The sequence below is a fragment of the Puntigrus tetrazona genome, chromosome 7, assembly GCF_018831695.1.
Source record: "Puntigrus tetrazona isolate hp1 chromosome 7, ASM1883169v1, whole genome shotgun sequence".
Classification (NCBI taxonomy): domain Eukaryota; kingdom Metazoa; phylum Chordata; class Actinopteri; order Cypriniformes; family Cyprinidae; genus Puntigrus; species Puntigrus tetrazona.
Window position 1 is genome coordinate 15,463,014 of NC_056705.1, and position 115,397 is coordinate 15,578,410.

General features: G+C 38.0%; 4 protein-coding genes across 6 annotated transcripts; 2 read left to right on the forward strand and 2 right to left on the reverse strand.

Moving 5' to 3' along the window:
- Positions 1–9,296: 9,296 nt before the first annotated feature.
- On the forward strand, positions 9,297–31,715 carry tspan18a (tetraspanin 18a). Of its 3 annotated transcripts, none has more exons than XM_043245877.1 (9): positions 9,297–9,502; positions 19,969–20,054; positions 28,439–28,534; positions 29,219–29,413; positions 29,937–30,011; positions 30,097–30,195; positions 30,273–30,434; positions 30,735–30,818; positions 31,058–31,715. In XM_043245877.1, exons 2-9 carry the CDS (start codon positions 20,052–20,054, stop codon positions 31,103–31,105), a joined length of 762 nt encoding a protein of 253 aa, XP_043101812.1. In that variant the 5' UTR covers positions 9,297–9,502; positions 19,969–20,051; the 3' UTR covers positions 31,106–31,715. The 3 variants fall into 3 exon arrangements, with proteins under 3 accessions (XP_043101812.1, XP_043101813.1, XP_043101814.1); XM_043245878.1 differs by having other exon boundaries at positions 9,298–9,502; positions 19,969–20,045; XM_043245879.1 differs by lacking the exons at positions 9,297–9,502; positions 19,969–20,054 and adding an exon at positions 28,135–28,236.
- Positions 31,716–32,858: 1,143 nt separating this feature from the next.
- Positions 32,859–35,165, reverse strand: si:ch211-107p11.3 (GT1 domain-containing protein). The gene is made up of 5 exons (XM_043243378.1): positions 34,646–35,165; positions 34,429–34,499; positions 33,697–33,873; positions 33,555–33,616; positions 32,859–33,387 (listed from the first exon to the last, which is right to left on the reverse strand). The coding sequence occupies exons 1-5, from the start codon at positions 34,804–34,806 to the stop codon at positions 33,211–33,213; spliced, it is 648 nt and encodes a 215-aa protein (XP_043099313.1). The 5' UTR covers positions 34,807–35,165; the 3' UTR covers positions 32,859–33,210.
- A 160-nt stretch (positions 35,166–35,325) lies between these two features.
- Positions 35,326–69,206, forward strand: ext2 (exostosin glycosyltransferase 2). The gene is made up of 15 exons (XM_043244972.1): positions 35,326–35,519; positions 45,716–46,056; positions 46,166–46,389; positions 46,579–46,668; positions 48,622–48,738; positions 48,822–49,017; positions 50,224–50,363; positions 50,777–50,870; positions 55,020–55,151; positions 60,105–60,294; positions 63,153–63,319; positions 64,832–64,975; positions 65,141–65,269; positions 67,325–67,407; positions 68,200–69,206. The coding sequence occupies exons 2-15, from the start codon at positions 45,742–45,744 to the stop codon at positions 68,336–68,338; spliced, it is 2,160 nt and encodes a 719-aa protein (XP_043100907.1). The 5' UTR covers positions 35,326–35,519; positions 45,716–45,741; the 3' UTR covers positions 68,339–69,206.
- A 973-nt stretch (positions 69,207–70,179) lies between these two features.
- On the reverse strand, positions 70,180–91,180 carry alx4a (ALX homeobox 4a). Its single transcript, XM_043244973.1, has 4 exons — positions 90,640–91,180; positions 79,014–79,324; positions 75,563–75,691; positions 70,180–74,158 (listed from the first exon to the last, which is right to left on the reverse strand). The coding sequence occupies exons 1-4, from the start codon at positions 90,983–90,985 to the stop codon at positions 73,841–73,843; spliced, it is 1,104 nt and encodes a 367-aa protein (XP_043100908.1). The 5' UTR covers positions 90,986–91,180; the 3' UTR covers positions 70,180–73,840.
- Positions 91,181–115,397: the final 24,217 nt, after the last annotated feature.

Here is a 115,397-nt window from a genome sequence, read left to right on the forward strand (position 1 = left end):
CATCTTAAAGGAATAGTATTCAATATTCAAAGAAAAGTGAACATTGGCAAAGCTCTTGATCATAGAGGAGATGAAAGCTTCAAAAAGTAGAAGCCGAGCTTGCTTTGCTTGACAGGTAAACTACCACGCTTACACCAAAGCAGAGGGATTATAAAGCGAGGGGGGCGTCTTCAGTGGCTAAATTTGGTTAAAGTTTTAGATTGACATTGCTTACAGCGCTTCAGTTGTGTTTGATGCAATGATAATAGGCTATTACTGTAACACAAATTCATCTTGTCCCAGGGAGATATTTTTAGCTAAATCCATCTCTGCTGGTTGTTACATGCCTTCACATTGTAAATGAAAGACAGTCGTGAATCTACAGTGTGTTATTCTATGGACGGATAGTGCTCTGATGTGCTGTATCTGGCCAGTGAGAGCTTGAAAAACAGGAAGGAAAGACTGAACCGGAGCTGTTTAAACAGCTGTACTGAATCAGCAAGTTCAACACCATAGCCCGCACACCTAGTTGAGATATACAGTTTAAAAAATACTTCATGCTACATTTTTCTGGCCGAATTTAGGTTTTTGTTCAGATTGTACACATCATCTCAAAATGCCGATGCCAAACCTTGCATTAATTTTCAAATATTTTCAAATGTCTTTCGCTGGTTATCTTTTGTCCAAGTCCATACTCTTCCTCTTTATAGCTTATTTTTTTCGGCCTGAATTAATAGACTACATTATCTACATCACAAAGGCATTTACATAGTCTTTTTATATTAACAAAGCCATTCGTTACAGCGTAGCTATAACTGTTCCTGTGATAATCTGAACTAGGTGGCAGCTGCGCAGTGCCGCTCAATTAGTTCAGCAATAGAATGCACACCCGGTAATATCCTGAACACTTGTGTGGTGACGTGCTGGAGTGTGAGGTTTACTGCCCTGTGGAGGAGGTACTTTGGAGGTGCAGGGTATATACTATCTATCTGTCAGTCTGTCTGTCTATCTGTCAGTCAGTCTGTCTGTCAGTCTGTCTGTCTGTCTGTCTGTCAGTCAGTCAGTCAGTCAGTCAGTCTGTCTGTCAGTCTGTCTCTCTGTCTGTCTGTCTGTCTGTCTGTCTGTCTGTCTGTCTGTCTGTCTGTCTGTCTGTCTGTCTGTCTGTCTGTCTGTCTGTCTGTCTGTCTGTCTGTCTGTCTGTCTGTCTGTCTGTCTGTCTGTCAGTCTGTCTGTCTGTCAGTCAGTCAGTCTGTCTGTCTGTCTGTCTGTCTGTCTGTCAGTCTGTCTGTCTGTCTGTCTGTCAGTCAGTCTGTCTGTCTGTCTGTCTGTCAGTCAGTCAGTCTGTCTGTCAGTCAGTCAGTCTGTCTGTCTGTCTGTCTGTCTCTCTATCTGTCTGTCAGTCTGTCAGTCAGTCTGTCTCTCTGTCTGTCAGTCTGTCTCTCTGTCTGTCAGTCTGTCTCTCTGTCTGTCAGTCTGTCTGTCTCTCTATCTGTCTGTCAGTCTGTCAGTCAGTCTGTCTCTCTGTCTGTCAGTCTGTCTATCTGTCTGTTACAAAATTACAAAAAAATGTAATTTCCCATTATAGTAGTTTTATGGGCTGAGGCAGAGGGGTGATATTGTATTATACGGTCTTTTTATGAGATGTGTAGAGCTATATATATATCCCCACGACAGCTGTCTTTTTCGATCTGTTTTGATCAAATCAATAGCGACACATATGCAATGACTGCTGTTTGTTGATTTAAATGGACTGCTTCCAAATGACTCACATTTTATCACTAAAGATTTAAAGGCTATTACTTTAACCCATCTGGCATGACATCATTCCAAATCACTCCTCAAAAATGCATGAAAGGCGACTCAGTCTTGGTCTTTCTTTCATCTACTCTCTGTCAAGAATCTGATGTTCAGCTTGATGGGGCTGAAACTCCTATGACAGTTAGGAGAAAAACACAGTCCCAGAAGACTCCAGCTGTCACTCTATCTTTATGTAAAGTGGAGATGAGTGTGTCAAGACAAGTCTTCACCTAAAATTTACTTGGACAGAGGCAGGCAGGCTCTGCGCTGAAAGAAAACACATACATGTCATCTTAGGTAATATTGCTTTAAACTGTATAAGGCTGTTTCTTGCATTTTTATGTCCTATGAGGTAACTAAGATGAACTAATTAAATATGATTTCAGGTTTTTTTGTGTGTGATCTAGGCTTTATTTTTGGATCAGTAAAATACTATTAATAAATATATTTAATTAGTTGATGTTGCTGTTTCCATTTTAATTTTCAGTAATTGAATTTCATTATTAAAATACGTTAATAATTGTGTATTTTGTCAAGATAAAGTAATGAAAATGAGAAATGTTCCTTTTAAATAAAAAACTTCGTAAAAGTAAAAAAAGCATGTTTTTATAGAGTGCCATTTCCAGTCGAGCTGTAATTTTATGCAGAAGTGAGCACATAAAGTGTGAAAATATTAAGTGTGCCTTTAGGATGCATAAAATAAACGTAGCCCTAGCTGGTCAAAGAAGTGCAACATTTTCCAAATAAATGTAAAATGTCATTTGTCAAAATGTCATTTGATCATAATTTAAAGATGTGCAGAGACACAAGAACTGCCTTTTCGATATCTATTCTGACAGATGATAGCTGGCCATCCCTCTCTCAGAAGGAATTTGGACATGGCACATGGGAATTTAGAGATATGTTTTCTGCTGTGCCACGTAACACCACCTTCACCTCCCTATGTCATCTGGCTTACATAACTGCATGTCTGTGCTCAATCCCTGTGGTCTGACAGAGAGCGAGGGGAAAGAAAGAGAGGAAGAAAGCATAAAAAACAGAATCGAGGCGAGGTTAAAGTTTACAATGAGGAGTGTAGCTTGCCAAATCCTAATGGCTTGATATATGCCCTGCAGCGCTCAGACGCAAGGCGGTACCTGTCTCCTCCAAGCACGGCACATGCTGTGTCTTTATAAATAGAGAAAACGGCACGTGATGATGAACTCGCCGCTTGAAACTACAGTATCTCAGCTTCAACATACCAGCACACTTCATCTGTCTCCCCCTCAGGGAGACGGAGAGAGCTCTATACCTGGCCGTATCCACAGCATGTGGATGTCAATTAATAATGTCAGTTAACATTTCCATTCCCCCGCTCCCCACCCTCAGAGCTTGACCTTTCCTGAAGCCCTTTACTTTGCTGCCTTTTTAATAGCTACTGCCAGGAATGATATCAGAGCTGGAGGGTTAGAGCCGCAACTGCAATACAAAGGAGTAACAAAAGACAGGAAGGTGAGAGGAGCTGATAACCAGCTCTACAAAGATGTAAATGTGACCACGCACACACACACACATACACACACACACGCACACTGCTCTGTCTTTTTGATGGAAATCCTTCAGCAAATCTATCCAACAATCGTGTTTTGTGTAAGCGGTGGCAGTTGTTTTGCAAAACTTTCCGGAATTTGTATTTGACATTATTGCTCTTCTTAGGGTAAAGCAGCTTAAATTCGGATGTTGCTCATCTGTATTAAGGTCTATCAGGGATTACTTGAACTGTGAAAGATAATTTCTGACTGAACCTGATGAATCAGACATACCACATTTTCACAAATGCTCTCAACTTTCTGTGCTGAATAAAAATGTATTTTAAGACTAAAAACACCAATATTAACGTCTAATTTCATATGTAATTCAGATATATAAATCTAAAATATCTATTTTGAGGGTATATAGTCAAACATAGATGATTTATGCATTTGAATTGCATATAAAAATGTGTCATAAATGATTATCACTTATGTGCATGTATTTGTATTTATTTAAATAGCCATATATGCAAACAAATATAGAATTATAAATCTGTTTAATGTGAAAAAAATGACATTTATTTATGAACATGGTTAAAATATGGTTAGTGGTGGAACAAGCAATATTAAATATTTATCACATCGAAACAAATTACATTTATTTATGATAAATATATAAAACTGATTATAATGTATTTAAAACACATTCATTGTATTTGTACTTTTACCTAAATATTTCAGATTCTTTTATAACTGATAAATATGCATCACATTATTAGTTTATTAGTTTAATTAGGTTACAACTGTGTAATCCAAATGGATGCAATTCAGATACACAAATCATAAATTTACGTCTAAATATTGTTTTAAATGTATAGTGCATATATATTGTATTTATTTTCATATTTAAAAAATCTATAAAAACGGTAATGTGATAAAAGTGAAAAGTCCATTCAGCCAAATTGATTATTTTCAAACCAGGATTTATAATTATCTACAGGGTGGACACCACAAGGACACATTCAACTTAAAATACATGATCTAAATTATCTATCTTGTTGATGTGTTTGCAGAAGCATCACCATGCCTTGTCTTGTGATGACATCAGGAGCCGTAAATAACTTGAGTTGGCTTGCTGTGATTTGTCATTCTCCCCACAGGCGACAAGGAGAATTGTACATTATTTAATAGTGACCTCTGGCTGTAGTCACAGCAACTCTGGAATTCATGGGTTTTTTCTACTGCGTAAATAGTTTAAAATCAAGCCACTGGCGGAGTACAGAAGAGGTTCTCCCCATGTATGCTGTGTGATGGATTTATTAGTCATCTCCTTTAGAAATAATGAGCTATTGTATGATAAAATACAATGTTTTATTTCATCATACCGCTTTATTGCTGTTTAGAAATGCCAAGATTTAGTCATCTGCAAACCTAGAGTGACATCCAAAAGACTGAGTCTACTCTCAAAAAGTGGGATTTGAACAATATATATATATGGTTTGGACTTCTCATGTCAGAGGTTCTTGTATAAAATGATGCTCAAGATGCTCTTGGATCATTCTCAAATCACGCTGGAGAACATAAAAACTGTCTTTCCTGTAGCTCATTGAGTAACATGTAATAACACCAAGCTAATGGGATAAATTCCCAGAGAAATCAAGAAGAGATCAAATGTAAATTTGTACACTGAATGCAGTATACTGTCTGCCAAATGCATAAACGTAAATAGGCATCATATTCCGAACAAACTTGTAAAATTCATAACAGTCTGAGAGCGAAAACAAACTTTTTCCAAGAATTTTTGTGTATGTTTCGCTGCTGAAATGTTGTTGTCTGATCTTTGGCTCCCTGTGGTGAGGACGTCCTGTATCACGACAAGCAAAGATCTGACCTCTACCTGAGCTTACCCAGACTCCCTGCGGTTTATTGTACCTAACTGAATGTCTGCTCGATCTTTCAGACTTCTCCTCCAATCTAGGTGGTTATCATTCAAGGTGGAGTTTAAAATGTGATGCTCTAGTCTTGTTAAAACTAGTAAGTCTTATTCCTTTAACAACTGGCAACACATAATAGTCACTTCACAGAACCAGACCGTACGTTCATTTTCACTCAGCAACGGAAGCATAAGTCATGGTTTGTCATGGTTTGACTCACTGGTGCCCTGAAGGGACAAAACACAATTGTCTACAATTGCTCACATATATTGTGATTTCTTTTGTCTTTAACTGTATTTCTGAATGTATTTACTTAGTCTGTATTGTGCCACGCTAATACGAGTTATCACTTATTGTGGGCAAACCATCTTGATTGACTGAATCTTATTATGTTTGCCTTTCAGGCAATCCATGCTATATAAACAAAATGATCAAAGATGGGTCACATCACGGGGATCTTCCTGTTATGAATGACCTCCTCCTTCCTTTCGTGTGACTGTCGCAACAGGACGCGAGTGGCTATTGACAGAATAGGCGGAAACGCAGAATGAGTGCATTTGAGAGTGTGGGAGAATCGAAGGAAGACATTTGGACAAGCATTTAAACAGTTCTTGTGGGATTTAGGGACTTGAGAGACTCTAGAGATTGACCCATATTTCCCTTATTACCGTTTTATCTAAGCAAAACTCCCATAACCTGAAAACAACAGTTGTAATCATGTAATATATAGAGACTATGCTGCAGAATATAACTGCTGATTTCTTGTGTATGCAACTTCGAAGTTAGGATGCAGCACGCTTTTATTTACTTAATATGCTTGCAGTTTTCACTTTATTTTTATAGAATTTGCTTTTGTAATGAACAGCATGATGCTTTTTTTTTATTTTGATTGCCTGCAGAGGCCACTGGAGACAATGGGCCTCGTGGAAAAAAGAAAATAATGAAACAAATTGGCATGCAGAACATACAGCAAGTTGGGATTAAAAAAGCTATATCTGCTAACAGAACTCTGGTTTATAAGACAACATTGCTCATTAAAAATCATTCCCAGTTTCCTGGAAAAATTGGAAATTGAATCACTGTTAGATCCTGAGTGATAATGCAGTTCAAAATGCAATTACCTTTCGTACAGAATGGTAACATTGAACTGTACAAGCAAAAAAAAATCCTGCATTAGAAATACACTGTTCTGTGATTAAAGATATGTAAATATTATATATATTTTTTTAAAATAGTGATTTCTATTTTAAGAAAAATTGCATTTGCATTCACATTGATTTGGAGAGCTGTTACCATACTAACTCGTGCAGTGCTGACCCTTTTAATTTATTTATTATTTTTAAGTGTCCAGTCTTTAAACGGAAGTAAGATGGAAGTGAGCTTTCACTTTTGTCGGTCTGCGCAAAATAAGGAAGTAAATGAAAAGATTATGGCCTTTTGTTCCACAGGTCATGATCTTATATAGTTAAAACAGGTTTAATTACCAGGAAATGCAACCACTAAACTACTTACCTAGAATACAACTTTGTTTTAAATAACATGTGTCTGCCAGATGTAAATGTAAAGATATGCCCAGCCTTCTGACACAATGAAATGAAACCCTGAATTATAGGCTCTAGATAGACAACAAGATAGGGTAACACTTTATAATAACTGCACACTATGAATCTTTAGGTAAGCATTAGTAAATAGTCAGTTCATCAATTATAAAGCATTGCCCCAACATTAATAGTCATTAGTTTATAAATACAGCTCTAAATGTCTTGTTCTTGCTTTATTGTCATAAGCAGTAGATTTAAAGGTTCAGTTATCTTCCCAGGTTTCATTTTCATTTTTATCAAGTATACAGTTTTTACAGTTTTTGCATTTAAAGGTTTCTCTGTACTGTATCCTTCCGTATTGAGTTTGTTTAACTTTTCTGTTTGGAAGATTAATGAGCCTTTTTAAATCTCCATTGTAAATGCCTAACAATGTATAAATAGTCCTCACTTTAGCTAAGCTCCAAAAATAAATAGCTGCCTGCTAAATGTTTTATAACTACCTGACTTAATAATAAAATCCAGCAGGAGTATGTATTAATAAAAAATGTATTAACACAGTGAGCAACCACTGTGTGTCTAAATAGTAAGAGTTTTTGTTTTTTTTATAAATGTACATTTAAATAGTTTATTAATCATTTACTTACACTTTCTAAATGATCTCATGAACTACTAAATAACTGGTTTGTAAACGATGTAATAATTTAGAAATTATAAATTCATTGTTAATAAAGTATGTAAATACAATTCTATCTGAACATAGATACGCTCAAGGACAAAATGTTCATAGCTGTATTTACAAACCGCTTATTAATGCTTATTAATGTTGGAACGATGCTTTAGAAATGATGAATTGACTATTTTCTAATGCTTACCTAATGATTCATGGTGTGCAGTTTTGCCAAGATAGTCCTTGATTTATGCATTATCGATAACTGAAAATATGAAATCACGTCACCTGTGACTGATAAATCAATATAATATGATCCTATGGAGAATATCAAAATGTGACCTTTTGACTATCGTTTTAGAAATCATTAACTCTTCAAACCCACCCCATCCCCCCAAAATATTTGCACTCATGCCCTTGAGCTTGCTACTGAGCACAACATCTCTCTAAAATGTGTCTACCATCACTGGCTAAATTTATGGCTGAAATTGTCTGTGACAGGAAAGAATAAAGTGAAGAGCGCAACAGAGCAATGTACCTGTAGTCTTTGTCTATAAATATAAGCCTCAGGGCTTAAGCGGAGCGTGTAATGATCTAGGTTGGGTCACCTTGCCTTGAAGCATTATTTATGCAGTTCTCTCAGGACCTCACAGAGCCCAGATCAGTCAGTTACAGTTGGTACAGGCAGCACTGAGCGCTCACTTGAATGTCACAGTCAATACAGAGTCTGACTGGTCAAGAGTGATGCCGCAGACTCACGTTCATGTTTATTTTCAGAAGACCACACATACACATTATTTCCAGTCCAGCCATGAGCCATCACCAGGTTAAACTCTTTTTTAAATTCAGATTTTGCTAATTCTAGAGGTGTAATGTATGATCGAATTACAACTTGATTTAAATGATTGATAATTTACTATATGGTGCAATGCATCACAGGGTTCAGTTTCCAAGGAGTAAAAGACACTTTTTCTTTGGCAAGTTGCTTTGGAAATTAAAAAAAAAAAAAAATCTGTTGATAATCAGCTATTTAATTCTGTAATTACAATACATGATGCATATTTGCTTAGTACATATTTTCAAGATTTAAAATGCTAGACTACAAGAAAAGATTTTCTAAAAACTTCTGAACTGACGGAGAGGTAATATGTGCGCTAATATCTTATTTTATATATTTTATATTTGGGCCCTGCATGATGAGCAGAGAAGCTAGTAATACGACGACAAGTAGGCTGCAAAGGCTGATATGTTCATTCGTTGTTTAGAAGGGAAAAGTTGGTCTCATCATTTGTGCGCTTTATTATTTCCTGCGCTGAATCTCACTTCTCTGTTTGATGTCCATGTAATATGTGACTCACATGTCTACCAGCATTTAATATAAACCAAATCAGCAGTATAGGCTTTGAATCTTTCCTCTGAGAAAAGCATATACCCATATGCTGAGTTTTTTTTTTCCACAAAGCATATATAAATAAGCCTTCGACAAAGCCTCCAGCTCAAAAGGATTTCAAACACACCTGCTGGTCGCAGAGGGTTCGGTCTACTGGAGACTGAATGACTTGATTTAGGTTTGAAATAAAATATAGCTGTGGCAGCACGGTTTATATCACTGTCAGAGATTTCCAGCTGTGTCAAATCATACATAACACCATGTATAAAAGGATGTAGTATATATATCTATCTATATATATATCTATATCTACACACACACACACACACACACACACACACACACACACACACACACACACACACATTTTGTCTGATTTACAGGACAATTCGTCAACATTATGTGGAATATGAAGTATTAACGACAGGAGGCGTGAAGGTCTAGTAGCCGCCCCTGGCCAATGTGTGGCTGAGCAGAATCACACAGCGAGCAGCACAGAGAAGTGTTGAGCGGAGTCAGTGTCGCTGAATGATTCACTGCTGTCGAGAGGAATGAATAGACGGGGCGAAAGATTCACACAGCAGTTGAAGGAATCCTAAGGTCGTTTTCGTCCTCTTGGATAACGGAGTTCTCGTTAAGTTCGCCTGCACTTAAACGCGAGGATATATATATATAAAAACACGGTAGGTGTTTAATACCACAGACAACATCACTGTACGCCGATAACTGTGGAGACGCGTGTGTATTTCTGAAGATCTGAAAGTTTCTTAGCGGACATGGGCATGTTTTGAGACGACATATCACAGGATGCATTCGAAAAAAACAACACCGTGTTTTATTTAGGTAGTTATTTTTAAAGTTGTTTTGGCTACCCTTTACATACATCTTTTAAATTCGACTGTAATTCTGTAATAGAAACTGTCCGAAGAAAGCAGTTACTATTAACTTTTATTTTAGTTTAAATTAATGACTAAAATATAATGATACGAGTATTTCACATGTCCTTATACGCCTATGGATTGGGCTTCGGTTTCTTGGAGATGGAGTGTTTCTTAATTCATGATTGTTTACAGGTTTGATCGTGAGGTAATTAACGCTAGAACAAGGTGGGAGACGTCACGTGATTTTTGGGTGTAACCCAAGTCATTTGCAATATGTTTTGAAGACGAGGACTGTTTTGTTAGTTGGAAGGAAGTCTATGTTTGTGGCTGAAATAGCAGTCATAACGGGAGCCAAGGGTTTTTACTTTTGCTTTGGTTAACTTGTGTAATCCCATTTGGCCGATGCCAAACCTCACACATGTTCCGTGGGATTGTGCTTTTGAATTCAAGCCAGACATTTTTCTCATTTTTGCCTTTTCATACTATTCCCACTGCCAGTTGTACTGTAATTTTCAGGTAAAGTGATCATAAGCAAAATAAGGGGGTGGGCTTGTTTGCTGTAACTTCAGTAGTACAAAAATACAGCAAGTGAAAATAATCAGAAAAAGATAGTCAGTGTGATTTTGTGGAACGTGTTGGTTTGTTGGTGCGAGGTTTTCAATCCTAACCAGTTTGATCAGGATTTCCTGGTCGTTTTCCCACCAGATGGTAGTCCACCTGATCATCTTGGACCGGCTATTGACCATAAATGTCTAACTTGAACTAAAATTGGAAGTTTTGTGATTTCATAACTGTGCAGCACATCTAGAGTTAGACCACTATGAAATATTCCAATTCGTTTGCTCAGGAAAACATTCGATTTCGTATAATCTTTTGTATGATTTTTAGTAAAAAGGTAAGCGTGAAGGCCAGCCCCATAAACATAATCGTCACTGGGGCATGAGAAGATCATATGTTAATGTACTAATATGATTGTACAAATTGAAATGAATTAGCAACCAATAAGGCAAAGTGTCAGGGATTGCCACAGGATTGTGTTTAAAATTCAGGCTTTAACTTTAGTATGGCAATGATCAGAATCCATCAGAACAGTTTTAAGAGGCTTTTACACCAAAAGCTTCTGTCCCATGTTCTCTAACGTTTTAAGGTAGTGTTTTTTTTTAAATGTGTCATCCAGTGATTATCACAAAAAATAGATTTTGCTTAAATGATAATCAGTCGTTGTTTGCCGCGCTTTACCTGATGTCTCGTTTTTGCTCAACCCATTCAACAAATTCTCAGACACATGTTCAATATGTTGTCATTCACAGCACTTCTGTCACAAATCCCTCCTTCCAGAAATCGACCGGCCATTTAAACTTAAGATAGATGTCAGGAAAAATCCCTTTTAAAGCAGCCGGAGCCGTCATCCTCTGATGTCTATTGCTATTCATCCTCTGGCTTTAGTTAAGACAGGCAAAGCCACTTAAAAGAAGCAGTCGCACTGGGGAGGAGCTGATTGGCAGGTGAGGGGCCGATTTGGAGGCAGCGGGATTAGAAAAGTGTCTGAAAGAGAGAAGAAGGGAAGCTCAGTCAGGACCTGATTCCCCTTCAGTGATTAAACTGATTAAATGCATTTACTGGGTGAAGAGAAAGAAGGGTGTGGAAGGGTTGACGCGCCAACAGACTTTTCTCACTCTGTATTTTCTGTTTACAGCATAAAACCAATTTCCCTTATCTCCATCAGAAACAATGGCTCTTTAAAACAGGCTCAGACAGTTTAAATCAATTATACAACCTGGATTTGGTCAGGCTTTGTGGCTGGCAGGGGGCGAGGAAGAGCAGAACCACGCCAAAGGTGTAGCACTTGAGTGACTCGAGTAAATCAGTGTATCAGTACACAAGTTACAGAATATAATGCCTATGTCTTATGTTCGTTTATTTTCTGTTAATGCTAGCTATCTACATCTGTATAATTATGGTTAAATGTCGTATGAAAAACATAGAATAGAAAAAAATTGGAAAAACGTATGAAAAATGGTGGTTCATTTAAATGTACAAATATGCAAAGTCTGCAGAATGTTATTTTCTTCTTTAATGTCCTAAATGAAGAACTGAAGTTACCCAAATTGCCCCACATGATCTATCTCTCTCAACAACTCCTTAAAAAAGTTAAAAGTCCTTTTATGTGTTAGATTATGCTCTTGTTTTTACTTAATGGGACAATCTGTCATTTTCTTAGCTTGAATGACTTGAAGAACTTCAATCATCATCTGCTTAATTACGTTACATTATTCTGTACAATGAAAGCTAAGTCCCATATTGTGTTTCACAGAAGAAAGTTTTTTAAGTCATGCGGGTCTGGAACAAAATAAGGGTGAGTGTGCAGGATCTGAGAATCAAAATACCTAAATAATGAGAAAATAGCCTTTAAAAATGGTCCTTATCAAAAAATAGGTTTTGATATATTTACAGTAAGACATTTACAAAATATCTTCATAAAACATGATCTCTGCTTAATATTCAAACCCATGCTACTTAGTATACATGTAAAGTATATATGTAAATGAAGAAATTAGCTAATTTCGATAGACGTCATTTCAAATAAACTAAACACTAAAACAATGTTGAAAAGTTTTCAAAACAATCTTTTTAGTTTTAACCTGCACTTGTTACCTGTCAGTAACTGCAATACCACTCCTTAGATTCAAATATGAATAGCAATTCTGCATTGTGTTTGCTATCTTCAATTCCAATTCAGGAATTGAATTTTATTTTAGAAAGCATTCTTAATTGCACAACCCTAAACTATGCAACAAGTCAGAGCTGTGCGCTACCACCAGTCATCATCTCCAGTAAAGAGTTTCTTTGTCCGGGGCTCCACCTGTGAGCATTTGTGATGTTCCTTCCACCGGCGTGATCAATGGCGACCCAGGAGATCCTCAGATTTCAGCTTGTAAAGGCTGGGGCCATGGATTGAGGCCTCTCTCGGGCCCATCTGAAAAGCTTTTGAAGCATCCGTATGCGGTTGAGAATGTGGATAAAGCTCACAGGTGTCTGTGTTCATTTTTTACTTTCTGATGCGAGTCAGGGACCTGCACCATGCAGTGCATTGGCTAATTAGGAAGGAAAAGAGAGGAAACAAAATGTAATTTCACAATGAGGCAGTTCTGTCATTCCACGCTGCATATATGTGTAGATCGGTGTCTTTGTAGGGAGTCACGGTGAAATGTCCAGGGACACGCAGAAGTCCCATCTGTTCCTGTTTTTCAGCCGCAGTCAAAGCCTTGTTGCTTTCTCTTGTGGCTTAGCAGGGGAACTGATCAGGGGAGTGTCAGACTGCATTCAGGTGTTACTTTGGTTCCAGATCTGTATGCATAATGCAAGTGTATTTTGCATACATGCTTACATTTATATTATTACAGAAATTATAGAATAGAAAACAGCATAGCTAAACTATAGCCTACTCTCTGAATGTATCTATCATGCTCAAATCTGCTAAAACAAATACGGCTAAGCTAAAATGCTTGTTTCATGACAAGAAAAAATTACCACGAACTACACATTCTGAAGTCATTGTTATGATTGCAGGCTTTCTTGTCAACGTCTGCAGCATATTGAACAATGGCCAGGTGGTGCTAGAAAGCCTTCTGTCAAAACTGCTTTGATACAGCAGGATATTTAGTGTGTACTATCAGTAAGCTACGAATAATATCCCTCCCTAATTGTTTTCTTTGACAGACCTTTTTTGCTACGCACAAAATTAATTTCCAAGTGAAATGAGTTTTGTACATCAACATACTTCTCCCAAAGTTTAGAAGTAATTAACCTGGAATCACATTTGCAAGCCTACAAGCTAGTAAGCAAACTAAAGATGAAAAGATTGTTACCAAAGAGATTTTTTATTAACAAAGAATCAGCCTGTGTTTTGGATGCTAGTCGCTATCATGGGATGCACGTGTTCCAGCCTGGATGTGTGTGGAAATTCATAAAAGGAGGGTGTTTTTTGGGTTCTGCACTGTTGTGTTAATGGCTATGAATGTTGCTTTGTCTTGTATTCAGTCTCAACAGAACCGGATGGAGAATAATTGAACAGTTTTAGTTTTCCTGTCCCAGTTTTCCTCGGCTTTGACTGGACCTTATCTGGTCTCTGTGGTTACCTTGACAACTATAATAGAGACTCATGTTTGCTTTCAGATTATTTGGTTGCATAAATGTTTAGACTGTTGCTTACATTGTATTGAAAGACAAGTTAACTTTTAAATCCCTAGAGACATTAAGAACAGGCTTTTTTCCGTTAACATGAAGGTGAATGTACTGAGACTCTTAGCAGGTGGAGGAAGCTCACAAGCTCTCTGTGTGCTCTCTTGTTATAGAACTGATCCGGTGTTAATCTCAGTACCTGTAAACCACAAAGCTCTTGCATTTTTCTGTGATAATTAAATTTACAAAACCATTACACGTTTCACAAATGCAGTCTGTTTTTCATCATCAAACCCCAGTCTTCCAGTGGAATCGGTAATGTGATTGCCATTCATAAACTGTGCCATATATTGTATTTTAGTTGTAGTTTTTCATCATTGAGAATAGGATTGTGTGATGGGCATTTTGATTCAGCACTCAACACTTCGGATGAAGTACATTGGTATTTAAAGTTTGGATGATTATATTTGTTATGGGTAATCAAAATGTTAAAATTCCACTCTCCTTTGTCTAAAAAGCACTATGACTGAAAAAAAGAAGAAAATTACACTAAAAATTACACTAAAATTACATTTAGGCAAGCTTTCATATACAATTAACATTGAGTTGCTAGTGTTATTTTGGCAGAAATCATTACGAATGAAAATTATACTAGAGAACCAATATGTAAAAGTTGTTCAGTTTCCTTATTTTTTGGGTTTGGTTTTCAGATTGAATAAAAACTTTATTACGGTTTTGTGTTTCTGTACAAAAAAGTGCGTACTTCACCTTTACCTGTCATCAGTCTCTCCACAAACCTCTGCACTAGCTCAGTAATTTGTCCTCCACAATTGTCCATTTTTATGTAACCTGGAATTTTTAAAATGGCAGGACTCACATTATCCCACAAGAATATTTCATCCTCACATGTTTCATCTCTCTCTTCTTTTTTTCTGTATATCTGCACTTGCTTTTGTTTTTACAGCAATGTTCTCTGTATGCATAGCCATCTTGTATAACCCTTCAGTGAAAATTTTGTTTAATCTGACACCCCTTGTGGACTAAAGTGATGTTTAGGCACAACCGAACTCTATATGCTTGAAATAAAAGCAGAAAGAAGAGGATTAGGGGTGAGGAACTGCTCTCCACATTTCATTAGACATGCTGCTTTACTGCTGTTCACCGTGTCCTACTGTGTTTTAATAGAAGCTGAGTTTCGTGTTGGTGAAGAGAGACTCTTTGTAATGATTATTGTGCCCAGATGGCTTGATTGTTGTGAGGGATGCGTTCACCTTAGAAATTCAACTTGGCTCGAACACACAGTACGCAGACCAAACGATATTAGACAAGAAATTGCTGAGGTGCAATTTCAGTCATAGTTGTACATTCACTGCGATGATGATTATTGATTTTTATGGTACTGCGACCTTCAATTACGTACCTAATCTAATGTTTGGAATTTGCATTCATGAGGTGGCACGAGCTCTCTCCCAGAGGGTAGATGCCGTTTGCTGAGAGGCTGTGAGAACTGAAGTTAAAGCTGCTGTTTTCGACCAGTGCAGTAATAAATCACTCTTACTCCCTTAGGAAGTTTGAACATCTCAAACAATGAAATGTTGGGAAGAAATCTGGCCATGCAGTAAATAAGTCGGAGAGTCTGCGCCTACACTTTTTCCCTTTAGGTATTGCCTCCTTGACTTTCCAGGTGTCTCATGGTTGCTAGTTCAGTCTTTCGTCTTTGAATCACCCGAGCTCCAAACAGAAAATGAAAAGTCTGTGAATGACAGGCTTTTTATTCTTTTTCTGCTTCTGAGCTGTTCTGCAACCTCTGAGCATTTATGTGTTACCCCTCATGATATAAACGTAATATGCATGTAAATATCTACAGTGTCAGCGTAGGAAAATTATCCTGCACTTTGAATGCATACAGTATAAGGAAAATGAAAACGCTGTAGTTGTGATAAGCAACCAGGTGATTATAGGTATTTAAGTGCTGGTTTAAATACGTACAGGTGTAGAGAAAAGATTCAGTTTGATTTAGATTTTCTTCCCATTAGATAATACTGAATGAGAATACTCAATAGGAATGCAATGTTACTGTCCATTTTGCACATTTTACAATGCTTATAGTCATTCTGCTGAATGATTTTCTTCTGAATTCAGTGTAGTAAATGTGAAAAATGTCTGGGCTGAAGAGGTCTATAATACTTGGAAATTATCGGTTGATATTTTATGAGAACAGTAATTGTAATGGGATTATAACTAGAAATGGGATATGAAAGTAAGAAGTTTCTGACAGGACAAAGAAACGTCGAGGAATGAATGTGTGAGTTTCATTTTTGTCAATTATATTTTGTGCTTTAGTTTGTCCGCCATCTTTTCTAATTTACTGAAATAAGCTGTCAAGTGACAATTTATAATTTAATTTATAATATCATTTAGAATGCAACAATTATAATTAAAAACTCAATTTATTTACTTCCGCATATTACATAGCATATAAACTGCATTTAAGCATGTTTGGTTGCATAGCCTTTAGTTTTCATTTTTTCTGTAACATAAAAACAGGCAGTTTTTTTAAATTACAGAATAAATGTTGGCTTTTTATCAGATTAATTAACATTGCTAACATTGAAACATTGCTAATTACAGCTAATTAAAAAACACAGCCTTTTGGTTTTAATGGCCATATTTTGACTCCATATTGTGTTATTTAGTGAATAATTGGATTAAGATTAGAAATAATTCAATTACATGTGCCACACTAGTTGGTGTATTTCGACGAGGGAGACTATTGTAACTGCACTGTAAATAGGCCAGCTAGAAAATGTTGCAACGTTTTCTCTCTTGAAATCTTTGTATATTTACATAAATTGATTTCAACAGCTGGCTCTTAAGTCGACCGCCCCATATGGGAAAAGTCTTGGTGCTTTGTACGTCTAGTCAATCCCTGGATGATGTTTCTAAGTGTCTTTTATGCTAGCGCACCACCCACACTGAACCGTTACCCAATGACTTCATGCTAAAGGAATTGTTGAGCCAGTCGTTGTTACTGAAACGTCCGAGAGACCGATACACCTAATCGTAGCTGCATGTGTGTTATTTGATCAAATGCTGTTGAGTAGATACTGGAGATCAGTGGATCATTGATTGTTAATGTGCTACATTTAGTGAATGTAAAGCGCATTGTAGGGGATGAAGAGAAGATATATTGGGTCATCAAAGGCTAAATGTCTAAGAAACTAGGTATAAATAATGTATCAGCCTTTCAATCTAGGTTTGTTTTGAAGAAAACGATCAAAAGGTATGTCTACACCAATAATAATGACATAAAAAGAGTGAACTTCCGACAGCAAAGCTGGACAAATGTTTCATGGCCTGATTCTGTGTCCTGCCAGGAGTACTTCTCAAACAGTGAGCTTCAGTTGTGTATGGGACTCCAGATACTGTATAGTAGCCTGAGTTGTGCACAGCAAGCGGATGGATATGGGTCATGATTGATTCCCTTTGCCTCTGCCATACTGGAATAGACTCCAGAGACCGTGAGAGAAGCCAGGCTGCTCAGTGTTTTTGCCATGTACTTTGAAGGTGTACTGAATATAATTGTGTCCTTGGGGTATAGACTTTGGCCTTCAGTGCTACTCTTTCATGCCTAAGGTTTTCTCTGATACCTGTCATCTGAAACAGCAGAAATGGAGCTTTTTCAAAGCCTGATATGCATTTTTACCATGTATTGCACAAAGGGACAAAGGGAAAGGAATCCTTACGAGTAGTATGGCGCAATTGTGGTACTCATCTTTTTTACAGCCGGTTTCCTGCCAAACCTTAGGGAGGCCTTATTTAAACTGTGGATATTCAGTGCAAACAGCCTCGCAGAAGAGTGTTCAGATGGAAGAGTGTCTTAGATGGCTCTATCAAATGATGTTGAAAGGCATGGAAGTGGAGTGCAAAGCACATGATTCAATTCCCAGTGCCCATAGTTTCAATGTACTGATGGGTAGGCTGCTTATAAACTACTGAAAAAAAAAATGTTTGGGCTAATTAAATAGAGCTGAAGCAAAATATAAATATTAAACGCGACACTTAAACTCTGAAATATTGCTTAAGCTGAAAGTACTAAAACTGAAAAGCTGTAGAGAAAAATGTAAAAAAAGCATATAAAATTACTAAAACAAACTAAAATTAATAATAATAATAAATAATAAAAGGCTAATTAAAATACTATAAATATAAATGATATTAAATTAACGCTGGTCCTTTCTGCTGCACAATAATGATTTGCCTTTCTTCTGTGAAGTTGATATTTGCTGTCGACAAGCTCCATGCAGCCATTAACAGTTTGCTCTCTTTGTCACATTGTTCTAGGCCATAGCCTGAATCTGTCATGAGGTGTGACAGGTCATATATTCCACAAACAATCTAAACAGCACCTATTTTTTAAAAGGAATACCACACACTTATATTAGTACTCATATTTTTGAAAATATATTTGCTGCTTTTCTCTGAACAGTACAGAATACATCAGCACAGTGCTAATCTCTTTTAAATAAGTTATTTTTATAAATCAAACCACAATACATTCAGTTCACACGCACAGTTAGTGACATCAGTGCTTCCAGTATGTATAAATTAGTATTTTAAAAGATAATGTATTATATAAGATTTTATTATTCACTAAATAAAATAATTATATGACCCATACAATTGCATTACATTCAATGTTATATTTAATACATGTGTAGTGTACATATTATATAATAGTTGAATTCTTGGGCAAATGTGTCCTACAACAAAAAAACTAACATTCCTCTGCTGAACTGCCGGCATGTTTTCTGCCTAATTGAACTGAATCAAAACAGTCAGATTCACTTTTATTACACTTTGAATTACCATTGAAGCCCTTATGACAGCTGGAAACAAGTCTTGGTAATGACTGCTGGTTTGTTTATCTCAACCGTGATGAGTTAGTCATCACACAGCGCTCCAGCCATGGTAAAGTTAATATGCCGCTCTTTCTCAATCATCATTTCTCACAGTTTGTGAAGCATGGCAGGCTGTGGAGCCCGCAGAAATCAACGGCTCCTGGTGGATGTAACTCTGCTGCGCAACAGCTGGAAACTTACTACAGGCAAAGATCAATATGGATGGGGAAGCAAAATGAACGTTCGGGAAATTGTGTGGTTTCGAAATTTTGTTCAAAATGTCAACCTTTTCAGGAAACTGCACTCATGAATTAGTTGGTAAAATGTGATGTTTTTTTAACATAAAAATTCATATGGATTCTGTCGTCTTTTTTTTTTAAATAAGATTTTTCAAACAGAAGAGATAGATTTTTATAGATAGATAGATATTAATGTTATTAATTAAAAGCTTTGCCTTTGCCTACTTGTTCTGGTTCTCCTGAGCATTTCAATGTAACACTTTGATGTGATCTGGTTGGCTCTGTGCACCTCAGACAGTATCCTGCGACATTTTATTGGTACTCCATTTTCCTCTCTGTTTGTTTCCATGGAAACAGATGAACGTTTCAGTCCCTTAGCAGCATGCCCTATACGAACTCCCCACCATGGCTAATCTGCTCTTGATGCTTTGCGCTCTGAGGGTACAGGTTGACAAAGAATTTTCTACACAGTGCATTAAGTACTCTGGACACAAGTGCCTTATGTTGTTTCAGTTGTGTGGCCTCTTGGTTGAAAATCAGTGTGTTAATGATATTCTGGTTCTCTGAAGAATTGTGCATGTGAAGCATCCTTGAGATTGAAGGTTAATCTGAATAAACTGCTTGTCAGGGCCTCTGGAGAAATTCTTTTTTTTTTTTTTTTTGTGTGAGTGAAGACGTTGTTCATAATAGCCACCAATGGTCTCAAGGTCACTGGTCAGATTATATAAGCATGAGGCCTTTGTCTTAGTTGGATGCTCTCGTTATTGCAGAAGGGACCTTATCCGCTCCCACTCGGAGCACCAGAAGCATACATGAATAGTAATAGTAAGATGGTTGCAAGCTTTAAAGAGAGCCGAGTATAAGGGTCTCAATGACAGCATTTTGTGACATTTATAAGTAACGTATGAAATAATGATTTCTTCGTTTTCTGCACATTTATCCACAGCCTCAGAGAAGAAGTGTGAAGCAGATTTCCGAAAAGCATCACGCTCACCATCAGCTGGAAGGGAGAGACATTTACAGGTACATATGGTATGGTGAATTTTGATCATTTGGCTCTTGTCACTAAGGTCAGCATGCAAATTAACATTCAGTTGATCCTTAAATTTGACCTCACATTTAAATTTGGGAATGCTGGCTGTTTGTGTATGAACAACCTTCCATCTATAGAATCATGTTTTAGAATCAAACCTCATCGTCCTGTCTTCACAGTGCTCCCCAGTATAATTTACTACACTTTCCTTCTCCTTTAACAGTTTCTTGAAAGAATCAATAGTTTGTCTCTAATGCTTGTGAAGACACATTGACAGTATAATGGTAAATGCTCCTCTTAATCATTTAAAGTTGGCATGAAATTGTGATTATATTTTTGTGAACTATATTCTAGTGTAAGGGCTTTTCAAACACTTTGATTTTGGGAATTGATTGGGTCATTGTTGTTTTCTAAGTGCAATCATTTTATGTGAGTAACAGGTTGCTGGAGCAGAAGGATTGAAACTCATTTGGCTGTTGGACAATCTTATTATTATGCTCATCATAGCATTTTAAATGTATATTTTGACTATATGATGAGGGGTCCTGCACAAATTCTGGCCACTAAATTATCAACATAACCAAAACATTGCTGTTTCAATCATCTGTAAATGGGTAGTTTAGACCTTTTTAGTCAGCTTAATTTGGGCTTCTATGTAAAACTGAGGTGTTTTTTTCTTGAGTTTCGTATGTTCATGTAACAGACTATATAAAAAATAAATGCAGGTGTATCAAATATAATCAAAACGCACAGTATAAAACATTTTGTTTACATATCCAATAAACTTTCATTTAAAAAAATGTTTTGTATCGGACTATTATTGTCTCCGGCTTTACAGGGCTAAGATGTTTTAGTAACTGAAGGTTTTGCATGGAATTTTTTCCTATTATATACATAAGTGGCAGTCCTGAAGTTTCGAAAAAGAAAATTACAGCTAAAAGAGAACAGAGGACTTTCAATTTGAAAGTACTATAAGTGTCTAGTTCTGAGCAATCTGAAAAGACGTTTTTAATGGAGGCTGCCAGGGTTTCCACTATCAGCAACTTCAAATATCTTGTTTTCATGCTAGTACATCGTGGCTTATTACTAAATTGAGAATGTATGAGAAGAACAAGGGTAAATTTAATCTCTGCATTTGAATGCCATAAAATGTCCTTTTTTCATTGTTAACACTTCTAGTTCTTTTCTAGTTCTTTCCTCTTCCTTCCTTTGTAGCAGCCTGAACACCAGTATCCTAAACTTTCTCATAACAGTGTTTTAACACTGTGCTGCATTGCTTCATTCATGTTATTGTCAGTATTTAAAGCGGAAGAGTAAAGTATTTGTGCGAGAAAGTTTCCTGCTGGCTGTTTCCTAATCTTTTTTTTTTTTTTTTTTTTTTTTTTTGAATCAATGCTTCTCTCTCCGGCTTTGCTCTGTTTTTTTTCTGGCTCCCTTAGTCTGTCAAACCTTATCTCAGCAGGGTGTTAACAGACATTCAGTTTAGCTAATGGTAAAGTTTTTCATCGTTTTCATGCTTTTCATTACTGAAAGCTTGTATTTTTTAGATTGCATTTCCAAGAGTGTCTGGCAATATCAAAGTTTATTAAACTGCAAACATTTGTGAATATGAACCTGAAATTCTGTTGTTTTCAATGGAACCAGACACCCACCCAGTCCCGCGCACATGTTTGTATCATCCTCAGCATGTCCTTAAAGTACTAGATGTCTTACTTTCAGATTATCTGGAGAACGAGAAAAACACAGTGTAGTATCTATCGTTTAGAAGGTAGCCCTCAGTTGCCCTCCAACACTATAACAGCCTCTTTTCTTTTTAGAATAATTAGAACTGGGAACATTATGGGAACATCTAGTAGATGTTAATGATCATGTACTTTCATTTTTGCGTGGTTTTCAGGATTGTTATTCTCTCTGTTGTCATAGTGAGGATTTTTGGACAAATTGGTCTCAAAAAGATTGAGAGAGAGCACACTACATCATTTATAATGTAGTTAAATTACAACAAAATATGACTTGTTTTTGTGAGATATATAATTATTTGATTTTTGCCTAACAAAAATCTTCCTGTTTTTCAGATTTATTTTATAATTACTTTATTGGCAGCTTGGTTTTTAGCACTATTAACCGCTAATTTTAGTGGTCAACCACCATTAAGAGTCTAATTTAGAAATATGAATATTTGTTTCTGTACTAATATTTATTTAGCAATCCACTGACTGATATTAACTTCTCTAATGACACTTTTGCATGTATTTATCATGTTTTCTAAATCCAGGTTAGATGATTCTCTGGCAGGTGAGATCATTTTTGTTTACCTGTTAGATTTGATTTGCTTTGTCCTGAAATATCTTGTCTCTCAAGCGCTGTGGGCGTCTGCTAAACGGACCGACCACTACAAAGACCTCTTATGTATTTTAGGGTCAGTGTCTGCACTTTCTTAAAAGATGCGGTTTTGTCTGTCTGACCTTCCGTCTGTGTCAAAACACATCATTTGAAGGTCGTAGCATTTTGCGAGGATCAACAGCTCCTGAATACCAATGGGAACGTGGTGGATGAAACATCTCATACCTGACGGCTTAAGAAGTCATTCCAAAATTCGAAAGTAGTTAAACAGTTAAAGTTAGCATTAATTATTAATTCACTGCATCTGTTTTCCAAATGCATTTTATTATGCGATATTTTTTTCCGTCACTACTTCTGTTACAATACAACTCGAAGTACATAGCAGGTGATTAACAGTCAAAATATAGGTGATTAATAGTCTGAGCTAAGTAGAGTACTCTGCATGAACCTTGAGAAATGATGAGCTTTATCTCCGAAGAAAAGGCGGTGAGAATATTGGTGCAGCAACTAATCAACAGATCAATTCGTAGCCTAAATGCATTGATTGGCTTTAGCGATGGTGCATGCTTCTCTCTTGGGTAGATTGAGGTGCTGACATAATTAGATACACAGCCATCTCTCTTCAGAAGCATCATCCTCAGATACAGCGTGCTTTAGAATGCAGAGACTGTGAATGATTGAAAGCATCGGACTGCGAAGGGTAGGCCATAAATAATAGCAATGTTTACTGGTGCATGCTCTGAAATTAACTACTTGTACAGTAATGCATTAGCATTTTTTTGTGTTGTATCTTTCTAATCATGCTTTCACATGGAAAGCAACCCCTCTTTTTTTGTGCTCTAAATCATTTCCTTTTAGTGATGCCCTTTAGCTTAATATAGTCCTTTGAGAAACAGAGTAGCATTCATTGACTGACTGGTTGCGCACCAGAGCGCGGTTCATTAATACGGTGGTTATGATGTATGTTCTGATGCCACATGAGATGGCAACTCAGATACAGCCGTTTCCCAAGGGCTTCAGGAACTGTCTAAAGAGGAGAGGCAAGTCCCATAAATTCACTTTACGTGTCTGCTTAGCATTCAGCTCACCTCGCACAGCAGCCATTGACTTCTGCTCTTTAATATGGATCGTTCCCCAACCCTCCACCACAACATTTTTTTTTCTCTTTCGCATCACTTGAAACCCACAAGAGGAAAAATAAATTAGGTTTGTATAGTATTTAATATGCCATGCCATTCATTTAAAGATATTTGGTGCAGTGACTTATCATCAAAGGTAAACGCAATAGCCATTTGACCTCCGTTTAGGGGCTTGGATAAGAAGAGCGGGAGGAGAAAGAAAAAACTCCCCAGGGGTAAAATGCATTCTTTACTAGGTCAGCCTCAGTTCAGGAATGCATGCCAAAAATATCAACTTGGTTGCGTCAAAAGGACTAGATACGGTTTTGACAAAGAGTGTGCCTTTTAATGTGGCTTGTTAATGTTAGAGTCTGATCATTATGTAGCAAAGTATTTATTGTGTTCTTTCTGTTTTGTCATTTCCACCTCCTTTTCATCATCATGAACAAAGTAAACTTGTTGATGGGTTTTGTCTAAAAAAGTGCGGAACCTTTGAAATAAGGCTTTAACTTTGACTCATCTCTCTCTTTGTGTTACTGCATGCAAAATAGAGAGAAAAGTTAAAAGCATGCTGTCTGGTTTATATCACTTGGGAGAATGCAAATCTGTTAAGTGGCTGTCTTTTACAATGCAGCATAGATGGCTTCTTTTTCTTTTGGCTACTGTCATAGCAAACATTAGCCTAATAGTAGTCAGTGCATGTCTGTCAAAAGTGTTTATAATGTTTAATAAAACTTTAGGAAAAAATAGCAGACTTCTTACATAAAATGCATATAATTATAAGCGGTCACCCTACCAAATAATATAATAATAGGCAGCAAGATTATCTAATTTTGTTTTAGTTCAGTATTTCGGCAAAACACAGAATGCAATACAATAATTAACTTGATTTCTTTGTTGCTAGAGAATTATAATTTTTTTTTTTTTAATATAAAAGGCCTTTAATGTATATATTTTTAGTCAGATGACAGAAAGCTGTAGTAGATTGTGTCAATCAGGTTTTTCAGCAAAGTTTTGATCAAGATAATTTAGAGTGCTACGGAACACGGAAACACTTTTAAAAATATCTTCTTCAAATAAAGCTTAGGAACGAACTGAAAGTGAGTAAATTATGACAAAAGATATTTTTAACCATGTTTGTTAGTTCTCGCTGATACTGCCAGCAAACATGCTTAACCATTTCATCTTAATTCAAGCAGTAGTGTGTTGGTTGTACGGGTTTCCTCTTTTTATTTCACTGAGTTTCAGATTGATTTGCTGCCAAAATGGGTGTTTCAGTTCATGACAGGGAATCGGAGAGAAATGTCAGAGGCAGTCCTTTAGTCTGAAACCTCTTTTCAATTTTTAATAGGTAAATATGACATACGTCTAACAAAAGACAGCAAGACTCCAGAAAAGGCAGTCGGCAGGTGTGACATCCTTTACCAAAATAGAGTTAAGTGCAGTTTTAACTCAAGTGCGGTTCTTCCCAGTGTGTTCAGTTAGGAAACATGGTAATCATTCAATCGGAAACATGTTGCCTAATGTTATTATTTGTTAAGCAATTTGTAATTCACAAGCAGAAGAAACCGACCAGATGGAAAGATCGTACACCAATGCTGGATCTCATAGGTCATCTGAGACAAACATGCACAGATGGTTTGAAGAGCAATGTCCTCATGTCGCACTCAAATAGCTTATAACAAGTGTTTACACGGAGTGTGAGGAGTGGATGGGGAAGATCCTCCGTGCAGCCTCTCTCTGAGCTGTACCACCCAGTTGGAGGCTGTCTCGTGACGGATGAGTGCATCGTGAATTCAATGTTTTGCCAGAGCTGTGTGAAAACACTTCATGTGCATGCTACGATTCCTCCAGGCAGCTGTGACAGGTTGATTTATTCTGTAAGAGTCAGAGGCGGTGTGTGCGATCGGTTGTGTTCTGTAGCTGGATGCAGAATCATAGCTCAGTCCTGCCCCAGTATCTCCTCGGTCATTGACTCTCATCTACTGCTCGGAGAGGGCAGTGTTTTTCCCCTCTGCAGTTCAAGAGGTCTGGAAAGGAAACAACAAAGATTCTCTCAAACAAAGATTTACTACAACAAAATTTGACTGTGATTATCTTATCTTAGTAACATATCTACTAGTAACATATCCAGACTCATTTTAAATAGGATTTATCTGGAAAATGATTTGTATTTCATTAGACAGGATTGGATGCGCTAATTATTGGCAGACTGATTGAATTTAATCATGTTTCGTTTCAGACTGATAGTCTTGCCCTTAACATTGCAATCAGATTCACATATTATGCATTAGCATCACATCTATTTCGAAGTCAGTTGCCACATGCAGATACAGAGAAAGGCACCAAGTTACAAGAGCTACTGCAAGCATAACTGGCTTTTTGATTTGATGACACATGCCTATCAAAAAATCTTTTTTAGGAAATACGTAGCAAATATTCAGTCTCCACCACTGACAAAACATTGTGGAATTGTACATGGCCGCTGACATCTTTGAATCAGATTAAGAACCACCTCTTTCAACCCATATCAAAATTTCATTCAAATCAAGTTCAACAAACTGAGCTAACAATGAACTTGAACAATGCGATTTTAAACTGATTATTTAGTTGAGCATAAACAAACCTTTGCATGAATTGTGAAAATGTACTGGGGTTTCCCAAACAATGACATAATGCTTAACTACCATAGTTGGAGAGACTAACTTACTCATTTCGAGTTTCTCGAAAATGCAGTAACTTCGTAGCATATACACAATTTAAAACTCTCGGTTCAAGAGCTGTATTTTCATCTAAATACAAATTTGCACCGCTAAACAGTATGTATTCCCGAAAACACCAAATTGTTGGGCTATGCTGGTAACATCAGAACTTGCAGCCATAGTTGGCTAGCTATACTTTTGGAAAATGCCCCCCTGAATAATTCATACTTCTGTACAAAAGTGCAGGCACGAGCTGAATGTTGTGTCCATGCTCACCTGTGGTTAAGTATACTTTCAAAGCTGTGCTGTGCTCAAGATTGAGCATAATGTGGAAACAAGTAAATTGTTCGCAAATCAGGCACGGTGGTTTGTGGTATGTTTGTTGTAAAATAGCATAACTCCACGGAAGGATACCGAAATGACTCTTTCCTATGTTGACAAGAATTTTAATTACTTCTGTAAATTAGTGTTGTCCAGAATTTTGCATGCAGTCTGGAGCCTTCAGATGATGTTTAAGCAAAGCAGCACTGTTGACAAAAGTATATTAATTAAATAGAGTAGAAAATACAAACAAAAATGGTACACGGTCCATTAATTTATGTAACGCAGCTCCCTTTGTCCATTGTTGGAGTGTCTGGATTGTTGTAATGAGGTTTAAAGACTTCGATAAAAAAGACAGCTGTGGCTCTGTGATAATGGCGTCGAGACTTGTGGGCTGATCCTTCAAACCTTCTGAGGCTGGTGGTCTTAATCTAAGAAGACTGATACGGCCAACCACCCACCTTTCCACGCACATACAAATAAAATTGCTCACCCACCTGCGAGTTAACCGAGTTTAGCAGGGCTCCCGAGGTCCCCTCCATTCTGCCACTTATAACACCTGACTGACTCGCAATGTTGCACAGGAAATTACTTTGGAAAAACCAGGCTGGGGGGATTATTGAATTATGCCACAACCGTTCCGTGAGAAGAGAGGTGGAATTATTTGCCGCCACGGCATCTACCGCCAGCTCCCGTGAAATCGGCCAGCTGTTCGGAGCTATTTTTACAGGGACCACAGCTGCAAAAGGCTATCTGAGACACTGGGCAGTTATAGCAAACCAGAAGATACGAGAGTCTGTCTGTTATTATACGCACTGCTGCTTCACCTAATCCCAAGTGCAAGGTTTTGAGGCAGCAGCAAAGTCAAAGCTACCTGCGGGAGGTGAGCTCTGGACCCAATGCACTAATGAAGAACTGTACCATCATTAACCTAAATTCCCCTAATGGCCTGTAATTATTGAGAGTGCATTGTCAGCAAGGGACACTTTAGCTTTTCACGGAGGGAGCACTTACCATCAACCTTATTACGCTAAAAAGACATGCGGGAAAAAGCAGCGAACAGATATTCTTTATTATCGCAAAGCTGAAAAGCGGGAGCACTGAGTAGAAATGCAGGACAGGCTAAAAATGATCATTAATTTTGGGCAACCGGAGTCTAATTCGACCACTCATTATGTTGTATTAGCACCCTCTAATAGTGTTTTTGTACACCGTGCACCCTGTATTGTCTCGTAGCAGAGGAAAAGGAAATTTGCATCATTAAAGGAGCACAGGTGATGGAACATCGTTCGAAAACACCTGGAGCATCCATAAGCAGAAAAACAGCTAGAGAGCTTAGATGAATTTCAGAGAAAGACTGGGGCACACAGCTTGCGGTCTGGAGTGCTGAAAGGACATGTTTGTTTAGCCGGCTGAGTATCGCTCCTGGTGTGAAGATGAGCAAATGTGCTCCAGCAGTCCTGATGGTGTTTTTTTAGCCAAGCTGCCCGCTTTCAATACTCCTTCTGCAGATTTCCCCTCACAAACATCGAGTCAACGCATAACATGCATGAGAACTTGAGATGTTTTTATAGAGAAAATGCTGTGAATTCTGTTTTAGTTCCAGGCATATGATTACAGGAGCTGCCAGTCATTCTTTGAAATACATAATGCGGCATTATTCATCTAGAGCGCCTGAACACAATATGTCTGTCAATGTGTGTTTTGTCAATGCCAGTGTATTATTTAAGTGACAAATTCACAAAATGATCTCACTGAATGAGCTTAGAAGCACAAAAGCCCACCAGTCACTGACAACGCTGACTCATGGACTTGCCTTTAAATGGAGCGTGTGACGTTCGCATCTCTTGTGCATCTCTCTTGAAACTGCTCTCTTTGTTTCTTATGATGCTTCTTCAGGGGCAAGGAGAAGCTTCAGCAAGAGGCACAAGTATGGAGGGGGACTGTCTCAGTTGCATCAAGTACCTCATGTTCATCTTCAACTTCTTTATTTTTGTAAGTGTTTTTTTCCCTCTTACTTTGTCTTCAATGGCGCTAGAGAATTACACTCATAAAGCTTCCAAATTTGAGTTTTACGGCAGCCATACCATTATGGTCTCCGCAAAGAACCTTTTATACAACCTTTCATTTAAGAGTTCCTCAGACTTTTTATTAAAAAAAAAACAATTTAAAGAATGAAAAGATTCCATGAATATTGAAGGTTCTTCATGGAACCATATAACTGCAGATAAAGAGCATTCGTTTTTTTAAAAAGTGCAGGCCAATGTTTTACATAGCTGTGTTTCTTTCTGCTTTGGTGTGGGAAATATCTGTTTTCTTTATTATATTAAAAACCTGATGATATGCAGGTGCAGACTCTTGCTTTCCTAACGATAGACTAGTTCAAAAGATTCTCAGTGATTCAAGTCATCACTTTGAACGAATGTTAACGTTACGGTATGGAAAAAAACCCCTCACTGATCTTGTGCCAACGTGCCTTCGTTTTGCTCATGAACCACACTGCACTTCCTTTGTTCCTCAAAGTATTTTTTTTTAAGCAGCCTCATGAATTACCCTCTACCATACTAATGCTGTGGGAAAATGTGCTGTTCCACTGAAAAACTGAGCATCAGTCAGAGTGGATATGAACAGTATGGCTATTTCATAAAATCATATTTTGTGCTTATATTGCGCCTTTAGCTCGGAGGTGCATTCCTTCTAGGGGTGGGAATCTGGGTGCTGGTGGATCCGACAGGTTTCCGGGAGATTGTGGCAGCCAACCCGCTCCTGTTTACTGGAGTCTACGCAATTTTGATCATGGGCGGGATGCTGTTCCTGCTGGGATTTCTGGGCTGCTGCGGAGCCATACGAGAAAATAAATGTCTTCTACTGTTTGTATGGGAATTTATTACTTCATAAATACACATTTATTTTGGATATTACCTGTAAATGCTCATTTCTTCCATTTGTACATCTTAGATCATTTAAAATTTAATCTTAATAACACTAAATATAATCTTTAAGAAAAAGTGTTTTTACTCTACACTTTCTGATTTTCAGTCTCGAGTCTTGATTTGAGTCTTATTTATTATATATATTTTTTATCAGCCGTAGCTTTAAAATAATAAATGGCTTATCAGCATCATTCAGAATTATATTAATATTGCGCATCCCTATTTTAGCATCAAAAAAACAATGTGTGCAGTTCTTCAGAACATTTCATTGTTGCATGTTTAGGCATCTGAAGTACTTGATTCAGATCACTATATAAACAGAATAATACACATTTCAAAATAGGCTATAACGTGAAAATAATTATTAGCTTATCGCTGTCAGCCAGAATTGTGTTAATATTGCGAATTCCTTTCCGTTCATATGTAGACATCTAAAGTACTTCACATCTTTTTTTCTCCCACAGTTCTTCATGCTCATACTCATCATATTCCTGGCGGAGTTGGCGGTGGCCATTCTGGCATTCATTTTCCGGGAGCATGTGAGTATTATTATAGCTGGATATGATCGAGCCACACGTAATATACCTCTGCTCTCGGTACTACTGTCTATCTGTGGATCAACAGCTCACCAGAGATTACTTCACCAAGGAGCTGAAAACACATTACCAAGGCACCAATAGCACTGATGTCTTCACCTCCACGTGGAACGCCATTATGACCACGGTACGATAACATACTTCACAAAATATAACACAATAACTGCATTGAAGCGGTTTAACTGGTTATTGGTGTCTTCATAGTTTGATTGCTGTGGGGTGAACAGTGCTGAAGACTTTGATGATCAGAGCCTCTTCAGGCGGATGAACCCCAGCAGACTAGTGCCAGAGGTCTGTTGCCAGAGGAACGATCTGATGATGAGCAAGGACGAGTGTCTCAAGGGAATTATGCCAATCCGTAACAAGGTCAGCAATACGTTTAGTACAAATTAGTAAATGAACATGCAACAAGAAATGCATCACAAAACAAAGTAAAAAAAAAAAACAACGAACACCAAAATCAAGGGAAATGAATAAGAAATGAAGGAACAGTGCGGCCTACACGACCCTGTCTACGTGATAACTCAGAGTTTCTGAGTCATATATACACTTTTGTTAGTGATGATTCTAACCAATTTGGAATTACATTACTATCAGTAATAAATGAGAAATTCAATATCCACTGAAACATTTTGTCCTATTAAATAGTGCATTTCTTTGAAACAGGGCTGTTATTCAGCAGTGGTGGACTATTTTGAGACATACATCTATATGGCTGGAGCTCTTGCTATTGTGGTGCTGACTATTGAAGTAAGGTTATGATTTTGCTTTTTAATAATAAAGTCATGATGTGAAGATCTTGCTCGTACAATGTTATGAGAAATAGTTCTGGAGGAACTGTGGATTGTGGTCGCCACCTAGCGGAGAGAGTAGAAGTGGCTTTTGCTTTTTGTAATTGTATTCAAATGCATGTAGAACGAAGTATTTTAAAACAGCGTTTGCATTGAACTCTCTGCTTAACTATATTTTTTTCCTTTCTCTCCTGGTAGCTTTTTGCCATGGTGTTCGCTATGTGTTTGTTTAGGGGAATCCAGTAATCCACACATGCTGTACATTAAGGACATTTTGAGGAGGAAGAATATGGCATGGCATGGAAGAAATTTTTAAATGAGAAAAAGAAGAAAACACTTATATATTTGCCATCTCTATGTTGTCATGTTGGAATATTTGAGAATTGCCAAAAATATATCGTACTTCACAGCTGGGACTTTGAGGTACTTGTGAAATCATTGGTAAATTAAGGTTGGCATCTATGGCAGTCCTTTAAAGTGAATGGAGGACACCTTGCACTGATATTTGGATGAATATTTATAGATGACAAAAAGACTGATTTGTAACAAAAAAGGTTTTACCTCTTATCTACAGTAGGTTGTTCACCACTGCTCCAGAGCCATGCTTAAAAAAAAACACTGTGTGAATGGGAGTGTGTGTCTGTGAAACAGAGAAGATTGATTTTGTGTGTGTGTGTGTGTGTGTGTGTGCGCGCTTGTTTCTGTATAAAATCCAAGAGGCCAACAGCTTCTATAAAGTAATGTTTTGTGAGTTGCAACCATGAATATTTTATGTGATTTTAGCAAAACTGTGTTGTATTTGTGTTGTATCTATTGTACACGACATTGAATGATATTAAAAGAAATTCAAAATAAACATGTCTGGCCTTTATTACAGTTATTATTATTATTATAGCAAATCTAAGCATTTAGGAAAAACATACTTTTTGTATCACATACTACATAAAACAATTATGGCTTTAAAGAATGTGTCTATTGAAACTATTGACTATTGAAGTCGTGTGATTTAAGTGCAACCCATATCTCCAGAGTAGTGCATAAATATTTCATACTAAAAATGATTATCTAGGAAGCCTAATTTTAAAACCTGCTTAATATGAAAGTAGTTTGTGTTTCACAGGATAAAAAAAGGAAATGAATGGAGAAAAAAAAAAGTGTTACAAGTTGCTTTCCCTGCCTCGGGCTGCACAAGATAAATATCCTGGGCAGGGTATTGCTTCTCAAGACTCGCGGGACTTAGGAGACACACAGGTAAGGAAAAAAAAGCCTGAACTACCTTAATCCCAGTTTCATCATTATCTGTTAACTTAATGCAGAAACGACTGATTCCTGAATCAAATAAGGTGTATGGAAGATCAATAGTTCTGTCTCCTCTGGACTTAAACTTGATGGTCATGTTTTAGCATGTTTCACAAGCTTGTCATTAGATTAGCAGCCAAAATAAATGAGCTTTTTTCAAGTGATAATTATGCATTAACCGCTTGTCAGCAACATCGTGTTTACTGATTTTCATTTCTGTGACTACCTGCAATTATTTTCTGAATGCCAACCGCTGGTCGCCTGCTTTATTATGTAAAAATTGAACATATTTTTGTTTGTTTATGAACTATGTTAACCTACTTGTGTTTTTTTAATGGTAGACTGGAAGTAGAGTTTGCTCACACTGAGATCATAAGATGTTTCTGCTTTCTTTTAATGTAACCAATTTAGGTAATGTAACACTACTAAGGAGGAAAGTAGTTTAATCAGATCATTTAGAAATGGTGGACCAGGTTTGACTATTATTTTCCAATACAAGTAAAGGAGTGAATATGACAGTCCACAAATTTGTTGATGTTCCCGTCATTGTTGAAATCAAAGGGCAGGGGCCAGTTTTGCTTTGTGTCCGAGATTTCAGCAAGGTTATGATTATGATTGTACCATAACGATTACAAACACGTGTTTTTGAAAAAACTGCTGTGAGTTGTGACTTTTTAAACAGCGGAGTAAGTCTATAACAGTAGGTTTATAACCAATGCTTTATTTTCAACATGAGGGATCACCCTGTACTGTAGTAATAAAAAAAGGCACATTTCCACTTACTATTGTAGTTCCAGACACAAATTATATTAATAATCATAATAAATATTCTGACAAGTGCACATATTCAGCCTACTTTTAACTGAAAAATCTATCTTTCTGTCTTTTTATTTCAATTACATTTCACTGTATTTTTGACTATGTACTCATTTTAAAATTAACATAGAAAACCGATATTCTCGTTCATTGTCTTCATGTTTTCCCAACTACGCAAACATAAGCTAAAATATCTGAAAACAGATATTAGTGGGTCTTAAAGATACATTTATCCTTTATTCTGACAATCCATTATCAAATATCACACTTACATCCAATTTCCTGTCCAATAACTGAATTTCTTTCTCCACTTTGCGCATTTTTAATGCTCTGTATGCCATTTCTTGCTTTCTGTTTGAGATCTCTATTTTCAGATACTTCTTGTATAGTGTTTTAACATCTTCCACAGGTTCCTTAAAAAAACACACACACACATTAAAATGTATTAAATATTAATTGCACTTAAAAATAAAAATTCTACACATTATTTTTAAGCATTTACTGTGCTTTAAATATGATATTGTTTATTTAATGCTATAATCATGCCTTTAAAAACAAAAATAAACAGTCGTACACTTACAGAGTCCAGCTCTTCGTCTGATAATACAGGTGGCTGGAGTAGGGCCAGCCCATGTTCAGTCACTGAAATGATGCAATATGAAACATGTATATTTACTACAGTATTGATTTGTAGAGACAAATACAGTATGTGGCGCACGTACCGTTGACATAACTGCTGCAGCCAGCCGTATCTCCTGGGTCAGAGGAGCAGCCACCAACTATGCTCGCTATTATAGGACCCTCCGCATTGTTCTCAGGGGGCAGCTCCTCTTCGTCTATGTACTCTTCTTTTGTTGGGACAAGTCCCATCTTCTTCAGCGCGGCCCTTCTCTTGTTAGCTAAATTGTGTTAAACCTATAAGTTATCGAATTCAAAACACTGGGTTTTCAAAATTAAATAAAAAATTCCAGGGGTTTCAAACTGGACCCAGGGGGCCACAAGGGGGTGCTAAGGGTCTGGGGAAACGTCAAGGACAAAAAATGTGTAAAAGGTACAATAAATAATAATAATAATAATAATAATAATAATAATAATAATAAACAAATTTGTTTCAGGGAAAACGTGTTGCACTGTACACGCTTTAAGAACAGTGTGTATTTAAATTTTCAAATCATTGTTCTATTCTTAATTTTCTGTTGTCTGTGTTTATTTATCAAGACAATTTACCAAGACAAACAAGACAAACCAAGACTTCTGATTCTACTATAAACCAAATGACATACAAAATCCGTTCTGTGTTTATGGTCACAGTTAGTTATACCATTAAACATCTGGATTATACTTTTAGAGTAATCGCAGTTGTCAAAAAAAAAAGAAAGAAAGTATAATACCATTATATTGTGTAGTTCCTCATAAAAAAAGAGCATCAAACCCACTGAAAACTCATGACCTACCACTTTGAACGATATTTTTGTATTTCGTCTTCACTTGTTGCCACGTTCTTCTAGGTCCCATAGGGTTAGATCTGTAAGTGTGAGCGTGACCAGCATCACATTAGTTATTAAACTGTAGCAAAAACGTAATACACATATACACTAGTTGGTCAGCACAGGTGTCATATACTGCATCATTTGTTCTCTCCCAAACTAATTAAACGTAAAATATACTTACGCATTTAATTTGGTAGTTATTTTTCGCCATGCATCCTGACGGACTTTTGCAGCCGCTATAGTGTTCCCTTTGGTTTTTATTAAATGCTTAACTTCTTCATATCCTTCCATTATAAGTTGCAGTTCAGCAGCACTGAAATATGCAGCTCGCTGTTTAGCCATGATGTAATTAGGTTAGTATGAACAGACTTATGAATCCTCGCATGAACGGCCAGCTGTCTTTATTAGCTAGATGTGTAAATCCTTGATGTGTCTTAGAAGAGCCGAAAAAAACTCCATTTCAGATCGAGCTAGGTCAATCCGGGATATGTGAACTAACCCGGGCTTTGTTAAACCACGGTCGAAGAACGGGACCCAGAAGACTGTTTCTTGCTTTAAAAACATCAGGCACAAAGAAAAGATTGCTCTAATGCCGAAACTAATGCACAATAACACCATTTAAAGTTATTTACGCCATAAGAAAAAATGGTGGCTGAAACGGTGAACTGATAGCTGTTGTTTGTGGCTGTGTCTACAGTAACCAGCAAGCTAGCTGGCTAGACACATACAGAACGTGGCATTGACGCCTAAAAATGCTGTCTATGTAGGCTACTTAATAGGTTTAAAGACGAGGTCTGTGCCTCGCGTTCGTTCTCCCTCTACAGCAGGTGGCGCACGCGACCCGAATCCCAAGAAAAACGGATAGAACTAGGCATGAAGGAGAGACGAATTGCTTTCCTGTCAGCTGTCCCTTTAGCACAAGGAATGTGTTTTGGGATAATAAACAAAATTCAGTCAAGCATTTCGCTATCGGCTTTCGCAGCGTACTGGACCAACAAATGAGATTATGGTTGAGGTGTGCTGAGATTTGAGGCAGCGAACTGGATACCGTAAAGGTTAGTTCATGATTTTGTAGTTGTTAGCGTCTCTGCTATCGTTAGCGAGTGTGTTTTGGATTTATTTACAACCCAAGACAGTACACATTTTGAGTAAAATTCTTAAACATGGCCCACTTTTGTCAAGAAATATTATTCGTGCAGAAACGAGAGAGATTGGTCTAAAGAAAGTCACTGGAATTTGAGGGATTAATCGTATGATACATTAGATGCATCAGCTGTGTAATAAAATAATTGGAATTAGATTAGTCAACCATATAACAAAATATTTGTAATTAAGTGTAACAATAATACACTTAATCATCGTTTAATCCTATATATTATTGTTAGAACAAAAGCCATCAATCATAGGATAAATAATAATTAAATTAAAAAAGTTTAATGTGTTTATCTGATAATGATTATTATTAGTGGTGCTTGCCTTTTAAGGCAAAGCACACTATTACTATTCCTCATACTTATTAGTGGTGCTTGCCTTTTAAGGCAAAGCACACTATTACTATTCCTCATACTTATTCTTACTTATTATTATTATTATAGATTCCGTACGATTTTCGGCGCGTAACTAGTCCCGCAGTTTTTGCCACACACCCCTGAAACGGGCGTCAAATCGTGCGGGGTATTGTGGAAAGATGTGCTATGACTTTTATAAGCGATCGGGCGTACGATTTTCGTACACCGGGCGAAAAATCGGGCGAAAAATCCCATAGACGTAACATTGCGACCAACTTTGACGGATCGTAGCGCAGAGCGAGAATATCGCACAAACTTGTAAATCACCAGATTTGAAGACTTTATCAAGCTGAACGAGAACATACCCCACAGTGGGGTAAAAGTTTACCCTGGGGCAAGAGACCTCCAAAGTTGCCCCATTGACATAGTATGGTGAGGGAAAAATGCACATGTGTTTTTCCTACTATGGTAATTTACATAGGAATTTTGCAAATCTAAATAACTTTGCATTAAAATGTCATAGAGACGTGGGGGTGGGCTCGTTTTACTCAGCTAACCAATCAAAGTCTCTGAATCACTATGAAGGTGTCAAGCCACGCCCTAGCAACCAATTAGAGCGCCCTAGCAACAGATCCCATAGACTGCCATTATAATGGTTCAGATGGGTATCTTTGGATCAGAGCGTCATAGAGACATGGGGTGGGCTCGTTTGAGTCGGGGCAGCAAACGGCCAATCATGAACTACTTCAGCTGTTCATAGCCACGCCCTAGCAACCTTTATCGATGACCTTAGCAACCAAAATCTTAACCAAAACTTACATATCTTCAAAAAGAACGTCACAGAGACATGGGGGTGGGCTGCGTTTGACTCGGGGCAGCAAACAGCCAATCCTGAGTCACCATAGACATCTCCTATCCACGCCTTAGCAACCATTATCAAACACCCTAGCAACCTTTTAGCAAGACCTATATCTTTGCATCAGAACATCGTAGCGACATGCTAGTCATGCTACCGACATGCTAGTCACTTTGCTAATCATGCTAAAAACATGCTAGCGACATGCTAGTCATGCTAGCGACATGCTAGTCACTTGCTAATCATGCTAAAAACATGTTAGCGACATGCTAGTCATGTTAAGCGGCGACATGCTAGTCACTTGCTTATCATGATAAAAACATGCTAAAGCGACATGCTAGTCATGCTAGCGACATGCTAGTCACTTAGCTAATCATGCTAAAAACATGCTAGCGACATGCTAGTCATGCTAGCGACATGCTAGTCACTTGCTAATCATGCTAAAAACAAGTTAGCGACATGCTAGTCATGCTAACGACATGCTAGTCACTTTGCTAATCATGTTAAAAACATGCTAGCGACATGCTAGTCATGCTAGCGACATGCTAGTCACTTGCTAATTATGCTAAAAACATGTTAGCGACATGCTAGTCATGCTAGCGACATGCTAGTCACTTGCTAATCATGCTAAAAACATGCTAGCGACATGCTAGTCACTTTGCTAATCATGCTAAAAACATGCTAGCGACATGCTAGTCATGCTAGCGACATGCTAGTCACTTGCTAATCATGCTAAAAACATGCTAGCGACATGCTAGTCATGCTAGCGACATGGTAGTCACTTTGCTAATCATGCTATAAACATGCTAACTACATGCTAGTCATGCTAGCGACACACTAGTCACTTTGCTAATCATGTTAGAAACATGCTAACGACATGCTAGTCATGCAACAGAGGGCGAGTTTTGCCACGGCAAGCACCACTCACATTTTCTTCAGGAAATGTACTTTCTAGTTCTTATTAGTGGTGCTTGCCTTTCAAGGCAAAGCACACTATTACTATTCCTCATACTTATTCTTACTTATTATAGATTCCACTCAAATTTCGCGCGTAACTAGTCCCAAGAGTTTTTGCCACACACCCCTGAAACGGGCGTCAAATCGCGCGGGGTATTGTGGAAAGATGTGCTATGACTTTTATAAGCGATCGGGCGACGACGCCAGACACCGGGTAAAAATCGGGCGAAAAATCCCATAGACGTAACATTGCGACCGACTTTGACGGATCGTGAATGAGAGCGAGAATATCGCACAAACTTGTAAATCACCAGATTTGAAGACTTTATCAAGCTGAGCGAGAACATACCACACAGTGGGGTATAAGTTTACCCTGGGGGCAAGAGACCCCCAAAGTTGCCCCATTGACATAGTATGGTGAGGGAAAATGCACATGTGTTTTTCCTACTATGGTAATTTACGTAGGAATTTCGCAAATCTAAATAACTTTGCATTAAAATGTCATGGAGACGTGGGGGTGGGCTCGTTTTACTCAGCTAACCAATCAAAGTCTCTGGATGGCTTTGAAGGTGTCAAGCCACGCCCTAGCAACCATTTAGAGCACCCTAGCAACAGATCCCATAGACTGCCATTATAATGGTTCAGATGGGTATCTTTGGATCAGAGCGTCATAGAGACATGGGGGTGGGCTCGTTTGAGTCGGGCAGCAAACGCCAATCATGAACTACCTCAGCTGTTCATAGCCACGCCCTAGCAACCTTTATCGAGGACCTTAGCAACCAAAATCTTAACCAAAACTTACATATCTTCAAAACAGAACGTCACAGACACATGGGGGTGGGCTTGTTTGATTCTGGGTAGCAAACAGCCAATCCTGAGTCACCATAGACATCTCCTATCCATGCCTTAGCAACCATTATCAAACACCCTAGCAACGTTTTAGCAAGACCTATATCTTTGCATCAGAACATCGTGAGCGACATGTTAGTCATGCTTGGCGACATGCTAGTCACTTGCTAATTATGCTGGAAACATGCTAGTGACATGCTAGTCATGCTAGCGAAATGCTAGTCACTTGCTAATCATGCTAGAAACATGCTAACGACATGCTAGTCATGCTAGAGACATGCTAGTCACTTTGCTAATCATGCTAAAAACATGCTAGCGACATGCTTTAGTCATGCTAATGACATGCTAGTCACTTGCTAATCATGCTAAAAACATGCCAGCGACATGCTAGTCATGCTTAGCGAAATGCTAGTCACTTGCTAATCATGCTAAAAACATGCTAGCGACATGCTAGTCATGCAATAGCGACATGCTAGTCACTTGCTAATAATGCTAAAAACATGCTAGTGACATGCTAGTCATGCTAATGCATACATGCTAGTCACTTTGCTAATAATGCTAAAAACATGCTGGCGACATGTTAGTCATGCTTGCTAGCACATGCTAGCCACTTTGCTAATCATGCTAAAAACATGCTAGCGACATGCTAGTCATGCTAGCGACATGCTAGTCACTTGCTAATCATGCTAAAAACATGCTAGCGACATGCTAGTCATGCTAGCGACATGCTAGTCACTTTGCTAATCATGCTAAAAACATGCTAGCGACATGCTAGTCATGCGTTAGCGACATGCTAGTCACTTGCTAATCATGCTAGAAACATGCTAGCGACATGCTAGTCACTTTGCTAATCATGCTAAAAACATGCTAGCGACATGCTAGTCATGCAACCGAGCGAGAGTTTTGCCACGGCAAGCACCACTCACATTTTCTTCAGGAAATGTACTTTCTAGTTAGTGGTGCTTGCCTTTTAAGGCAAAGCACACTATTACTATTCCTCATACTTATTAGTGGTGCTTGCCTTTCAAGGCAAAGCACACTATTACTATTCCTCATACTTATTCTTACTTATTATTATTATAGATTCCGTGACGATTTTCGGCGCAGTAACTAGTCCGCAGAGTTTTGCCACACACCCTGAAACGGGCGTCAAATCGTGCGGGTATTGTGGAAAGATGTGCTATGACTTTTATAAGCGATCGGGCGACGATTTTCGTACACCGGGCGAAAAATCGGGCGAAAAATCCCATAGACGTAACATTGCGACCAACTTTGACGGATCGTAGCGCAGAGCGAGAATATCGCACAAACTTGTAAATCACCAGATTTGAAGACTTTATCAAGCTGAACGAGAACATACACACAGTGGGGTAAAAGTTTTACCTGGGGCAAGAGACCTCCAAAGTTGCCCCATTGACATAGTATGGTGAGGGAAAAATGCACATGTGTTTTTCCTACTATGGTAATTTACATAGGAATTTCGCAAATCTAAATAACTTTGCATTAAAATGTCATAGAGACGTGGGGGTGGGCCTGTTTTACTCAGCTAACCAATCAAAGTCTCTGAATCACTATGAAGGTGTCAAGCCACGCCCTAGCAACCAATTAGAGCACTCCTAGCAACAGATCCCATAGACTGCCATTATAATGGTTCAGATGGGTATCTTTGGATCAGAGCGTCATAGAGACATGGGGTGGGCTCGCGTTTGTCTCGGGGCAGCAAACGCCAATCATGAACTACTTCAGCTGTTCGTAGCCACGCCCTAGCAACCTTTATCGATGACCTTAGCAACCAAAATCTTAACCAAAACTTACATATCTTCAAAAAGAACGTCACAGAGACATGGGGTGGGCTCTGCTTGACTCAAGGGCAGCAAACAGCCAATCCTGAGTCACCATAGACATCTCCTATCCACGCCTTAGCAACCATTATCAAACACCCTAGCAACCTTTTTAGCAAGACCTATATCTTTGCATCAGAACATCGTAGCGACATGCTAGTCATGCTACCGACATGCTAGTCACTTTGCTAATCATGCTAAAAACATGTTAGCGACATGCTAGTCATGCTAGCGACATGCTAGTCACTTGCTAATCATGTTAAAAACATGTTAGCGACATGCTAGTCATGCTAGCGACATGCTAGTCACTTGCTAATCATGATAAAAACATGCTAGCGACATGCTAGTCATGCTAGCGACATGCTAGTCACTTGCTAATCATGCTAGAAACATGCTAGCGACATGCTAGTCATGCTAACGACATCTTTAGTCACTTAGCTAATCATGCTAAAAACGCCAGCGACATGCCAGTCACTTGCTAATCATGCTAAAAACATGTTAAGCGACATGCTAATCATGCTAACGACATGCTAGTCACTTTGCTAATCATGCTAAAAACATGCTAGCGACATGCTAGTCATGCAAGCGACACATGCTAGTCACTTGCTAATCATGCTAAAAACATATTAGCGACATGCTAGTCATGCTAGCGACATGCTAGTCACTACAATTATAATTATCGGGCGCGACGATTTTCGGGCTAAAAATCGGGTAAAAATCCCATAGACGTAACATTGCGACCAACTTTGACGGATCGTAGCAGAGAGCGAGAATATCGCACAAACTTGTAAATCACCAGATTTGAAGACTTTATCAAGCTGAGCGAGAACATACCACACAGTGGGGTAAAGTTTTACCCTGGGGCAAGAGACCCCAAAGTTGCCCCATTGACATAGTATGGTGAGGGAAAATGCACATGTGTTTTTCCTACTATGGTAATTTACATAGGAATTTCGCAAATCTAAATAACTTTGCATTAAAATGTCATAAAGACGTGGGGGTGGGCTCGTTTTACTCAGCTAACCAATCAAAGTCTCTGAATCACTATGAAGGTGTCAAGCCACGCCCTAGCAACCAATTAGAGCACCCTAGCAACAGATCCCATAGACTACCATTATAATGGTTCAGATGGGTATGTTTGGATCAGAGCGTCATAGAGACATGGGGGTGGGCTCGTTTGACTCGGGGCAACAAACGGCCAATCATGAACTACTTCAGCTGTTCATAGCCACGCCCTAGCAACCTTTATCAATGACCTTAGCAACCAAAATCTTAACCAAAACTTACATATCTTCAAAACAGAACGTCACAGAGACATGGGGGTGGGATCGTTTGACTCGGGGCAGTAAACTGCCAATCCTGAGTCACCATAGACATCTCCTATCCACGCCTTAGCAACCATTATCAAACACCCTAGCAACCTTTTAGCAAGACCTATATCTTTGCATCAGAACATCGTAGCGACATGCTAGTCATGCTAGCGACATGCTAGTCATTTGCAAATCATGCTAGAAACATGCTAGCGACATGCTAGTCATGCTAGCGACATGCTAGTCACTTTTCTAATCATGCTAAAAACATGCTAGCGACATGCTAGTCATGCTAACGACATGCTAGTCACTTGCTAATCATGCTAAAAACATGCTAGCGACATGCTAGTCATGCTAACGACATGCTAGTCACTTGCTAATCATGTTAAAAACATGCTAGCGACATGCTAGTCATGCTAGCGACATGCTAGTCATGCTAGCGACATGCTAGTCACTTTGCTAATCATGCTAAATACATGCTAACGACATGCTAGTCATGCTAGCGACATGCTAGTCACTTGCTAATCATGCTAAAAACATGCTAGCGACATGCTAGTCATGCTAACGACATGCTAGTCACTTGCTAATCATGTTAAAACATGCTAGCGACATGCTGGTCATGCTAGCGACATGCTAGTCACTTTGCTAATCATGCTAAAAACATGCTAACGACATGCTAGTCATGCTAGCGACATGCTAGTCACTTGTTAATCATGCTAGAAACATGCTAAGCGACATGCTAGTCATCTTTGGCGACATGCTAGTCACTTTGCTAATCATGCTAAAAACATGCTAAGCGACATGCTAGTCATGCTAAAACATGCTAGCGACATGCTAGTCATGCTAGCGACATGCTAGTCACTTGCTAATCATGCTAAAAACATGCTAGCGACATGCTAGTCATGCTAACGAAATGCTAGTCACTTGCTAATCATGCTAAAAACATGCTAGCGAAATGCTAGTCATGCTAGCGACATGTTAGTCACTTTGCTAATCATGCTAAAAACATGCTAGCGACATGCTAGTCATGCTAGCGACATGCTAGTCACTTGCTAATCATGCTAGAAACATGCTAGCGACATGCTAGTCACTTTTCTAATCATGCTAAAAACATGCTAGCGACATGCTAGTCATGCTAACGACATGCTAGTCATGCAGCCGAGCGAGAGTTTTGCCACGGCAAGCACCACTCACATTTTCTTCAGGAAATGTACTTTCTAGTTCTTATTATTATTATAGATTCCACTCAAATTTCAGCGCGTAACTAGTCCCGCAGTTTTTGCCACACACCCCTGAAACGGGCGTCAAATCGTGCGGGGTATTGTGGAAAGATGTGCTATGACTTTTATAAGCGATCGGGCGACGATTTTTTCGTACGGGCGTAAAAATCGGGCTTAAAAATCCCATAGACGTAACATTGCGACCCGACTTTGACGGATCGTAGCGCAGAGAGCGAGAATATCGCACAAACTTGTAAATCACCAGATTTGAAGACTTTATCAAGCTGAGCGAGAACATACCACACAGTGGGGTAAAGTTTTACCCTGGGGGCAAGAGACCCCAAAGTTGCCCCATTGACATAGTATGGTGAGGGAAAAATGCACATGTGTTTTTCCTACTATGGTAATTTACATAGGAATTTTGCAAATCTAAATAACTTTGCATTAAAATGTCATAGAGACGTGGGGGTGGGCTCGTTTTACTCAGCGAACCAATCAAAGTCTCTGAATCACTATGAAGGTGTCAAGCCACGCCCTAGCAACCATTTAGAGCGCCCTAGCAACAGATTCCATAGACTGCCATTATAATGGTTCAGATGGGTATTTTTGCATCAGAGCGTCATAGAGACATGGGGGTGGGCTCGTTTGACTCGGGGCAGCAAACGGCCAATCATGAAGTACTTCAGTTGTTCGTAGCCACGCCCTAGCAACCATTATCGATGACCTTAGCAACCAAAATCCAAACTTGCATATCTTCAAAACAGAACGTCACAGAGACATGGGGGTGGGCTCGATTGAATCGGGGCAGCAAACAGCCAATCCTGAGTCACCATAGACATCTCCTATCCACGCCTTAGCAACCATTATCAAACACCCTAGCAACCCCAACTCAAACGGGCATATCTTTAAATCGGAACGTCATAGAAACATGGGGGTTGGTTTATATCATTCATAGTGACAAGCGTCTGTATCATCATTGTCAGCTACCAAGCTGCTTCCTAGCAACCAACCTATTTACCCTAGCAACCGAGGGCGAGTTTTGCCACGGCAAGCACCACTCACATTTTCTTCAGGAAATGTACTTTCTAGTTATTATTATTATTATTATTATAGATTCCGGACAGATTTCGGCGCGTAACTAGTCCCGCAGTTTTTGCCACACACCCCTGAAACGGGCGTCAAATCGTGCGGGGTATTGTGGAAAGATGTGCTATGACTTTTATAAGCGATCGGGCGTACGATTTTTTCAGACACCGGGCTAAAAATCGGGCGAAAAATCCCATAGACTTAACATTGCGCCAAACTTTGACGGATCGTAGCGCAGAACGAGAATATCGCACAAACTTGTAAATCACCAGATTTGAAGACTTTATCAAGCTGAGCGAGAACATACCACACAGTGGGGTAAAAGTTTTACCCTTGGGGGGCAAGAGACCTCCAAACTTTTTACTATGGTGAGGGAAAACTGCACATGTGTTTTTCCTACTATGGTAATTTACATAGGAATTTTGCAAATCAATATAACTTTGCATTAAAATGTCATAGAGACGTGGGGGTGGGCTCGTTTTACTCAGCGAACCAATCAAAGTCTCTGAATCACTATGAAGGTGTCAAGCCACGCCCTAGCAACCATTTAGAGCGCCCTAGCAACAGATTCCATAGACTGCCATTATAATGGTTCAGATGGGTATCTTTGGATCAGAGCGTCATAGAGACATGGGGGTGGGCTCGTTTGACTCGGGGCAGCAAACGGCCAATGGTGAAGTACTTTAGCTGTTCGTAGCCACGCCCTAGCAACCATTATCGATGACCTTAGCAACCAAAATCCAAACTCACATATCTTCAAAACAGAACGTCACAGAGACATGGGGGTGGGTGCGATTGACTCAGGGCTGCAAACAGCCAATCCTGAGTCACCATAGACGTCTCCTATCCACGCCTTAGCAACCATTATCAAACACCCTAGCAACCCCAACTCAAACGGGCATATCTTTCATTCGGAAAGTCATAGAGACATGGGGGTTGGTTTATATCATTCATAGTGACAAGTGTATCATCATTGCCAGCTACCAAGCTGCTTCCTAGCAACCAACCAATTGACCCTAGCAACCGAGGGCGAGTTTTGCCACGGCAAGCACCACTCACATTTTCTTCAGGAAATGTACTTTCTAGTTATTATTATCATTACTATATCTAATCATGTCTTGTTTAATGAATTAATCAAATACCAAATAATTATCAAATTATTAGCAAATGAATTTGAACATTAAATTATTTAACCTGATCCACATTTCATAACATTAATGTAATCTTTTGATTTTCATTTATTATATGACTAATGTATTTCTGAAAACTGATTCAATTAATTGAAACATGTTGTGTTTGATTTTGAATTTAGTAATTGAGCCATGCTTAGTATATTAATAATTAATTGGATTTAGATAAATCAACCACAGTTTGTTTCTATTAATTGAATCAGGTTTCCAACAACAACACCACCATATGATAACTTAAATGTCAGTAGATGTATTAAAATAAAAATAATCATTTGAGTCATTAATCTATTGTAGTTAAAAAATCGAAAGTTAAAATGCTAAAGATCATGTACAGCTGTTACATGGCTTTTTTTTATATATATATGTCCATCGAAACATTTAATGATGTTCTCTGACACGTGAAGATGTTCATCAGTGTTGTTTGTTTTCTGCAGTGGTGTTGGCTCTGGAAAGGCTCATCATGTGTGCGTCAGTGAAGTATAGTTCCCGGGGCCCTGCTCTCATACCCCGGATGAAGACTAAACACCGGATCTATTACATCACCCTCTTCTCTGTGGTCTTACTGGGGTTGATCGCAACGGGGATGTTCCAGTTCTGGCCTCACTCCATTGAATCCTCGGCAGAATGGAGTCTGGACCGCCGTAGTGTTCACGACGCTCCTTTGGTCAGGATACCCATGAGCAGCCCTATTCCTGAGAGAGGTGACCTGAGCTGTCGAATGCACACTTGCTTTGATGTGTATCGCTGTGGATATAATCCCAAGAATAAAATCAAGGTGATGCGAAGAGTGATAGTATTGTATTGTTGATTTGTGTTTATTACGGTAGCTCTTATGACAGGGATATTTTCATCTGTTAATGGTGTGTGTGTGTGTTTGTACACAGGTGTACATCTACCCTCTTCAGCGATTTGTGGACGAAGTAGGGGTGCCCATCAGTAGCACTGGCCTGTCTCGAGAATACAATGACCTGCTGAGCGCCATTTCAGACAGTGATTTCTACACTGACGACGTGAGCAGAGCTTGTCTGTTCATACCCTCCATTGATGTGTTGAATCAGAACTCTCTGCGGATTCGTGAAACCGCCCAGGCACTAGCTATGCTGCCCAGGTAGATATATATTTTAGTATTTGCTAATTATCTTTGCCTACCTTTGCTTTACATTTTTTATTATTATATATATATATTTTTTTTTACATTGGCTGTAACCAATATTTTAGCTTTAGAAACAAATGCCTTGTATTTCTGAAGTCATAACTGACAGTTTCAAGCTATATAAATGTATTGGTATGCTTTTAGGTGGGACAAAGGCATGAACCACCTGCTGTTCAATATGCTTCCTGGAGGACCCCGAGATTACAATACGGCTCTGGATGTGCCCAGAGACAGGTGAGAGTCAGTACAAATTTAACAGGCCCACAAAATAGGAAGTCTGAATGTTCAAATCATATTGAAATGATGTAAACTTCAATTCAAAAGTTTGAGGTTAGTAAGACTTTAAGATCAGGTGTGTTAAACTAATCAGATATGAAAAGGAAGACTTTTTTTCTTTGATTAATAATAATTTAAATAAAAAGGTTTGTTTGAATTTCCTGTTCCTCAAAGGAGCATAAGAATGTGTCATGGTTTCAACAAAGATATTGAGCAGTGCCAGTATAGTCAACATTAATAATACTAAGAAACTATTTAGCATATTAAAACAGAAAGTGATGCATTAATGGCTGCTAATTTATTTGGATTATTAATATTTCATAATATAACAGGTTTACTGTATATTTGATTAAATAAGCACCTTCTTTCAAAAACAATAAGATTACTGATGAACTTAAACAGTAATGTAGATTTTCTCTATATATGATCTCTATACCCTTGATACTTTCATGTTGTAAGGACAATATTCAGTTCCTCACATTTTGAGTAACTGGAATTCTGGCTTAATTCTGGTATTGTGTTGCCCAGGAAAGATTTGTTCTTTTACATTGAGTGCATATTGTATTTAGTTTATTCCTGTTACAGACATCTCCGTGACCTATAGCTGTCAGTTTGCTCTTTAAAGGCTGTTACACAAGGGAGTGGTATTGAACCATTTTTATTTTTTGTATTTAAAAATCAGCCTTGAAAACACTAAACACGACCTCTCCCAACAACACCCATTTACTTTATTGCATAATTGGCATCCATTCTTGCTCACATTAATCTTGGTTAAGTTGAAGTCTTTGACACAAATGGAAGACATACTGTGGTTTTATACAGTTCCCTCAAAGTGCCCTTGAAATTCATGGTTTGTGGCAGTGGTTAATTTCTCATGGAGAGCGGATGCGATGTTCACCAGTTGAGGGCAGTGTGTCTCTATGTTTGACCTTGTGCAACAGCAATGTCAAGTGAGAAGCAATAAATGCTTACATATCCTTTTTTTATATTGTTTTGTTTTCAGAATAGCTGTATTTATGCAAGTTTGCAACATGGCACTATTTTACCTCTGCATGTTAATGTGATTGAATTGACACTTCATGGTTGTCCGCAATGACACTGAAGTCACGGTGCTGACAAACTGATGTCAGACTCTTCAAAAAAAAATCCATGCCGGACAGAAGGACCTTCTTGGTGTTTCTACACCCTTATATTGAGAGAAACTGGAATGCTTGGAGTGTATAATTAAAACAGACATGCATCCCGACAAATCTATTCATACATATCAGTGTCACAGAACTGTCCTATTCAGATGTTTCGTAATGATTTCATAATGAGTATTTTTATCATCATCATAGCGTGCTCCTTAGACTCCGAGATCAAAGATGCACTGCGAGCGGTCATGAAAGAGAATAGCACTCTACCGCCTAGAGCAGGCAGACAAACATAATCTCCTGGTATTTACTGCAACATGGGCCATGTTTCTCAGCCTATTACTTGGCCGATCTTTTGCTTTGGGTGGAAAAGGTGAGTTTTATGTACTAGAAAGCCCTGAAATGATGAACACTTATCTGGAGCTGTAGGGAATTTCCTGGGCTCATCCAGCTGTGCTCCATTTGGCGTACAGCCTCATCAGAACCAGCTGCCCATATGTGCATATGTGTGGGGTGAGATAAAAAGACAGTGTATGTTGCGTGGCCATATTTGCAGCTTTCCCTATACTCACTCCGTTCCCTCAAACCGAGCGCTGTTTGAAGTTTTATTGACTCGTTGTAGAACGAGGACGCGAAGGCAACTCTCTTAAATGCTTCGGAGTGGCATGTTCGCACATTTGTCATGTAAAACCAGATTAAGGACGCGTTTTATCTTCAGTGCCTTTTGCGGACAGTCGCGGCGACAGAGTTGTCATCTTCACTGCGTTTGTTTCATCAGAGCCCTGCTGGCTGGGGGAGGCTTCTCCACATGGACGTACAGGCAGGGTTACGATGTCAGCATCCCCGTGTATAGCCCTTTATCTGCTGAGGTGGACCTTCCTGAAAGGCAACCAGGGTGAGATCCTGCTTCTCGACACTGCTTTAACGGTTGATATTTAATGACGGTAAATGACACTCCATAATACTCGTCTATTTCAGGCCCCGACGCTACTTCATTCTGTCATCTCAGACAGCCATCCATCGGGAATACCGTGTGGAACTAGAGAGGCTGAAGGAGGAGAATGGGGAGGCCCTGCTCCTTCTAGACAAATGCAGTAATCTCTCTCAGGGCTTGGCATCAGTCAGGAAGCGCTGCTATAAGGGACAGGTCTACGACTACCCACAGATTTTACAGGTTGGTTTCTCTGCGCATCCATTCATATTAAACAACATGGAATTCACATATTTCGCAAATATTTTGAATGTCGCAAATATTAGAATCGCTTGGCTACTACGTTCACAAAAAAAATCTCTATTAAATATTAAGTAAAATTATTTTAAATATATATTTATAGCATTTTTCATGTTTTAGGACTGTCATTTAAGTTTTTAATTACATTTCTTTGCATGATGTGTAGTATATAAATAATATACATTTTGGGGAATATATTGTTCTAGGTTAGATCATACAGTTATTGCCCTGCATCATGTTTGCCACTGAGCAAACAACATGCAAAGTAAGATAATGTTCACATCTGGGACGGCTATTTGCCTTAAAGCTGCAGTCTGTAAGTTTTGCGCAGTCATTGTCGCCATCTATGTTTGAAAACCTGGAATTGCAGTTCTTTGCGGAATTATATTCCATGCATGGGTTTGCCCTCCAGTGAAGAAAAATCTGATGGGTGTCAGTATTTAATTTTTGTAATACTTAATATATCAAATATTTGATTTTTTAACCAAAAAAAATTACAGACTGCAGCTTTAAATACATTTATACGTTTTTTTTTTTTTTTCATCAAACCAAATTAACCTCGTACACAAATTAACACGTCAGCCACAATATTTTTCTTTATAATATTTCATTTAAAATAGTAAAATTATCAACTAACATTGAAATATAATTTTTATTATAGACTGATCATTATATAGTTAAATTCAAGAATGATACATCGTTGTGTAAAGGCATCATGCCTTTGAGAGCTTTGCCCAAACATTCCTAGAGACTTTAGATGTTCAACCCCTCCAGAAGCATTCTTTACCACTGCAACACATTTCTTCATCGGCGTAAGCAAAAAAATACAAGCTGTTCCTGTCCACCATGCTCATCTCCCCGTCCAGCCCTGTCTAGACAGGAAGTATGCTTATCATCTGGGCTGGGTGCTGCAGCACATCTGGGAGACGTTCCACAGTGAGGAGGAGCAGAGGCCAAATCCCTGTGAGAGCCATCACCCTCATTTCAACACAAAGACCCTCTAGACTCTGATTCTAACACCTTTCATTGAAACCCCTTGGTTTACACCACACACCTTGATCCCACTGTTTTATGTTACAGTGTAACAGGAGAGGTCTGGGAGTGTTTCGTCATTATAGATGACAAATATGTCTCTTGTGTGTTCTGTAGGAGTCATCATTCTGTGTAGTTCTGCGAGGGGCCCGGCTCGGCCAGGCCACACTTAGTGACGTGCTCCAGGCTGGATGCGTCCCCGTCATCATGGCTGACTCCTACATTCTGCCTTTTTCTGAGGTGCTGGACTGGAAAAGGTAAAGATCACAAATCAGTTTTTGTAGATCACCAGCGTTTATAAAGTTAACATGGAATCTGTCTTACTGTTCATCTAATAAAGAAAAGTCATATTGAACTTCAAAAGTCACGAACTAAAAAAATCAATAGTTTGTACATTTAGATATAAAAATGACGTCATTATTTAAAATACATATGTACATAATAACATGCAACAATGTGGTTGGTAAGATTTTCTTTCATAAGGCTGCCAGTTTAAAATGTACACTAGGTTAAACTGTGATTTACTTCATTCTTTATCGTCACGTGATCCTCCAGAAATCATTCTAATATGCTCAAGAAACATTTGTTACTATTGTCACAGTTCTAGTATTAATTTGGTCATGTGAAAATCCATTGCACTGAATCTTTATTTATGCGTGTGTACTTGCAGGGCGTCTGTTGTCATTCCAGAAGAGAAGTTGCCAGAGATGTACACTATTTTAAAGAGCATCCCTCACAGACAAGTGGAGGAGATGCAGAGACAGGTAAGATTGTGAAATTCGTATTCAGGGCATCGGCAGCATCTGTCCATCATGGTGGTTGACAGGTTATTTTCACTTCTTGGGTCGGCCCTAGGAATAAAAATGACGCTTTTGTGCAGTTCACTCCATCCTTTTTTGTGAAAGTTTGAACAGAATTACAAATACACTTGGAGCTTTTTGTGGGAAAAACAACCACCAGCAACCCTGAGCCCTTTGTGACAGTTAATAAACGGTACCAAATGCTGTCGAAACCGACGTTCAATAGCAGCGACTGAGTCACATTCGGACTAAATGCGAGCAATCCTCTCAGGTTTAATAGAGGGTGAAGCCGAGGTTAAAGAAGTCACAACCTCTCTTCTTCTCTACTAACATTCTTTCTTCCTTTCAATGGAGTGCTAGCTCTGCTATGAAAATAACCGTTAGACAGGTGGGTTAATGCCAAAAACAATATTGCTGCAAGTGTGTACTTTTGATTCTCTAAAGATGAAATTTCTCCTGCCATAGTAAATCATGATGAAAGCTAATTTTAAGTATTAGTGATGTATCTTTATCCAAACAAATTGTAAACCGCACACTTTCGCTTTATTTTTTCCCCTTCAGCTTTTTCAGCTGTACACTTACGTGAAAGTGCCTAAACCACATGGAATGCATGTAAAGAGATCTTTTGGTTTCACTCTGTAATAATTATGGTCAATATAATGCCATGTAGAATATTATACGTTAGCCATAATTAATAATAATTGCATTCGGCTTCCATTGGCATTGACTTGTTGAATGGTCTCAAGTTCTTCAGCGCGAAGTTGGATATTTTGCGTAAAGGAGAATGTTGTAGTTTAGTTCCACAGGTTTCTGGGTGGTGTTAGGACGTAGTGTGCAGAAACACATCTTGGTCTGGAATTATGACATGGCATGAAGCCAGTGAGATATCAGCCCACACTTGAACACATCTTGATCCACTCCTTTCTTACTAGCCTATACCACCTCCAGACAGCAGAGCGATTGTATGGCTGCCATTGTACAAAAGAACTGGTTCTTGATATATACCTTACTTGGATTAAAAAAAAAAAAACCTACTACTTTGTTCTTGATCTTGCCAGAAGACAACCCTCTTGAACTTTCAGTGTAGGACTGCATAAAACGCAGATGCTGCAAATAATAGGAGGCAGAAGTATTGAAGACAGTTCTGAGGAATAGGTGTAGTGGATTTTCTCTGCATTGTGACCAATAGAGGGAGCAGCCAACTACTGTACTTCATGGTGTGATCGCCAAGTCTAAGAAAGTAGCAGTTTCTGACAAATTATCTCATGTCCTTTTGCTGAATGTAATTGGTTATGCTCTATTCAGGGTTGGAAGAGTGCTAGCAGTGCACTCAACCTCATGGATATTGCTCATGATTTTGCATCTCTAAGTTTCTCAGTACTTTTGCCTTGTGGTTATTTAGGATTGTCAACATGTAGAATGATGTTATTTGTTATATTGGCAGTTATTGGGACAAATATCCTGAAGAAATTTGCAGCAGGGCCAGTATAGTAGTCAACATTAGAAGTGGATCAAAACCTTTTATCAAAGTCGTCCTAAAATTAAAACCATACCCAGTCTTAGGACAACTTTGATAAACTTTTATGATCCACTTCAAGTGTTGACTACTGTATACTCAGACTCTCAAAACAAAAGACAATTATGAGTCGGTTAATTTTAGTGAATCTAAACTATGCATGGCAACCACTATAGTCCAGTTGATTCTTCATGACAAATAACTCTGTTATTTTTAGTGAGCCAAAACAATGCACAAGCTATGTTATCCAACATTTTCCAGAACTAATCGATTTGATGAGCCGTTTCTTTTTAGTGAATCTCAACCATCATGCAGTCAGTGCCAGGTCCAACCAAGTTTTTATTGTGCCATTTTATTAATGAGGACATCTTAACATTTTGCTTTTTTCTAAATAGTGCTTTCTCAAAGGTACTGTTTATGGAACCAGAATCACTAAGGTATTTTGGGAACTGAATCAATAAATTTTTTGATTTTCATCCACAGTCATTATAGCAACAGTTATGCGTTAAATGGAATGATGTCCTATAAGATAAAGGAATGATTCTTGAATGCTTAAGAGTGTAACATATGAACAACCTTCAATGTGTCAGAAGAGCAGCCAACATCCTCTTACGAGACTCCGTCTCTTCCCTCCTCATAAAAATTCTTGCAAGCGTTCAAACGGGGCGGGTTCAGCGCTTGGTGGGTGCGGTTTTCTCTTTGCCTTCTCCTGGTCGGAAAGGAAACTTTCATCACGAGCTGATTTATGGGCGGCTGCGCTCCCCTTGGGATCAGAAAGTCTTTTTGAATCCTCTTCCCCTCTCCATAAAAAGAAAAGCTGTTTTTGTGTAGTTGTATTTCTTTAAGGTTTAAGGGCCAGGCCCTTAGGGGCTGATGGAAAGGGGGGCGACTGCGCTCTTCTAATGTGCTGAAACTGAGTTCTGGGTTGAGTATACGACAACAAACACAGCAGCCAATGAAAAGATGTGCAGCAAAAAACCTTGCTGCGCTGAGTTCAGTTCACTTGAGAGTAACTGGAATGGTCAGAGGATTCTCTGTGTTTAATGTTGCACAAACCTCTATTTCATGGAATGACACAATAAATCAATTTTTAATTGTTGTTTTTAAAAGAAAGACCATTAGCGTTCTCTGACGTTGTTCAATAATTGGCCCAGGAAAATGTTGGAACACCATTATTCTTGCTTTTTATATTCACCTTGGTCTCATTTGACTCTTTGTAGTTAGACCTAATCTGACACTGTTTGCGGTCAGGCCAGGTAATGAGGCTGCCTCTAGCATGCTCGTGGTCGACCCTGTTAAAGAGAACAGGGTCAAACAGGACCAGGAAGGGTGGAGCTGGGTCACTGCGGCATGGCGCCTCCTAGCAGGAGATAGCGCTGTTTTATGGGTAATTAACTCTTATGTGCTCCTCACCCCTCACTGCAGGAGCTTTGGGTTTGTTAATGTATCAGCAGTGGAAGGAAAAGAGTGCGTGTTCTTGTATTGACAGAATATTTGTACTGATTGTTGCCGTCTTATTTGATGAATATTCTTTTCTTTTTGTAGTATTGGTGATATTATTTATTTTTTTTTTTTTTTTTCCAACTAACTTTTCTTAATTCTTCAGGGTTTCATTGTTAAAAGAGTTACTCCGCCCCAAAATAAAAAGTTGGCAATCACTTACGCCCATTGTTGATGTAAAAAAGCTTTGTTTATCGTCAACACACAATTTAAGATATTTTGGATGAAAACCGAGAGGCTTGTGACTGTCCCATTGACTGCCAAACAATTGCCACTATGCAGAAAAGTATGAAAGATGTTGTTTTAATGCCCCAACTACTATTAATGGTTCAGCGGTAATATGAAGCTACGAGAATATTTTGTGTGGGGTAAGAAAACAAAAATAACTTTATTCAATTTAAAATAACATTTTAATAAATATTTAAGTTTACATTATTCCTGTAATGGTAAAGCAACATTTTTCAGCAGCCATTACTCTTGTTTTCAGTGCTATGATCCTTAAATCATTCTGATATTGCTGTTTTGGTGCTCAAGAACCACTTCATAATATTATTCTCAATGTGGAAATTAGGATTATTATCACACATATCTAAAAAAGCTACAAAAGTTACAAAAAAATAAAATCATACTCTCCCCAAACGTTTTGTACCATACATGTATAAAAAATCTATTAATCAGCATTATAGTAGCATTCAAGTAACAGGGCGAAAGTGTGATTACATTGCAGCATGCCCCCGTGCTGGTGTGGAGTAAAATGACCTGACCTCTGACCTTAAACTTTAGCTGCAGTCTCAGTGTCACTTGAGTGGAAAAGTTAAAAGACTGATAGTCTAAAGGGCTCATAACCGTCTGGAATGGTCCCTGCAGTCATGTCACCAGTCTTTAATGGGCTGTTTTGCCTTTGAAAGTGTGTCGGGGTCATAAAGGCACGAGCAGGATGGTGGGAGTAAAGGGATGTGAGAGGCCTTATCTTATGCCTTTGGATTGTATCTTTCACATGGTTTTTGTGTGTTTATATATTTCTGTTTATCAGTGTGGCTGTGCTTTGCTGCTCTTACTACATATATTTGAATGCCATGCAATTTACTCTTCCCTAGGCCCGATGGTTCTGGGAGGCGTACTTCAGCTCCATGAAGGCTATTGGCATGACTACTCTTCAGATCATTAACGATCGCATCTACCCCTATGCAGCTCGTACCTACGAAGAGTGGAACAATCCTCCTGTAGTTGTAAGTAGCTTTTAACTTACGTAAGTTGTTGTTGTTGTTTTTTTTAAACAAATAATGCTTTTTCTAAGTGTAAATTTAGGGTTCCACTTTATATTAGATGTCCATAACTGCTATATACCAGCATCAGAAAATAAGTACAATGTACTAGGGCTACTAGTAGGTGATCCACCTGCAATTATGAGCATTAATTGCGTAGCTTGTCTATGAACTACGGCACTGTGTATTAAATGTCCTCCATCTGAAAAATAGCTTTACTGATGAGATACGCATGAAAATCCATTTTTATATTGTATTGCAAAACACTTTTGCTGCTATTAAGGTGGTATACGGGTATGGTTAGGGACATGTTTGGATGTATGGGGAAATTTAAGGGTGGTTTAAAGTTTAAGGGATGAGTCAACAGTGAAATTATACATGTAATTACAGAAATTATATTCAAATGCAGTTACATGCAGTATATATATTTTGTACCAAATGATTAATGTCAATGTAATTATGTATAGTAAGGCCACCTACCATAAAGTGGGACCAAATTTGGTTTCTCCAAACTACCCACAAGTTTTGTTTCTTGGAGAATAATGTGATTAATTAATTAACAGTTATTAATTAATTTTTTTAGCACTCTGATAATCAATGTCTAATATAGATTTTTCATCGGTAAGGAATTTTGTTTTAATGGCAAACATTAAGTAGACTGAATAGACTTTTAATCACAGTTAGGTGTAAAATCACCATTAAATCTGACTTTTGGATCAAATTTAAATGTTCTTCTTGCTATAAGCACTGACTCTTGTGACGTGTTAAAACATTCAGTGCAGAAAATTAGATTTAAGGCCTAAATGGAATGTTGAATGAAAGATACTGCCTATAGACAACTTAACTGAAGTAAGCTTGTGCCATTAAAAAAAATTAAAGAACTGGACTTTTCATTTTTTTTAAATTCTTTTCAGCTCTATGTTATTTTATATGGCGTCACTAAGCAGTGGCAGCAGACAGCTTTGTAAAGAAAACATTGCTTCACAATGCTCCAGAATCACATAAAGCACACTCTTCTGTCTGTAAGTCGGTCCTAATTTGAGCACAGATCCCAGCTCATATTGTGTGCTGAAAACTGACTAATCTGATTTTGTGCACAGTCAAAGCTTAGACCAGAAAAGGCAGAAGCGTGGAGTTCATTAGGGGTTTTGTTCGTTGTTGTTGTTCTTCACCGGTTCTCAGCATCATTCAGATCAAATGGAAGGATCCAGACCCCCAAGAGGCTAATAGTCCTGTCTCTGTTTGACTGCTAATGTTACGGGAAATATTAAATACTTTCTGAATGTTCAGTAAAAACACGCTGAGCAGAATCCGAGCAGTACATAAATCGAGTGCATTTCTTGTTCTGCCTCCCTATATCCACCGGGACATAATTGAAAGCACATTTCTCCAGCTCTGCCTTAGGAGACGTTGTCGGGACAGGCAGCTTTTTGTGCTTGACTTTTGAGGGAACTTGTGTTCAGCTTCTACTTACCAAACGAATGCTTAATGTTGCATCATACATTTATTATCTAACATCGCTCGTTTTTAAAATACTTAGTCAGATTTTTAAATGCTGAAGCTTAATAGAGCTGAAGACAATAATCTAATACTTCAGATGTGTGATTTGTAAACGTACTGCGTGTGCCTTTTGTTTTCCAGTGTTGTATACGTTTCCAATCCTATTTCTTTCTGGAATTGGAAAGAAGGCAGGCACTTTTCATCCGTTTGAAGGATGAAACTAAAGCAACGTGACCTGTGCCTGGTCCCAACAGTTCAAATCTACAGGAAGCCGCTGCCACTTAGAATGCAGCTCTTATTTTAGACTAGTCTCTGTGATGTTAGCAATCGCTGCCCATCAGCTTCAATGAGAATCTAGAGGTAAATGTTCTGCGCACTGAGCCTTTGCAATTGAACAGGCATCCATGCTTTCATCTGGGTTCCATTTTCGACTAATCCCAAAGCTGTACTAGTATGATCCCAGCTGCAAGACTCACCAAACCCCCTCGGCCCACATGAAACGGCCTGCAATCCCTCACCATCACTCGAGCCGCCTGTAACCTCTTCTTTTCACGTGTGACAAAAGAATATTGGTGCCCAGTAACAAGCTCTTCTTGAGTAATTGTACCCAACCCACACACTTTCGCATCAGAGATGATAAAAACAGTCTTGTCTTTAGGTGGTGAAATCTCTCTTTGTATGATTCATTTTGAAGTATAAATGAAGAGGTTTATATGGCACTTCTTGGCGTCGTATTTCAGACCTCGGAAAGTGTGGTTGGCTTTGGTTTGAGCAAATCTGCATTCATAGAAACAAGCCAAAAGTTGAGAACCTGGTCATTTACGGCTTGTTCCAAATAGCAGGTGAACACCGACTAACCGCGAGCAAATATTCTGGCCTTGGCTGATGGAATACAAAATTAGTCTTGTTTTCCTGCTTATTTACTTTAACAAATCACAAAATCTCGACATGTGCCGAACCGCACTGGAGCCTGCCCAATTAGATCAGAGCACTCAGACTGAGCTTATATGAACCACACCCCAGTGTTCTTCTTTATTCATCTTACCACTTACATGTCACAGTGGTACTTTAATTATTTCCCCTTCTGCTTTTGGTGTCCGTGTCAGGCACCTCAAAGAAATTTCCATTGGCATATAAAGTTTGTTTTTTATTAGCAGGATGGTTGACTGATGTTGTTCGAAAGACGGCTGTGTCCATGGTGACAGACCATGGCGGACGCTGCGAGGGAGCTGGTTAACCACGGCTCTCTATTTGCGGGCACCTTCAGCAGCTGCTGAATAGGAGAGTGTTACGGGCCAACAGCCTTGCTGTAGACTATCGGCTACATAGCATTTCTTCTTGGGGGTCTCTTTTTGTGAGGCCTTTTTAGTTCCTTGATTAAAGGAAGTGTTATTAGTGCTGTTATGAGGACAATTTAAATGAAGGCCTCACAACAATAGTGAGAATTTTACATGGACAAAATTAGAGATTTGATGTTTTTTTCTCTTTCTTTCTTTCTTTTTTGAAATGAAAATGGAATTGGCTTTGGCTACTGAGCTTAGGATCTGTACACCAGATTCAAATAATCTATCATACCAAATCTATTCAAACCAACTCTTTAAATTAGTCTTCAAACTAAAAAATGAAGTGCACTTTCTTCTTTTCTTTCATTGGAGTTGCACCTAGCCGTTTGTCACTTTTCACTTTGTCTCTTCTCTACTGACAAAATAGAAGAGAACATAAACGGTAAAGAAAGTCTGAGTACTCAGTCTGCGTTCAATTCTTATCCTTCAGGCCAATAAACAGCAGTCTTCATGACCGCATCAGAGGCCCTTTAAGCACTCGCAGTATTTACTTTACAGTGTCACTTGATCTGGGCTCTAGTCTGTGCATCTTTGGGAGTTTACAGGCTGTTTTAAAGCGGGCCAGGAAGATGAGCCAAGCCCCACACTGGCAGGAGACAGCCACTGACGCCGATAGCGTCCCAGCACCCCTGCTTCACCCTGGTCCTGCCAGGACTCATCTGCACCCCTGCTGTACCAGAGTTCATTGCAGTGCAATCATAAAATTCCACTCTCTGCAAAGCAGTTTTGGATAAATAGCAACAAAAGAGATCCAAATAAGAATCGGAATTGCGCTCATTAATGAGTGTATCACTTTACATTAATCTTTGATGGTGGTCTAATGGATTAGTAACCACAAGTAAAGTATTCTATATGCTCCTTCCAAAGTTCTATAAAACTAAAGGAGAATTTGGTTTAAAATAGTAATATGAGCCAATATACAGTTCTATACCCAAGAGAAAGAGTTTAGATCTGATATTTAACTATTTCACAGCTCAAAGCTTGAGTATGTCCAGAAATAATTCTGAATATTATAAAGTGAGGATTGGATGGTTCGGACATATTGTGTTGTAGTGGAGATCTCTATTTTGGAGCTGTGTGGATCGAGATCATCAGTAATATTAAGAGCTGATGATAATGGTCTCTTGATCACATTAAGCATACTGATTGGTGAAGGCTAGACCTAATGGTCATAACAAATGACACTGGAATTAAGTTCTCAGTTTCTATACTTATTTTGTAGGAAGGGAAATATTAAGAGCTGTTGATGTTTTGACCAAGCTTCAGTGGATACCATATGTTAGCATTTTATTTCAAGAGGAACACCAGGAAGTTTAACATTCTAATCAAATTCAGATACATAACAGTTAACAGGAAAAGGATGGACGGATGCCATGGAACGGCGAAGAGCCTGAAGCAAGGAAGTATTTCATTTAGCTCTTAATATCTGACCATAGTGTATAAGATCTTTGCATTGTTGTCTTCTACTCTCTGCCAGATTTCACTCAGGTCAGCTAAGGAAAACATTCTCTCTTAATCTATCCACTTTTTGAAATTTAGACTACAGCAAGGAATGTAGCACCTATGCACACAAAGCCTTCAGTTGGTTAAACTGCAATACACATTTTAACGGACTGTCATGATAGAGATGCTTTATTGGGTAGTTTCTGATAGCAGTTCTCTAGGTTATAGAGAATGAGATCTTGGCTTTTTATTTTTATCTGAAGGACAAGGTTTAGGTGAATTTTTGGCACAATGAAAGGTCATGGCATGCTGCTCCAGCTGTTTAACTCTGCTCTAAACTTTGTTGGTTGTGCACTCGACATTCCATGCCACTTTTAATCACCTACCCACCACTGCTGGTTATTAGCATTCTCAGTAATCTTTCAATTTTATAGTCCATGCGTGTTTCCAAATAAAGCCATGTTTTGGCTGAGGCTGCTGCTTATCTTACTGCACTTCATGTCATTAAATAAGTCATGGAAAGTCTTTGCGTTTGTTGTAATTATAAGACAACAGGTACAGTAAATTGAGTTTCCCACTGATTTATTAATTGATTGATTGATAAATTGATTTTGTTTCTTTATTTCAACAGAAATGGACAAGTGTGAACAGTCCACTTTTTCTTCCTCTCATACCGCCACGTTCACCAGGATTCACGGCTGTGGTCTTGACCTATGATCGAATCGAAAGTCTCTTTAGGGTCATCACTGAGATCTCCAAGGTGCCTAGCTTGGCCAAACTACTGGTGGTGTGGAACAATCAGAACAAGATCCCCCCTGAAGGTAAGTGTCACATTTTTGGATTGTTATATTCTTTACTTTCTGTACTTTTAGGATATTAATTAAAGATCATGTTCAATGAATATATTTTGGAAATTTCTTACTGTAAATATATCAGAACTTAATTTCTGATTAGTAATATGAATTAAGAATGTAATTTAAACGACAAATCATTTTCTCAGTATTTAATTTTTTTTTTTTTTTGCACCCTCAGATACCAGATTTTCAAGTACTTATATCTTAGCCAAATATTGTTCTTATGACTGCTTTTGTGGTCTATAGGCACATGTCATTTTAAAAGTGTTTACTTGACACATGTCATTTTAACTGTTAACTTGGATTTTGTTTTGTGTTTTATTTTATATATATATATATATATATATATATATATATATATATATATATATATATATGTATATATGTATATATATATATATATATATATATATATATATATATATATATATATATATATATATATATATATATATATATATATATATATATATATATATATATATATATATATATATATATATATATATATATATATATATATATATATATATATATATATATATATATATATATATATATATATATATATATAACGTATATGTATAATGTATATGTACTTTTAAGTGTGGGTGGGTATCAGCTGATATTTTGTTTAATTGTGCATATTGTTTAAAACACCAGCCTAGCACTATTAAATGTTTTCTGTAGATACATGCCTAAATTGACTGCTTTTAGATTGTTGTATTATTTCTATTTTAATTATTTTGTAAGAAGAATGAAATATAGAAACTTTATAAGTAACTGGCCATAGCACGAAGATAATTATTGATACAGAATGTTTATGGACATCTGCCAGAACTTCAATATCATTGCCATTTTCTGTCAGGATAAATCGTTTTAAATTTGACTAAATGTGTTTTGTTTGGGTAGCAAATTGTTGAATTTGAAAAGAGATTGTGACTAAATCAACACTGTTGTTCTGACAGCTTCAGTTATTAAAGAATGAAAATGTGACACTCGTATGAAATGCAGTTGTGCGGCTTTCACAAAAGACATGAAACCCCTGATATGGAACAGATGAATGATAAGCCAGCGAGTAGCCAAATCATGTTCCTCTTGAGGTTGGAGAATTGAAAGCATGATGTGCCTTGGTCTGTGGCCAAACCGCTCTGGTTTATCTTCAGATATGAGTGAGAACCCAACTGTTTGTAAGTACCCCTGGCATATAGATGCGTGTGAGGAGATGGCAAAAATGTGGCTTTTCTCATTCGACTGTCTATGGACTGTTAATATCTGTGCGTCCTATTACTCCTGACTAGTCGAATTAAGTGTATTTTAATTCATTGTGATACATGGCCTGTTTTCACCAGACGTCCACCCTTAAACTTTATTGTCAAACCAAAAGGATCTTTTCCATAACGGTCTCCCTTTTGTACAGCTGTGGTCAAATTTATGGCCCATTAGACATGTCAAAATAAGCTGATATTAGTAGTTATTTATTGTGGCTCTGCCTCTAATAATACTGCTTAACAAGGCGATTAGGTATGCGTCTGTTTATGAAGTCCCTTGGAAAAAAGGCGGAATAGGGAATTAAATATATCCTCTCCATAGATTTGAGTAATGCCATTATGAAGGGAAATACTTTGAAGTAGACTAATGATTCACTGTTGCCTTTGATTAGAGGCGTCAGTGAAGCCAGGCTCAAGCTTTTGTGACCCATTAGAATTAATAAGGTCTGTTCACGGGTCAACCTGGGGCTCAGGCCCTGATGAGGATGGATTTCCTCCACACCCTTTTCCATCGCTGATTATGTTTGTTTATTTCGAACAGCTTTAGCTGCCCAAGTCTTGACTGTTTGTCATTTTAATGAGGTGCTGGCGACTTCTGACAATAGGACTGCATTTAGCGAGTTTCTCAATGGGCTTAATACTTGGAGGGGAGGAGAGCTTTTATATGGTGGTGTCACAGGGGATATAATTTGCTAAAGCTCTTTTAAAATGTTCCTTCATAAAGTACAGCCCAAGTAAAATTTCAATACAGGGCAAGGAAGTGATTACAGGCCATTAAAAATCTTTCGCACAAGTTGTTTGACGCAGTCGAGGTTCCAGCTAGTTCTTATGGTGCGTATTTATGATGTGTTAATGTCTAGGTTTGTGCATTGTGGTGCTCTGGATTATGCCAGTTAGTTTTAGCTGTTAAAATGTTACTTGTTTTAGTAGTCCATCTTGTCTGCATTTGTTTCAGTTTTTGTTGAATCCTCCATGTCAGGCTCGGATGTGGTGACAGTATCAGCTTACTTGCATGTGAAGATCTGGCTCTTCTTTCCGCCTTTGTCTGAGGCCAGGGAGGTTTTCCGGGAGTTAGGAAATACTCTTTTCTTTTTTCTTGTGGAAGTGCACTGTAGGCTGAATAGCGTCAACCTAACGGAGATGAGCTCATTCCAGATCTCCTGAGATTTCCAGGGTCTATACCCCAGCTTTGGGGTAGCAGTATAATTGCTGACTCCTCTAGTCTTAGGGTCTCTGTGTTTGAGTTCCAGTAGACTTTCTCTCGTCAGTTTTATGAGGTGACACTCTGTGTGCCATCTGTCTTCTGCGTGCTCTGAACTCCCTCCCAAGCTCTTATGCAACTGAAAATAAAGAGCGTTGTCTCTTCTGCCCTGAGAAGAATGTAAGTGTGGTCAGATTCATATGTGCTTTTACTCAGTGATGTGTTTAGATTTATCCACCCACGCTCTCTTTTCCACAGTTGCTGCCATCTCTCATAGTTTTTCATCTTCTCTGAAACTGACAGTGTATTATTATTAGCTCACTGTTTTCTTTTTCTCCTTCTCTCTGTAACAGAGTCGCTCTGGCCCAAAGTTGCAGTACCTCTTAAAGTGTTGCGCACCAAAGAAAACAAGCTCAGCAATCGCTTCTTCCCGTTTGATGAGATCGAAACAGAAGCTGTCCTAGCCATTGATGATGACATCATCATGTTGACCTCAGATGAGCTGCAGTTTGGATATGAGGTAGCAAATGCACTGATTCCTTGTATGTGTAGCTTGGAGTCAGCCTGTACTTCTGAATTAGGTCTTGAATAGTTGAAAACCAGTCCTCTAACAGCACATATGCTGGTCAGTATGATTTTCTTTTTCTTTTTTTAATGAAAGAAATTAATACTTTTTTTCCCAATAGGGTTGCACAGAAATGATTAAAAGTGACAGTTAAACGATTTGCATTTTAAGTAAATGGTGTTTTTAGTTCAAATGATTTCTGTTTATCAGGGAAACCTGACAAAAAATACGTATCACAGTTTCCACAAATATTAAAGCAATAGTTCCGGCTTCTTGGCTGACCTATGACTCAAGGTATGATGCAACTTGCATCATACGTTGAGTCATAGGTCAGCCAAGCAGCTGTAAATTAGCTCTCTCTCTGGGAAAAAAAGGCAGTTATTTACGTTATAATTTAAAAAACTGCAAAAAAAATATTTTGTTTTACTGTATATTTGATTATACAGTTAAGACCTTTGTAAGCATTAAAATCCTTTTGAAATTTGGTATACTTTTATTTTGGATGCACTAATTATAATTTAGGACAACTAGTTTATGATTTTAGATTCAGCTTTTACTTCATTCAGGGAGAAATGAATACATTGCCCTGTATACTTAGAGCTTGTTTTTCGAGCATTTGATGCTTTCTTTTTGATGCTGGAACCTGGTTATTTTCCTTCCTAAGTTTGATTTGTGTAGGAGCAAAACGGACAACTGCTGGTCTGAAATGGTAGTCTTAGTCTGCATGTGACCTTCAGATTATCGCACTGGATGAGCACCTTTTTAGTTATCTTATAGTTTAATGGACCTGATTGAAGTAGTTCACAGTATTTCCAGGGATTGTATCTGGAGCAACTAGGGATTAATTGCCTTCCCCACATGCACAATGATGTTAGAGCAGAACCGTGATCCCTGTACCTCTTTGGGTCACTTCTACTTAAAGTGGAGTTTAGATGCAGCACAGGATTTTTGATCCATCCTCTATTGCCTAAATCTTTGTTCGGCATCTCAAAGCATTCCTTGTGGTTGATGTCTCAATTCTTTTTAATATATTTATAATTTAGTTTTTTTTCGTATATGAAGGATGACAGGACAAGCAATATGCTTTCCATGGCTACAGTCTTGCCTTCAACTCACCTGCAGGCATTTATACACTATTGAGAGAATGAAGTGTAATTTATGGATAATTGTATGAAATGGAAGACAGCTTTAGACATGGCTGCATGGCTAAAACACTAGCTGCTTTTGCTACTCTGGTATGACATGCAACTTCTACATCATATTCTTTAGGCCTGCCTGTCGTTTATCGGGATTAACAAACCGTTAGACCTAAACTTCATTGATTTAACCTTAGATAATCAAGGTTTACCATCCTCTGAAGTCAGTATTATCTAAAATGATTCTAATTGTTGACTGATCCTTTATGGTCTTAGATTCTGTGATGGGTTTATATTATGTCTCAGATATGATTTGTGTGTCTGTGTGTAGGTATGGCGTGAGTTTCCAGATAGGCTGGTCGGATATCCCGGACGCCTCCACTTATGGGACCACGAAATGGGCAAGTGGAAATATGAATCTGAGTGGACTAATGAAGTGTCAATGGTCTTGACTGGAGCTGCGTTCTATCATAAGGTACAGCACAAATCCTTTACAGACTTTACTTCTAAGATACTTCTGCCAAAATCTTGTCATGTCCCTGTCCTCCTTTTATGGTGTCTTTCAGAGATGTCATCATTTATATTCAAAAAGCTCAATTAAGGTCATTCTTTACACCAAAATGGTTTATGTTTCTTTTAGTACTTCAACTATCTCTACACGTATAAAATGCCTGGAGACATTAAGAACTGGGTGGATGCTCATATGAACTGTGAAGATATTGCCATGAATTTCCTTGTGGCCAACATCACTGGCAAAGCTCCAATAAAGGTAACACAACCATAACACAACAAATAAGACATGCACAATTATGTTCTAATGGTCCCTGTGTGTTTTGGTTCTGTAATTCTGGTTCAGAAATCAAATTGAAAACCAGATTTAACTTCTCTGAAATAAGAGTACACAAAACCATGTCTAGTCTACCCAAATAATTAATGGAAACTAATATCAAAAGCCAAAACTTTAATGTTTTGTTACATCGTTTCCTAGATATATTCCCTAATATAAATCTGTGTTACGTTTTTTTTCTCTAGATTCTTTGAAAACTGTATGTTTAACAGCATGTTTTTGAAATAGAATGTCATTATTTTCATCTTAGCAATTAAATGTGTCCTTGCTTGAGTAAAAGTAGTAATTCCATATAAAAACAAATATTACTGATCCCAAACTTTTGAACTGTAGTATAACTCATTTTTTAAAATGAGGAAACCAAATCCCAGCACATTTATTTAAAACTGCAAGCTCAACAACTGAAATCTATTACTTTTTTGCTGTAGCACCTGGGATTTGATAACAGTCTAATGCCATCATGAAAAAGTAGTGCGGGAAACATTGCAAGCATATTTGTAAGCTTTCATTTTAAATAATCAGACAGGTTGACAAATAGATCATGAAATGAAGATGCGGGAAACAAAAAGTTTTATCCCTTGAAATTCAGTGTGGGCATTTCCTCAAAGAATGTGGGTGCTCTGACAGTGTTCTCTGGAGTTCTGTCTCTGATCAGCTTTCGCCTTTCTCCTCAAACCCCTACAGTCTATAGTCTACAGTGACTCTGTCCAGGTGCTGTTCGGCCTGTAAAGTCCTGGCCTTAACCTCTGTTATCTGGATGTCACTGTCTGCCTCTCTCCTGCGTGCTCTGTTTTTCTAAGCTCACCGGGGCACATTCATTCTGCAGTCAGTTACTCTATGAACCTTCTCCCCTCTCTCCTCCACATCCCCACGTCACCCACACCTCCTAGTGCCCCAACCCCAAGCTCCCACTGTGGAGAGTGTCAGTCAAGTGTGTGTGTGTGTGTGTTGTTGAGGGAGGGATGGGGCAGAGGGGTCGTACATCATTTGTCTAATGAGCTCGGCAGATACGCTTGTTTAGCAAGGACATGGGCACGGACGGCTCTCTCATTACATCTGACTTATATGACCTGTCATCAAGTCATCTCCTCCCACTCAGCTCCCAAACACACGCATACACACACTTCACAGAAGCCCATCATTGCAGCCCCAGCTCATTATTAAACAACCTTATCAATGCTGCGTCAAATTCTGTTGTTTTTAATGCGAGGAGTGTTTCATGATTTCTCAGCATGAAATTGGGAGACACTGATGCATATAGGTCAGACAGTTTTATTTTTTAGTTAAGAAAACATTAATCACATGTTGAGTTTTATGCACTAAATAAAAAAAAAGTCTGCATTCTAACAATTCCTAAAATAATAGAAAGTCAAACAAGGAAAGTCAGACAATAGCAAATAAAATGCATTGTTTTTGTTTTACTGTCCATACATTTAACTGTATTAAATTTAGCTATATCCTGTATAAGTATTTTAGTGTATTTAAGTATGTATTTATTTGAGGTCTTCATGTAGTTGATAGGGCAGTTGAAGTACAAGCTACTCTTCTCTCATGTATATTTCAATATAATTTCAGATGTTTATTCATTTTTTTTATATTATAAAAATAAAAAAAAAACAAGAATATACCTTTTATACCAGTGTACCCTTTTAGGAGTATGTTTTCAACTCCTTGGGAACCAACTCTCAGAATGTTTTAGATGTCACCATATTCAAAACTCCAAGAAGCTGATTAATTAGAACACTGGGTAAGGTTGAAGAATCACCAGAAGTACAATATTGTATCTCTGCCTTGACTAAAGTTTGGTCAAACTAAAAACATGTTTGACAATGTCATGATACAGTATTTTTATAGGAACGACTTTGGGACAAAACTGGATAGAACTGACAGGTTGAGAACTGAAGACTTTGAGAAGTTAATTGTGACTTCTGAGTTACAACGATCAAATGCATCATATTTGTTTTTCTCTTTCTCTAGGTTACTCCTCGGAAGAAATTCAAATGCCCGGAGTGCACAGCGATTGACGGGTTGTCCTTAGACCAGACGCACATGGTGGAGAGGTACAGTATAAACAGGGATTCCCTTTAGTTGGGCAGAGGGGACTTTGGCAGCATTTTTGGCATCTGAAACACATTGTGGGTTTAACCAACAATTGGCTCATTGTAGCACAGTACAGGATATACTTTTCTGTGCTCTCAGATCAAACATTTAGATTCACTGGACCTTACGAAGAACGTTCCTTCTCAAAGAACTGTGACTTTCCTCTCTGTCAGAGGTTCACCACAAATCATTAATTCATCCTGTGTTTCAATTCAAGTATGAACCAGGCGAAGCATGCATCAGAAAGGCTTGAATTGATTTTCCTTGAAAATCACAACCGTTTCCTCATCCGCTGAAGCATAATCAGTCTTGATGATTGGTTTCATACTTCCAAGCTGTGTTTGAGGAATTAAAGCAGTCGAAGCAGCTTGCGAGAGAGTGTTTGACCTTGATGTGAATACAGAGTGGTAGCAGCCAATCAGGGACTCCGCTGACTGCTGAACCCTTCCAGGGGTCACACTTGTTTAGATTGATGAAGGGGTTCCTGCCCCTGGTTGTGCTTCTCTCTTGATACATTTCTTGTCGTAAGTGTAGGGTCCTGGGAATGCCAGGCGTTTTGAAAATGTCTGAAGCCTGTTTTTTACATTGTGCTTGTACCTCATCATTCTGATGCTTCTGTAAAATTCTAGTTACGTTGTACCATGAACAGACATTTTTTGGAAGACCAATTTTCCGACATTGGCTTCAGATCCATGATCCATGTTTCCCTTTTTCCTCCACTCTTTCAGTGACTTTCTTTTTTTTCTTTCCAGGTCTGAGTGCATAAACAAGTTCGCTTCTGTGTTTGGCACCATGCCTCTGAAGGTTGTCGAGCACCGTGCTGATCCTGTACTCTATAAAGACGACTTCCCAGAGAAACTGAAAAGTTTCCCCAACATTGGTAGTCTGTGACACCAATCACAACTGTTTCCCACCATTTTTATCTTTCAAACAGGCCTTGGGCACTCCAGGATTTCTCTTTTTTTCGTTCCGTTTCTGACCTAAAGACTTTAAGGAGTGCTGTTCCACTTATGGTGTAATGGGAAACGATGCACTGTATAACTTATTATCATGTTTTCACTCTTGAAGATGGTTGCTGAAATGGGACAGTACATCGAGTCTGACGAGGAGAGGTCAGAGCTTGGCTTGCTCTTGAACCTTTCTTGTGGCTGACGCTATATCCATGTGAGGAAAAGTAAATGCATACAGATGAATCGCAGCCCACTGGTAAACAGTGGCAAATATATATTAATGTAATTTTACATTTGTAGTTTAACTTGTTTTTTATTTTAAAGATATGCATCACGCTGAACAAATTGTAGCATAATTTGAACTGGATATCTCAGATGTTGAGTTGGGGCCATTAGTTGTACATGAGATATTGTTTTGCACAGTCACAATTAGTGATTTTTAATACTACAGTTTGAGTTATATCAGTTTGACATTTCATTTTATATTCAGTTGCTGACTTTTTGAATGTTACTGGAAAAAAGTATTTTATATAAATGTTCCCTATTTAGTTCAGCTCTTATGTCTGCCTGATTAAAGTGTATTTTGGGTATTACTAGATATTAAAAGACACTATTTGCAGAGTTATATATTGTACAGCTGATAACAGTATGGTTAAATACCATGAAATTGCAAAGAACTCATTCATACTCAATGAATTCTAGTCACATTTCTTTTTGATATCTCCATTTCTTTGAATTGTTTTGTTGTTTGTTTTTTACATAAGATGTATTATATGTAATAAACAGAGTGTGGAAAAAGAAATACTTAATTTAGAGATGTGCATTTTGGTCATTTGACTGTGAAAGTTATCTCTGTGTACATGGTTTTTTTTTTTTTTTTTAAGTATGTCACAATGCAAGTGTGGTATTTGTTACTCGATATTCGACAATGTTCTAAAAACTGTTACAAGATTATTCATTTGGTTTCAGCATGTTGCACTTCACTATGCTGACACAACTGCTGTCATCTTTTTGTGACCCCAAACAAATCACAGAATTATTGAGACGCCACTTTAGAAGTTGTTTCTAGAGTTTGGGTGGTGTGAAATGTATTGAAGTTTTAATTTTCGTCATGTTTTCATTCCTGTCACTTCTGAGTATTCGTTTTCTCATCTCTAATTTGATGCTATGTTGACTTAGTGCAGATTTTGGATAAATTGTCATCTTTTTTCCAGCTGCCTCTGTTGTCTGGGCCCAGAAGCAGATGTCTGAGTGCTTTGAGTGATTTAGGTTCAGAAGCCTGTACGTCTGAGATAAATTCATTTCATCTCCATGGGGAGTGAACTTGTGAAGAGAAATCTATTCCTGTTCTGACTCTTCCTGCATGAAGAAGTGAAAATCTGGTAAGGAAATTTCAGCAACATGTTAAGTATTGAAAATGTCACTGAATGACCAATTACACAAAGAGAGCCAGATTGTCTGCAGCTTGTGAAGTGTTTTATGCAAAATGTGTCTACTTTAGAAAAATATGTATGAGAGGGAGCATTTATCTCCGAGCTAATCATCAAAGTCAAGCTTTAAGGCCCGTTTGAGCGATCCTTTTCTGCAATATGATTTGTCAGCTATTATTAACATGCATTTCATAATCCGGTATCATTTTTGCCCTCTTTTTTTTTTTTGGTGATGCTTTTCTGGATTTATATATTGAAAACTGGATTCATGAATACAATTACTAATATATTGCACGGGGATATTACTTTTTTTTTTTTTTTTTTTTTTTTACATTTTTTTATTCATCTGGATTTAGAGAAACAAACAAAAATGAGCACACAGAAAATGTCAAATGAAATGAAACATCCACAGTAGAATACCCAGCACCTGTAATGGTTAAACTTTTAAATGTTGGCTTTTTTAACCCATTAATGGAAAGCCTTGTTAAAAGCAGTCTTTAGCCAACAGGAAATTCATGTCTTCAGTATGTCTTTAATCACGTAAGATGACTGTTACATCCGGCTCTGAGAATGTCAAATGTCCCAGGAAAAAAAAAATTCCAAGGGATTTGGTTCCAAGTTTAAACAAATTTTACAACTCCTTCTAGTCTGTTTTTTAGATTTGAAACCAATCTGAAAAAGCACATGAATATTAAACAGTTTGCCAGCCCTCGGTACTTTACCATTATGTTCTCAAAGTACTTGACAGTTGATTGAGTATGCATATTTTATAGTGCTATTCCACTTGAATCAGATGTTCTCAAAGCAATTCAAACAAAAATGTAAGTGCAATAACTTACGGTTGTAAATCACACAATATATATAGAACATAAACAAGCCTGAAAGTAAATAATTAATAAAAATGATTCAAAAGCCATACATTTAGCTTAAAGCCATCACAATTATTTTAAGTTCATTTGCATACCAAAAACCGAGATTTATCGCATTTTATCCCCAGACCCAGAATACAACAAAAGCAAGAAACCTCAGTCACACATAAAATAATATATTTCTAATAATGATTTTTTTTTTTTTTTTTTGTTTTTTACAAAAGAAAGGCTCCAAGGGTATTTTATGCAAGAAAGGAATCCAAAGAAAACCGTACATGCGACCACACACAAAACAAAGCATTATATTATTCTAGTACTTGGATATGCCTACTTCAGTAGTATAAGTTTTAGGAGATGGGACAGAGACTTAAGAATCTCTGTAACTCATAGGCATCTGCAAGGTACTATCTGACACTTTGAGTACTGTACAATGTTCTCTACAGAACCGTTTTGATGACCGTTTTACACGTCCTGCTGATTTACCTTTTGAATGAAATACAAGAGTATCGAAAGCAAATGTGATGACTTGCGTTCTGTTATCTGCAGATTAGCTCATTTAATGCTACAGAAGTGTATATGTGTGCTGATACTACACAAACTAATGATAGTTTTGACCTGAGCTTCATCGACGCCCCTCTTGGTTCCACAATAGTTAAAGATAGGCTAACACGGAGCCCACTCTGCTCTGTTCTGTCACAGAATCCCTCTCCACAGATGTCTCGGTGTTAATTAAAAAGTCTGCCTGAGAGCACGGGTGTGCATTGACTCAGAGTCGCTGAGGGCTGATGCTTTGGCTGGAGTAGCAGGCCAGGCCGTGTTCAGCATGGGGCTTTGAAAGAAGAGCCATGACAGCTGAAGGGGAAGCATGTGCGAGGCATGTTTGTTTTGCATTTACCCCGCACACAGCTGTGTGGATTGTCCTTTCCCAGAACACCGGAACACTGTAGTCATTTCACCCTCTCGGCAACCTCTTAAAGGCCAAATTGAGAGTGTCAGGACTCCTTGAGGCTCTCAATGAGGATTGGAGGTTGAACTGTTTCTCTGGCAGATGGATTTGGTGAAGGATGGATGGTTTTAGTCTTAATGAAAAGCTCATTAACATTATCACTGGGTTTTTTTTTTTTTTTTTTTACAGGTCCCTTGCTATGTTAAGTGAAGAGATGCTCAGTCATGAGATGCAATGACAACTTATGCCAAAAAATTAATGAAGCATGGCTCAAACTTCAGGAAGCCCCTACATTTTACATATCGTATATCCAGGCCATGTGGCACAAGACTGAGCAGCAGTAAGCAGGTGATTTCTAATTAACTTTTGGCAGTGAGGTTATGTTACAAGGTTTAATATCATATTGCATCCAGTGCATTATATATTTGAGTTTTTGTTTAAAAACTTTTAGGTAATGGAAGCCTAGTTTTCTGTCATTCTAAAACAGAACTTGATACATAACTTGATTCCATGTTGTAATCCCCTCAAACCAGGTAAGTCACTGCTCTGGTATTATAATAAAAAAGGTTGTGTGTGTATAAGTATCTCCAGGGATCTAGATAAGCTGCACAGCAGAATGGAGGAAAGGAAATGTGTTTCTCATTTACAAATTAGAAATGGCTTCTCCAAAGGGCAGAATGTATCGGATTCGTCTCCAGATTTCAAACAGCTTTGTTTTACCTGATCTAAATCTGACTCTAGAAAAGCAAAAAGCTTGTTGTACCTTGCAATAGTGCTTGCTTTATATTTCTGTCACCTCGGTGCATGGGAATGTCAGTGATTACATGCCGAAGCCCAGTATTGCTTCCACCCAATCAGAGCCATGCTGGATGATGCCCAGATTTGAGAGGGTGCAATGAGGACTTCTGCCAAAAAATTAATAAAGCATGGCTCAAATTTCAGAAAGCCCCAACACTGTACATATTATATAGCAGGGACTAAGGCAGAGTAGTTAAGGAACCAACGTTTGCTGGGTAAAAAAAATGCAAGTGTTTCGTGATATTCAAAACACAAAGAAAACTTTCTCAATCTATTTTTGCATCCTTCATTCTATGTAGATTGTATTTCTTAGTTATGTTTGACAGTCAATTTGACAGTTTGTTTGATGGATCCAAGATTTGTATCTCTCAGTGTGCTGCTGTCAAATTTTGCCAAAAGGTTTTAGGACAACGTTTTCTTCCAAAAAGAAATTGAAATGTGGTTGCAAAGAAGAGAAAGAGAGATTGCAGTATGGATAGTGACAACCACCTGTAATTAGACAGTGATTAACTTTGGATTTGCACTAGCCGATTGCACTTTTATTTTTTTCCTGAGACTACTGGTAGTGGGGGGCATACAGTTAATCAAGGCAAGTGGAAGCATCCTTTGGGTGCCTAGTTTCCTGTGGGATAGGTATGCCTTTCTTTTCTGGACTGATGCACAACTCCAAATAGACCTTTGCTCAAATGTATTAAAGGTAGTACTTGCCTGTTTCAAATCGTCTATAGACTTCTATATGACCAGTGCAATTATATTTGAACAAACTAGTTGTGGTGTAGTGTAGTTGTAGTGATCAATGAGTTAATATAAAAAGCAAGTTTAGTTTACCTAGATTACTGCTGCATATTTGTTTGAATAAAGCCTACAATAGGAAAGTTTTTACTGTGAGAAACTCTATTGTCATTTCTTTGGAACTGTCTAGGCAGAGATGGCATATTTGAGAAAAGGAGAAAAGGAGTCTGTGACAGAAGAAGAATTTAACAGGTTTTGATTATACCGAGATGAAAATGAAGCCAGATGCGTTTAGATAAATTTACGGGTGTTTACAAATGGGACACTAGTGGCGGATAAGTGCAGTGGGTTTTTTTCTATTGATTTTTTTCCTTTTTCATTTAATTCTTGTATGCATTCAGATGTCAAGTTTCTGTCATCTTTCTTGTATTTCTTTCTTGTTTCAAAGCCAGAAAATTCTCAGTTTTATGATCTCTGATTTTCTCTTGTCTCTCTAGACTTCAAATGGAAATAAATCTCCTGGTATCTCTCTTACTTTTTCTTTTTGTTGTCAATCCATGCACTCCTTGTTCCCAGGTCATGCTTTTGTGGCTAACTGATGTTCACATTTGCTGCTCCTTCTCTTATTTGCTGAGGGACTCGGAGATAATGTCCTGATCTTGTGGAAGTCATGTTGCCCAAGAGATGGCTGCGCTGTGTTCTTTAGCTTTCATTCTCAGGGTCGCGATGCTGGAGGATTTCCGGTCGGGGTCCATGTTTAGATCATACCCATTAATGCCAGTGCTCATGCCTGGACTCCCAAACAAGCTGCCCATGTGTGTCTGTCCCATGTGACCTCCGGGACTGGGCACACCCAAGAAGTCAGACACTCCGCTAGCAGCATGTGGATGAGGCGGCATGCAAGAAGTGACCGAGTCGCAGGGTACAACGCAGCCGGGCACCGGAGATGCCGCACTGCTGCTGCCTATCCAAGAAGGGTTCTGAATCTGCGAACACAGAACACAGAAGGTTACGGTATAGTGCGTTTACATTCTGCAATCTCAGCATTAATAACATTAATGTAACTTATAGTCATGAGAGCATTTATCAAGTCCAACTCCTCTTGTTTTGAAATATTGCATTGGCGAAGGTGCAGAATCCTCAGTGGTACTCGACGTGCAGATTTATCAAGAGCTATGAGGCATTCATCTGGTCCTGTACTGAGTGGGAGCTGCTTGCCTAGTGTGGAGGAGGAATGCCTGTCTCTAGACGTTCCTTCAACACCCAGAGTAACCTCCTCTGCTGAGCGGAGGGAGCACAGAGTGAATTGATAGGGCTGTATTCTGCTCTGGGCCTGGGGAGGTGGGGGTCTGAGGGAGGGCTGTGGAGGGAGATGAAAGCCCTCTCAGGGAGATGCCCCAGATGTGAGCAAAGCTGCATTCCACAGCTGCAGGCGCGCTCCCCAAAGAGCCACCCCTGCCCTCCGACCCGGCCACATATTCATAATAAATCCAGGAGATTCTTTGGCTCTCCTGTGAAGGCGTGTCGTTCTCGGCCACAGCCCTGGTGTGACCTGACCTCGACATTGTGCTTCCTTGGGTCCCGCAATTATCAGTGGTTACACAGATCTGATTTCCTATTGTTTTTCATTTGAAATTCCCAAATGTCGATCAGCAATATTCTACATCCAGGGTTTAAAACATTAATCTAATTTGTTGAGATAATCATGAATATTAAGAAAATAAATTGGTTCCAAAAACGGTTCTCAGACGTGAATTCTTAATAATGTCATCTGGCATGGTTTCAGTGGTGCCACTGCATCTGAATCTACATGTGAATAAAAAAATCTGATTCCTTGATGAATTATTAGATTCTATTCACTGCATCCAAAAACAAAGCATGAGATGTATAGTGTGATTCTTAAACAGATTACAAAGTCTTTAAAACACACTTTACAGCTAATTGTGCAAATTGAAACATAATGTGTAATAAAGTAATTTAAATTATTTAGCAGTCAATTTGTTTTCATCCAAATATTTTTTCCTTAATTACTAAAAGAACCATGAATGAAACCCTTCTTTTTAAGACTAAACATGGAAAAAATTATGCTTTACGTTCTGTGTACTTATTCTCTGCACTATTTGTATGAATAATATGAATGTTATTTATTTATATATTATTTATTATATTATTGCCACTCCCACTCCAGAACAAATTTCATTAAATGCATCTTAAAGTGCACTTTTTTTGGCACCGTTTATACTAAAAAGCGGCATAGAATAGACCCACCCAAAATGGAACAGTTAATGTAACCTTTTAGATTTTATATCATTTTTTTAAAAAAACATAAATAATAATTAATTTTCATTACTGGTATTTCCTCTCAGCTATTACTGAAGGCAGTACTGTACCTGAGCGTAGTTCTCAGGCCGAGTGAGAAGAGGCAATTCGTAGGCCGTGGAAAAATGTGTCCGGACCTGCTGCATCTGTCCGAAACGCTCTCTCTTCCGCCACTTGGCTCTGCGGTTTTGGAACCACACCTGCAAGTAAGACATCAATCCTTAATCATGAGGATATCGCATTAGTAAGTGATTAAATGACCTCATGCTAACTGGCCACTAGTGGTGTTACATCATATACAGGAAATGTTGTCTTAGTGGAGATTTATAAACCGAGTGATTAACATCCATCTTCAAACTTCCTTTTATTACACTGTATGTACACTGATCACATTGTGTAACTGAATTGGTATCAAATGTCTAGATGCATTTTTTCGGTGCCTGGAGAGTCTGTCACTTGAGTTGTAAGTCTAGAGCTCGTGTAGGAAACCCCTCGGCTGTATTAATTTTCAGCATATTTTCCTGGAAACAGTTCGGCGAGACCTGGCCGTTGTTTGATGTTGTGGGAGCTGACAGGTTGTGATGGCCTCCTCTGAGTTTCTTTTCTATCAGAGCCATCAGCAGCAGCGGGGGGCAGGGAGGAGAAAGCAGGAACCCACCGGGGCCAGAGGCCTCAGAGAACTGTGTCAGTCCCCCTGCCGCTTGCCGCTCAGCTTTTAGAAAAGAATAGGTGAATCGAAAATAAAATTGTCATTTACTCACCCTTGTGTCAATCTGTACCTGCATGACTTTTTTAATGCATAACACAGATTAATATATTTTTATCATGCAGTGGATTTCAATGGGTTTCTGTGACGTTTTGGACCCCGCTGTTTTGAAAAAAAAGGGTCTGAAACTTTATTCAAAATATCATCTTTTGCGTTTCGTAGAAGAATGAAAGTCATACAGGTTTGAATGACGTGAGTATGCAAATAGTGACTATTAAATAGGGAATTAGACAGGATTTTATTTGGCTATATTTCCCCTCTTTGCTTTTCTATAGAAATATGCATTGTTTCCCTGAATAGATGGTTGTTATTTGGAGACCTGGGAATTAGAGAACAAATTACACATAAAGTGATTTCTCATGGGTCGCAGTCTGAAGAGCTGCCAAAATTCCATTCTTTTAATCCCGGCTCTTCTCTGTTTAGAACTATCTGTTTATTGATTTGTGTAGTGGAAAATTTTTTTTTTTTTTTTTCCAAAACAGAGACTTTCTTTTGTCTTGCAATCTCGATTCGTCACGGAGCTTGAACTTGGATCTGGGTATGGCTCTTTGGTCAATCAGTTTGTGGTTTTTGCATCTATTGCCAGCAACATGTCAGCCTATCTCTCAGCGTAACCTGATAGCACCTCAGCTCTGCTTGCACTTAATGTGGTGGTGGACATCAATGTCCCTTGGCTCCACATCATATGTTTGTAGAGCTTAACTGCCTTGAGAAAAAAAGAACATTTTGTTTTCTGAATCGAAGATTTTTCAGCAGGCATCACCGCTCTTTTGGGTCTCCGTTTGCATCATTGTATCCTCGTTTGTGTTTTGAAATGATGCTAGTTGTTTGCTGTCTGCGCATCTAAAAAGTATTTTTAAAATGCTTTCTGTGCACCAGCGTTTTTATTCCCGTCTTTATATTTATATATTTTTCTCAGACTGTCTTCCCCTTTATAAATCTAAGCATGGAAGTTGGGAGATTGAAAATAAAGATGGGAGAAAGTTCAAAATGGAGTTTGTTTTCATTCTATGTTTAATTTCCTGACTCTTAAGCTCCTGGCTTTCCATATCTGACTCTCCGACCTGGTAGAGGCACGTAGACGAGTGGTGGAAAGATTCCCTTATTCCTTTCATACTGATGAGCCAGTGCTGAGGTGTGGAGTATATGCTTATACTAAACGCTCAACTTTGAACCAGACTGACCGGGAGAGTGAGAGAGATCATAGACGGAGAGTTATTTGGGTCTTTAGTTCAGTCACAACCTTCGTCTTCCATTTTGGTTTCTTTATTTTCTTTCATTCTTTCCTTTAGCGGTTGCCTCTGGTTAAATTTAATCCTGACAATATTAACAAGTTAACAAATTTTGACCAGCACCTGTTTGAAACAGCAGAAAAAGTGTTCTTTTTTTTTATCTTTTGTATGTTGCGTGCTAGTAACACAGTAATTGGTAAAGACGTTGACAGCTAAAACAGCTTAGAGGCTTATTATGGAGCTTTATTTATGTTCCAGCACCAGGAGAGAGAACAGAAACGCTGAACTAAACCCAGGAGAAAAGGGGAAAGAGCAGCTTTGAAGTCCAGAGTAGCTTTGAGGATTGATGGTCTGCCTCTGCTGTCACTCAAACTCACCTCTTCTACTTATATCTTTACTTTTTTTTTTTTTTTTTTTTTTTTTTTTTTTTGGTCTTGAACTTCCAGAACTGTAATTATGGAAAATGCAATTCATAATTTTTGGTCTAAATAATGTTTGTGTGGTCATCATGTCAAATAACATTTTTAGTTGAAACGGCTGACTGTTTTAAACCCTTAACCTTTGACTAGATACTGTTATTAAATATATTATCAGATCTCTGTTTTTGGAAAAGAAATTTACAATGCTGTCGCCTCCTTATTCTCCTATATTCTCATTAGGAAATGATGGGGAGAATTCAGGGGTGGGTTTTATATATATATATATATATATCATCTTTATTTTATTTTTTTATTTTTTTTGCTGTAAATAAACAGGCTGTGGCTATCAGTATTGTTAGGTGTAGTTAAAAAAGTTACATGTCTTTGCTGTCCTAAAGTAGATGATGAAAGGCTACACTTTAAAGTTCCAAAAAGATTTGACTGTCATCGTCCCTGGAACTGAGCCATCATGGTTCTGTGGTTGTTTTCATCATCCTTTAGTTTTAGTCAAAGCTGTTTGCATATATGTAGGTCATAAGCAACCCTCACCACACGAAGGAGCTTCAGGCCAGGTTCTCTCACCTACCCTTGAGAGCAGGGAGGGACACATTCTTTCCTGAGTGGGACATTAATGAAAGAAAAACAGTGTAAATCCAGGGCTTCTAAGTAAAGCGCACATTTGGGGTCGGGTAAAGGGATCTCCCGGTCTGTCTGTCGGTGAAGGAATGCAGCAGTAGTGTTGGAGGGATTATATGCAAATGTAGGGGTATGGTTGGGGGTTGGGATGGGTCACATAAAGGTTCTGGTTTTCCAGACAGAGGTTCAGGTAGTGTCTCAAGATTAAGCAGACTCTGGACATAGCTAACATGAAAACCCTTTTTGATCTTTTGCGAAGGTCAACTTGAGCCACTTTTGCACTGTATTCTCTATTTACTTTTAATAGCCAAGGCAAGGTGCTGAGGTTAGTATCACTTCTCTTTTACCAACTCATAAATGTTGGTCTTCACTACAACTGGATTCAAATTATTAGGAGCGAAAGAATGGTGGCATAGCCTCACGGTTAAAGGTGATTGTATTTGCTGAAGGATATGTGAAGGGTTCACACCTGTACTCGAGCTTCTGTCAGGTCGGTCCTCAGCGCAAGCTGTTCCCGGGCGTAGACGTCGGGATAGTGTGTTTTCTGAAAGACTTTCTCCAGCTCCTCTAACTGATAGCTTGTGAAGGTGGTACGGTTGCGTCTTTTCTTGCCCTTGTTGCTCTCTCCCTCGACCTTGTCTAAAGGAGAAGACAGCTCTGAGTTTGGCTGCTGAGGGCTTTTCACTCCTGACTCCTTTACGCTGAGGTAGCTGCCATCCATCCCTGCAGGATCACTGTTTTGGGGTAACTCGGAATCTGTCAGCACTGTGCTGTCTTTACCTGTAGACAGAAAAGGGACAGAGAAGGGTTATTAATTCCAAAGGTGTTATGAGGAAAGCAATTCTGCAAGACCAAAACAGATCACCAAAATATTTAGTTTGACCCCAGTGGAATGTAGAATGACAGTTGACTAAATAGTGTTTTTATAAGTAATACCTTTTTATTTAATGAAATATTAGCATCTTTTTGCACAATCTCTCTAGGGTTTTAGTAACTTAATTTAGTAACACTGGCAACATTTTTGTCCAAATTATATTGCAGAATATTACAATTATTTTGCATAGGGCATTTCCTCTGAAGCAGTTTAAGGACACAGCTGTGATTATTTAATATTAAGCAAAAAATATTTTGTTATATATTGTATTTTATTGCATTACACACATTTTGTGTATGTATATTAAATAAGTTTCTATTCATGTCTTTTATAATAAAAAAATATATAATAAAAAAAAATTATCATCAATAAATCTGGTATGATTTTAGTTTTTAATCTATTTTCGGAGTGACATAGGAATGAAAATATATAGATTATATTTCATGATAAACTGTGGGTGTCATGAGCTAACAAAGTACATTCTTACAGCATTCTTAATGTATACCGTTGTTCATCATAAACTTACTATGTGTTCAGAATTTAAATAATGCTAAATGTATTATCGAACAATGTAGATATTAACCTACATTGATATTGTTCATTATACCTGCAATACATCAATGTTAACAAATTATACAACCCTACTGTATACTGTGGAATGTGGTATACTTCACAGCATTGTCTATATAATTTTGGCCAAGAAAATGTGGTGTTGTCCTTCGTAGTCCTTTGATCACAATATCTTAATTATTCCATAATTGGGTCTGTAGTGATTGTGTGGAATGAGACAGTCTTTAAGACCCATGGTTAGATGTCAGACTCGCAGCCGTAATGGCTGCCAGTCTCAGCTCATAAATCAGCTGCTCATGTGAAACAGACACCGTGGCTGTAATTGCAAACTGATAGAAAATTACAGGTTTCCCGCCTGGGCACAATCCCGAAGACTGCAGCCCTTTTTGACGAGCGCAGCCTCAAACATACACACACTCTGTGGCAAGGGTGCAAAATGGAGCTTGGCTCGTAATGAGGCCACACTAGCCCAGTGACAAGACTCTAGAGTGGTAATTTTCTGCGTCAAGCCACTGGAAACACACAGCAGCTCAGCTGTGAAACCCCAGTCAGCGTGCCGGTCATAAATTCAGTCAGATCAATGAATGTAAGGATTCCAGTACATTAGGTCATTTCTCCAGCTCTCTCTTAGTGCTCATTACCTGTCTGTGCTCTGTGCTACAAAGAACAGCATGCTCACGAAATTGATGGCAGTATTGGCAGACTTTCGTCTCTCTCGCCCTTTTTCGCTCACTTGGCTGCAAGAAGGGATAGGGTGTAAAGCTGGATTAGAGTTCCTTTGGGAACATTCCCGCTGATGTGATCCAGTGGCGACCCTAAGCTTTATGTCTTACTTTAGCTCAACGCTCAGTGACGGAAAGTTATTTTAGGTGAGGCAGTGTTGATGTGCTCATTTTCTAATGTGAGACTTGATTAAAACCTTCTCAGGTTTGAAGTGAGGGGCTGATGGGTAAATGCTACTGGCACACATGCCTTTCTCAGCACTGTAGTCGTCCTCACAGAACCATGTTTGGTAATGTATTAGACTGAATTAAGGTATCGTGGTGCCTCTCGACAAACTTCTAAAAGAAAAATGGTGAACCGCTTGTCATTGGGGCAGGACCCTATAAAAGTACTCCTTTGTATTTTACCCACCTCATAAAGGTACCTGTTAATACCTTAAGGTACTAATATCACCATTAAGCGAGTAGTTCACACAAACATGAACATTTGTCACCGCTTAATTATTTCATGTTGTTACAGACCTATATATCTTTCTTTCTCCAGTAGAACACACAAGAAAAATACTTTTAAAAAGTGGAAAGTTGATTTGGACCCCACCGAGTTTGAAACATCTTCTTTTGTGTTCTGCTAAATAAAGGCAGTCATACAGGTTTGGAACAATAGTAAATCTTTTGGGTGAACTACTCATTTAGGGGTAGATGATTCACAATAATGTGGCTTTTAAGCTACTGCCAAGCTACAGTAATTTTTGAAATCCTACAAAATATTTTTACGTCCCTATACTTGTTGCCCCAACCACATGCTGAAATATCCATGTGTTTTTTCTGGTCCTGGTAATGTGTGCACACTAGAACGTGTTGGCACAACCATTCTTTCACTCCTCCGTCAAGTTCTACTCTTTTAGTTGCCGATAACTATGTGAACTGTGATCAAGACAATCAATGTTTGTGGCTTTGTGAATCTAGTGTGGTGTCAATGATTTGCAAATTGACTCTGCCTAGGGAAAAAGTATTATCTTGATATATAACACTGCATAAAATGGAAACAGCCTTTTTATGCCATTAACTGTTGGTTGAATCTTTGTCTCTTAAAGGGATAGGCATAGTTCACCCAAAACTGTGTGGTTTGCTTACTTAGGTGAAACACAAAATATATTTTGAGGAACATTAGAAACCAAACCAAAACCATTGATGTCTTTCATTGTATGAAGAAAAAACACTGTCAAAATATCTTTTTATGTGGCCCAGATATCTAATGTCATGTATTGTTGATGAATTTTTGAGTGGACTATCCTGCTTTAACTCTCATTCCTGTTCTTGACACCATAACAGGTTGTATATGCTTACTTTTGCTTGTCTCTTTATTTTGCCTTCTCCAGGCACCCTGGGCTCAACCATGACAGTCATGGAGCCAAGCCTGGGGGTATAATGGCTCCCACATTGCCTCTTGCCCAGGACTGACACATCTTGTTAAGCAAGTGGGAGCAGCATATTTACTCAAACATAAATATTTTCAGCTTGTCCCTTCAGATGCCTCACGCCTATTGCCACCACACGGAAAAGCTGACAGCCTGTTTGAAATCAGGCCCTTGCGATCAAAGGCTCTTGTTTATACCCTGTGTCACTGATGGCTTTTGGCAGACCTAGAGTATTGTGACAGTCTCGTAGTCCACCGAGGGTTCAAGCCAGGCTCTCTGCTGCTCAAGGTGAACAGAGACTTGGCTGCCCCTGTAGCTCCACCATATGGGCAAGTAACATGACCTGCCTTCTAGGCAAGAAGTCTCATGGCAAAATGTTTCTGTCAGAGTAGAAAAGTTTTGAACCAGAGCTCTGAGGGGGGTGGCGGTTGAAGATTGCAACAGCAGTGCAGAGCTGAACATGGTCCTGCTGTTTAACCTTGTTTCATGAGATCATGTATGGTTTTAGGTACATTGTCTACCATAGATGACAACAGAAAAATCTCCTACATTTTCCTGTGAATGCAAATGATGGCATTATTTTAGCAGCACTGAAGAAATAAAATGTTTTGAATATTATTTTTTTTAATTCAGTACAAGGTGAATAACCAGAAGTGTGACCTGCAGCTGAAATGGCTTCCTGCTGCTCCAGGTGTGTGTTCACATTGTGTGTGTGTTCACTACTGTGCGTGTACGCAATTTCTTCTGACAGAGTTTTTGCTATTTGTAATTGCATTTTCCATGTCGACATGTTTTTTGTGTGTTTTCCATTTAGTTGTCTGTGCATCAGCTTTTGTAAAACTGATTCCAATACTGCACGTCCATTGGTCTGTTACTTCACAGAGTGAGGGTTGTGTGAAGTAATTTACTTTCCCTGTGCAATGAGGTAAAACAGTCATAGTATCTAATCTGATTGGATTTCTAATGTTAATACAGCACTAAAATTTTATAACAGCAGTGCCGTACCAACGTTTGTCACCTCAGAAGTTGCCAGTTGTTCAGCTCTAGGTTAGGAGACGGTGAGGTTCAGGAAAAAGACTAATTGGCTTTTTAACCCGAGTAGATTCACACCTGTATGCGCAGCAAGAAAGGGGCTTGTAAACCTATTTTACAGGATCTCCTTTTACCTCTGACTCCAGAGTAAAATATCTTCAAATAGGTCACCATTTGATATATCCTATAAATCATGAGAAAAGGGCACCGCTATATATTTTAATAAAATATGCATGAATGGCTCACACAGAGGTTCCAGACCCACTCGCACTAAAAAGGTGGCTTGCCTTCGATGGAAGACGCCAGTGTTTCCTGGCTTTGTAGGATGTCGGTGCTCGACCTTATGAGTTAGCAAGGGTCAGATCTTTACAAGGGGCAGTCATTTAGTACCAGCTGAAAACGGGGGAACACATCAAAGTGTAATTTAACTAGCTGTAAAGCGGCAGGGCATCCTCTATGCTTTTTTACAGAATCTGATTGTTAGGGTCAGCAGCAGGCAAATAAAAGAAACACTATAAATTAGGCTACCTGGGGTCTCTGTGAAGGGTTAATGGTGAAATACGCCAAAGCTCCCGAAAATGTTTAAAAAAAATTAAAACGCATAAATAAGACATTGTCAGGCCGGGTTTCATCTGTATTATGAATAAAAGCAAATGGTAAAGGAAATTGAGGAAGACTGTTTGCTCATCTAAGCTTTTGTTTTTATCTGTAATTAGGTTTGTTTTCGGTGCTTAAAATATGGATTGAATTGTAATAGGCAGCTTGGTGCTCTGAAGCCAGGCCAACAGTCTGAGCTTCTCTTCCGCTATCTAATTATTTCAGGCTCTTACAGACGGACACGGCATGGAGAGATTGATAGGTTGTGATATGAAGAGTGGCTCCGGCTGGTGGCATATGGAAACGGTGAACCATTTTTTTTTTTTATTGGTGATTGTGAGCGTGACACCACAAGATATTACTATAGATGGAGCCTCATTAGTAAACGTCTGCACACGCAGCCATTTGCAAAACCAGAGCAAATCACATAGTCAAAGGCAGATGTGACAACAGCAGCTTGGTTCTAAACATAGAGCGACCAAACCACAGGGACCGTCTCCTGCTTGACTTGCTTCACGTTTAGAGTCACCTCTAGCTCTTGTGTTAGATTCGGACTTCAGACCGAACTGTATGACTCTATTCAAAATGACGCACAAGACGGCAGTTGTTTCAGAGGGAGCACTGCGTCTCAGCTGGTGCTGACTGAAAAAAAGCCCGGTAGTGAGAATCCGATAGGTATCCGCAGAGAAGTCCAAACACACCGCTAGTCCTAAAGGACGATTTATCCCAGCAGGCTGCAGCAAAGAGCACATGCTGGGCAAGAAAACACAGCATTTCCTTTAAGCCGCTTCTCGCGATAAATCACAGCTCGCTCGGCTCGTCCGGCTTTCTTGCCGAGACAAAAAGTATTTGAACCCCAGATTGCTAAAACCTGAGGATGAGTCGCAACTGCAGTTTGAATCCATACACACCGTCAAAAAGAAAACGCAGGGTGACTTTTTGCTGTTTTTTTTTCAAACACCGCTTGGTTAGGTTGCTGGCTTTACAACAATTATGATTACCGAGAGATCAGATTTGGTGGTTTTCTGGAAAATATAGGGAGTTAAAGTAGTCTGTGTAAGTGCAGTAGTTTGGTGATTTCGGCTGTGGCTTTTCTTTTGGAACATCATTAGGTACAAATAAATCACGGCTTTCAATCAGCTTTTTGGGGTTTAAATTAAATAGCTTTAAACATGCTGCAACAGCTTGCCTTGTACTGCTCTCTCTTTTTATTGTGCTATTTTGCACCGTTTTGTTTGTTTAGCAGTTGACATTGCATTTCCCAAATCATCAGTAAAGTCTGGAATCTCCTGGATGGCATTAGAAACCACATTGGAGCAGTGTTGTAGTTAACAAGCACTATGGAATGCAGTAAAAAACGAACTAATCACTGTCGTTTAAGATAATGTCAAGAGAAATAACATGCAGATAAGAGCCAAAAGGTAATGTAGCATAAAGACATATAGTTTTAATATCTTCAGAAACATTTTACCTTGTTTCCCCCTGTAATTTGCTCATTCTTACACAATTTTAAACTCACGACTTACTGACTGACATCTGTGGAAAGCAAAGCAATATGAAAATGTTCATGCAATTAAAGTCGGTGGAGTCACAATGTGTACAGCATGAGTGTGTGCAAGTGAGAAAATTATTATTTTTGTGAACTATCCCTATTAGAAAAAAATTGTGTGACTGGATTTAGTTATAAATAAGCTTCAAATCAATAATTGAGGAATGAAGTACCAAAATTTCCAAACGGGTTTGTTTCAAAAATGTGTTTTTGCCTCAGGTGCTCAGGCATTTACTAGTAGTTGAGGACCGATTAGAAGGAATCTACTGGGGTTTGATTATGCTGTTTAAATAGAGGCCTTGTCTTTGAAGCGTACTGTTGGCGTGCCGCGTTCAGGCAAGCAGACTGAAGCTAATGTAAACTGTAAAGCCAAATTTTGGGCTAACTGGTAAAATGATCCCAAGTCCTTGTCACCTCTCCTTAGATCAACAGGCTATGGGAATGTTTTTTTTTTCCTCAGGTTGTGCAGTTCTTCTGTGACTTTATTCTTCTTTTATGCCTGCTCTTTGCTGAATCAAACTACAGTTCCAAAACTAGGCTGATGGCCTGATCTCCTATGAAATGTGCATTTTTTTTTTCTATGACATGTTGTGTACCATGATATTAGGAAGTTTAAATGGTGATATTTTGTTTATAGCTTTGTTGTCACTAATTTTGTACTGTTTCACTGCTATAGTCATTGTAAGTTAATACTTAAGTAAATTCATATAATATATGGTAATAATTCACGTATGTATCATTAATTACATATAAATGAAAGCAAGGGATTTTCTTTAAAAATTACAGTACAATAAATCACTGTTATATATTTATCATATCTCAAAATATACCATGTGTACAATGTGTGGGTTTTTTTTTTTTTTTTTTTTTTTTTATTTATATGATTTTCTTTTATCTATTTGTATGACAAATGGGGCTAAAAACTGTAAATGCTCAAAATTATTCTGTCAGTTTTTAGAAGGTTTTTAATAAAAAAATTTTATCCCTACCTTCAATATTTAACTGTTTCACAAAAGGGAAAAAAAGGTCTTTCTGGTTTGTATGCTCATTATAGAAATGCTGCTGAGCTGCTTCTTTTCACATAGTTATTAATCATATCGCTCATAAAAGCATGGTTTGTTAAATTTGCTGAGAGTGCTTAAAAAAAGGTTTGCAAGCAGTGAGGACGTATAGAAGGGGTATTGCACAAACTAGCTATATGAAAAGGCATAATTCTCGCAATTTGATGTAATTACCAACTATTATATTATGCAAAGTTTACTCAAACATCAAAGCCTTTAAATTCTGCCATTCCCTCGCCTAATATAAATAATATTTTGTCTCTCAGCAAATCCAGTAGATAAACTGAGCCTTATTGATTCACACAAACACCAAAATCCAAAATAATAGTGAAAAAGAAGCGATAACCAAGCCAAACACAAACTGTGATGTTGCCTGTTGTACAAGACTGTCATTCCTTAACTACCAGGTCATTGTACTGTAAATATTTTGGCTCATAATATCGACTCTCAAAGGCCTGCAATACAGAATTGCTTAAATACTTAGTTCATCACGATCGATACTTTTGTTTTAAATGCATGCTTAATTGATGCCTTTAGTGTTAATATTAATGCAAGTTTATGCGATCTCAAGCCAAATGCAAGTGCCGTGATGTAACGCAATGTGTATTTGTCCGAGGCATTTGTTTTACAAGGTTGCATGAAGTCGTCATTCTTTGACATTCAGTGGTCTCCCTTTGCTTTTTTGGCTTAGTCTTCATTAACAGGAACCATGTCAATGTACATCTGACCTACATTAGTGATCTTTTTTTTTTTGTTGCAAGGACAGTTCTAGTGTTAGCTAATGGCGGATAATGCTGTGGTAAAATTGGGCTTTCGCTGAAGAGGTGATGAAGGGTTCCCTTTTAAGAGTGTCGTTTTCTTTTGTTATTGGTGCTGACCACAAAGGAGGAATTAGTCAAAAGCTTGTTTTGAAAACCGCATGCCCTCTTCGACAAAATAATCATGCCCAGGGGAAATGTGACTTTGATGCAAGCCTAGTCTGTGACTGCGGCTCCTTTTAAAACCAGAATTAAGTAAGCCACGCTAGATGCTGCTAAGCATCACGGTTTAAACATAGGCATTTATTTATTTATTCACTAACTTGCTTTTTTTCGTCTTTAGGCATCACACCCCATAAAATCAATACACACAAAATGGGCCTCTGCAACTTTAATTTTGGCTTAACAAATTTCTCTGGCAGAACATTTTGTATGTTGCACTTTTTGAGTTGCTGTAATGGTGTCTCTTAAGAGCAAAATGAGTCACTGCTTTTAAACAAGATCCTGTAAATAAAAATGCATAAATGCAATAAAAAATATTATATTCGGATTTACTATTTGACAGTCCTAATGGTCTTTCAAATTAGACAACTTTTTGAAATTTCATTATCCTAATGAATGTATCGGCCAGCCTTGTTGTTGTTGTTTTTTTATTTCTAGTGCTTCAAAGTTGTTTTTTCAACAACTTGTCTTAAATGGGTTTTGTTTGTGGCAGCGTTCAGCAGTTGCACACATCCACTGCAAACATATTAATATCATAAATATTGCACACAAACAGTCATAAACTCATTCACCTGTTTTTAAATAGAGGGAACATGTTTTCAATTTAAGACAGTTACTCAGTGTTCAGTAACCTCTAGATAAATTGATGATGCATTCATTATCCCCTATTAAAAAATAAACTAATCCTTTGAGCTGAGATTGTTTTTGCAACCCAAGACACTGTTTTTACAGCAATCTTTTAATAATAGTCATAAATAAAGCCAGGATATTGTTTAAAACATCAGCACTTTTTTAATATTCTTTTACTTTTTTCTTTTTCTTTGTGCATGATGAGCTGCTGAAGGTAAATCCTTCTCTTTTTTTATGTTACAGGCTGTAATATTATACCTTGTGCGCAGATCAATTATTATGTTATGTGCTGAAAGATTAATTGGAACTGCTTTTCTCCCATCACATAGTAACACATTATAATAACGTTTTATTTATGAATAAGCATTATAGGCTAATGCATAACAGCCCCCTGGTATTGTGCATTAATATACTTCAAGAACATAGGTGCATATATAAGTTTTAAATGTAGGTTCATAGGCCTTTATGAATCTAAATCAACAGCTGGTCTGAAAGGCATTACATCATGTTATATTAATAATGACATTTAAGTTATTGTAAAGCGTTTCCTATTAAAACAGGTTAACTTTAAATGAAACGAGCTAATTTTGCCAGTCTTGTAAGGTTCTGTGAATCACTCACGTGGTCTTTTTCCTCTGTCAGAGAGGTTTTGATTAGTTTGGGAAACAGGACTTTTATTTGACAACATCTGCACAACAGACATTATTAAATCTAATGTATGTCGATATCTCGTTGCGTCATCCGTTTATTATGCATCGCGTCGCCGAAAGCTGCAGCTATAAACCAGTGATAGCTTTTGTGTTTGGTCTTCATGAAAATCTGAACGCGATCACAATTAATGGTAGCCTATATATCACCAGACCTTTTACTATTAATGCCGTTGTTAATGCGTTTAGTATTTGTATCTATATTTTCACTAATATGCCTAACAATAATCTCGACGTGTTCTTAAGGTCTCTTTTACAGTGCTCTGTTCCTCAACACTTTTGGACAACTAAGGCTAAATTTTTTTTTTTTTCTAGTATCTTGAATTATTAGAAAATACCAAGAGACTGTATAGCATATGTCCGATGTTTTTTTTTCTTCAAAGCTGAATAACGTTTTATTATTATTATTATTATTATTATTATTATTATTATTATTATTATTATTATTCAAAGCTTTGTTTATAATGCTATATGTATTTGTAGTTGCATGTCGGTATGAGACATTTGTCTTTCTGCACAGACAAGGTCGAGTGTTTTTTTTTCTTACATTTGGCAATATTTTACCTTCGAATAAACCAACAAGGAGCCATCGTAGTCTTAAAAATGGATGTGGCGATCATAAACCTGTTTTCTATGATTCTAAGCACCAGACAGCTCAACTATTTATCGCACAGCACACCTGACGTTTTAAAGTCGATCAAATTCGTTTAATCTGAAACACATTAGTGTCACTTTAAAATATGTGCATTGTTAAAAATGCATTAACTAAAACAAACATTTGCAGAAGACTTTTTTTATGGACACACTGAAACATTTTCCCAAGCTCATTATGGGCTACCGCTACCAGCTCTTCGGCTTCCGTGTGTCTCCTATTTCCATCCCGTTTCAGACTTTATTTTATTTATTTATTTTTCCATAACGCGGTATTTCGTACGGTATAATCGTCATCCCCACCATCATTAGTATTACTAGGCCTGCTATTAATAAATTGCATGAGATAGTGCTGGATGTCAAAGGACTGAAAAGGTTCTGCGCTTATTCAGAGTCCTAGCTGCGAGTTTTCAGGGCCGTTTCTATCCGCGAACATAGGCTTCGTCCTCAGATCGCAAGAACGCGTTAAAAGAAATAAACGTGTAAACGTTTTTTTTTTTTTTTTAATATACAATTGTAGAAGATGAAATTGCTCTACAGAGTTTATTAATGAATGCTTGCACTGCTTTCAGTAAGTAGCCCTGTAGTTAAAAAACCGTATTCATATAATACGCTAGAGCGGTTTTCAGTGCGATTTTCACAATTAAAAAAATGCATTAACTTGCATGCATTTTTTAAAATAGATTTATATTCGGTGCAGGAGTGTGTACGCGCAGGCATGTCTGTAAGAATTGCGCAAAATGCTCCTCAGATCTTGGCTCTGCTGGCCTTGACGGGTTTTCGCACTGCTTTCCAAAAATCAAAACTCTCGATGCGCCGACGACAACTTGTGAAAGCGTCTAAAACGAGTCGCGTTTGCCTTCGGAAACGTGTTAATTCGATTGTCCGATTCAGATGCGGCATTAAGGATTGTAATTCAGATTATCGCATTAAATATAATTTAATTCGCTCTTCAAAGGTAAAATGTAATAGCCGGGGAGGTTATGCCTCTTCCTAATTGTGTTACTGTGATAGCTGAGCCGGTTTATATCGGCAGTAAGTTGTGAAGTCCACCGCATTTGCTTTGTAAATATTAGCCTGCAGACGGACTTTACTCTGACGTGATTATTAATATGAATAACTGCCTCTGAAGTAAAATAACCTGGTCTAATTGTAGCTTTTTACCGAAGGGCTTTGCAGATTATCCAGTCTTACGAGAGCCATAAAAACGTTAATGTCATTTCAGTTGAACGCTATAGGCTTGGTAACTGCTTGCATTGCCTCTCTCTGCCGTAGCCTGCCGAGACGCCTCGCTTTAAACTCACCGTAACACGCGACGAGCCCTCCGTTGTGTCCGCTTTCCTGCTGGAGCTTGCTGCCGTCTGGGGGAGTTTTGCAGGAGGACCTCTGCATGAAGAGGTGGTATTTGTTAAAGGTGCCTTCCCCAGCGGTGGCATCCAATGACTGGCATTCCTGCTGGAACGGGCTCACTGATTTTTCCCCGAACGCCTGACCTTTGTTGGTCAGGAAAGCGGGGCTGTATTTGGTGTCACTCGCCTGGAATGTCCTGAAAGGGTTCGCCTGGTGATCCCTACCTTGAGGTGCGGATGGGCTATAATACGAATCCATGGATGTCATTTCGCAGTATGAAACGCACGTCTCGGCGTTCATTCCTAAAAAAAAATGTTTCGGGATGAAAAAGACGTCCAGGCGGTTTTTTTCCCCCTTTCCTTTCTTTCCTTTTTGGAGAGCGAAGCGAACAGATACTCTCACACTCTCTCCCTCTTCCTCGTACAAACGAATACACACACACGCGCCCGCGCGCTCGCACACACACACACACGCACACACACACTCACTCACACGCACGCATCGACTTGCGCAGCAGCTGGCTTTGGTTATAAAATGATTCAGATGTTTTCCAGAAACGGATAGCTAACCAAAAGCTAAAAAGCCCCCTTAAGGTTAGAGGAGTAACGAAAAATGCGTCTTCTGAAGATGCAGCCCAGATCTCCTCGCTATAGACCGCCACGCACGTCAAGACCTCTCCTCGGTTATTATGTAGATGAAATGAATGGGTGAGGTCAGACCTTTGCTAAGAAGAAAAAATGTTTTGTTGGAAATATGCGGGGGGACTTAACACATGACATTAATGTCATTAGGATGTGAAATATATAACTCATTGAATGTGAAGGGCAACACGGAGGGAGCAATTTAATGGTTGATTCGCAATGCTTTTTAACTCGAGACTTAATCTCGCCAACAAAGTAAAAAAAGAAAGAAAGCTAGAACTCCGTACGAGCTGGCTTGTTGCGTTTTTACTGATGTTTTTCTTTTCTGCTCCTAATCTTTTCTCACTTCAGCCGACGTTATCTTTTTAGACAGGTTTGGGGCGATCCTTCTGTCCCGATGTCGTTTTTGACATCGTATACTGCCATCGATTTAAAGGACGTCGTTTTAGTGCATCTAAATAATGTTAACGCCGAGTAAGGCTCTTCATCTTCATATAGACCGCTTTTGGAGGTAGATTCGGGCCCGAGTGAAACTTGTCACGAATATGTCATTTATTGTCAGGCAGTCCCTTGTTTTCTTATTTCTTACTGCTAAAAGTATATCGTGTTTCACGTGGATCGTTTTATTTGGTGTTTAGAAATCAGCGTGAAATTTTGTAGCATCCAAGAAAAAAAAGACGAATGTTGTAACTTAAAAAAAAAAGAATTTAATTCTGTTTCTTTAATAAAGTCTTGGCCATTATGACGTGTTCATAATGTATTTGCTTTAAGTGGCAATAAAACCTTTATGACGTTATAGCAATGGCGACGAACAAGTCATTTGAAACGCATCCACTTTTTGTCATTTGTAAATGAAACTTTTAGTACGTTTGTGCTTACATTATTTTTTTTTATTGGCTTTTTTATTTATTTTCATTTAAGTTCACGTTACTTCATAAAACATGTCCTTTCGGGTTTTTGTAGTTTTTTTTCTGTTTAGAAATGTCAGTCGGGGATACATTAAAAAAATGCTAAATTTAATCTATCACACTACTTGTTTCCTAATTTAAGCATATTTGCACTTTATTGTAATATAGAAATCAATATAGAGATCCGACAAATCGAATTCACTGAGAGGCGAGGCCTGTTCATGGTCGGGATCTTTTTGCTTAGTGAGATTTCTATTAATTTGTGTGCAGCAACCAAAATAAATATTCTCTCTCTCTCTCTCTCTCTCTCTCTCTCTCTCTCTCTCTCTCTCATATCTCATATATATATATATATATATATATACACACACACACACACATATATATATATATATATATATATATATATATATATATATATATATATATATATATATATATATATATATATATATATATATATATATATATATATATATATATATATATATATATATATGTGTGTGTGTGTGTGTGTGTATATGTATGTATATTTATTTATTTATGATTACATATGCTTTGTGTTCTTTTCCCTGATTTCTTTTCGCAGTTACAGCCTGCTATTCGAACCAGGCTTTTTGGTAGGTTGGGTAACGAGTCGAGTAAACAGTGTGTGACATCTAATTTATTGTAAGATATCGCAGTTGCTTTAATGTATGTACCTAAGTCTGCCTAAGCCTGCAGGCATAATAATTAGGCTAATTAACTCAAAAGACGGCGAATGGCGTAGTGGTATACGGTATGTCTACGGTAAAGCACGCCTGCATTAGTTTAAATGATAAAAAGCAGAGGGGGAACCTGGGCAAGTTAACAAACCTGTCTAAACTACACATCCTAAACACATCCAGCAAGGCCCTGTCTGATGCCGAACTGATACAGCAAACTGAAACAGCTGTGAGTAATTCATTAAAAATGCATTAGGCCTATAGATATTTTTTTTTCACAGCCATCTGAATCCATTATTAAAATAACATTATTAAAATCCATAATTAAAATTATTTTCCTGTTTTTTTTTGTATTTTTAATATTATTGCTATTATTATTATTCGATGTCTTGATTAAAGTAAATCATTTTGACACCTTCATTTAAAGTGTTTTAGGCTACAACAGTTTTGCATTTGGCGGCATTAAAAGCACGTTTATCAGACGCCAATAAAGAGCGTCACGTGTCAGCTAAAGCTGCGCTCCTTATAAAAGCCAATAGGAAATTCATTTCTGGCGTTGCGTTGAAATTTCCTCGTACACTAATTGTTCCGCTATCAGTGAAAGAACTAAACAACAACAAAAAAGCGGTGATCGTTCTGTCCTTCGCAACCAAATCACATTTAAGGAAATACGAGCTTAATTGGATTGCTGCAATGGTTTGGTTGCCTGCAGTTGTAACAATATTGAGACGAGTATTTCTAGCCTATTACCACAGCTGTCTGCCGTTAATAAAACATAAATAAAAACTTTTTATAAATGTTTTTGAGGTCAGATTTAAGCTTAAACGGGTGTAATTATTTATATTGTCCTAAACAATTTTCTGAATTATTTAAAATTATTTCATTGGTTGTGTTTTATGCATTAAATACTTCCATGCTCTTGTAGGTTATTATATTTCGCAATTACGGCATAAAAAAAAACGTGTTGTTGACAAAAGTATGTGGAATTATGCGCGCAAATAATTCAGAATTTTCATTTCGCGGTGAGCAGACTCATCTGTCGCAAAGGGTCACTTTCAGAGAAAAGTGCATTGATTAGATTTATTTCAAACCCAGGGCTGAATGTAATTGAATTAGCTTAGGTTTAAAGTTTTAGGTCTCGATTTTCGGACTTCCCTCGTGAATGATAAACACAGACCCGTCAGAACCGGCTCCGTTTTCATGTCGAACACTCTTGGATGTATTTGAACATGTTTGGGATATTATCTCTTGAGTTATTTATGGCCGTTAAATGTCTCGGAGCTGCGCACGTGTCTGGGATTATTTCATTAGAGCGGGCTATTTTGGGAACAGCTTGACGTATATCATTTGTTGCTGGTTTTGCATTTAAAAAAAAATAGATGCATTTATTTTTAACAGGCGTTGCGTAACTTTTTTTTTTTCTTGCGCTCTCTTTTTTCATTTTTATTTAATTCAAAATAACATTTAGAAAACTGATATTAATTTAGTTTGTCACATAGTAGCATTTTAAATGTTTAAATCGTTTCGCCGTTTTTTTAAAAGAAAAGAAGTCTTTTTTTATTTTAGAACTAAACACGCATTTATATGCTATTACGAGTTAATTTTCGTATGAAGTCCATTATATATATCTACGGACAAAAAGAGCGTGAATTCATATTCCGACTAATGAATTTACCGACTCTAATATTCATCCGTGTCACTTATGAATCATAAATGTCCCGCATTCGTAATTATGAACCCACAGTTAACTGTACTTTGCTGGAATAGAAAAAGCCCCATCTCTCTTTATAGTCGTTAAGCTCATCAAGTTAACAATCTTTTACGCGCTGAATAAATTAGAACGAATTTATCCCTCTTTATAGATTTTGATCTGTTCTTACATAAAAAGCCCAGCTGCTGGCACAAACAAAACTGGCACCGGTCCTCTCCAGATGGAGAATAAAACAGTCTCTGAAATCACTGAAGCATCTCACTGAACCTGCTTCCACAGATGGCTCTAAGAAGATGAACTACAACTTCTGGAGGAGGATGTTCAGGAGTAGTGTTGTTTGTGCGGGTCGTGGCTGCTCTTTTTGACAGGTATTACCTGTAGACCTGCTGTCACAGGAGTGCTTTCACTCAGGTTGTGCTTCAGGGTCCTGCATGCAGGGCACATGCCACAGCAGAACAAATGTGAACCAGCCCCAGTCTGTTTCCAGCCCTCTCTCCATCTGATTGGATATGAAGGGGCTGTTAGTCCACTGAGAAGGTGCCTGTATGTTTATATATCACTGTCTCCATATGCCAAGGCAAATTATTTCGAGCACAATGCCCTCGCTTTCTAAGCCTTTCCACCCTTTCGACTGAATGTTAGTTGTTTCAGAATCAGCAGAACAGCATTTGTGGATAGCTGGGGTTTTCATATTTTCTGTTTTTATTTTAAGAGCTATCCCCTCTTACGACAAGCCATTCAGAATTCTCGTTTTTGGCAGGAAAGAAGTTGCTAAAATCTTACTTTGTTGCTTAATTGTATAATTGTTTTAATGCACACATATTTGACAAATTTGACTGTTTATATTTTTAGACTTTCGAACATTATAACAATGCAAATATTATGTCAAAATAATATCATTTTGTTATAATCACACCGTTACATCCCAAATTTCAAGCAACACTCCCAAGTGTTTTTTTTTTTCTTCTTCTCATGCTCAGGTTCATTCACTGTGTTTTTGTTATTAGTATAAATGCACTTTTTAACCAATGAATGATAACACACTATTTTAAAAGTGTCTGAAAACTAACTAAGCTTGGAATAAACCACAGATACACCCAGCCTTCAATAATTTTGCACACCGAACATGACATTTCATTGACAAAATATATTTTAGAAAAGCAAAATTGTATTTGCAGCAGTTGTTCAGTAGTGTTTGTATGATGCAAAAGCTCAAGTAAATCGTTGTTAAATAATGTAGTTTTTTTGCTTTAATTATATTGTTGTTGTTGTCCAACCAAATAGCAATGTTTTATTTTCCTTAATAAAAACAATTTCTTTTGTAAAACACTATTTTAGCGAACATTTACAGTTGTTTCCGTAATAACATTTTTAAAAAGTTATCAGCTCTTTTTATTCGTCATCTCCTCAGATAGCCTTTTAATAACTTTTTTTAAGTGTAAAATGATTTGTTCAGAATTGATAGAAATTCTTCCATCTTAACAAGGTGTAACATGATTGGACAGTGTAGTAGAAATGTCGTCAAATGTTCTGTTAAATGAAAAGTAAAAGCTTTTGTTTTGAACCATTCTCTAATGTATGTGTCAAACCATATCCCTGTGGTAGCGCACAGAACCCAAAAGCCCATGGAAAGCGATGCTGGAATCTCTCTGCTTTAGCAAAGGGGGTAAAAGTATGAAGAAATCTGTGACTTTTTATCAGCCTTTGCGAAGACTAAAACTTTATTACGTTTATTTATTCGCAGTGAGGTCTGGCAGCAGTACGCACAAATAACTCATTTTTAGGTTTCACATCAAGATACTATTATTGAAATCTTTGCACCACTGAAAAAATAACCATTTAATGACTAAACGGTTATTTGTACATAGAATATTTTGCACTAAAACAAATGTGTTTTTTAAGGTGATTCGTGTCAATGTTGCCCTGTCTTCATCCTTTTAATTCTATTTTATCTTATTTAAAAGATAAAAGAATTTAAAGAAAGAGTTTTTCGTAAGTGTACACCATCACAGTTCGAAAGGGCCCCTCAATCAAGTTAATTGACAATGAAATTTGACAGTTTTAATAATAAACAATCACAGGTGGAATCAAGTGTTTTGTTCCACTAAAGGTGCGGTCAAGAAGTTTATATTAAAAAGTCAACCTTGTGACATGGAGATAAAGCATGGATCCCAGCCATATTATGAATCTTGTATTTATTGACAGTGCGCTGTGGAAAACCTTACCATATGCGTACTAGAAGCTTTTAACTTGCGCATAAATCATAACAGATTTGTTTCTTATTGTTTGTGGTTTGCACTGAGGTAAAATAGTCTAGTATGTTTGAGAAGCCATGGGTTATTATTTTATGATATGCGCTGCCCTCAAGTAAACGTCTCTTTTGCAACGTTAGATTTATGACAGATGTGCCCCAAAGCTGACAAATTTAACTCCTCTCTAAATTTAATGCTTGTTGCACCTATTTTTATAATATTTATGCTTTCGCTCCGTCATTATCAAGCGTCTCCTCGTACTCATATAAGAGAGGTCGCTGTGTCAGCAAACGACCTTTGACTGCGTTTTCAAAGGGGCTTCTTTAAGAAAATTTGGAGGTCATCTATTTTTGTATTTTTCAAAACATATTTAAAAGTTATGGTAGCGGTTTCAAGCTGACCACTGATGATAAATGCATTGTTGGTCACAAGGGGCACTGGCCTGTGGCAAAGGCAGTGGGTGCTTCCGTTTGAAGATGTTAATGCGGCGTGACAAGTGAGTCATAATTGATGGTTTTGTTCAGTAACTGCGGCACACAATAACTCTCAGTGCAGATGCAACTGAGACATACAGCAGGAAAAACAAGCAAGGAAATGATCTTTGTCATTTTATTTGGAAGAGTCACTTCACGCTTTATTAATCCATTGGGCTAATGACATTAAAGCACTTCCTCATTTTATTTTAGTGCTTGTGAATCGATCTCAGTCTGAGTAATTTGCCCTGGGCATGGGCAATGGGGATGCCATTGTGCTTAAATTGACTTATATCTTTCTTTCTTTCTTTCTTTCCACGGGACCCATGCTATGTATAAAGTACATCTCTACCAGAGTCCAAACAGGCTTTCTGCGGCAATAAACAACACTAATTGGCCCTCAAACAAACTTGACATGCGCTTCAATGTTCAGATGAAGCGCAGGCCCCACCAGAGTTCAGTTTTTTCATCCGTGCCTGTGCATATGTGCAATACACGTCATGCATTTAAACTGAACGTGGGCCAGATTGGCTCTGATTACTTGTGCCCGCTCTGACAGCATATACTGCTGCGTGCCGTTTGATTTGAAATGTATCCTAATTTCCTAATCACAGTTAACACCAACAGTCCGCACGGTAATGCTCGGTTACGCACATGGATGAAAGCTGCAATGTCAATGTGTTGCGCAGTCTTCTGTGTCAAATTATAACGGATAATATCAAACAGTGCGATGGAAAAAAAAAAAAAAAAAAAAAAAAAAAAAAAAAAGAGCTTCACTTTTTCAAAGAGAGTGTTGTTTTACTGTAGCTGGTTTTTCTAAATGTAAGATGACGCTTTAATACACAAGTTATCAACGTCAACATTAACGTTTGAATTTAAGTCATAAATTCAACCAAATTAATATGAAAATGGTTTATTAGGGTGACTTAACATGGAGATGTTCCACGGACCAAATGATTAGTGTGTTTTGTCTGTCATGGTGTTTTAGGCAAAAATGTGTGATTTGTAGCTGTTTAAGGTAATTATGTGAAATATGTACGTGTTAAGCAGGATTTTTTTATGACCCGACAACAGATACAATCAACTTTTTATACATCACTCCAAAAGCGGCTCTTGTAGCTCATTCCAGTGGATTGTAGCAGCTTTTAAGGTAAAGGACCTGCAATGCTAAATGTAAATAATAATAATAATAATAATTTAATTAATTGTAGAAATGTTTAATTGTTAGTTATTTAGTCACATAATAGTAGCCTTGGAGAGCATAAGCAATTTACAAATCTTACTGCCCCAAACTAAATCACATTGTCTAGGTGCAAAGTATGCCTCTATATGTATTTATGTATTATTAAAAGGACAGATAAACATTTAGTCAACATAATGTCAGGGAGTTTAATGTTCTTCATCTTTTATTGTAAGCAATTGACACATTATTCAATATATCTTCTTTTGTTGTTTTTTTTAATAACTATTACTTTTTTGTCAGACAGCGTGTTTGTGTTTTGTTCCAAGTCAGGCAATTTTGAAACGAGATGAAGGTGAGTGAACAATGACAGAACTGTCATTTAGGTACAAACAATACCTTTAATCCGTTGGTCTGTTACAGCGTCGCTCTAGAGCTAATGTTAAACAATGTTTAAGAGACTGTAACTATGATCAGGAACAATTACCCTGGAATCATTTGAAAGGCAATCTTTTTCCCATCAGAATTATTCCTATGTGTGAGGCGGACGGGAATGCTTGGGAGAGAGGAGCGGAATCACTGCCATCACCTCTCCATGGTAACCAGATGGTGTGCTTCCACCACAGTCATGCTGTGGTCCTGCTCGTATGCAACATGACGCACAGACTTGGCTTTAGGCTTGTTTATTCCGTTGTGTGTGTTTTGTAGCAGTGTCTGTGCTCTCTGACAAGCAACCCCACCAATACCTCACCCCCAGCCTGCCCAGAGTCTGGCTCATGGACCCCCTCTTGGTCATGCGGGCACGGACCTTCTGGTTCTCCCAGCTGTGAGAACTTCTCCTGGGCGAGGATGAGCCATGTCTATTTGGAGCTTTGCTCCAGATTTTTTATGTGTAGCTGAAATTGGTTTCACATGAGTTGGGGGCAGCCTACATCAGCAGATTTTCTGATCAAATTAAACAGAGAAAGAGGGGGGTAGCGGTTGTACTGATCTTTAATTGAATAAACAGGACTTTTTAAACAGGCGAGGCGAGAGAGTCATCATACTCGTTCTTACCACTGTCCTCATGGTCAAAGATAGTTTAACCCCCAGCGGCAGATCAGGCCTTCAACACCCCTTCCTGACCGGCTCTTCAGCCAGACGTTATAAAGTTGTGGTTAAGACCAAAGAACCGTCAGATGTGTGTATGATAAATATCGTCTTTCATCCGTGGAGAGAAATTTGGGAATTAAATTTTTCCCTTTCAGTTTTTTGCCCAGTGGTGGGTGTTCAATATCGTTCTCTGGTGCACGTGCTGGACAATATAAAATCAAACCATTGTGATTTTTTTTTTTCACTCTTTATTTAAAACTAGCCGTTTTTCTGTGACACCTCGAGGGATTCAGATCTGCTAATCACATTGGAGGTCTCATGCTTGTGCCTGGGACCCCCTTAATCTATAGATGAAAGTTTATTAAGATTTATAAAAATGCTTCCCATATGTGACTTGTGCTGGAATCTGGTCTTGATCTTGCAATCGCTCCTTTAGTGATATGATCAGTTGGGTGAATTATGCCACTTCATCAAATTCAGAGCACACCCGACACGAGCCGTACAGCAGTTAAAAGAGAGGAAAAAAAGCACGAGAGAAAGTAAGAGCAATGGAAAAGAAAAAAGGACTAGAATCAGAGTGAGAGGGATTATTCTCATCATTTCATAGCAGGATAAGAGAAGCACCGCAGTTTCTTCTGGATTATTATTGATCAAAAGAATCGCTTTGGGTATTCTGAAGAAATAGAATGAGAGAGCACACAGTGTTATGAAGTGGAAAATAGGCACATTCCATGAATCGGTGTCACTGCAGTTATTTGTCATTCAAACGTGTTTGGTCAAAAACAAAGTGTGTTGTTGTAATAGCAGTTCACTTGCGAAATGCAGAGATGCACAGAAAGACCCCAGTTATGATCGAGAAACACCAATCATACCAAAAGTTTCCAGCAATTGACCACTGGTATGTAAATAACTGGCCTTTCTCATGCTTGGGCAGAATTATGAGTGCTGTGAGTGTCTTGCTTTTTAATTTTTATCCCATGGCAGCCACTTCAGCATCATGGGTTAGATGAGTTTTAGTAGTATGTGAAAGGAGTCCTAAGCACACACACACACACAGGCTTTAAGAACACATTCTGCTGTTCCTCTGGAGAAAAAAAAAAGGTATATTATGCATGACACCCCAAAAGCAAAGGGAATCTCCAAACATTTCTCACAGATAATGCTGTGCAAATGGCTTGCAGACAGCAATTTTGGTAGCAATTTATTCTGAATAAATTACACAAATGTCCAGCAATTGTCTTGTTTTTTTCTCTTCCTTCATCCCGTTGGGAAAAGCCAGATGTGGGAGTGTTGGGTGCTGTGGTTGGTTCTATTATGTTTGAGCGCCTGATAATAAACCAACTGTTGTGCTTCTGTAGACGTTTATTATGTGTTGATTTGGTCTCTATTCCTATTGTAAAAAAAAAAAGATGATCCCTCGCTTTGTGAATAGCTAATGTTGTCTAGAATAACAATTCCTCATGTCTTTAAGTTATTATTTTTGAGATATGACTGATCTAAACCAGTGTAATCTGGTATGTGTGGAGTGTTTTTTTTTTAATTTTTATGTCAAGGATGCCTTTTATGACAGTAGTCAAAGGACAAGGCTTGGCAAACCACTGCAACACCAGGGCTTTGAATTTTCTTTAAAAAAAGATTCAGTCTCAAGGACAGCTAATTAGTGGCCAAATGCTTTCAATTTGAAAACAGGACACACGACTTTCTTAGCTCTAGCTGCACATTTTTAAAAATGGTGAAAAGTGAGTTAGTAATGCAGAAAAAGGAAAAAAAATACTAATGATCTTTTTGACTTTATTTGAGTTGAAAGATTCAGTCGCAAAAGTTTCCATTCGCTTTAGTTCGAGTTTTTTAGCTTATGGATGCAGCACTGGCAATTTTTAGAACATTTTTAGCTCTTATTCTTGTGCAATATGGTTGTCGTTCTGCTCATACGAGGCTGTTACTTCCTGAGGTTTATTATTGTTCTGCAGCATTTTGCCAATTCCCTTCTGTATAAGAAAGGAAAACAAGCCCATAATGTTCAAATGAGCCTGAATTTGGTTCAAATTGTGTGGAATCAGGTGAATAAATGGGGAAACGCTATTAAGACACTGACTGTTTTTTAGTCTGAAAAGATGGAATGCCAGTTTATTGGAAAATAGGTTTATTGGAATCAAGATTCTAAATGTTTAAGTAAACTTCATTTAGTCTCATAAAGTAGTTCAAATGGGTGTGTGTGGCCTAATGCATGCCTAAAACAGTTTAACACTGCTTCCTCTCTATGAATTAGATTTTTTCCAGGTGAAGTGAAAATTGAGATAAATTGTTGCTCATTTATTATTGCATCGTGTTGTTTTTTTCCACTAGGTGAAAACAGAATTAAACAAGACAAAATATCATTAGGTGCCTCACAGTGAACAACAAGAAAATTGGTGTTATTGAGCTTGACATCATTGAGCAGACGTTCAGATGCCCCATATGTTAAGTTTTAAGTTCTGAAACAGTCGTGATTTAATGTCTATTGTCTATAAATCAGAAAAGAAATTCCAAATTCCCCCATAAGAAAAATTCTATATTTCATTTGCTTGTCAAATTTGCGAATGGATTTGTCATACAATACACTGCTATATTGAACACAGAAATGCTAGAATTCACTGTCTTCACATCTGCTCCATAAGGCAATATAAAACCTCATTGTGGAGAAGAGGAATTCTGGCACAAAATTATATTACCCTGCTATTTCCATGACCACCAGAAAGACTTTTTTTTTATGTTGTCAGTGGGTCATGAACATTATTATACAAGTGCCTTTCAAAAATGTTGGTTCAATCTCGACTATGTTCAGCCTATTGTTGCTCCCCCCATGCATCCCCCCCAATTTATTAGCCACATTGTAATTGCTGATGTACCATAGAATTACAGTGGCAGCAGGCAAGAACATTGTCCACTGAGCAGTCAGTAATGATGGGTGTGTAGAAACATTGTGCTTTTATTGTGGGCTAATGTCAGGCTGGTCATATATTTGAGTAGAACTGACCTTCTTTTGATTCCACATGTTCAGGGCATTTCTGTCAAATAGAGACTTATCATCACTCTTTCCTACACGGGTTTATAGAACGTCATGTAAAATTCTTGATGTTTTTGTGACCTGTTGTCTTGAATGACTCCCTCATGAAAAATCTAGCTGTGGAACATCTATGTAAAATAATGAATTATAGACTTGGCTATACTTTAGCGTCTTTTTCTTTTGTATCCCAAGACTATATTACATCTGTAGCTCTCTTACCGCAGTCTTGCCCGTTGAACATTTCTAAATCCTTAGAAGAACCCTGCTCTTTTGGAAAAGTCCAACTAAATAAACATTGGCTTTGATTTGCTCTGTTTATAGTTGCGGGAGGACATGCAGTATAATATGCATTGTGATTTGTTTGAATCCCCAAGCAAACAATGTCAGAGAATGAAGGTGAATGTGATGTCTATTTCATTTTGAATCACAGTGTCGATTCAAGATCACATTCTCCTTTCAGTCTCTGAAATTGAACTTTTGTGAATTTGGCAAATGGTAAAGTAGAGTGAAGAATAAATAATTTGTTTCTGCCAGTGTCAAACATGATTCCGTTGCAAGAAAAACAGGGTAGGTCTCTCCAGGCCTGGCTGAGGCAGCATTCCCCCTCAGCGCATTTGGAAGGGATAAAAGCTCAGTGTGATCCCGAAGGTCATCTGGTGACCCTGCCTCTGTTTTCACAAGCCGAGGCCTGATCTTCGGTTATGCTCTTGGAAGTTGGTGAGCAGATCGGCTGCTGTTGTCTTAGTGAGGTGGGCCACACTCTCACAGTGAGGTGCCCGCTGTCATCGCTGTGACCTCTGAACTCACTGATGGTCAGACCCAGGACTCCTAAGGCTGTATTGTAGAGGGCCAAGAACTGATAGTCACAAAGGCATCAAAGATCAAGATCTGTGAACATATTTGTATTTATTTACCTTTATTTTAGATACTTCTGTTAGGGGGTAAAAACTATTTTTTGTTTTAGTTAACTTTTCTGGTAACCTGTGGACTTTATAGTGTGAAAAACTGTAAAGCGCGTAAAGTCTGCACCCCTTTATAATAATTGTGTACTCTCTAGAAGTTGTATTCTGCAAGTGAATGGCTCATTATTGTGCCACCCCACAAAGAGATACAAAATCACGTTACAAAATACAAAATTAACTGTTCTCTCCTGGTGAAATAACCTGCTCAGCTCAGTTCAAGCAGAGTCCTAAAAACACATCTCTTTCATCTTTATTTGACCCTTTAACTCTAGCACTCTCTATTCTAATTCAGTTTGTTCTAATTCTATTCATTTACATTCTATTGTCATCATCTGTAAGATCTGTAAATAAAACAATCCGCAATGTGACTGAATGTATTGTAAAACTTTACAATTCAAAAGTTGAAAGGGTTTAGAATTTTAAAGAAGTGCCTTATGCTCACCAAGACTGCGTTTATGAAAAATACAGTGAAAATCTTGTTAAATATTATTAAAGTTTAAAATTTAATTTTAAATATCCATGTGATGACAGTTGACTTTTCATTTGTCATGTTCATTTCATAAACAAGAAACATTTCTTATTATTACTCTTCCTGCTTAATTGTTTAACAGATTCCTTTAGGCTTTTTTGATTAATAAAACGTTAAGAAATATACATAATTTATAACATTATTATTGTCACATTTGTTGAGTTCTTTCCTATATTTTTGAGCAGAAATAAATTTTTGCAAAATCGTCTCATATTTGTAGTATTTTCATTGTGGCTTTAGCTAATACAATGTTAAGAAAATCTGAGACTTTGCTTGAGGTAAGGCTTCAGTTTTTCCTCATAATGATTGAATCGGGTGAAGAGGTCATGGCAGTGTCCCAAGCTTTCCCCATTTCAAAATCTGCGAGACATGCAGGGTTTCACTGCATTTACCCTCTGTGTTATGGCCAAGCTGTTAAGTCAGTCACACAGATTTAAGCCTAGATACATAACTGCACCCATACGCACAAACAGACCTATTCGAGCGACCGGTCACCCCCCTACCCTTTGGCAGTTCGACATAAAACAGGTTACACTTTCTCTTCCTTTTCCGTGCCCTTCTCATGCCCCTAATGCCATCAGGACTGAAAGTGGAAACGTTATCATTGGGGTTAGTGTCTCCCCTTTGTCCTTGCCTTCCCCTCGGGCTTCTGACCGTAATTTAATTAAACATTCGTTTAAGAGGATCATGCAGGAAGAGACCGTCTGGTCACACACAGGTCAGGGCAAAAGAATGCAGCTAGACTGAACTGCTTCTGTGTAGAGCAATTCAAGACAACAGTATAATATTTTTAAATACTTGAATGCATGCTTTTTTTACTGGTATGGTGATATCTTAAAAAAAAGAAGAAACAATCTTCTCTTCTTGCAAGTCATTTAAATGTAATTTTTAAATTTAAGCATTTGGCAGATGCACATATTTTTATTAAAATCATCTTCAGCCCAGAAACAATATCGCTGGTATATTGTGGTTACTTAGTCTTTCTGTGTTTTATAATATAGTATTATTTTAACAAATAAGAATTTAAACAAATTATAAATGACTGAATGTGCATCTTTATAGATTCAGGCTGTTATTAAGAAATGATGACAAAAGTGATTAGCTGAATTCTCAATGTAAGATTCTGCAATGTAATTTCGATGTACATTGTTACTGAATTCAATGTCCACTGGAACGGATGAATGGTGTGAAAGAGTTAAAGCAACAGTGAAGACTGTAAGGTGTCATTTTATAGCTCTTTCTGGCTGTATTCTTGTGGGAGAGAGTTAAAACCGTCTATGGTTTATAGAATCTGGACAAACTGTCTTTGAAAGCTTGTCTTTCTACACTTCAAGTCTTTTCCTAAAATCTGAGTTCTTCCACAGAATTCTGGCTATGATAGTTTGAGTAATTTCCAGAGTCTAGTCTCAAGCAGGTTTTCCGTTGACCTCATTGGGTTGGAAAATGGACCTTCTTTTTTCTCATTTCAAGATTGTCTCATTGTCTTGATTCAGTAGTGTCCTCATTAAAATAGTTTGTCTGCTCTTTTTTAAGCTGATGATTCCAGCACTGCACCTTCCAAGTCATGCTAATTTTATTTAGATATTTATATTCTTTTTGTTTTAGTTACACGGTTCAGACTGCAAAACCCAAACTTTTTTTATAGATACATATTATAAAATTTTTTTTTATTTCTTAGAGAGTTAAACGTTCCTTTCTTTCTTTTCTTTTCTTTCTTGGACCTGGTAAAAGTTCTTTTGCTCATTTAGTGTAGTGGTGAAGAGAGACGCCTGTCTGTCTTGTATCTTGCACTAACACTGAATGCTTGTCTTTTGGTCCTGCTACAGGATAATTACCGTGACCAAAAGAACATTTATTTTGAAAAAGAGAAACAGTTGTTAAAAGCTCTCAGTGACAATCTCATTTTACATGGCTTTCCACATAAAACATCTCAGAAGTGATGCCGCAGAAAAAGCCTTACAGTATTTGGTGAGCAGTTGGAGATGGAGATTTGGCCAAGTGGCATCACACTGGGGTGTTTCAACACTGTGCTCTTACTATGTTCACCAGTTTAACAAGCATTGGACCACATCACTCACTTTGCTGGGTTAATTTCATTGGACCAAATGCAGAGATATTATTGGGTCTAGACTGAGGGAAAGCCAAAAAAGAAAAAGAAACAGGTCTTCTCAAAATGTGGACACAGTGAAAAGTGGCTGCTCCAATTTTAGGAGCTTCTGTAGGAAGCTCAACAAGCTGCAAATTTTATGGATATCTTTGCCTGTGTTTTAATGATAGAGTGGGTGTTTCTGACATAAAACACTGCTATTAAACTCTTCATGATGGCAGAAGCTGTTGGCCATGGTTAGCTGCAGTTTTTTTTTATTCTTACAGGCAGTTAAAGGACATTTCTCGAAACGGGCATTTTGTTGTTTGTTGGGGTTTATATACTGGCTGGAGTGAATTTAGTGTGTGACATCAAGGTTGTCTGGTGACTCAAAATGGACCACAAGTCTCTCTGGTCAGCCACTGCAAATGATGCTGACATCATTCTGCCATCATGTCATCACAGATTTCTTTCTGAGTCTAAGCAAAGCACTGTCTGGATAAGCTTTGGGTCTGCTTTCAAGTTACTCAGCAATTTAACAACATAAAGGACACAACATATGGAGCTCCCAAAAGTGGACAATCTTTTTAAAAGAAATCATAAATTATTTGAAAACATTCATCAAAAAGATGTTTAAGTTTTAAATCGGAAAAAAAGTCTAAATTGTTAATTAAAATGTTAATTTGACAAATATCAAATGAATTTTCACAATGCTTTCCCAACCAATTTCACTTGTTGATATATTCAAATTATTATTATTGTATAACTTAATCACCGCATTGAATTGTTTAACTTTATTTTTGAAGTTTGTTGCGAAGTCCGTCCGTTTTTGGCTTAGATATAAGGCAAAAACAAAAGCATTCATAATATACAATAGATGTGGGATGGATCAAATTATTTGTGTTTTTTGTTTGTGTCATAAAAATATCTTCTCCTGTTTGATTCTGCCTAGCAGATGTTGTCTCTTTTGCATCTGGAAATGTATTAGAAAATACAAGTCTTATAAACAGTGATTCCAGGAAATTCGGTCTCTGCTCTGAATTTTAGACAGTGTGACATGGATCACCTGCACCTGAGTCAAGTTAACCCCGAATGTTTTGAAATGCTGTTGTTCGGAAGCTCTCCCGGACCACACTGTGCGGCTCAGGCAGTTATTGTGGACTCGTTTGCCAAAGTTTTACCGGAGCTGTCAGGCTTGCAATAGCGCCAACTCCCATGGCAGAGGTCACCCAAAGCAGGAAACAATGGGAGTCTGTCTGCCACTAACATCCCAGAATGTCCTGGAATGGACAGAAAGAAGCTCTTTCAAATAAAGTCCTAATCAGAGTCATGTTCCTTATTTAATTTAGGGGGACACTTGTGTGGAAGAAGTTGTCCTTTCTTCACAGCCCCATTCACAGAGGACTGCGATAATGAACACTTGGTTCCATCTACCATAAAACTGTGGTACATATTCTACACATGCACATGCATTTCTATCTTACACTTTTTTTCATTTTAATGTTTAGAGCTTGGTGTAAGCGCTCGATTTGTCTGACACAGAAAATGGACGGATAGACAGAAAATGAGGAAGAAGGGAGAGAAAGGAAAAAAAGGAAGAAAGAAAAGAGAGAGACGTCTTAAAATATATATTGTATTTGATGCTCTGCCTCCAATGCATTTTGGAAGTCTTTTCAAAATACATCTAGCGTATGTCAGACCACATCCTCTATTAAAAGAAAAGTTTCTGAGAACGAGATTCAGTTGACCTTTCACCCCTACTTCCCCAAAGTTCTCCAAAAGCCACTTCCTCCTTGAAATATGTTGAAATATTATCAACATTTCCAAACAGCACTTGAACGATGTTAACCAATTAATCAGATTAATATGTGACCTCAGAGCACAAGAGGCAAGTAAAATCAATTTGTTTTAGCATGCGTAGAGTTCCGCCAGCGAGGCGGGAGAGGTGGGATAGCCAGAGAGAAGAGAGGAAGCCGTGGCGAGGGTATGCCGTGCCTGAAGGCTACAGGCCTTCCTGTCAACAACAGAATATGATGTGGCAGTCGTGGACGACCCAGGGCATTACAGATTTTGCATAATTGCCTCAAGCTTATCCTGTCCGCTAAATTGCAAATATACAATTTCTGTGTAGAGCTATTGTTTGGTGATATGACACACATGCAAAGCATTGATGATCTTTGGGACATTAAGATGTTTTGGGTGTTTTTTTTTTTTTACATTTAGGAATGTTCAGTTTTTATTTTCTGCCGTTTTTCTGTAAGTGTGCTTTAATGATTTCAGCAGGAGTGTTGGCAGAATGTTTTTTTTTGTATAATATTATGTCTCACAGCGTGACATATTTCACAATCTGACTTATTCTGAATTATTTGAATTATTTCTACAATTTCACTTTTATATCTTGTCATTTTTCTTGCAATTTTATCTTATAATACTTTTACTGGTATATTGTAACACAATTTAATTTGCTATGTCACAATTGCCTTTTTATTTTTTTTTCATTCTATTTCAGAAACAGGCTTCCATCTCATGACAGGAAAATTAAGCAAAGCACCATGCGGTGCCCTAGCATACCACTTTGCCCTCTTCCTTTCCTCACCAACTGTTGTAACAAGCCCCACTTCCCGCTTGAGAATCCGTAGCAGTGATTTGAAATAAAATTTTACTGCCAATCAGAAAAAGCAAGCCTTTGCCGTATGCACTCAGACACAACAGGCTTTACTTTACGTGCTGCCTATTACTGTAATGAGCTATACACATCTAGAAACACATGTTTTCACTGTATGACTTTATGATTTAGTAAAACAGTGACCGATAGTGTGAAACTTTATAGTGCCACAATTACTGCTTTTTTTATAATTAGGCAATTTCTGTTATTAATGGATTGGTCATTTTTTTACGCATAAATTCCTAAGATCTTCTCAGGCTAGCATGTGTATTCTCTTCCAATTAAAAGCTTTTAGATTCCTTTAATGGCATAATGGAGACTCTTAAGAGTTGTATATGAGGCAGTGTGAAATCAAAACGGCCCACAATCATTACTAAGATGAAAGCCTGGTCAAAAGTTAATTTAATACTTTGCACGAGTTAACTGGACTTGCAAGTATGAAACCCGATTACAGAAGACACGCTCAGATGAGAGATGCGAGCCGTCTGTATATGTACGACAGCAGAAATGAAAGCGGGAGTCATTAGTAGATTAGGGCCGTATAGAGGGTGCGGGGTCTGTATTCCAGTGTAGCTGGTCGTTCTGGCCTTGTGCCCATCAAGACTTGTGACTCGCGCTCAAAGGTAACGATTGTGGCTGGAAGACAAAGGCTCCACTCAGCACGCTTACTTTTATTTTCTCCCTTACATCCATGCACTCTGCCCTTCAATTGCTAATTCAATAACCTCTAATCACACAATTAAAATCACATGCACCCAGCAAGTAAATAAGGCCTCTCGATGGGCCAAAAACCCGCAGACTGAAAACTATGTTGTTTTCCTCTGAAACATTCTGCTGATGGAATGTTAAGGGAACGGCTTCAAGTTATTGTTCTATCTATAGCACCAGTCAGCGCAACTGTTAAACTTCAAGTTTTATTTTAAATGACCAAAGCTACAGGAATGTCACTGCCGATACAGGGAATCTATAGTTTCTCAATGCTCCTTAATGGCGTCTTTTCAGCTATGTATTTATTTATGATTCCCTTTGTCTCTCTCCCAATTTACTTTATTTTTTTGCATAAGCTGCTATGCTAATAGAACATATATGTATGTATGTGTGTGTGTATATATATATATATATATATATATATATGTGTGTGTATATATATATATATATATATATATATATATATATATATATATATATATATATATATATATATATATATATGTAGTATATATACTGCTGTTCAACACATACTATTGTTTAAAGGTTTGGGGTCAGGTTTTGGAGAAAAAAAAAAAAAACCTCAAATGTTCACCTAGGCTGCATATATTTGGATATTTTAAAATATAATTTACAAGTTGGATTTCAGAAGTCACTACTTTAGTCCTCAGTGTCATGTGACACTTCAGAAATCATTTGAATATGCTGATTTAGTGCTCCGCTAAACACTTCTGTTATTTTTTATATACAAAAGAACAGCATTACAATGCAACATAAATGTCTTCATGGCTGCTCTTCATGTACTGCATCCTTCTTGAATAATTTTTTTTTTTATATTTATAAAAAAAAACATATAGAGCATGAACTTGTGATGTGAAACTAAAGTGCTAATTCACAATTTTTTCAGTGTAGAATGAGACCAGCCCAAAACCTCTTAAAAACCACAGCACTGCATCCCAGAGTTCTAGCGAGAGTTTGCTGAAAGAAAAAGAGGGGAGGAAAAGGAAATGGAGCTTGGCATGTTGACTCAGGAGAAAATCCCCTAGGACCCCTCAATGGACAGCTATTAAAGTTTAATTGCTTGCCTGTCTTGCCTGTTTGGGAAGTTATCACGTGTTCACGTGAAGTAAATAGCCCTGGCTATCCAGAGGTAACAAGCAAAAAGAGGCTGAGCACAAGGTTAGCAACACCTGCCTGTGACGAGCGTTGAGCCAAGTCCTTCAGCAATTACCAGGCGAAGTCCTGATGTTTTTCAGGGAACATTGCAGATGACAACAGCTCTGAGAATTTCCACAGTCAACCCCATTTCCCATTCCCTCACAGGAAAAATAGAGAGTGTCTGAGCTTTGTAGCATTACCATTTGCATAATTCACTTTGATGGCATGATATTAGCCCTCCATCTTTGCTCTCTTTTGTATCTGAAGATTATAAAGGGACTATTTCCAGCGCCACGCAGACTACCAGGAGGAGACTATCAAAGGAAGGGAGCAGGCTTTCAAGTTAGGACACTTCGATTGTGTTACAGATTGGTTCCAGGTGAGGCGGCTTTGGGAGGCTCAGCCAGAGGAAAATTGCCCTCCACGAAGTACCGGGTGAGAGGCAGAGGGGCTTCACGGTTGGGATGGCATTCCAGAATTCCAAAACTACTCACGTTTGGCGGGATTTGAAAGGATGAAGGCTGGGCCTCAAAAATCTTGTTGTGGTGATTGCCTACATATTAAAACCGAAGCATGCTGAGGGGAGTTTTTAAAAGCATGCTAAATAGCCTTTGATTGTCCCTGTGATATTCTGAAAAGATATTTTCCAGATCTGCTCCTTATTTTCTTAGCATGCTTTTTTTTTCATGTGGTCCCCAATAGTGACAATTGTCATTAGGATCCTACAGTCTGCTGAAAAACAACTACATATTTGGTAAAAATGATGCCTTTCAACTACCTTTTTTATTGCTAAAACTGAAATAGGCTACTGAATAGATTCAACTGAGACAAGAGCTCCATAATAGAACTTGGTCATGTTGATAGGATTGCTCTCTCTTTACTCTTTACATTATGGGTGCAATTTATGTGTGATATAGTTTTTTTTTTTTTTTTTACATATTCCAGTAACCACAGAAGGAAGATTAGTAAGTCTTTAAGGTCTGTATTTTCTCAAGTAAGCGACAAACACTAACAAAATATGAACCTGTCATTGTTTTTTTTGGATATCACATTATTAAATGATTTAAAGCTTTATTTTTATCACAGTCGGCTTTTTAGTAGGAACAAAAGATAAAGTAAATTTTTAAAGATTTAATTGCATCTTAAACATTTCTTACAGAAATCCCTCTGAAGATAATTGTATAACTGGCACACTAACATTTATGTAATGTAATGTACCATTTGAATTACGTTACAGCTATAACGTTTGCCTGGTGGCAGCTTGTTCTTCATCATAACTTTCAAACCCTAGCTTGTGAAATATGATCAGCGGACATCACTTAACATTATTGCTTCTACTGTAATACACCAGCAGCGTCCATATTCTTTCAATAGACCGCTGCTGCTCTTGCCAGGTCTCAGAGCCAAATTCGCCTGTGCAGTTAAACGCATCATAAACCAATTCTCACTGCAACTGTGTGGATTTGAAACGTCTTGAACGCTGGATGCGTAGAGATGGACTCCTGTGGCCGACGCTGCCGCTCGCCGTTCATCATGTCAGGCTGATCTAAAGCAGACCGCCGGTGGGAGACGTGCTCAAACCAGCGCTGTGCCAAAAGTAACTGAGTCTGCCAAGACCTTTCCTTTCATTCACCTGATCTTCTAGCTCACTCTGTCTAAAATGTCCAGTATTATCAAATCAGGAGATAATTTGTCTAAAAATAAAATCTTAGAAACACGATCTTTTTATAGCTTTTGTGTCAGGCTGCTCACAATAAGACCTAAGAATAATTTTTTCTCCATAACTCTCCTGAAAAATCGTTATACTCATTATCATGTTAAAGCGGACAGCTGAGGTTAAATCAGCGCAAATGTGCGCCAGGAAAGATCTGGTCTATTAACGTGGGAAAAACTGAAATCTTGTAATGGTTCACTGATTCTTCGCTGATTGAGTTTACACTAGGAGGAAAGATTGTTTCCACCTTCGGCGAGGGATGAAGTGGATCCGGCAGGACCTTAGCACAAAGCTATGATCCCTCCGCCCTCTGTAGAGGCCACACAGAACAAATAAGCTGTTATTCCACTGTTGTTTGAAAGGCTTGAGGAGGGATTGGTCTTGTAATGAAAAGAAAATAGAGATGATGTTCCCATGACGGATATGGTATAGCGAATGGTGCCGGGGCACACTGCAGTGTTCAGTTCACACCTCTAATTCTAGCAGCCCCTGACAACACTCGTCTAAACCCCCTCTCCCTCTCAGCTGAAAACCTCACTGCCTGACTCACTTTCCCAACAACATGATCTGGCCCAGAGGCCCATGCCATCACTTCCTGTGCCTGATTTGTTTGGGAACTTTAATCCATGCCCCTGCCCAGCAATGCTCTGTTTGTCTTGCAGAACAACCAGAAAGCATGAGCTGTAAACCCAGGGGCCTCCAAAACTCTTGAGCACGATGGACCCAGGGATTGAAGTTTTAGGTCATGTCGTCTATCCTTTTTTTTTTTTTTGGCTCTCATCTAAAGGCCATTTTCATAAAACATTTCAGTGTTTCTTCTTTGAACAGTTTTATATTCTATGTGTCAATTGTTTTATTAGGACAAAAAGGTTTTAAACTTTAAAGATTTTTTTTAAACTAAAAAATCTGACAAACCTGTCTTTGAAACCTTTTACAACACAATACTTTTACAGTTTTAATGCTAAACTGATGTAAATATATATCCTTATGTGCTTTTCAAACACACAAAAAATGTTTAGACAGAATAATTTAAACAAAGAGCTAAGTCATTGTAAGGTGTTTTCGTATTTATAGTGTGAAAAAGATTTCAGTTTATAAAAAAAAAAAATCAAGACTTAGCTAGGCATAGAAGTTAGTCATTTAAATTAGTGTGAAAATGTTGAATGATACTCCTCCCCCCCAAAAAAAATGTTTCCTCATCTTCATGTATTATTTTTGTTCATACTATAGGAAACTGAAATGTCTTGATTACTGAAATTTTTTTAACAAATCTTCTTGTGTCTACCAAAGTCATACAGGTTTGACACAACTTCAATGTGAGTAAATGATGTAAAAAAATATATATATTTTTTATGTGGAGTATCCCTTTAAGAGTATTTCTTTTCTGAGAAGCACACAGGGCCAAAGTCCTCGAAGTTTAAACATCACCAACATTAATGAACACATTACTGTGAGCATGTGAGATTTTGTAGACATTTTTAAGGCCCCGTCTAGGGACACTTTTCCGCCTCCTCTATCATGTTTGTTCACAAAAGGCCTATCATAAGGTTCCGCAAGGGTGCGTATTTGTGTATTTATGTGTCAGAGGTCACTTAACTTCAGTATGCCCTTAAGCTGATCCACATGTCAGGGGACTAGCTGCATTGAGAATCAAAACCAGAGTATGAGAGGAAGTTCTCTGTTTATGCTTTTCATAGACCTTCTTTTCACTTTCAAAGGAAAAAAGCTCTGCTGGCAAGCGGGTCAGCCTGTGCATTCTCTACGCTGCACAGATTGCCGCTGGCCTGGCTGAACAGTGCCATATTTAAAATCACAGCTTTAGCTCTCTTACACTCTTTGGGGTCTCAACTCGGGGGCCCTCAAAGATTTATCTTGGTGGCTGAAGAAATCTGTAGTCTGAGATGAAACTGTAGACCTTTACATGCAGATCATCCTTGATCCTCATCAGTCATTGCTATGTTGTAATTGGATTTAGTTCTCATTTGTGTACACGGATGATTATGTCAATAAAATCCATATGCATATAACCAATATTTTCAGAACAATTAGATATAGTATATGCCTCGCACAACCTCCAGCAATAGCTGAGACAAAACAAAGAAGGCATGCTGCCATTCTAGACATATGGTGAGGATGTTTTTGCAGAATTTTGATTAATGTAAGGAGACTGTGTGAGAGTATGTAATTGTTCCTGGCCTTTTTTTCCTTCTCTGAGATGATGCATATTTTATCTCCTTTTTCCAGCATGATCTGGAAGACTGCACTTATGTTTATTTGCTGTTTGTTAGTTTTTTGTTGCCAAGACAACAGCATAAGGCATCCTTATGTCCGCTGGGGTACGTCATGTTGTTTCGTTTCTTTTTCTATTACTTGTCAAATACTTTAATGATTGGTAATTGTTGTAATGTAATAAATGTTTCATAGTAGTTATAATAGTAATTGATTAATAATGGTCTAATCATTTTTACTTTTGCACAGAAAGCAGATAGATAGATAGATAGATAGATAGATAGATAGATAGATAGATAGATAGATAGATAGATAGATAGATAGACAGATAGATAGATAAAATAAAAAAATTTGAATGTAGAAAACTCTATGAAACGTTGCTGTGAAACGATCTGAGGTTTTTGGAATTGCTCCGAAAAGAGCTTGTTTATTTCCTTTACCTGTTGGAAACAGTGGGCCACAATGAATGCACAGTCACAAACACAGAAGACAAACAAGGCTCTAACCAAAGCCATAATGACATAATAGAAGAGAAAACCTCTGATGTTAAGCTGTTTGCTTTTCAAGCATGTGTCTCGCAGTACACGTTTCAAACAGTCCTTACGTGACATCCATGCACAATGCTTTCTCTGAAGATTTATCAGACCCTCTCCA

Coding starts and splice junctions, on each gene's coding strand:
- tspan18a (XM_043245879.1), top strand. CDS start 28,150: ATGATTACAGGAGCTGCCAGTCATTCTTTGAAATACATAATGCGGCAT. Junction 28,237..28,438: donor AACACAATATGTCTGTCAAT/GTGTGTTTTGTC, acceptor ATGCTTCTTCAG/GGGCAAGGAGAAGCTTCAGC. Junction 30,196..30,272: donor GGAACGCCATTATGACCACG/GTACGATAACAT, acceptor GTGTCTTCATAG/TTTGATTGCTGTGGGGTGAA.
- si:ch211-107p11.3 (XM_043243378.1), bottom strand. CDS start 34,806: ATGGCTAAACAGCGAGCTGCATATTTCAGTGCTGCTGAACTGCAACTT. Junction 34,500..34,645: donor ATAACTACCAAATTAAATGC/GTAAGTATATTT, acceptor TCACACTTACAG/ATCTAACCCTATGGGACCTA. Junction 33,388..33,554: donor CAGACGAAGAGCTGGACTCT/GTAAGTGTACGA, acceptor TGTTTTTTTAAG/GAACCTGTGGAAGATGTTAA.
- ext2 (XM_043244972.1), top strand. CDS start 45,742: ATGTGTGCGTCAGTGAAGTATAGTTCCCGGGGCCCTGCTCTCATACCC. Junction 49,018..50,223: donor ACTACCCACAGATTTTACAG/GTTGGTTTCTCT, acceptor TGTGTTCTGTAG/GAGTCATCATTCTGTGTAGT. Junction 63,320..64,831: donor AGCTGCAGTTTGGATATGAG/GTAGCAAATGCA, acceptor GTCTGTGTGTAG/GTATGGCGTGAGTTTCCAGA.
- alx4a (XM_043244973.1), bottom strand. CDS start 90,985: ATGAACGCCGAGACGTGCGTTTCATACTGCGAAATGACATCCATGGAT. Junction 79,325..90,639: donor AGGGCTCGTCGCGTGTTACG/GTGAGTTTAAAG, acceptor TTCTGTCTACAG/GTAAAGACAGCACAGTGCTG. Junction 74,159..75,562: donor GGCCTGAGAACTACGCTCAG/GTACAGTACTGC, acceptor CTGTGTTCGCAG/ATTCAGAACCCTTCTTGGAT.